Consider the following 118827-nt stretch of genomic DNA (forward strand, 5'->3'; position numbering starts at 1 on the left):
TTGACTGACCTTGCTCTCCCTGAACCCCACTGAGCATATGCAGACAGGGAGGTAGAAAGTGCCCCTTGGTCAGCGACCCATTTTAGGAAGGAAAATCCTGCCCCATTGATTGGTAGCCTAGGTGTCCAGGCAGAGATCCCTGTAGGCGGCCTGTTGCTGGGTCCCCTCTGTCCACTCATAGATGCCGGACAGACAGGGAGGAGATTGAGGGAGAGCTTATATAATACCTTTCTCAGGGCTGTCAGTGCCGAGTCTGGGAGGAATTTCTGTAGAAAGAGTCTGGGAAGAATTTCTGGAAAAAAGGATTGTCTGTGAGGATTTGTCTGGGGAGTGCCCCTGGATCTGTGAAAAGAGGGGTGCTGTAACCCTTTTATTTGCCCTGGATTACAAATACTGCACTTGGTGCTGGCTGTAAAGAGTGTCTGTGGAGTGTACCTGGATCTGTACAAATAGGGGAGTAGTATCCCCTCTCATTTACCCTGGATTACAAATACTGCACCTGGTGCTGTCTGTAAGGAATCAGTGGAGTGCCCTTGGAGCTGTAAAAATAAGGATGCTATAACTTTAATGTTGCCCTGGATTACAATTAGCAGACTTCACATTAGCCGGAAGGCTACCTATCCAATCTGCCAGGAGAGGTGCTCTGATGCTGGATGTGAGTCCCTGGAGGAAGCTTGCTTGGGGATTTGCATAGAGCACCCTGCTTTGGAAGAAGCCCCCTCTGAATAAAGGACTGCCTCCCTAAGTGCCTGTTATCAGGAGTCACTGCAAATGGTAGTCTGCGCATGCTGGGAGAGAAGAAGAGCTGCCTGGGAAGGAGGTCTCATCGCTCCATCATCGCGGATGAAGCCCCAGCTGAGCAAAAGGTCCCGCCAGTGACGAAAACCGTGCTGGCACCCGCACGGGCAGAAGAAAAGACAGCCCCAGAGGAAGAGTGCTTCAGGACCCCTCCTGCTGCTGTGTTTGTCTACTGGACAGAGCCCCTGTGGAATAGGATTTTGCACCTGTTGTCCCTTGTAAAATACCTGCTGGAGGTCTGCAGCTGGGAGCTCTGGTGCGGTGCTGTGCATCCCAGAGTTGCCCTGGACATCGGAGGAGGCTGAATAGCCACTGCCAGGGGTGAGATCATACCAGAACCTCCCTATACTCTGTCCCTCCACAGCTCCTATCTTCCCTCCATTAAGGCCCTGCCTCTCTGCACACCTATCCTATCTGGGTCCCCTGGGTCTATTGCATTATCCTTTACCTTGTGGCTAACCATAATTAGACTGTGAGACTAGGTTCTGTGTAAAAGCTGGGACCGGGAGTTAGTCTCCCACACAACTGGGTATAGAAAGGGGTCATAGTGTTTTAAATTAGGTAACGTGTGTGTGTAGTGATGAAATAGGGGGGAAGTAAAAGATAGGTCACCCCCTCTTTTCCCCAAGTATTGTATTGGTGGTCATTTACTTTCCTGTGAACCTCTGGCTCATGTCCAGGAGGGGACGTGCCTTATGGGTGTCGGCTCATGTCCGATGCCACTGTGGGTGATGTACAAAGTATTTTATGTCTAGCTTTAAAGTAAATGTAATGCCATGTGATATGTATTTGGCTCTGTTTACTGTTTGACTCATGTGTTAGCTAAAGTGGTTGATAGTGGTCCTCCGTGGCCCTTTATCTGTTATAGCACTCTGTAAAGCTGGTCACTGCTTGCTGTGTTATTATTATAAATGCTGACTAATATTTTGCTTGTATGAAATGTTTGAATCTTTACTGATATTGGGGTTAATGTAAATTGTCTCTTATACACTGCTTAGCCCGGTATCCATTTCAAAGTCCATTCATGCTGATGTAATTTATATTACTTGTGCTGTCATCTTATTAGAAAAAGGTGCATGCTTACTGTGAATCTGTTGCTATGTCAATTCGCGTGATGTAATGTACATTACTTGTTTATTTAGCCCTGTGTAAAACCGGCTGGCAACTCTGGTAGTAAAAGTTGCATTCTTGTGCTTGGCCATTTACTCTGCATAAACTGTTAGCCGTTACAGCTGAAGAACTACAAATACCAGCCTAATTTGCATGTGCTTTATTGTGCTTGGGCCATTTACTCTGCCTGAACTGCTAGCCATTACAGCTGAAGAACTACAAATACTAGCCTAACTTGCATGTGCTTTATTGTGCTTGGGCCATTTACTCTGCATGAACTGTTAGCCGTTACAGCTGAAGAACTACAAATACCAGCCTAATTTGCATGTGCTTTATTGTGCTTGGGCCATTTACTCTGCGTGAACTGTTAGCCGTTACAGCTGAAGAACTACAAATACCAGCCTAATTTGCATGTGCTTTATTGTGCTTGGGCCATTTACTCTGCGTGAACTGTTAGCCATTACAGCTGAAGAACTACAAATACCAGCCTAACTTGCATGTGCTTTATTGTGCTTGGGCCATTTACTCTGCGTGAACTGTTAGCCTTTACAGCTGGAGAACTACAAGTACCAGCCTAATTTGCATGTGCTTTATTGTGCTTGGGCCATTTACTCTGCGTGAACTGTTAGCCGTTACAGCTGAAGAACTACAAATACCAGCCTAATTTGCATGTGCTTTATTGTGCTTGGGCCATTTACTCTGCATGAACTGTTAGCCGTTACAGCTGAAGAACTACAAATACCAGCCTAACTTGCATGTGCTTAATGTGCTTGGGCCATTTACTCTGCATGAACTGTTAGCCATTACAGCTGAAGAACTACAAATACCAGCCTAACTTGCATATGCTTTATTGTGCTTGGGCCATTTACTCTGCGTGAACTGTTAGCCGTTACAGCTGGAGAACTACAAGTACCAGCCTAACTTGTATGTGCTTTATAGTGCTTGGCCATTTATTTCTGCGTGAACTGTTAGCCGTTACAGCTGAAGAACTACAAGTACCAGCCTAACTTGCATGTGCTTTATTGTGCTTGGGCCATTTACTCTGCATGAACTGATAGCCGTTACAGCTGAAGAACTACAAATACCAGCCTAACTTGCATGTGCTTAATGTGCTTGGGCCATTTACTCTACATGAACTGTTAGCCGTTACAGCTGAAGAACTACAAATACCAGCCTAACTTGCATATGCTTTATTGTGCTTGGGCCATTTACTCTGCGTGAACTGTTAGCCGTTACAGCTGGAGAACTACAAGTACCAGCCTAACTTGTATGTGCTTTATAGTGCTTGGCCATTTATTTCTGCGTGAACTGTTAGCCGTTACAGCTGAAGAACTACAAGTACCAGCCTAACTTGCATGTGCCTTATTGTGCTTGGCCATTTACTCTGCGTGAACTGTTAGCCTTTACAGCTGGAGAACTACAAGTACCAGCCTAACTTGCATGTGCTTTATTGAGCTCGGGCCATGTACTCTACATGAACTAATAGCCGTTACAGCCAGAGAACTACAAGTACCAGCCTAACTTGCATGTGCTTTATTGAGCTTGGGCCATTTACTCTGCATGAACTGTTAGCCGTTACAGCTGGAGAACTACAAGTACAAGCTTGGCCTGCATGTTTTTTTTCCCATGTTATTCCTCAGCAAAAAGGGAGCGTTAACACAGACTGTATTTTTAAACTATAGGCTGCTGGTGCACTACTGATATAAGCCTAACCTGCATGTGTTTTTCCCACGTTTTTGTCAGCAAAAAGGGAGCGTTAGCACAGACTGTATTTCACAGCTATAGACTGCCGGAGCACCATTGATTCAAGCTAGACCAGCAGCTTTCACATTTAGGTCTCTCATTTGTTTTTTTTAGTAAAGTAAAGTTCTGCAGGAATTGTGGCTCTTGTTGGTGTCACATGCTTGCCAGCTGGGGTCACCGGTAGATGACGGGGAGGTAATAAATAAACACCTTGTCATTGAATAGTGTAATTAATTTCATTCCATCTGTAAATGGTAAATATCTCCTGTCTTTTGTTGTTAAATATTAACAAATAATAAAATTGTGTTGCACCTTCCCTCCTGACTGGTTATTGTGTCTGCAAAAGGGGAATACAGGCTTGCCTCTCTGTCACGGTGTGTTCTATCTGAACACGTGGAAATCGGCCACCGAAGCAATCCGAACACACCTGAACCTGGTGCTAGTGGTGCAGCACTGTACAAACCAGTCAGTGCATCACACATAGTACCGTACTTACAGTATATACAATTCTAATATATGTTTTAACATCTATACAAGGGTACACTACTATAAGTGGTACTCCTAGTATCTGGGATACCACATATCAGCCACTGTGTCTCCTTAAATATGTAAAACTAGAAAAATTGCATAATTTTGTGAGGAAAATAGAAATATATTTTTAATGCTTATGATTTATGATCAACAGTGTGGCTGACTCATGTGTCTACATTAACACAATATTTACAGACATTCCTCTCTGGAAACTAATGGTTTTCCAATTTGCGAGCTGTGTCCGAACCTGGAAGTAAAGTGATAGCACTGGCAATTGACTTTATTCTCTTCGCAGAGATCAATGAAAGGAGCCCGTGTCCATGCAAGAAAATATTGACACATTGCCCAGATAAATAATCACTTTTTGCTGCAAAATGTCGATATGAAAAGAAACTTAATGGCAGAGGTGTAGCATGGAGCCATGGCGCCCATTGCAAATGTATGCCATGACGCACCCCACGTAAGGGGCACCGAGAGGGGGGGAGCAGGTACTAATTACACAGGACTTGTTGAAGGGGCCCGGTGGGGGCCCGAGTCTGATACCCCACCTCTCCCTCTTACCTATCAGCAGCTCAGTAAACGCTGCTTTGCGCTTGGCTGCAGTGGGAGACTCAGTCTCCTTTTCTCTGCCTGCGGGGGTGGGGAAATCACACTGCTTGCGCCCCCCTGGATTTGCACCAGACTGAGGGGCTCACAGCACCCCCCTCCCCAGTGCGCGGCATTGAGAATATTTGTCCCCTGAAGGGGGTGTGACTACGCCTCTTGTGATTGGGCCATGCCCCGTTTCCCGGGCTGGCTCTCTACGCCCCTGCCCCACCTCCTCCAGTACTGAATTGTGCCAGGGGAGCATGACCAGCATCTTTGTGCTCATTGATGAAAAACACAGAAACAGTAGCAGTATTGCACTGCGGCATGGAAGGGACGATGGGGGAACAGAATGGTAGGGGCCCACAAATTAGTTGTGAGTTCGTTGCCACTGAACAGGCATGTACATCTGTGAAAGGGTATGTGGTCAACCCATATAAGATATACAAGCAAACCAGGGGGGCAGCATTTAGGCAACAGTGCATGGCTATGAAATGCCTACTCATTATTATCATAAACAGACTGATTTGAGCTATTAATCCTTATATTACATTATGCATATATCCCAATTTTCATGTCTCTGGAGGCGTGGGTGCCCGAAAAGGGATGGAGCCTCATGTAAAGGGGGCAGTAACTTACTGAAAGGCACTGGCGCACGCAGGGGGGTTCTCTGAGTACCCAGAAACCCTCCCTGACAGACTGGAAAGCAGGCACCATCTTCTTAAGCCCCACCCCTCATGGCAAAATGCAGAGATTTGCGGGTCAATCAGGAGGAGGCGGAGCCAATATGACAGGATTCCATTTGAAATGCATTATTTGGCTCCACCTCCTCCTGATTGACCAGCGAATCGCGGCATTTTGTCGCTAGGAGGAGGGGCCTAATGACATGGTGCCAGCCTGGCAGCTCTGATCCTTTTCAGGTCTACAACCCGCAGCTGCTGCAAGGTAAGTGTGTGTGTAATGCATGTGTGACATACAGTAGGTGTGTGTGTGTGTAAGTTATGTGTCAAATATGTGTGTGTATATATATATGTATAGCATGTATATGAGCAACACAGACGGTGTAATGGTTAGCGTTAGTGCCTCACAGCACTGTGGTCATGGGTTTGATTCCCACTATGGCCCTGACTGTGTGGAGTTTGTATATTCTCCCTGTGCTTGCGTGGGTTTCCTCCGGGTACTCCGGTTTCCTTCCACACTCCAAAAATATACTGGTAGGTTAATTGGCTCCCCACAAAATTGACCATAGTGTGTATGTGTGTGAGCATGTGGTAGGGAATATAGATTGTAAGCTCCACTGGGGCAGGGACAGATATGAATGGTAAGATATACAGAGGGTAAAGCACTGCGGAATAGGTGTGCGCTATAGAAATAACTGGTAATAAATATGTGTATTTTTCATTTCAAAGCCATTGTGGTGGTGAAGAGGCCAAAATATGAAAATTCTGTCAATGTCCCAATATTTATGCACCTGACTGTATATATATATATATATATATGAGTGGAGCCTCATTGCACCCCAGTTCACATCTCTCTCCAAGATGCTGGGCTACCCCCAGACTCCCCCTACACTGTGAATATCTATCCCGTGTCATCTATTCTCCTGCTGCTTACCACCTGTAATGCTATGCAGAGCAGGTGTGTGTGTTTTCCCCCCAACTCCCTCCCCCCCAACAGGGACACTGCAGCCCACAGGTGGGACAGTTCCAGAAAAACAGGACTGTCCTGCTGAATTTGGGACAGTTGGGAGGTATGCATTATGTCTATGTTCCCAATAGCAATAATTGCAAGTGCTGCCTTAAGAACAAATAAGTCTATAGTATTGTTATATCCTTTATTTATATGGCGCCTTACATAGTACATAAACCAACTAAAAAAAAAACATGACTTATAGGACAAAACATTGCAGATAATGGACTACAATGTTTCTAAACATTGGTGTGTTAGCAGTCATAATACCCAGGGCCGGATTTACCGCTAGGCAATCTAGGCGGACGCCTAGGGCCCGGCAGGTCCCAAGGGGCCCGTGGCCGGGCCCCCCGGAATCCGGCCCTGCAGAGAACATGCAGCTGCTCAGCGGGCCAGGCTCACTTCCTGACATTCAATTAACGCTGCTCAGCGGGCGCAGGCACGCTGTGACGTCATGTCACATGATCATGCCTGCCAGGAGCTGAGCAGCAGTGCCGGATTATAGTGAGGGCGACGGGCGGTCGTCCCGGGGCCCCCACACATAGGGGGCACCCACACAGTGTCCCCAGCACTATCCCAAAGATGAACAGTGTGTTTTTTTTTTTCAACAGACTCGGAGCCGCCCGTCGCGGCCCGCGATTAAGCCCCGCCCCTCCCGTTTTTTGGCTCCGCCCCCTACTGCTGGTCTGCTGCCTCTGAAGTAAGTAGTAATTTATATATGTATGTGTGTGTGTATATATGTATGTGTGTGAGTATATATGTATGTGTGTGTGTATATATGTATGTGTGTGTGTATATATGTATGTGTGAGTATATATGTATGTGTGTGAGTATATATGTATGTGTGTGTGTATATATGTATGTGTGAGTATATATGTGTAGATATATGTATGTGTATATAAGTATGTGAGTATATATGTATGTGTGTGTAGATATATGTATGTGTGTGTATATATATGTATGTGTGTGAGTATATATGTATGTGTATGAGTATATATGTATGTGTGTATATATGTATGTGAGTATGTTTGTGTGTATATATGTATGTGAGTATGTATGTGTGTGTATATATATATATGTGTATGTGTGTGTGTGTGTGTATATATATATATATATATATATATATATATATATATATATAATGTGTGTGTGTATATATGTATGTGTGTGAATATATGTATCTATATGTGTATGTATGTATATATATATATGTGTGTGTGTGTATATATAATATATGTATGTATACAAGTGTATATGTATGTATATTAGACACACACATCAGGCAGACAGCCCAATGTATGTATGTGTGTGTGTGCATATTATATATATATTTATATATATATATATATATATATTGAAATTTTTATGGACGTTTTTTAGCCTTTTATTTAATGTGACTCTTTGAAACACTCACACCCCCTGCCATCTCTCAGCAACGCATAATGGGTTAAATGTATGATAGCGGCACTTAACGTGCCGCTATAACGCTTCCTGCTTCGCCTCTTTACCGAGACGAAGCAGGAAGCACATGTAAGAACATCTCATCGGCCGGAGAGGGGGAGCGTTAACTCCCCCCTCCGGCGCTACCCGCTAGAGACCACAGCGCATCAGCCTAGTGCTGATGCCCTGCGTCTCTTTCCCGACCGCCTCCACTGAGCATGCGCAAGTATCGCGAGATCCCCGCGTGTAGCCTGGAGCCGGCAACAGGGACAGCGCTGTCCCTGCTGTGGAGATAGGCTAGCGCCAGGCTGTAGCTAACGATAACAACAGCAACAGCGCGCCGAACGGTCAGGCGATATGACCGTTCGTACATGGCCCAGGCTATCGGCGCTGCTATCTTGTAGATAGCAGCGCCGATAATGACATTGGTGCATAGCGCCTCTGTCATTTACCGCCCAGACCCCCGATCATACATCGGGGAGAAGCAGTATCAGCGCACATAACGTGCGCTGATACCGCTTCTGGGCTTCATACATCTCCCCCATTGTCTGATAACCTGTTTGTTATCCTGCAGTGCAATCATCATGTCTAATGTATACAGTATCTAGTACAATCTCTGGTAGCATGCTCTGTGATTATTCTACACTAATGTACTCACCTCCCTTGTTCTGTCCCACCACTACTCCCCAGTGGTCCCCCTTCTTTCATCACCCTCTTTCGCTATACTTGTTTCCCACTTTACTATTAACTCTTCCACCATTTTTTCCACTCTTTACCTCTCTTTTTTTTGTTCCCCATCCTCATTTGCTCCCTCTTTAACATCTTCACTTCACTCCTGGCAGACTGTCTAGTATCGCCTATGGCTAGCAGGGAGGGGAGATATGTGCTGTTCTGTAAGAGGTAAGGGGAGAGGGGGCTGTGCTGTAAGGGGAGAGCAGCCTGAGCTGAGAGGGGTCAGTGATGTGAGGAAGAAGGGGTCTGTGCTGAGAGGGGTCAGTGATGTAAGGAAAGAGAGGGTCTGTGCTGTGAGGGGTTAGGGTTAGGCTACGAGGGGGAGGATTAGGGTTAGACTGCGAGGGGAAGGATTAGGGTTAGGCTGCGGGAAGGGAGGGTTAGGGGTAGGGGTAGAGATAGGATACTTACTGACAGGTGTCCTAACTTTGTCGGGATGCCGGCATCGGAATTCTGAGAGCCGGCATCCCGTACCCAACCCATACATACATAGCCGACGTTTCAAGGTCACAGTTCAGGGTGCTGTACAGGGGCATGAATCAGAGGTTAAAATGTGGTTTATTTATTAGGTGGGTGTGTACTTCTTAACATGTTGACAATTTTTGCCTTATATAATTGAGTTGCTGTTTTTGGTAGATTTGGGATACTTTCTTTTCAGTGTTGTTAAATGATATGTTACTAGTATTTATTATAATAAAATTTATTGTTCTGCAATGTTTATCTAAAGAGTTGATGAGCCACAGATTGCAATAGTGGTGGGAGGGGGCCCCCAAAATTTGTATCTTGCCTAGGGCCCCATGAGGTCTAAATCCGGCTCTGATAATACCCCAATAAGTACTATAATAAATAATATATTTACTCTGGCAGCGCTGTGTAGGGTAATGATTTCTTCAAGAATCCTTCCACATCAAGGTATGTAGCTTAAAAACAAAAACCTCACAATAGTATAATATAGTTACATTAAATAACAATGGTGGTTAAATCAAATTGACCGAGGTAAAAATTAAGTCACTTGTGCTCAAGCATGGATATCCTTAAAACATGGAGTGTAATAGCAGAGTTTGGGAACCTCTGCACTACAGTAAGTGAATGAGAAAAGGAAAAGTGTTCATAAATAGAATCCTTCAACCCAAGAGGAATTCTCTTCACTACTCAAACAGCCAGAGGGTCCCATAAAGCGGGCATGAGGAAATATAATAAAAAAGGATCTAGTGTAACAATGTATGATACTTGAATTTTAATAAAAAATAAACATTGCACTTACAATAAAAAAGGATAAAAATGACCAACACACAGAAAATTAGTTCACAATGAGAAGGACATGATATATATGATAGGATCATCTACCAGAGTCACATGGAATAGAGGCATATCACAACATATAGAAGAGACGTACTGTAGATGGAATATTTACATTTCTGCATTTCAATATGGAATAGCTTTGATGTAAACCTTTCCTTGTGATGATAGTGATGTTTCTTCCATCCCCCCACTTGATGTGTTTTGATATGAAAATCATTATCAAAAGCTGGCTTTGCAGCGAGGTGGAGAGTTTGATAGGGAGAGGGAGAGAGATCTAATGGGTGGGAGCAGCATGGGCAAAATTATGGTGGCAGAAGTGGGATGAAGTAATCATTCGAGAAGAGAGGTGGCACAAGTTTGTTGAGCAAAGTGTGCAGCCGGGAGTGTGAAGGGAAGTGAGGTCAGAGATGTAAAGGAGAAGATTGGGTGAAGGCTTTGTAAGTGAGTAATTTGAATTGGCTTCTGAAGGCGAAGGGAAGCCAATGTATAGTCTGTAGGAGAAGGCAGGCAGATATAGTATGTTTGAAGAGGAAGATGAGCCAGGCAGCGGCATTAAGAGTGGAGAGTGGAGGGAGACAGGGAGGCCAGATAAGGAGAGGTTGCAGTAGTTTAATCTAGAGATGACCAGTAAAAGGGTCTGAACCTAGGGATATTTCTGAGGTGGAAATGGCAGGACAGACAAAGGTGCTGAATGTGTGGTTTGAAGGAGAGGGTTGAGTCAAGCATAACTCCAAGACAGCGCAGTGCTGTCAATAGATAATTAAATTGAGGATGTGAAACTATTTAGAAAGGTGGGAACACTAGGAACACTATTAGCAGAGTCTTAGACATGTTACATTTAAAAAAGCACTGGGACATCCAGGAGGAAATAGCAGAGAGATAGCTTGAGATACAAGTGAGGAGAGTGGATAAAGGTCAGGGGAGGAAAGGGAGCGTCATCAGCATAGAGATTATATTGGAAGCCAAAACAGCTGTTGAGCTCAGCTAAAGAGAATGTTAAAAGTGAGAATCAATGAGGTCAATGAACAGGACCTAGGGGGGGGGGGGTGATTTTGGAAGTGGGGGAGAAGTGGGAGGAGACAGAGAAGGTGCAGTCAGAGGTAGGCAGACAGCCAGGAAAGAGCAGATTCATGTAGTCCCAGGTAGTAAAGGATTTGCAGGAGGAGATGGTGGTCCACAATGTCAAAAGTAGCAGAGAGATTAAGGAGAATGAGCAGAGAGTAGTGGCCCTTGGATCTGGCAGCAAGGTCATTGCTGACATAGGGGGAGATTTATAAAGCTTGGAGAGGGATAAAATTGGAGATAAATAGCAGCAACCAATCAGCTCCTAACTCTCATTTTTCAAACACAGCCTGTAAAGTGACAGTTAGATGATTGGTTGGTGCTATTTCTCCCCAATTTTATCTCTCTCCAAGCTTTATTAAATATCCCCCTATGTGTGTGCAGTTTCTGTGGAGTGGAGAGGATGGAAGCCAGACTGAAATGGGTCAACGTAGAAGAACAAAGAAAGAGACTCCGCACTGGATTGATACAATCCAGTGCGGAGTCTCTTTCTTTGTTCTTCTACATTAATTCATATTAGGTATATCCTAGATTTCTGACTCAAGCACGGATCTAATTGCACTATATACATAGACAACACTAAACAACTTATAATTAAGTTATACAATATAGGGCCAATAGTGTTCATATCATGACCAGCTTTAATCTCAAAAGTGAGCTAACTATAAAAAGGAAAGTTGATGACTTGGGAAGTATTTTCCCTGAGAACGTTGCTACTATTGAAAAGGAGGGCACATGGGAGGAGGATTTCAGAAAGTTGAAACAAGTATTACAACGTCAAATTAGAACTAATTGGGATCTGACCAGTCTGGAGAATTACTCCAAACAAAAAATTGCCCCCAGAGGATTAAGATCCAAGGTGTTCCCAGCCTTTAATCTTATCTCTGAGAATCTAACTAAGGACTGGGATAATTGTCTTCTTAAATGTTCACAAGATCTGATTAACGTCCTCATTAAACATAACAACTTAGTATTGGAGGAATGTGCTAAAACTATTGATGTATTAGGTAAGAAACTGGAACCTTGGGAAAAAGATGTAACATTTCAGAAGCAATTTGAGAGCAACAAAAAAGAATTGTAATCATATGAAAATAACATCATAGAGCGAAAGAGGAGTAAATTCTCCAGAGATAAAAGGGATTTCACTAGTGGCCGGATATTTAAATGGAATCCACAAATTGATAGGAGAAAGACTGGGGAAAGTGTAGATAGTTATACATCCTCAGAAGCAGAGTCCTCTGGGGGTGAGGATAACTTTGATACCAGACGACTAAACAGTCAGACTACAAGATATAGGAATATATCAGATTTGGACTTTCAGCCTTTTTTAGGGGTTACCCATCAACCCCGGGGTTGTCCATCAAGAGGAAGACAAGGAGGGGGGCAAAGAAGGGTAAGAGAAGGTTTAAAATGGGAAACATCTCCACAAACCCGATACTACACCAGGAACAGAACAGGGTTGTAGCAGGTGATCAGAAGCTCCAAATAATTAACCTGTCAGATCATATACTTACCCATATACAAAGTGATGTCCTCATGAGAGGATTATCCTTTTCTCCATCTACAAGATTCAATAGATTCCAATGGGAAACTAATCTTCGCCTCTTTGGACGCAAGCTTTTGCTGACTAAATTTTATTCGCAAAAAGAAAATATACACCAGCTGCATCTCAAATTGACCTTACGGATGAAGATTCTGCCGTATTGAGAATTCTCCTGCTGCTTACCACCTGTAATGCTATGCAGAGCAGGTGTGTGTGTTTTCCCCCCAACTCCCTCCCCCCCAACAGGGACACTGCAGCCCACAGGTGGGACAGTTCCAGAAAAACAGGACTGTCCTGCTGAATTTGGGACAGTTGGGAGGTATGCATTATGTCTATGTTCCCAATAGCAATAATTGCAAGTGCTGCCTTAAGAACAAATAAGTCTATAGTATTGTTATATCCTTTATTTATATGGCGCCTTACATAGTACATAAACCAACTAAAAAAAAAACATGACTTATAGGACAAAACATTGCAGATAATGGACTACAATGTTTCTAAACATTGGTGTGTTAGCAGTCATAATACCCAGGGCCGGATTTACCGCTAGGCAATCTAGGCGGACGCCTAGGGCCCGGCAGGTCCCAAGGGGCCCGTGGCCGGGCCCCCCGGAATCCGGCCCTGCAGAGAACATGCAGCTGCTCAGCGGGCCAGGCTCACTTCCTGACATTCAATTAACGCTGCTCAGCGGGCGCAGGCACGCTGTGACGTCATGTCACATGATCATGCCTGCCAGGAGCTGAGCAGCAGTGCCGGATTATAGTGAGGGCGACGGGCGGTCGTCCCGGGGCCCCCACACATAGGGGGCACCCACACAGTGTCCCCAGCACTATCCCAAAGATGAACAGTGTGTTTTTTTTTTTCAACAGACTCGGAGCCGCCCGTCGCGGCCCGCGATTAAGCCCCGCCCCTCCCGTTTTTTGGCTCCGCCCCCTACTGCTGGTCTGCTGCCTCTGAAGTAAGTAGTAATTTATATATGTATGTGTGTGTGTATATATGTATGTGTGTGAGTATATATGTATGTGTGTGTGTATATATGTATGTGTGTGTGTATATATGTATGTGTGAGTATATATGTATGTGTGTGAGTATATATGTATGTGTGTGTGTATATATGTATGTGTGAGTATATATGTGTAGATATATGTATGTGTATATAAGTATGTGAGTATATATGTATGTGTGTGTAGATATATGTATGTGTGTGTATATATATGTATGTGTGTGAGTATATATGTATGTGTATGAGTATATATGTATGTGTGTATATATGTATGTGAGTATGTTTGTGTGTATATATGTATGTGAGTATGTATGTGTGTGTATATATATATATGTGTATGTGTGTGTGTGTATATATATATATATATATATATATATATATATATATATATAATGTGTGTGTGTATATATGTATGTGTGTGAATATATGTATCTATATGTGTATGTATGTATATATATATATATGTGTGTGTGTGTATATATAATATATGTATGTATACAAGTGTATATGTATGTATATTAGACACACACATCAGGCAGACAGCCCAATGTATGTATGTGTGTGTGTGCATATTATATATATATTATATATATATATATATATATATATATATTGAAATTTTTATGGACGTTTTTTAGCCTTTTATTTAATGTGACTCTTTGAAACACTCACACCCCCTGCCATCTCTCAGCAACGCATAATGGGTTAAATGTATGATAGCGGCACTTAACGTGCCGCTATAACGCTTCCTGCTTCGCCTCTTTACCGAGACGAAGCAGGAAGCACTACCGATGAGATGTAAGAACATCTCATCGGCCGGAGAGGGGGAGCGTTAACTCCCCCCTCCGGCGCTACCCGCTAGAGACCACAGCGCATCAGCCTAGTGCTGATGCCCTGCGTCTCTTTCCCGACCGCCTCCACTGAGCATGCGCAAGTATCGCGAGATCCCCGCGTGTAGCCTGGAGCCGGCAACAGGGACAGCGCTGTCCCTGCTGTGGAGATAGGCTAGCGCCAGGCTGTAGCTAACGATAACAACAGCAACAGCGCGCCGAACGGTCAGGCGATATGACCGTTCGTACATGGCCCAGGCTATCGGCGCTGCTATCTTGTAGATAGCAGCGCCGATAATGACATTGGTGCATAGCGCCTCTGTCATTTACCGCCCAGACCCCCGATCATACATCGGGGAGAAGCAGTATCAGCGCACATAACGTGCGCTGATACCGCTTCTGGGCTTCATACATCTCCCCCATTGTCTGATAACCTGTTTGTTATCCTGCAGTGCAATCATCATGTCTAATGTATACAGTATCTAGTACAATCTCTGGTAGCATGCTCTGTGATTATTCTACACTAATGTACTCACCTCCCTTGTTCTGTCCCACCACTACTCCCCAGTGGTCCCCCTTCTTTCATCACCCTCTTTCGCTATACTTGTTTCCCACTTTACTATTAACTCTTCCACCATTTTTTCCACTCTTTACCTCTCTTTTTTTTGTTCCCCATCCTCATTTGCTCCCTCTTTAACATCTTCACTTCACTCCTGGCAGACTGTCTAGTATCGCCTATGGCTAGCAGGGAGGGGAGATATGTGCTGTTCTGTAAGAGGTAAGGGGAGAGGGGGCTGTGCTGTAAGGGGAGAGCAGCCTGAGCTGAGAGGGGTCAGTGATGTGAGGAAGAAGGGGTCTGTGCTGAGAGGGGTCAGTGATGTAAGGAAAGAGAGGGTCTGTGCTGTGAGGGGTTAGGGTTAGGCTACGAGGGGGAGGATTAGGGTTAGACTGCGAGGGGAAGGATTAGGGTTAGGCTGCGGGAAGGGAGGGTTAGGGGTAGGGGTAGAGATAGGATACTTACTGACAGGTGTCCTAACTTTGTCGGGATGCCGGCATCGGAATTCTGAGAGCCGGCATCCCGTACCCAACCCATACATACATAGCCGACGTTTCAAGGTCACAGTTCAGGGTGCTGTACAGGGGCATGAATCAGAGGTTAAAATGTGGTTTATTTATTAGGTGGGTGTGTACTTCTTAACATGTTGACAATTTTTGCCTTATATAATTGAGTTGCTGTTTTTGGTAGATTTGGGATACTTTCTTTTCAGTGTTGTTAAATGATATGTTACTAGTATTTATTATAATAAAATTTATTGTTCTGCAATGTTTATCTAAAGAGTTGATGAGCCACAGATTGCAATAGTGGTGGGAGGGGGCCCCCAAAATTTGTATCTTGCCTAGGGCCCCATGAGGTCTAAATCCGGCTCTGATAATACCCCAATAAGTACTATAATAAATAATATATTTACTCTGGCAGCGCTGTGTAGGGTAATGATTTCTTCAAGAATCCTTCCACATCAAGGTATGTAGCTTAAAAACAAAAACCTCACAATAGTATAATATAGTTACATTAAATAACAATGGTGGTTAAATCAAATTGACCGAGGTAAAAATTAAGTCACTTGTGCTCAAGCATGGATATCCTTAAAACATGGAGTGTAATAGCAGAGTTTGGGAACCTCTGCACTACAGTAAGTGAATGAGAAAAGGAAAAGTGTTCATAAATAGAATCCTTCAACCCAAGAGGAATTCTCTTCACTACTCAAACAGCCAGAGGGTCCCATAAAGCGGGCATGAGGAAATATAATAAAAAAGGATCTAGTGTAACAATGTATGATACTTGAATTTTAATAAAAAATAAACATTGCACTTACAATAAAAAAGGATAAAAATGACCAACACACAGAAAATTAGTTCACAATGAGAAGGACATGATATATATGATAGGATCATCTACCAGAGTCACATGGAATAGAGGCATATCACAACATATAGAAGAGACGTACTGTAGATGGAATATTTACATTTCTGCATTTCAATATGGAATAGCTTTGATGTAAACCTTTCCTTGTGATGATAGTGATGTTTCTTCCATCCCCCCACTTGATGTGTTTTGATATGAAAATCATTATCAAAAGCTGGCTTTGCAGCGAGGTGGAGAGTTTGATAGGGAGAGGGAGAGAGATCTAATGGGTGGGAGCAGCATGGGCAAAATTATGGTGGCAGAAGTGGGATGAAGTAATCATTCGAGAAGAGAGGTGGCACAAGTTTGTTGAGCAAAGTGTGCAGCCGGGAGTGTGAAGGGAAGTGAGGTCAGAGATGTAAAGGAGAAGATTGGGTGAAGGCTTTGTAAGTGAGTAATTTGAATTGGCTTCTGAAGGCGAAGGGAAGCCAATGTATAGTCTGTAGGAGAAGGCAGGCAGATATAGTATGTTTGAAGAGGAAGATGAGCCAGGCAGCGGCATTAAGAGTGGAGAGTGGAGGGAGACAGGGAGGCCAGATAAGGAGAGGTTGCAGTAGTTTAATCTAGAGATGACCAGTAAAAGGGTCTGAACCTAGGGATATTTCTGAGGTGGAAATGGCAGGACAGACAAAGGTGCTGAATGTGTGGTTTGAAGGAGAGGGTTGAGTCAAGCATAACTCCAAGACAGCGCAGTGCTGTCAATAGATAATTAAATTGAGGATGTGAAACTATTTAGAAAGGTGGGAACACTAGGAACACTATTAGCAGAGTCTTAGACATGTTACATTTAAAAAAGCACTGGGACATCCAGGAGGAAATAGCAGAGAGATAGCTTGAGATACAAGTGAGGAGAGTGGATAAAGGTCAGGGGAGGAAAGGGAGCGTCATCAGCATAGAGATTATATTGGAAGCCAAAACAGCTGTTGAGCTCAGCTAAAGAGAATGTTAAAAGTGAGAATCAATGAGGTCAATGAACAGGACCTAGGGGGGGGGGTGATTTTGGAAGTGGGGGAGAAGTGGGAGGAGACAGAGAAGGTGCAGTCAGAGGTAGGCAGACAGCCAGGAAAGAGCAGATTCATGTAGTCCCAGGTAGTAAAGGATTTGCAGGAGGAGATGGTGGTCCACAATGTCAAAAGTAGCAGAGAGATTAAGGAGAATGAGCAGAGAGTAGTGGCCCTTGGATCTGGCAGCAAGGTCATTGCTGACATAGGGGGAGATTTATAAAGCTTGGAGAGGGATAAAATTGGAGATAAATAGCAGCAACCAATCAGCTCCTAACTCTCATTTTTCAAACACAGCCTGTAAAGTGACAGTTAGATGATTGGTTGGTGCTATTTCTCCCCAATTTTATCTCTCTCCAAGCTTTATTAAATATCCCCCTATGTGTGTGCAGTTTCTGTGGAGTGGAGAGGATGGAAGCCAGACTGAAATGGGTCAACGTAGAAGAACAAAGAAAGAGACTCCGCACTGGATTGATACAATCCAGTGCGGAGTCTCTTTCTTTGTTCTTCTACATTAATTCATATTAGGTATATCCTAGATTTCTGACTCAAGCACGGATCTAATTGCACTATATACATAGACAACACTAAACAACTTATAATTAAGTTATACAATATAGGGCCAATAGTGTTCATATCATGACCAGCTTTAATCTCAAAAGTGAGCTAACTATAAAAAGGAAAGTTGATGACTTGGGAAGTATTTTCCCTGAGAACGTTGCTACTATTGAAAAGGAGGGCACATGGGAGGAGGATTTCAGAAAGTTGAAACAAGTATTACAACGTCAAATTAGAACTAATTGGGATCTGACCAGTCTGGAGAATTACTCCAAACAAAAAATTGCCCCCAGAGGATTAAGATCCAAGGTGTTCCCAGCCTTTAATCTTATCTCTGAGAATCTAACTAAGGACTGGGATAATTGTCTTCTTAAATGTTCACAAGATCTGATTAACGTCCTCATTAAACATAACAACTTAGTATTGGAGGAATGTGCTAAAACTATTGATGTATTAGGTAAGAAACTGGAACCTTGGGAAAAAGATGTAACATTTCAGAAGCAATTTGAGAGCAACAAAAAAGAATTGTAATCATATGAAAATAACATCATAGAGCGAAAGAGGAGTAAATTCTCCAGAGATAAAAGGGATTTCACTAGTGGCCGGATATATAAATGGAATCCACAAATTGATAGGAGAAAGACTGGGGAAAGTGTAGATAGTTATACATCCTCAGAAGCAGAGTCCTCTGGGGGTGAGGATAACTTTGATACCAGACGACTAAACAGTCAGACTACAAGATATAGGAATATATCAGATTTGGACTTTCAGCCTTTTTTAGGGGTTACCCATCAACCCCGGGGTTGTCCATCAAGAGGAAGACAAGGAGGGGGGCAAAGAAGGGTAAGAGAAGGTTTAAAATGGGAAACATCTCCACAAACCCGATACTACACCAGGAACAGAACAGGGTTGTAGCAGGTGATCAGAAGCTCCAAATAATTAACCTGTCAGATCATATACTTACCCATATACAAAGTGATGTCCTCATGAGAGGATTATCCTTTTCTCCATCTACAAGATTCAATAGATTCCAATGGGAAACTAATCTTCGCCTCTTTGGACGCAAGCTTTTGCTGACTAAATTTTATTCGCAAAAAGAAAATATATATACACCAGCTGCATCTCAAATTGACCTTACGGATGAAGATTCTGCCGTATTGAGAATTCTTGAGGACCTCTCTGATGAATCACAAACTGAAGACAGTATGATGTCTAGTGACAGTAATACTCATAGGAGAGTGATGTGTAAAAAAAGATCTACTTTCTATCCACAGGAGACTATATGCCCAGAGGTCAAGGTATTTATGAATTTGGTTAGCCAGGATCTAGACAAAATTCAACTTAAAAACAAACATAAATACCAATTGGGAAATCTGAACCGGCAGGAGAAAAATGCTATCAAAGAGATCAAGGAATGGGAGGATGTGATCATTAAGCCCTCTGACAAGGCAGGGAATATTGTAATTTGGCCGAAGAACATGTACATAAAAGAAGCCCATAGACAACTGGATGATCTGAACTGCTATCAGCGCACACTGCTTAATCCCATGGAGAATTGTAAAGAATTTTACAATAGAATTTTGGATAGAGCAGTACAAAACAACACTATTACGAAACAGGAATATCAATATCTATATACTAAACACCCTAGAGTACCCACTTTCTACTTGTTTCCCAATTACACAAGGACCTCCACAACCCCCCAGGGAGACCAATTGTATCGGGTATTGGTGGTTTATCTGAAAAAGCTAGTACTTTTGTGGATATTCACCTCAGGAACAATGTACTAGCCCTACCCTCATACGTACGCGATACATCTGACGTACTTATGAAACTTCACGATGTCGCTATGGAGGATACTTACATATTGGCTAGCCTGGATGTAGAAACCCTGTACACCAGCATCAGACATAAATCAGGGATTGAAGCAGTAAGGTACTTTTTGGCCATGGAAGGCATGGACAAATTCCATGAATTTATCCTGCAACTTCTACACTTTATCTTACACAAAAATTTCTTCACCTTCAATGATAAATTCTATTGGCAGGTGAAGGGCACGGCAATGGGATCAGCCTGTGCCCCCACCTATGCCAACCTATATCTAGGGTGGTGGGAGAAGGAGGTGGTATTCCATGAGAGGAATGATCAGTACACTGACAATATAATCAGTTGGATGCAGTATATTGATGATATCCTGGTAATATGGGATGGTAGTGAAGAAAAGCTTCTTGAATTCATCAATATACTGAACAATAACAACTTGAATCTGAAATTAACACATGATATCAACAAAGACAAAATCACCTTTTTGGACCTGGCCATTTACAGAGATCACAATAATATGCTGGCAACAGCACTACATAGAAAACAAACTGCAACCAATAGTCTCCTGCATAGCTTGAGTGCACACTTCCCACCCACAGTGAATAACATCCCAAGAGGAGAATTCCTCAGACTGAGACGAAATTGCTCTGAGGATAAGGTCTATAAGGAAAAAAGTTTGGAATTGGCTACTCGACTTAAAGAAAGAGGCTATAGTAACAGACTTATCAAAAAAGCCCAAACATCGTTACACAATACCAAGAGAGAATCCTTAATATTCCAAACTAGGACGAATAAATCTGATAATCAAGAAATCAGATTTGTCGGTAATTATTGCCAAGAGTGGAAAGAGATACAAGAATCTATCAACAGACATTGGCCGATATTACTTTCTGATATGGATCTTGCAACCAAACTAAAAAGAAAGGTATCCATGAGTTGGAGACGTTCACCCAATCTACGGGATCATCTTGTTAAGAGCCACTTCTCCAAAATCAGAGTTGGTCAGTCCAAGACAAAAGGAACCTATCCATGTGGTTCATGCAAAGCCTGTCAATATATCACTAGAATTGATCATATTTATGATAAAGATGGTATGATGATACCTCTTGATGACTTTACCAACTGTAATACTTCGGGCGTGATATACTGTATCTCATGTACTTGTAACATGAGATACGTTGGCATGACCAAAAGGCCTTTTAAAACAAGGATACTGGAACACATAGGTAATGTGAGAAATGCTAGTTCAGACCTGGCCAGGATGAAACAAATCACATCTGTAGCAAGACACTTCCATACTAGGCACCCTGATAAAGATAAGGCGATGAGATTCTTTGGCCTAGAAAGGATAAGATTGGGAATCAGAGGTGGAGACATTACAAGGGAGCTTTTAAAAAAAGAATGTCAATGGACTTTCAGATTGGGGACTGTAGCACCCAAGGGCTTAAACGAACAAATTGATTATGGATTTTTTTTACCTCCATGACATGTGAACTAACCCACGCAGTTAACATCAGGGTTTCTTTTTCTTTTTTCTTTCATTTTTATATATACTTATACTTTACACTCTTCACTACCAATGTAATCTTATTTTATACCTTGACCGTGCTATCTGAGTATCACCCTCTTGGTTACTAGATAGTAACCTGTAATTTATTCTTTTCCTTCCTTTCGTTTTTTCCTTTTTTCACATTCCTATCCTTTTCTTATTGACACATGCATATATTATTAGATATTGATAAAATACTAACGTATTTGTATTTTACCACCTTGTCACTATTTTACACCACTTATCCTACTACCCCTCTTTTTCCTTTCACTTATCCTCACATTCCTTATTTACTAAATTATTTATTTATTTTATTCTATTGTATTTTATATATTTTTCTTTATACACTGTATTATGCATTATGACACAACTATCTATTTCCCTGTATAGACTGTATGATTTAGGAATCACCAATTCTGTCAGTAGACAGTCACACAACTATATAACCTAATTTTTCCTTTCTTTATTCATATTTTTTGCTTCACCGCCACACAGACATACTGGGTATATATACCTTATTTCTAACTCTCACATACGTTTACACTATTTATTCTTCAGACCTACTCATATTCTTTTACTTCTCTTCTCTTTTTACTTATTTATGTTTTCTTATATACTTTACAATCTCAGAATGCATCATCTTGTTTCTTATTCTCATATGCATTTTAAATTTGTCCACTATGACCTACAAGCAGGTGATATCCATAGAGCCTGCAATTATAATTTTCTTACATCAATTATGTTTATTCCTTTATATTGATTATCATTTTTGGTCAGTAATCTCCCAGAATATGAAAATAGAGGCCTAAACGGTATACCAAAAGTCTGGCAATATCTCTCTTAATATACTGTATTCTCACCTTCGTACCTAATCACTCTCTCATTCGGTCTGTCAATTATGCCCTGCAATGCCTAAACTTCTACAGCTATACCACCCCGGACATGCCCAATCTCGATTGATCTTGGAAGCTATGCAGTGGTGGACCTGATCAGTACCTGGATGGGGGACCATCTGGGTATATCAGGTGCAGTAGGTATTGAAGCACCAGGGTTTTTTTCGGCTAACATGATATACGAAAAGCAGAAGTGATTGTATCTTCCTTCCAATTGATGTCCTATACAACACATACCTGAGTGAAGTCTGTTCACTGTGATTAAACACACGGACTGAAAGGGTGTTGTGGCTATAGGGTCATAACTTGTTTATACTGTTACTACTTATACTATCCATATTACTAATATATCTTTCTATGGGCCAAAAGTATGAGGATTTATAACCTTTTAATTAGCAGGTTTACGACCCATGTATTTACCTACTAGTCTATTTTTAGACATACTCCCTTAGTGGAGCTACTTATACTTCGTTTCTTCTTATTCTTACCAAGATACCTTTAATCACTCTCTCATTCGGTCCGACATTATACCCTGCAATGTATGTATGACATCAGGGTTCCTGTCGGTTAACAAGTAATACGAACAGCAGAAGTGACCTTACCTTTCTTATAATAGCTACCCTATACAACACATACCTGAGTAGGGTCCGTTCACTGCAATATTGCACACGGACGGAATGGGATTCTGTGGTTATAGGATCGCTACTTGTTTTTTCTGCTTATTTACAGCTGCACATTTTTAAGTGTCAACTGTTTACACAATCTATTGATATAATGTTGTTCTTGTGTCTGATCAAATGTTATTGACCACCACAATTAATATTTGTATATTGTATTTAATTCTTAGCACTTTCTCCAACTCACCCATATGTGTTATATTTGTTATATATATAATATCCAGCACCTTCTTTTCAATGTGCCCACTATTAATAGTTAGTTTGATCTGGTTAAGAATTACTTTAGTTTTATGAATTTAAGTCATTGTTTTTATTATTTATGTATTATTTTCATGCTTTTCATTTTTATCACTATTGAATGTACAATCCGTTACTAACATAATGTATTGAGATTATATTCAGTGACATACTGCAGTCCATAGTATACTGTGATAATGTCTGTGATTGATTTAACTCATATATGTCGGATTGCTTAAAGGTAAACAGGAACTGCTACTATGGCAACCTATCCTGTTGCTGGTCTGTCTCACCCCACTGTGTAAAAAATAGGGGTGGAGATAAGTGACGTCACTACAATGTGCGGTGTATAAAGAAGCCGCTAGGTGATGACACTAACACTTGGCTTCCTGTTTGACAAAGCCAGAATGGCGAAACGCGCGTCCAGGCCACGTGAGTATCAGCTGTGCCCAGCTGACCTCATGGCAGGCGTTTGTTTATAGCTCCGCTGCATATCGCAGCGACTCCAGAGAGGTACCCTATCTATTTCTGTTTCCCTGGTCTGCTCCCTGCAGTTACACCTATCATTCAGACCTGATGACAATGCCTAGCTTGTTTTGAGCAATTAACTCCTGGATATCTTGCTACTCAGTGGGTATTGCTAATCAGATAGTGATGGTCATACCATAATGATCTGCGCAATTAACTCTTTATTGTGACTCAGATGGTACTATCATTCAGATGGTTTTGGTCAGACTATTATGATCTGACTGACATATGTGATTAACCCCTTGATTCTTTAAAGGGCCTGTATGCCTGTTACATGATTGTGACATTATCAATCACTAGTTTTATGAATAATCGGCTGCAGACTGTATGAGTATATTGTAACTACAATTACACTGTCAGACTATAATGATCTGACTGATATATGTGATTAATTCCTTGAGACTTTAAAGGACCTATATGCTGGTTACAAGATTGTGATATTATCAACTTTTTCATAGGGGTAATCTGATGCAGACTGCATGATTACATTGTAACTATTTATTATCATTATATCTAATCTATGCTGTCTGATGACCATCTTATTGACTGCACGAATTAGTTGCTTAACATTACTATATGGAGCTTTATATGCCCATCTAGGATTGGCATGAACTATTACTCAGAGAAGTACTATTACAATGTTCATATATATGAGATATTTACTTAGGAAACAGTTAACTAATAGGGCTATTATTACCTATTATATATCTCTCTGGTGTATGAAGGCAGCAATGTACATTTTAGTACAGGTATTATGAACATTTAACTTATGCTTAATAAAGATTCTATGTTTATGCACTACAGTGCAAGATTTGTAATATCAGATGCCTGCCACTATCTTTGCTTGAACACAAGAACCAGTTTATATGATAATTGATTGTTCTTTATGGTATCAAGCATACTCAATATTTTCGCCAGATTCTCTTTCATCACAATTAGATGGTAAAGGGATACAATAGGATATTATACTGCATATCCAGTCCTGCTTTTACTTTGTGTTTTATATACGAAGGTTACACTTGGTTTATTAATACCGTGGTATAAACTATGCTCATGCTCTACAGTTATATATGGTACAAAACACCGTGGAGCTGATTTCTTTCTCTCAAAAATATTTATATACCATGGTCTTTGTTTACTGTTGTTTGTCTGTCTCTGTCCTTTTAAGTGCATCTATAAATAATGGTTACATAATTTTCTGTATATGATTTATTAAGAGTGCCCCCAAAAAGGAGTTTCTTTCTGCTGTCCTAGTCTATAGGACAATCCTTTCAAGTTGAAATGGGTCAAGCAAGGAGTGGGTGGAAAGAAAGGTGGTAAGGCATTTTTAGACAATCCATTCAAGGAGCCTGGAGTCAAGAGGTGGGATGGATGGGGAGGGGTAATTAAAAAGAGTGTCAGGGTCAAGAATTGGGAATGCATTAATGCAGAGTGGACAGTGCCTGATGAGAGGGAAAAGTTGAAGAGATGGCAAGATGGGAACAGGCAATGGGCTAGAGGGAGTGAAGGAGGTGGGAAAGGATAGGGTCATGAAGGAATGTGGTAATGGGCGAGGACTGGATTAGGGCTATGACTTCATCTCCAGATACTGGAGAGAAAGACATCACAGTTGGTAAACTGGATGGGGAAGATGGGGAGTGGCTAGCTGGGAAAGCAGAGGATGGGAAGATGAGGGTCTGGTGAGATGTGATGTCCAGACGGATGGATTAAAGTTTGGATGTGAAGTGATTGGCGAAGTCAAGGGCAGAGAGTGAGGAGTGGAGGTGAGGAGGGGGAAGAGGAGGGTGTTGAAAATGGTGAAAGAACAATAATGGTTGGAGAACTTGGAGGAGATAAGGTCTTAAGAAATAAGACTGTTTAGAGAGGGAAAGGGCTGCACTGAAGATCAGGAGCTTACATTTGATATCGAGGAAGTCTGCACAGGAGCGCAAACTCCTCCACTGTTGCTTGGCGGTTTGAGTATCTAGTGCATTTGGAATGCCAAGGCATGTAGTACTCATGAATAAGCCAAATAGTGTATACATTTAATAACCAATATATTATGCTATACAAGCGGTTTAAAGCATCTGCATCATACTTGTGTGTTGACGAGATTTGGGGCATTGCATCACAGGGCGAGGCCATATGTCAATTTGCACCCCTCTCCCACAAGCAGCATCTATCCTCTGCGAGCTCGCCTAGATGAGTAAAAAACATTGTTGGTAAGTCCTGCATCGTGTAAGATTGCCCTCTAAATGTATCATTTGTTCTTTGCTTTCAGTAAAGGACCCCATGGGATTTAAATGTTCTGAAAGTGTCTTACTAAGTTTGATGGCAACATCCCCAGTCAGTTTCTTCTACATATATTGCTTTATGTTTTTGACTTCCTACTACCCCTTTCAGCCACGTATGTATTTCATCAGGAAGTTATGTTAATGTTCAATGCTTGTGGATACAGAAGAAAGCTATTCTATGGGTAAAGGTGTATCCAATGGGAACCCAAATACGCAACTTTGCCTAATACAATATGTTGAGAGAGAGTCCATAAACCCATTACACCCCAATATAACTGAAAAGGATGAACAGTAGAAAAAAATAAACAAAATCTTCTCCTTTCAGGACTATATGTAGCCACCAATATTTGCATATATTTTCCAAAACATTTTTGTTGTTGGAAATGTGAACTTAAGCCTGCATTAACCAGTACACACAGACAGAGGGCGCTGCTCCACCTGGGATATACAATGGTCCATACCAGAGGTTCTCAACTCCAGTCCCCAGGTAACCACTAGGGTAGCCACCTCATCCCTTTAAAAAGGGACACATATGATTTGAACAAATTCCGTGGCTGGCTGATTTCATGTCTCCATTTCACCTGGTTTTAATCAGTCACGGAACCTGTGTAATTCATGTGTCTCTTATTAAAGGGATGATCCAACAACCCTAGGTACAACAAACAGGTAATGTTTTGTGGATTTCTTTAATCATGCAGAGGTGCGTTAATCTATGTTGCTGGATCAGTAGTTATCCAACCTGCTTCCACAGACAGAAATCCTTAAAACATGACTGGCCCATACCATTATGAAATGTCATTTTGAATGCTTGCTTCGAATAACACTTCCAAAATGAGAACAGATTCTGAAATTAAATCAGAATAAATAGTCAGTAGCTATGTAAGAATATATTGTACTTTCATACAATAACGTACAAGAGCTCACAGAGACAAAGCTTAAGGGACCTGGAATGTTTGCAGCCTCTTTGCCAATGCCCTAATCTAATTAGACAATGTATTATGTTTTGGTTGGAGCAGTTGCAATCTCACCTCCCATGAATGGTGTCATGTCTCATTATGTCCAGGGTTCATGTAATTAACTTATTTGTGTCCAAACACAGATATGACAATGGAAACAGATACATATGAAGATAGCATTCATTTATCCTCTTAAGTCAATACTACTCCGACTCTCCTTCATTTATCTTTCACCTGGGGAAAAGGGGTAGATACATGTGGGTTGCATTCATCGTCACAGCCACCGCTGCTCTCGGCACAGCAGAGCAGATCTGCGTTGGTGCTAGTGTCACCCAACCTCCCGCTCACGGGATACTGCAACGCCTTGGATGGTACATCGGGACAGTGCCCGAAAAATGGGACTGTCCCACTGAAATTTGGATGGTTGGAAGGTATGCTAGTGTGATATTTATCGTTTGGTATTTACGCTGTGGCATTCGACCGTGTATCATATTTAGGTGCCCATTTATTAATTATCATGTTTAGACCAGACAAAAGTAATTTATTATGGCTGCTTATTGCCACCATATTGCGATCTGTAGCCTATAGGTTATAACAGGGATGGCCAAACATTTGGGCAAGTGCAAGAATCTGTGACTGTGGATGGCTGCCGGCAGGGATGGATATCGGAAGCCCGGGTTCGAATGGTTGCCGGGCTTCTGATATCATATCCAGCAGTGCGATGGCAACTATTCACCGCATCGCAACCATTAAATACTATAACCATTGTGATGGTTATACCAGCGGATGAAAAGGTAGCATAGCCTCTGTGAAAGGAGGTGGAGCCTCGCGGCTTCCCCGTCCACAAAATTGTGCTCCCCTCCCACAACCAGCCATCAGATGGGCATTGGAAAGCTGCATCCGATGGCTATCAACCATCAAATTCCCGGTATTCCATTGAAAAAGGACTTCAATCAAATCGTAAAACCATCGGTTTCCATTGTCCATCCCTAGCTACCGGACATTTTCCCATGTGCAACGTGCTTTATCCCGTACATTGGACTTTTACGGGATAAACACGTTACCATATCATCCTACTGTACTTAAAATTTCTTGTATTTTCTTCATATTGTATATTTTTTATTTTAATATATTTTAATCAATAAATACTATTAAAGAACACATAGGGCAAAATTTACAAAACGGCGGGTTCTAAACCCCGGCAGAGAAGCCCGGAGAGGAGATGCAGCTGGCCCATTTGGGGGGGGCTCCTATGTCATTAGGAGCTGGCCCATCACAGTAAACTGCCGCGAGTCTCAGGACTGCAAGGAGGGGGCATGGCTAAAGGACGCGTTTTTGCATCAGGTAAACCCGCCCCCTCTATCCAGAGCCGTGATTCTCGCCAATTATCTCCCCATCCTGCCCACTTCACTAGGAAGTGGGTGGGATGTGGGAGAGCCAGACACTCTTCCGGGGCTGCGGGGGTCTACCCAAATATTCGGGAGCCTCCCACAACTTCCGGGAGAGAAGGTAAGTATGATATGAACTATCCACATTGCAAAGATAAAGGCTCAAATGTAATAGCCTTCAATATTTTAATTATGGTCCTTCTCGATTTAAGCAGCAAGTTACTTTAAGGCAATACCGGGATTTAAGTTTAAATCTGGTCCTACATCGCCAAAATCTTTCCACTGCCCACATAGGGGTCAATTGAATTAACTGCGATGAACCCACGAGTGCGAGTCATCTCGGCAACAGGTGCACTTTATAGCAGCCCAGTGGCAGCCTGAACTCTCACACAACTGTGCGCAGCACCATAGGGCTGCATACAAAATTGAGCAAATTCGACCTGGAAGAGGGCTGTAAGGGGTGCGAGATGTGGTGCTGTTGCCATCGTTTGAACGGCAACACATACCCGATTAGCACACTTCGCGGCTAATTGGATTGCCCCCATAAATTCCTATACACTGAACTGTATAAAAATATAAACTCTCCACCCTGCACTGAATACAAAACTCTCCACCCTGCACTTTATACAAATATAAACTATCCACACTGCACTGTATACAAATATAAACTATCCACACTGCATTGTATACAAATATAAACTATCCACACTGTATTGTATACAAATAGAAACTATCCACACTGCACTGTATACAAATATAAACTATCCACACTGTATTGTATACAAATATAAACTATCCACACTGCATTGTATACAAATATAAACTATCCACACTGTATTGTATACAAATAGAAACTATCCACACTGCAGTGTATACAAATAGAAACTATCCACACTGCATTGTATACAAATAGAAACTATCCACACTGCATTGTATACAAATATAAACTATCCACACTGCATTGTATACAAATATAAACTATCCACACTGTATTGTATACAAATATAAACTATCCACACTGCATTGTATACAAATATAAACTATCCACACTGTATTGTATACAAATATAAACTATCCACACCAGTGGCGTAACTAGGGTATTTGGAGCCCAGGGCAAATTTGAAAATGGAGAAAACCCCCTCCCCAAGTGTGCGCACCGAAGGAGCGCGCGGTGAAAAATGGGCGTGGCCACTAAAAAATGGGGCGTGTCAACATGATACACACCCCTTTCTTGTCACTGGGAACATTTCTTTCCATTTGCACCTTAATGCAGTGCCCCTTATACAGTCCCCCCCCTATGCAGTGCCCCTAGTAGTGGTCCCGCTTATGCAGGCCCCGATTAGTTCCCCTTATACAGGCCCCCAGTAGTGGTCCCGTATATGCAGTGTCCCTTACACGGTGCCCCCTGTAGTGGTCCCCCTTATGCAGCCCCCCATTAGTTCCCCTTAAACAGTGCCCCCAGTAGTGATCCCCCATATACAGTGCCCCCAGTAGTTGTCCCCCTTATGCAGTGCCCCCTGTAGTGGTTCTCCCTTTTCAGTGCCCCCTGTAGTGGACCACCCTGTGCAGTGCCCCCAGTAGTGAGCCCCTTATATAGTGCCCCCAGTAGTAGTCCCTCCTATAGAGTGCCCTTTACATAGTTCCCCCAGTAGGAGTCCCCCTTGATGCAGTGCCCCTTGTAGTAGTCCCCAGTAGTGGTCCCCCACAATGCAGTGCCCACAGTAGTATCCCCCCCCAGTGGTAGTTCCCAGTAGTGGTCCCACATGATGTAGTGCCCACAGTAGTATCCCCCCAGTGGTAGTCCCCAGTAGTGGTCCCCCACGATGCAGTGCCCTCAGTTGTATCCCCCCCAGTAGTATCCCCTCAGTAGTGGTCCCCCCCGAGGCAGTGCCCCAGTAGTATCCCCCCACAGTAGTTGTCTCAAGTAATGGTCCCCCCCCGAAGCAGTGCCCCCAGTAGTAGTCCCCAGTACTGGTCCCCCCACCTGAAGCAGTGCCCACAGTAGTATCCCCCCCAGTAGTAGTCCCCTTCTTTGTAATAGAGAGCGCCCCTCCCCAAATACACACTAAAATTAAACAAAAGCAAAATACTTACCTGTACCCACGCTCCTGTTCCCGCCGCTGTCCACACGTCCATCCTCCCGGGCTGGGCCGGGCCGCTCTGCATTCTGGGAGAGACATCATGACATTTCTCCCTTTACCACTGCAGGAGCCGGACGGAAGCCTGGCTCTTGCAGTGGGCGCGCAGCAGTCAATGAGAGTCTATCTGACTCTCATTGGCTGCTGATTCACACACACATCGCTGCCGCTCGGCAGTGATGTGTGTGCAGCAGCAGCCAATGAGAGTCTGTCTGACTCTCATTGGCTTCTGATTAACACACACATCACCGCCAGTGCTGGCAGCGATGTGTGTGTTATGCACAGTCTGAGCCCGCCTGCCACCCTGGCGCTATTGGACAAGCGCTCAAGGGGAGGGAAGGGGCTCAGCTGTGCAGCACAGGACCGGCGCTGGAAGCCTAGCGCCGGTCCTGTGTAAATGTGTAGCACTGACCGCACTCACTGCGGTTGGCGCTACACTGGCCGGGGACGCTCCCCCCGCGCCCAAGGCACGCACCACGCACCCAAGGCAAGCACCCCGCTCGCCCTGCCCTAGTTACAGCACTGATCCACACTGCATTGTATACAAATATAAACTATCCACACTGCACTGTATGCAAATATAACTATTTACACTGCACTGTATATAAATATAAACTATCCAGACTGCATTGTATACAAATATAAACTATCCACACTGCACTGTATACAAATATAAACTATTCACACTGCATTGTATACAAATATAAACTATCCACACTATTGTATACAAATATAAACTATTTACACTGCACTGTATGCGAATATTAACTATTTACACTGCACTGTATACAAATATAAACTATCCACACTGCATTGTATACAAATATAAACTATCCACACTGCACTGTACAAATATAAACTCTCCACACTGCATTGTATACAAATATAAACTATCCACACTGCATTGTATACAAATAAAAACTATCCACACTGTATTGTATACAAATATAAACTATTTACACTGCACTGTATACAAATATAAACTATCCACACTGTATTGTATACAAATATAAACTATTTACACTGCACTGTATACAAATATAAACTATCCACACTGCATTGTATACAAATATAAGCTCTCCACACTGCATTGTATATAAATATAAACTATCCACACTGTATTGTACACAAATATAAACTTTTTACACTGCACTGTATACAAATATAAACTATTTTCACTGCACTGTATACAAATATAAAATATCCACACTGCATTGTATACAAAAATAGACTATCCACACTGCACTGTATGCAAATATAAACTATCCACACTGCACACAAATATAAACTATTCACACTGCACTGTATACAAATATAAACTATCCACACTGCACACAAATATAAACTATTCACACTGCACTGTATACAAATATAAACTATCCACACTATTGTATACAAATATAAACTATTTACACTGCACTGTATGCGAATATTAACTATTTACACTGCACTGTATACAAATATAAACTATCCACACTGCATTGTATACAAATATAAACTATCCACACTGCACTGTACAAATATAAACTCTCCACACTGCATTGTATACAAATATAAACTATCCACACTGCATTGTATACAAATAAAAACTATCCACACTGTATTGTATACAAATATAAACTATTTACACTGCACTGTATACAAATATAAACTATCCACACTGTATTGTATACAAATATAAACTATTTACACTGCACTGTATACAAATATAAACTATCCACACTGCATTGTATACAAATATAAGCTCTCCACACTGCATTGTATATAAATATAAACTATCCACACTGTATTGTACACAAATATAAACTTTTTACACTGCACTGTATACAAATATAAACTATTTTCACTGCACTGTATACAAATATAAAATATCCACACTGCATTGTATACAAAAATAGACTATCCACACTGCACTGTATGCAAATATAAACTATCCACACTGCACTGTATACAAATATAAACTATCCACACTGCACTGTATACAAATATAAACTATCCACACTGCACACAAATATAAACTATTCACACTTCACTGTATACAAATATAAACTATCCACACTGCATAATATATATAAATATAAACTATCCACACTGCATAATATATACAAATATAAACTATCCACACTGCATACAAATATAAACTATTCACACTGCACTTTATACAAATATAAACTATCCACACTGCATTGTATACAAATGTAAACTATCCACACTGTATTGTATACAAATATAAACTATTGACACTGCACTGTATACAAATATAAACTATCCACACTGCACACAAATATAAACTATTCACACTGCACTGTATACAAATATAAACCATCCACACTGCACTGTATACAAATATAAACTATCCACACTGCATAATATATACAAATAGAAACTATACACACTGCACTGTATACAAATATAAACTATCCACACTGCATACAAATATAAACTAGTCACACTGCACTTTATACAAATATAAACTATCCACACTGCATTGTATACAAATGTAAACTATCCACACTGTATTATATACAAATATAAACTATTGATACTACACTGTATGCAAATATAAACTATTTACACTGCACTGTATACAAATATAAACCATCCACACTGCACTGTATACAAATAGAAACTATTCGCACTGCACTGTATACAAATAGAAACTATCCACACTGCACTGTATACAAATAGAAACTATCCACACTGCACTGTATACAAATAGAAACTATCCACACTGCACTGTATACAAATATAAACTATCCACACTGCACTGTATACATATAGAAACTATCCACACTGCACACAAATATAAACTATTCACACTGCACTGTATACAAAATACAAATAGATACTATCCATACTGCACTGTATACATATAGAAACTATCCACACTGCACAGTATACATATAGAAACTATCGACACTGCACTGTATAAATATAGAAACTATCCACACTGAACACAAATATAAACTATTCACACTGCACTGTATACAAATATAAACTATTTACATTACACTGTATACAAATACAAACTATCTGCACTGCACTGTATGCAAATACAAACTATCCACACTGCACTGTATACAAATATAAGCTCTCCACACTGCATTGTATATAAATATAAACTATCCACACTGTATTGTACACAAATATAAACTTTTTACACTGCACTGTATACAAATATAAACTATTTTCACTGCACTGTATACAAATATAAAATATCCACACTGCATTGTATACAAAAATAGACTATCCACACTGCACTGTATGCAAATATAAACTATCCACACTGCACACAAATATAAACTATTCACACTGCACTGTATACAAATATAAACTATCCACACTGCACTGTATACAAATATAAACTATCCACACTGCACACAAATATAAACTATTCACACTGCACTGTATACAAATATAAACTATCCACACTGCATAATATATATAAATATAAACTATCCACACTGCATAATATATACAAATATAAACTATCCACACTGCATACAAATATAAACTATTCACACTGCACTTTATACAAATATAAACTATCCACACTGCATTGTATACAAATGTAAACTATCCACACTGTATTGTATACAAATATAAACTATTGACACTGCACTGTATACAAATATAAACTATCCACACTGCACACAAATATAAACTATTCACACTGCACTGTATACAAATATAAACCATCCACACTGCACTGTATACAAATATAAACTATCCACACTGCATAATATATACAAATAGAAACTATACACACTGCACTGTATACAAATATAAACTATCCACACTGCATACAAATATAAACTAGTCACACTGCACTTTATACAAATATAAACTATCCACACTGCATTGTATACAAATGTAAACTATCCACACTGTATTATATACAAATATAAACTATTGATACTACACTGTATGCAAATATAAACTATTTACACTGCACTGTATACAAATATAAACCATCCACACTGCACTGTATACAAATAGAAACTATTCGCACTGCACTGTATACAAATAGAAACTATCCACACTGCACTGTATACAAATAGAAACTATCCACACTGCACTGTATACAAATAGAAACTATCCACACTGCACTGTATACAAATATAAACTATCCACACTGCACTGTATACATATAGAAACTATCCACACTGCACACAAATATAAACTATTCACACTGCACTGTATACAAAATACAAATAGATACTATCCATACTGCACTGTATACATATAGAAACTATCCACACTGCACAGTATACATATAGAAACTATCGACACTTCACTGTATAAATATAGAAACTATCCACACTGCACACAAATATAAACTATTCACACTGCACTGTATACAAATATAAACCATCCACACTGCACTGTATACAAATATAAACTATCCACACTGCATAATATATACAAATAGAAACTATACACACTGCACTGTATACAAATATAAACTATCCACACTGCATACAAATATAAACTAGTCACACTGCACTTTATACAAATATAAACTATCCACACTGCATTGTATACAAATGTAAACTATCCACACTGTATTATATACAAATATAAACTATTGATACTACACTGTATGCAAATATAAACTATTTACACTGCACTGTATACAAATATAAACCATCCACACTGCACTGTATACAAATAGAAACTATTCGCACTGCACTGTATACAAATAGAAACTATCCACACTGCACTGTATACAAATAGAAACTATCCACACTGCACTGTATACAAATAGAAACTATCCACACTGCACTGTATACAAATATAAACTATCCACACTGCACTGTATACATATAGAAACTATCCACACTGCACACAAATATAAACTATTCACACTGCACTGTATACAAAATACAAATAGATACTATCCATACTGCACTGTATACATATAGAAACTATCCACACTGCACAGTATACATATAGAAACTATCGACACTGCACTGTATAAATATAGAAACTATCCACACTGAACACAAATATAAACTATTCACACTGCACTGTATACAAATATAAACTATTTACATTACACTGTATACAAATACAAACTATCTGCACTGCACTGTATGCAAATACAAACTATCCACACTGCACTGTATACAAATATAAGCTCTCCACACTGCATTGTATATAAATATAAACTATCCACACTGTATTGTACACAAATATAAACTTTTTACACTGCACTGTATACAAATATAAACTATTTTCACTGCACTGTATACAAATATAAAATATCCACACTGCATTGTATACAAAAATAGACTATCCACACTGCACTGTATGCAAATATAAACTATCCACACTGCACACAAATATAAACTATTCACACTGCACTGTATACAAATATAAACTATCCACACTGCACTGTATACAAATATAAACTATCCACACTGCACACAAATATAAACTATTCACACTGCACTGTATACAAATATAAACTATCCACACTGCATAATATATATAAATATAAACTATCCACACTGCATAATATATACAAATATAAACTATCCACACTGCATACAAATATAAACTATTCACACTGCACTTTATACAAATATAAACTATCCACACTGCATTGTATACAAATGTAAACTATCCACACTGTATTGTATACAAATATAAACTATTGACACTGCACTGTATACAAATATAAACTATCCACACTGCACACAAATATAAACTATTCACACTGCACTGTATACAAATATAAACCATCCACACTGCACTGTATACAAATATAAACTATCCACACTGCATAATATATACAAATAGAAACTATACACACTGCACTGTATACAAATATAAACTATCCACACTGCATACAAATATAAACTAGTCACACTGCACTTTATACAAATATAAACTATCCACACTGCATTGTATACAAATGTAAACTATCCACACTGTATTATATACAAATATAAACTATTGATACTACACTGTATGCAAATATAAACTATTTACACTGCACTGTATACAAATATAAACCATCCACACTGCACTGTATACAAATAGAAACTATTCGCACTGCACTGTATACAAATAGAAACTATCCACACTGCACTGTATACAAATAGAAACTATCCACACTGCACTGTATACAAATAGAAACTATCCACACTGCACTGTATACAAATATAAACTATCCACACTGCACTGTATACATATAGAAACTATCCACACTGCACACAAATATAAACTATTCACACTGCACTGTATACAAAATACAAATAGATACTATCCATACTGCACTGTATACATATAGAAACTATCCACACTGCACAGTATACATATAGAAACTATCGACACTTCACTGTATAAATATAGAAACTATCCACACTGAACACAAATATAAACTATTCACACTGCACTGTATACAAATATAAACTATTTACATTACACTGTATACAAATACAAACTATCTGCACTGCACTGTATGCAAATACAAACTATCCACACTGCACTGTATACAAATACAAACTATCCACACTGCACTGTATACTAATACACCTTTTACACCAACCGAATAACCCAGGTTATTGCCGGGTCAATCCGGGTCGATGCTCTGTGTGAACGGCTTCCAGAAAAATTTCCCGGGTTGATTTACCCGGGAATCTTACTCGGGATGAGGGCAGGGTTGAACACGGGTTGTTCCCGTGTCATGCGGCAGTGTGAACGGGTGCTACCCGGATTATTTTACCCGGCTACATTCTGCTATTAGCTGTTTGGAGCTTCTGGGGTGCTGGCAGATGATGTCATTTGTCAGGGCCCTGCAGAGAGACGCAAACGCAGCCATTACTTGCCTGCCTAACCTCCTGCACACAGCCTGCACCACAGCCTGACCAACTCCCACAAAACGCAGGCTGATACACAGGCTGCCACAGTCAGAACTGCAGCCTGCACCACAGCCTGACCAGCAACTCCAAACGCAGGATGATACACAGCCATAACAGCAGCCTGACCCACAGCCTGTTGCTACAGCAGCATGTGTGCTGCATCGAACTGGACCGATGCCGATATCCGAGAGCTACTGCTCATCAGGGCGGAGGAAGAAATTAAACGCCAGATGACTGGCACAGTGAAAGATGCAGTAGTGTACCACAATATAGCCAAGATGCTGGAGTCCCGAGGGATAAAACGCACGCAGCAGCAAGTGGTCAATAAATTGAAGGCCTTGCGTAAGCAGTTTACTAAAGTGCACGATCATAACCGCAACAAAAGTGGTGCAGGCCGCAAGGAATGGGTGCATTACCAATTGTGCTACAGCGCTTTTGGAAATACAGTGCTTTCAAACACCATAGCACTGTCCTCCTCAATTGCGCCATCCTGCTCCAGCCAGCAGGAGGATAGTCAAGAGGTACCGGCTACACAGGTTACCCTGCCGTCCTCGCAATGCAGACCAACATCACAGCTCCTACTGACCGATGAGCCTGGAGAAGGAAGTGGGATGGATTCATCTGTGAATGCTGACAGGATGGATTCATCTGTGAATGCTGACAGTATCGCTTCCACCATAGATGAGGTAGTTGAGACAAGCTCAGAGACTGCGCCCCCTAAAAATACCCCTCCGCTACGCGCTAATAGTAAGTATTTAAAAAAATAAAAACAACCACATTACACACACACACTACATTCACTTAAATCCAAATGGTAACTGTTGTAGAGTGCTGCTAGCGTGCAGGTAGATAGAAGGCCACAAGCACATGTACACAAACACCAATGCTATCTTTATGTCGGCTCAGTGCATATTATATATTTTTTTTGTTTCTCCCCTTTGCAGTCTACAATGTGCCACCCAGAAAGAAGAAGCTCAACAGGTCGGAGCAAGCGGCTAGAGCGATGACTTCTGTGATCGTGGAGCATCTCCGCGAATTGGATGGCGATATTCAGAGGCAGGAGGATGCTAGATTGGATCGGTTTCTAGAGTCCGAAAGGCAAATGCAGCAGTCATTTCTGAGGCAATTAATGGATATGCAAGAGAGACAGATGTTGTTTTTTGAGCGCACATTTGCTCGTGGCTATCCAAACCAAACACAGCCATTACCACAGGCCCCAGTGTACCCAGAACACAGATTTGGGCAGTGCAATATGGGGCCCAATTATTACAACCCTAGCACTAACCCTAACACAACAGAAACAAACCAAGAGTCACCACAGTATACAGTGTATAGGCAATTGCCGTAAACATGGCCATTTTAAATATTTTATCGTTGTACCAACCGGTACATGTTCTATTTTAGTTTGTTTTTTTTCTATTGTGTAGCTAAAAGTATCATGTTTATTGTGTGATGGCACTTTTCAATTTTTTATTACTTTTATAGTATATTGTTTTGCCCACAAGGATCTATAAGGCACTTTTCTTTTATAGTGGGCATACGATGTTTGACATTTGTTTTATAATGTTTTTATACTTTTTCTACAATCTAAGAATGTGTTAAAACTGTTCTATTAAAAAACAGAATATATGCACATGGTTAAAGTAAAAAAAACAAAAAACTTTCAAACCAAATAAACCAAAAACATGTTTGAAATATGAAATTTTGCCTTTTTATTTTAAATCAATAAGAGAAGGTTTTTAGAAATGATGGCCCAGATGAGCTCGGCGCTGTCCTCATGCTCCCCCACGTAGCTTACTGCATCACTTGCAATGCCCCCCACCTCAGTGTCCTGCACATTCCACTCTGGAAGGAAGTGGTCCTTTTGAATTTCGCAAATGTTATGCAGTATGCAGCAGGCTGCTACTACATGGGGCATGATTTTTAGGTCCACATCATTCCTCTTCATGAGACAGCGCCAACGTCCTTTTAAACGTCCAAAAGCATTTTCCACAGCCATCCGGGCAGGGCTAAGGCTGTGAGTGTAGGTGACCTTTTCCGGGGACAACTGTACATGTTGTGTATAACCCTTCATTAGCCAATGCTTCAAAGGATATGCCGCATCGCCAATGATGTGGACCGGGATCTCCACGCCATCTACGGTCACCGATTTCTGTTAAAAAAAATATATGGTCATTATAATGAGAAGTGGCATAAGGTGTATTCACATGGTGGTCAAGTAGGTTTCAAAAAATTTCATGTATTTTATAGCACAATATATATGTTGGCAAATACTTTGGAATATCATGCATTCCGCACCATTTCACACTTCATATTTTGCTAAAGCACATAAGAATAGTGGACATAAAGAGAAAAAGGACCATATATTCTTACCTCTCTAGGGATAAGCCATCCACCCCGCTTTTCCTCTGCTATGCTGTACAAGTCAGAGTTGGCTAGTACTCTGGCGTCATGTGCCCGTCCAGGCCAGCCTATGAAAACATCTGTAAAACTAAAAAAAAAAAAAAAAAAAGAGTATTCTACCAACAAAAAACATAAAATAAATGTAGATATGAAAGAATAATTTGTACAAATTTACTTACCAATATCGGTGGTCCACAATGGCTTGAAGAATAATGGAATGCCACCCTTTACGATTATAATAATCCACAGGGTTTTCATGGGGGACGATGATGGGTATGTGGGTGCCGTCTATGGCACCAGCACACTGCGGATACCCACGCCTGAGGAAGCCTTGGATGGCTTCATCTAGGCGCTGTCCTTCTGGCAAGGAGATAAAGCGCTGGTACAGGGTATCCACTAATGCCCGCGTCACCTGTTAAATGATCTTGCAGACTGTGCCAATCCCAACACCAAATAGACAGGAGAGTGTGCGGTACTCTCCGGGGGTAGCATACCACCAGAGTGCAATGGCTAATCTCCTGATTGGGGTGATGGGCTTTCGGTAGTTGGTGGTCTGCATCATCAGTGCTGGTGCCAGTAATTCCAAAATATAATAAAAGGTGGCACGCGACATCTGAAAGTGTTCCAGCCACTGCTCCACTTGGAAAGCTTCTACAGTCTGCATGAAAGCTTCTCCATGGTGGCGGTCTCTGGCCCACATTCTTCTATTTCTCATCGTGGTCAATCTCATCATGGTGGTGATGTTGGCTGATATCAGTGCTCTCCTCCTGCGCAAATATTGGCGTCGAAATCTGGCCCTCTCAGCCAAGAATTGCGCTCTCCTCCTCGAACCCTGCACAAGGTGCCACATCATAAAAAGCTGCATCCAATTCTCTGTTGCTGAAACAGAAAGCTGAAAACAGTGAGGACATCGGGAATACCCACATGTGCTCCGTCTGCCATCATTGCTGCAATGCTGTAAGCAGTCCCCGCCCCTCTCTTTTGTTGCCTTTTGTGACCTCACCTTTGTCAGCCCTTAAAAAAGTCAATTTTTAATGACATCTATAGGGAAAAGCAGGGATTACCCGGGTTCAGTGTGAATGGGGCAAACCCGGGAAGAACCCGGGTCGAATTGCAGTGTAAACGGGGTCTGAAGCCGAGTTCGACCCGGGATAGACCAGTGTTCAAATTCCAGGGTCGGACCCGGGATTTTGGTGTAAAAGGGGTATTATATAAACTATTTACACTGAACAGCTTCTGTCAGTTTTGCAGGATATGTCTTATACCCCTTTCAGACATACCGAGAATCTGTCTGCCGAGACATACCGAGAATCTGCCGCGTATGTCTGAAGGGTACGTACCCGGGAACACGTTCCCGGGTAGCCAACCCTTCAATCAACCAGGGAATTTCCCGGGACATTACCCTGCTTATGTCTGAATGGTGCTACCCAGGAATTTACTCCCAGGCTGCACTAAGCAGCTTTTACATTGAGCTGGCAGTGCACAGAGCATCCTACAGGACGCTCAGCACTGCTGCTTTGAGTTAGCAGCACAGAGTGTCCTATAGGATGCTCAGTGCTGCTGCTCACCACCCCCCGCGTCGGTGGCTGTGTACAGAGAGCCCCAGCCAGACGCCGGGGACACCCGCTGGCGTGTCTCTGCCACAGCGTGCCGCCCGCACTCCCACTGGACTACCAGGGCAGATATAAATAATTTAATGATAATAAAATAAAATGGCTGCAGTGATTGGTTGGCTGCCTGCAGCATGATGATGACATTATCATCGGCAGCCAGAGAGGGGATAGGCTAGGAAGGGCAGAAGAGAGGCAGCTAATATTAAAAACTAAAAAACCCGACTTATGTCTGAAAGGGGTCTAACTGGGAATTTCCCGGGTAGAAGCTGCAGTGTGAAAGGGGGGTCTCCACCAAATACCCGGGAATTTGCACAGGAGAAATTCCCGGGTCTGAGGAAGAAATTTCCCGGGTCTTTTGTCTGAAAGGGATATTGGAGGCTGATTTTTGCTTGCAGGCTATGGAGGTGCGAGCAGAGATTAGCCTACCATAATTGTGTTTACAAGCTAATTGAATCATCCCCAAAAATTGCAAACATATGTCATTATCTCAAATTCACCAATACTTTTAAATCTGATACAAATCCATTTTAGGTGAAAACTTATCAATCAAGGGCTCTTCTTACCTGCTGCTATGACATATTTTTTTTTCTCCTCACCAGCTGCCTAAGGGCTATTTCACACCTGCTGGTTTTCACCGGCCGGCAAAAAAACAGGCAGAAGCCGGACCAGGGGCGTCTTAAGAGAGGAGGGGGCCCGTGTGCACTCACCGAGCGGAGCCCCCTCCTCTCTCGGCGGTGGCCATTTCCTTGTGTTCTGAGCAGCGCTGAGACCCAACGCGGGACCACAGACAGGTAAGTTTAAAAAAAAATGGGTGCAGGGTGTGAGGTGCGGGGCCCCCCTGGACCCGGGAGCCCGCGTGCTCCGAACACACTGCACCCATTATAGATGCGCCACTGCCTTTCACATGGAATGGCTTTGAGACATTTTTAATGTTTTTTTCCCCTTCATCTAGTGAGCATGCGCAGGAGAAGAAGCTGCAGTACAAGCCGGCCGGTGTGTGTGTAAGGAAACATTTTTTCCTATACTCCACTGACTTGCAGGGACGACACCGTAGCCGTCCTTCTCAGTGGATATTCCCGGCTGTAACACGGTGACCGTGCCATCTGAAAGGACCCACCCTCTTCCATGTATCACTAAATTTAACACCTTCATTTTTTTGCCGGACGGGAAAAACCGGCAGGTGTAAAATAGGCCTTACACTGGCAGCGAGGAGTTCCAGCAAGATGCGCTTCTGCAGATCCGGAGTGGCTTTGCAGGTCCCTATTGCTGAGTATAGGGTAACCCCACCTCAAGATGGCATTACATAGCGACTACAACAGCAGTTACATTGAGCCACTTCACAGTCCCCATAGCATGTTATGGTAACTGTGGGAAAAGTAGAAATCTGTGCTTTCTCTGCGGTAGCCTTCTCACTAAATAGGAGGAAGTTATCACTGCTTCATAAATAATATATCAGCTACAATTACTGCACCGCTACTGCTGAAGTTATTATTGATATTATATCTGTGAGTTATAATGACTCAAGTAGTGAATGTACATCTTACATATGCCCCTTGTCCAGCACCTGTCTTCTATTATTTTCACTGAAAAAAAATAGTCGATAGGGACTTATGTAGTAAATAAAAAAAAAGTAGTAAATGAAATCAATATGAAAACAATTTCTCCGCTGTCTCCTGACAAGGTTGTGCTGTAGGCATTCACCTAATTTAAATACAAAATCGCAGATTCATCAGTTATTTTTTTTATTGTCCTGATAATTATTTTATCGCCTCATGTTGCATCAATAAGAAATTATGTATAGCCTGCATATTCCAAAATACACGTGCACGTACAGCGGCACCTATCTTTTATACAGTAACTTTACTTCTGGGTTCAGCTAATGTGCGTGCGCAGTCTACTGATGTCACATGTGCTAGTGGACAGTACCAGGTCAGCAGCTACAGGACCCCTCTCATTGAAACTTTTGCGTAATGTAGATCATAGGTTACAATGGATAGCACCATCTAACGATGCCCTTAGCCACTGGGACCAAGCACCGGAATGCAAAGCTTGGCAAATTTCACATTTTAGCAGCTCCCATAGAAACCTATAGGGGCTACTGCTGTGATTAAAAACGGGGGACCTCAGCGCTTGTCTCTGCTATCTTCTGCCACCCCCAGTACATACTTTGTGGGAATGCTTAATATTTGTAGGGTCTGTTTTCGGGGGATAGCCCGCAAATTAATTTTCATAAATATACCTCTCAGTCCTGAGTGGAGCACACAGTGGAAGAAACTGTCTATATATTGTGGATGACTGAAATATCACAACGGCCTCATAACCAGATATTACATACTAGCAATAGCGAATTGAAATATAGGGGTCTATGAACTAATAATCTCGAAACTGCCGCGATTATTATGTATCCATATCAAAGGGGATATTTTAATTTTGAATGAAAATATCCCCATTAAGTACAAATGGGAACTCGCAAGGGGCAGAGGTTGTCCCTGCGAGTTATATCCCCTGATTTCTCAATGTGCCATTAGATAAAATTATGCAGAAGCTGCAGTTTCTACATCATTTTATGTACAAAAAAAAAAACAGCTTGACACATAGGCAGTAGTGTTCACCTTCTCCCATCCCTTCCTGCATATTAAACGTGACAGAAATATTTGACACATTCTGTTCAGTATTATGTGATGTGACTGTCACACCAGTCTGTGACTGACTACAACAGATCCCATGTAAATGGCTGTAACTCCACCCAGTGTAACCAGAGCTGCAGATACAGGTGGGAACACCACTCCTCAAAAACCTGTACAGACATTTCTCTGCAGAGAGGCTCCCGAGCACACTGGAGAATCATGGCTGCTCTGAGATACTTCCATCTAGCCGTCCACATTACCCTGTTTCTCTCAGGTAAGTTTGTACAGGTTACCGAAACCCCAAGGTGATCATGGCGGAGGGAGTGGCCAGACACTGAGTCCTCTGGAAATGCTGATGTGGGAAAAACTACCTGCTGGAGCTGGGACACTTATTAATCTGGTTGCTGCCCCTTTAGAATGAGCTCAGCTGATAGGACTGCACTGCACATGTTGGTTACACTCTTCTGAAGGAATGCTGGCTAATATGTATTGGCCACCACAAACATATATACAGTATGTCCCAACAGCTGGAGGGCAAGAAGGAGTTAAGTCAGGTATACAGCTGCTGTATCACAGGCCTTGAAGTAATCCAGAGTTACACAATAACAGCACACTGTGGATTGAGTTCTGACAAAGGCTGGGAAGTTGATTATTTAATTTGTGACTCAACTCAATGGAACTGATAATTAGGTATTGTACTGTAGATCTGATGCGATGACAAGTCGTTGTCATTGTTTCCAGTGTCACGCCACGTTATAAGACTCTCTATTCCTATGTTATACACAAAACTAGTTGCAAGTTTCTGACGTTAATAAACTTTTAAATATTTACCTTTTTTTTAGTTGTAAATGACTGTTGCTATCTGCTATATCATATAACACTATTAGCATATAGGGTTTAGTGGTCACACAAAGATAGCATATGAAAGCAGTACAATCAGAATACAGCAATGTGTAATGCAAAGCTACATTGATATTTGTGTTGCAGAACAGGTCATTCACTAATGTAAGCTCATTACCATTACAGAAACCAATTTGACAGTAGGCCTTGTTTACAGCTCTCACTTGGGGGCTGTTGCAGGGTAGGACGCAAGTCCATTGTGCGGGTGGATTTGGCATCCCTTCACAGCATGCATGCACACCCAAGAGCACTTCAAAGTCATATGCAACTCACAGTTACATCTCCACTATCAGCTGAAGGGGGCGCAACTGGGTGTTAATGGGGGTGTGCACGTGGGCAGTTTAGTAAGGCACCAGGCGTGCGCAGTGATTTGTCTATTCTCAAACGTATGTCTTGCTCCAAGGATTGGACTGGTGCCATTCGCACTAATAATGATGGCGGCCATGAAACCAAACATAGAAATGTACACAGTCATTACAGATGTGTCCACATACATCTTACTTCCTTGCATATTAAACAGCATTTCAAGTTGCGCTGTGCTGTGACGGGACTTGATAGCATCCAGCGTCTTTTTATTTTTATTATGCAACTTACAATGTGTCTTATTTGCAAACTAATGCAAATATATTCTGTGTGCAACTGCGGCTGTATCTGCATGCAAAATGCTACATTATAGCATACATGCCTACCCTCCCAGTTTTCGTGGGAGGCTCCTGTTTTTTCAGGTAACCCCCGCACCCCCGGAGGGGTAGGCATTTCTCCCGCATTTTACCCACTTCCTAGTATTAGGAGAATTAGGAGAATTTCCATGGCGATCGCGGGTGTCCGTGCAAGGGGCGGGGCTTAATTATGTTATTTGCGTAATTTGGCTCTGCCCCTATTTAAATTTAAGCCAATCCCAGGCATTTTACCACAAGGGGGTGGGGCTTAATGGCGCAAAATTGTCAGGCCCCCGTTGCCACCCACCTGCCTCTCCTCCCAGGGCTTCTCCCGGAAAAGAGACAGCAAAGGTAGGCAACTATGCGTTATAGTATCACAGCCACTGACCATGTAAAGTAGTATTTCGGATGCAACATGTCGACATTTGCGAAATGTTGGCATGGTTAAAATGTCGCCATATGACATGCCTACATTGTCAAAATATCGACACTACAAATGTTAGTGATAGCTGTAAAATTTTTGGCAGTGCCGACATGTTCCAAGTTGACATAGTGCATGTTGATATAAAGAACATGTCGACGTGTTCTGTCACCATGGAGCACCTGCTGACGTGCTGTAGTCTAATTTGACTGTTGACATTGTGAATGATGATAAATCATACTGAACCCCGAATAAAACCGGTGTGCATACAACTCAATCATAAGGGTAAATAACTAATATTGCGTGCAGTATGGAATCAGCCCCCTGATGTGCCCCATAAACACCTTTGTAGCACACATTAAGGATCACCCCATATTTTCTTTTTTTGAAGATGTCTGGCACATTGGGTTGAGGTGTAATCGCCACAACAACCTCCTACCTCTTTAGAGCCACCCTCTTCACTGAAGGAAATGTTTTATTTTTCTTAAACAAAAGTTATATAAGCCTCCTCATACAGGCTGTTTTTATTTTGTAACTTTTTGGTGTACTTAGAGTGCACCTAGAAATTAGCTTTCTCTGCCAAAGCAGAGCATGAAGGCTAATAGTCCCATTGAAAGTATAGACCCAAATACTGTGTGGTCTGGACTGGTGCAAAGGAAAGCTTTTTGCCTAAATTAAAAAAATCTCCCACAATTGACTAAAACATGTTGTTGGTTCAGCTGCATTGGCGATATTGGCCTAGAGTGCTAAGGGTTATCGCATAATGCTTCACCTGGGCCAGTCACTTCAGTCACCCCATTTTTGTAGAAAATAATAATAAAAAAAATTTAAAAAGGTTTTAAAAATGAAAACTTAAAAAAAAAAAACTTGAATTCATTAAAAAAATGCTTAAATCAAGCTCACCATAGCTTAACATCATATAGAGCAATGTGTCATTTTTTTTTAATAGTCCTTTTTTTCACCTCATGGTTATGTTTTATACAGTAGCTTTTCAATGTATGGCTTTAAATACAGCCGCATGCTTATATGAATCTTCAGCCTTTACAAATTCTCTGCAACCTGTTTCCAGGCCGAAGCCTGATGGTAACTAATAGAGGACAGGTTCCACACTAGTTAGAGTTATGTCTAATAATAACACTCTACCCACAGTTATCGGGGATCCATCCCTGGTGCCAGCATTAAAGAGTGACTGACTGGAGAGTGGGTGCTCTGTGCAGTCACTGTCAGGTACAGGAACAGCTAACACTGGAGATAACAGGCTGGAGGCATAGGTGGCCATGGCTGCGTCTTTGCTGCAGATGCATCTTTAAGCTGATTCTGAGCATACTGAGGCGCCCACTTGCTGCGGCACTAATCCATCTCCGTGCACCATCGAAGCCTGCACCAGCCCCATGACAGGTGCATTTTCTCCATCTGAACTTGCCATCCTGTGTGAGCGCTACCGTGTCATTAGACAGGGCCGAAACTAGAAGCTTTGTCACATGGTGCAGGGCGGTAATTTAGCACACACACCCCCACACGCCCCAGTGTCTCTGATGCGCATCATGGGCCCTGATTCATCAATGTTCGGGAATCTGTGCAGGTGCATGACCCGTTCTGCGCATGTCTGCGAGTCCGCTCGTAAACTGGCAGCAGACTCTCAGTGATTGACAGTCTGCTGCTGTTTGGGGGGCGGGGAGGGTGTGGCAACAGCCTCCGTTACTCGAAACGGAGGCGTGTTGCCGTCGTTGGGGGGTAGAGAAGAGGCCAGGATCTCCGTCAGCAGATGGAGATTTCCTGGCCTCTTCCTCTAAACTGCGGCGGCCAGCTGCGTGACCCCCATGGGTCACCTTAGCATGCCGATGTTATGCAGTTTATCAGATGCTGCATTGGACAATGCAGCTTGGATAAGTAATGCCTCCTGCTGCATAACCATATCTACAAGGATCACAATTGCAAAGCTGCCTGTGTGCATAAATCATATATCTATAGCCTGCGTGCAGCTTTGCAATTGCGATCCTTGCTGGATCAGGCCCCATGTCTCTGTTCTCATCATGCTGGGGGCTTGGCCAGAGCTCCATGAGCTGTGGGGCAGCCCCCGTCACAATGCAGATGATGGGCACATGCACGACTGTGGCCTGCAGGTGGTACAGTGGTGCAATGTCCAAAAAGTCGGACTGTCCCGCTGAAATGGGGACAGTTAGAAGGTATGTAATACACTTGTATTAGCAGGCAGGGGCCAGGGAGGCTCTTCACTGGCTACCATGGTGGTCTTCTTGCCGGGGACTTCAAAGTTCCGACTACACCTTGGCAAAGCAGGAACTCCAGAAAGGGGCGTAGCTTTGCGGGAGGGGGCTTAACCGTGGCCTGCGAAGCCATGCACCCTTATGTGTGCCAATCTTGTGACGCCAGTGCTATTATGAGTCAGTCTGACTCATTATAGTACCCGGCTAGCCACTGACTGCGGGCCCCTTCACCCCCTCAAATCTGTCACCCGGTGCACATGCACCTATAGCCCCCCCTAGTTGATGCCCTGCATTAGACGCAGTCACTGTAAGCGGCACGTCTGTGTCTGGCTAGCCACCCCCGTTACCTCCCAGGAATGCCCACTGCATTCCACAGCTTTTGCGTCCAAATTCGTTTTTCGGCCTCCTTGCGTTAACCATCGTGATGCATGCGCAGTGCAAATCGGACTCATGCGCAGTACTTCCAGCATCGGGCAACTGCGTAAGTATCGGCATTGCGTGCAATTAGCGCGCTCCTCCGAATCAGACCCAAGGTGAGGCTTCTGCTTGCAGCCGAAATGAGGGCCTGATTCAGACCCGCTCGCGAGCACTGAGCGCTCGCAAGCGAGTCGATGTTGGCCCAGTGCGCATGCGCACGACAGAGCCGGCTCCATGGGCAAACCATCGCTCCGGGTCTCGTACCAAAGGGGGTGTGCTGTCGATGTTGAGTGGCAGCACGCCCCCTTTGGTGGGCGTGCCGGGGGCGTGGCTGCCCAGACGGAGACGTTCCCATGGGAACGCCTACCGTCTGGGGCCGGCCCCACTGACATCACAAGTGATGTCAGTGGAGAGCTTCCGGCTCTGTTTGAGCCGAAAGCACTCCAGGGCTTGCGGTAATGAGACTCTACCACAAGGGTCTCGTCGCAAGCCCGATGGTCGCAATGGTCTTGACCATCGCGACCATCTTCCTGGCCGCTCGCTATAGCTGTGGGTGGTCACCCACAGCTATACGAGCGGCCAGGAGGCCGCTCTAAAAATTAGGAAGGACGGCCCTGATTCAGAGCGAGTGCTCTGTCAGAGCATCCGGCTCTGAATCAGGGCCTCAGTTCACTACAGGGGGAGCAAGAGGAGCTCTATCTATAGTGATAATCCACCAGCTCAGAGAACTGTGATGGCACTTACAGGTGATGGGGTCTGCTTTTACAACAACCACTAGGACTGGGGGTGGGGGGTCTTCTTTTTACATTACCCAAAATGATTTGGTGAATAAATCTTTTCCTAGTAACTAAAAGCCAGTAAAATGACAGGAGCTGATTGGTTGGTACTTTATCTCTCTTCATATCTCTCTCCAAGCTTTGATAAATATCCCACAAAGCCTGGAAAGTAACAGTTAGGAGCTGATTGGTTGGTACTTTAGCTCTCTCCAAGGCTTGATACCTCTAGATTGGGAGTACGGCTTTGTTTTTACCCAAGTTTGTTTGTTTAAAACAAAGTGTTGGTTTTAGGAATGATATGCACAGAAGTGGTTGGGGCTGAAATGATAAACAAGGAGAACATTTGCCTGGGGGTAAGGGGTGACTGTGTTTGCATGTTTCCTGAAATATGTTTTTCTACTTCTTCTTCTAGTCTCATCGATGGAGATCTATACCCCAGAGCAGGTCCAGGCTCTGAATGGAACAGACACCCGGCTCAAGTGCTCTTTCAGTTCTTCAGCTTCATTGAGCAATGATCTCTCAGTGTCCTGGACATTCCATCCTCTGTCAGGAGGCAATGGAAAAACTGTAAGTAAAGAACAAATATATAAACTGCATATTATTTAAGATGGCTGACCTTTTGGTGACACTTTGTTCACTTAGAGGGGTATTCAATATGAAACGTTAACTTCACTGTCGAAGTTAGCGTTTCATATCGGAGTTTTTACCTGCGTTAAAGTATCGGGCGCGCTCCCGCTTTTCCCCGTATTCAATATAAAATTATCGAAAACGGGAACCTCCGAAGTTGGATTTGCGTAAAGTTACGATTTTTTCCATAAAAAATTTGTAAGACCCCCCTAAAGTTGTAAAAACATGGGGGATCACTATGGGTACCCCCGTTTTAGCCTTTAAATGAAAGTCGGGGATTTAAATAGCCGCAGCAGGTGTTTTTTTCCCGACATTGAAGAAGTGTTGCAGAAGAGCACTTAGGTTATTTTTTTAGTTTTTTTAAGTGGTCCCATCAAATTTGGGGTACATGAAAATGGGTACTAGCATATTTTTAAGTCCCTAAAGTAAGTTTTTAAAAGATCTGCATTTGTGCACCTGCTGCTATAATTCAATTCTTCAAAACACCTGCCGCATACTTGCAGAATAGCCCTGAACCTATTTCCCTATTGTTAAACAATTATTTCCCTTTTTTTTTTTACCCCAATTTTTACATAAATTTTTTGAGGTGTCCCTATTTTTTTTTTTAAACCCAAATTTATTTTTTTAAGGGTGTCCCGATTTTTTGTAGGACATTTTTTTTTTAACATTTCCTTTTAAGGGGACATTCCCAAAACTACAGGCTATTTTTTATAAGCCTACACCCCCAAGCCCCTATTATGCATTTTTTTTTCACTTGCTATAGTGCTTAGAAAAATTATCCCTGTTTTTCAAAAAATTACCCTTGAGCCCATTTAAGGAAAAATACGGGAATTTTCGGGAAATATGCCTGGGACCCCACTAAAGATGTCCTGACATGGGGGATCACTATGGGTAACCCCGTTTTTGCCTGCTTAAGAAAGTCGGGTTTTTAAATAGCTTTGCAAGGTGTTTTTCCCTGCCGCAGCTATTAGAAACCCCGACTTCCTTCAGGAGTTAAAAATGGGGGTACCCATAGTGATCCCCCATGTCTAGACATCTAGGGGGGTCCCTAGAATATTTCCCGAAAATTCCCGTTTTAGTTAACCTGTAAAAAAAATTTGTAAAAAATTACAAAAAAAATGACATAAGGTCCCCCCCCAAAAGCCAAACCAGCCCCAGGCTTGCCAGCCAGTGGTGGTTTCTAAAAATACGGGGAACAAAATGTGTAGGGTTCCACCGTATTTTAGAAACCAACACCAGGCTGCAGGGACTAGTGCTGGTTTTAAATATAGGGGGCAAAAATGACGTGGGGTACCCCCTATATTTAAGACCAGCACCAGACCCAACCGACCGGGGTGCAATGCCACAGCCGGGAGACCCAATCACCGGGGCTACAGGTCCAAAGCATTACACCCCAAGTCGGTCAGCGCAAGCCGGTGATCTCAGGGGAGTTGGGGATCTCCCAAAAAAGGGTCCCCCCTCTCCCGAGCACCACAGGCTTACGCTGAAGCCTGGGGCTCATCCCCATACCCCTGGAGCGGTGGGTCTGGGGGTAATAGGGGGGCCAAATAATGTAACACTATTGTACTTCACAGTGGAACTACAAGTGCCAGCATGCCTGCCATTTTGCACTTATGGAACTACAAGTGCCAGCAGACATGCGGCACCTGTAATTTCACTGTAAAATAAATAGTTAAAAAAGACAAAACACACACACCGTGCCCAGTATAAGTTTATTACATACACCTACCCATTCACACATACTTACCTATACCAGATGAATCTGTCCTCTTCTCCAGTACAAATCCTTCAAATTTGGCCCTGTAAGGAAGATTTCATACTCACCTACATCCAGCGCTGGTCTCCGCAGTAATCCATGGGTGTTTTAAAACAAAAAAACGTTTTACCCGATCCACGCTACAAGCTATCTGTATGTGTGTTGTCACACATACAGATAGCTCCCGAATGGCCGCTGCCGGCACTTCACGGGGCATTGCAGTCCCGTCAGCCAATCAGCGGCAGCGCTCACTGTAGAGCGCCCGCTGATTGGCTCCGGCAACTGACAGTTCCCACATGGGCTGACTCACCCACGTGGGAACTGTCAGTTGCCGGAGCCTATCAGCGGCCGCGCTACAGTCAGCGCGGCCGCTGATTGGCTCTCAGGACTGCAATGCCCCGTGAAGTTCCAGCAGTGGCCATTCGGGAGCTATCTGTATCTGTGACAACACACATACAGATAGCTTGTAGCGTGGATCGGGTAACACGTTTTTTTGTTTTAAAACACCCATGGATTACTGCGGAGACCAGCGCTGGATGTAGGTGAAATCTTTCTTGCAGGGCCAGCTACCATGGATTTCTACTTGACAAGGGGACCGATCTTCTGGTATAGGTAAGTATGTGTGAATGGGTAGGTGTATGTTATAAACTTATACTGGGCACGCTGTGTGTGTTTTGTCTTTTTTTTAACTATTTATTTTACAGTGAAATTACAGGTGCCGCATGTCTGCTGGCACTTGTAGTTCCACAAGTGCAAAATGGCAGGCATGCTGGCACTTGTAGTTAAACTGTAAAGTACAATAGTGTTACATTATTTGGCCCCCCTATTACCCCCATACCCACCGCTCCAGGGGTATGGGGATGAGCCCCAGGCTTCAGCGTAAGCCTGTGGTGCTCGGGAGAGGGGGGACCCTTTTTTGTGGGGTCCCCGACTCCCCCGAGATCACCGGCTTGCGCTGACCGACTTGGGGTGTAATGCTTTGGACCTGGAGCCCCGATGATTGGGTCTCCGGGCTGTGGCATTGCACCCCGGTCGGTTGGGTCTGGTGCTGGTCTTAAATATAGGGGGTACCCCACGTCGTTTTTGCCCCCTATATTTAAAACCAGCACTAGTCCCTGCAGCCTGGTGTTGGTTTCTAAAATACGGTGGAACCCTACACATTTTATTCCCCGTATTTTTAGAAACCACCACTGGCTGGCTAGCCTGGGGCTGGTTTGGCTTTTGCGGGGGGGGGGGACCTTATGTCATTTTTTTTTTCTACATTTTTACAAATTTTTTTTACAGGATAACAAAAACAGGAATTTTCGGGAAATATTCTAGGGACCCCCCTAAAGATGTCTACACATGGGGGATCACTATGGGTACCCCATTTTTAACTCCTGAAGGAAGTCAGGGTTTCTAATAGCCGCGGCAAGTGCATAAATGCGACTTTGAAGAAAGTGGTGCAGAAGAGCATTTAGATTTTTTTGGGGGGAAAAATAACTATGCCCAGCAAATTTGGGGTACTTGAAAATGGGGGTCAGCATATCTTTAAGTTGCTAAAGAGACTTGAAAAATCGTGAAAAACCCACCTGCCGCAAGGAGCTGCAATGAAAAAAACACCTGGGGCATAGTTGGGGACCCCCCCAGAGTCAAGTTCGCTATTTTTTAACTTTGTTCCCCAACATGTTTTTTTTTTGGCCCCCAAATTCAAGTGCTTTTTTTGGGGTGTCCCGATTTTTATTTTTTTTGACACAGATCGTTTCAAGGGGTCATTCTGAAGGGTGCAGGCTATTTTTTTTAAACCTGCACCCCTAAACCCCAATTCTGCACTTTTTTTCGCCACCTATTCAGTGGTGAAAAGTTATCCCCGTTTTTTATCAAAGACTTTTCAAAATTGCGATAAGTCTCTGAAATTGAATATGCGATAATATGCGATAATGATGTCATACCTCCGATATTAACGCAAAAACGGACTTATCGCTCCCATATTGAATACCCCTGTTAGTCTTGTTCTAAAGGTGCCAAGCTCTAGATTGTGTCTCCTATTCAATGACAAAAGAAAGGTTAGAACAGAAGGAAATGAAGCAGGCTATTGCAATAAGCCAGTAGTTCTCAAACTCGGTCCTTGGGACCCAACACAGGTCACGTTTTCCAGGTCACCAGCAGGAGCACAGGTGTATGCATTACTCACTGACACATTTTAAAAGATTCACAGGTGGAGCTAATTATTTCACTTGTGATTCTGTGGGGAGACATGGAAAACATGCACTGTTTGGGGTCCTGGGGACCGAGCTTAAGAACCTGTGCAATAAGGCATGCAGTAGATATGTTGTGTTAACCTTACCATGCAGGTGTGTGCATATCATACAATTCGGATGTGGTATAAAAGATCGACAATGTAAAGGTCGACATTCAATAGGTTGACATGAAAAAGGTCAACAGGTACAAATGGTTGACAGTGCAGAAGATCGACAGGGTTAAAAGGTTGACCGTCTCAGATGGTCAACACACAAATGGTTGTCACAAATATGGTCGACTCATGTTTTGCTTTGTAATATAACCCTATTCCTAACCCTTAACGAATCCCCTAGTGCCTAAGCCTACCCCCCCCCCCCCTGGTGCCTAACCCTAACCCACCACCTATTGCCTAACTCTAGGTTAACCCTAACTATCCCCCTAGTTTCTAACTCTAGTGCCTTATCCTAACTGTTCCCACCGGCAGCCTAACCCTAACCCTAAAAAAGTTGATAGAATCATAAAAAAACAAGTCAACTTTTTTTTATTTCACCCATTTCGATATCGACAATTTGAACCTGTTGACCTTTTAACCCTGTCAATCAATTACATGTCGACCATGTGGTGTCGACATATTGATTGTTGACCTTTACATTGTCGATCTTCTATTCGGATACAATTCAGTTCTATTGCAACACTTACTCTGCTAGGAGAAGGCTGGTGCTACCAGAAGTTAGCATTTCTGGTTAGCATTGCTGCTTCATAGCACTGGGGTCATGGGTTTAATTCTGATTAGGGCCAATCTGTGTGGAGTTTGTATTTTGTCCCTATGTCCAAAAACGTACTGACAAGTTAAATATGCAAAGTTTGAGTTGTTGCAATACAAACATTTATATTTAGCACAGAATCTGTAACCAATTAAAATCAAGGCAACCGTTAAGTCTAAGCATTTGTATAGATTGTAACAAAACCTTTTTTATTTTCTGCAAATGGTCGAATTCAGATATATCCTAGAAGCTGCAATCTGAGGGTTTTGTAGAGTTGAGCATAATTGATGAAGGTTCCTCTAGCGATCTATTAGACAGTGACATATCTATTATGGGTGCACGGTTTGCAGTGCACATGGGCCCCTGTGTCTGGGGGATCCCACACCACACACCTTGCACCCATGTTTAATACTCACCTCTCATTATTGTCTGGCTGCACAAATCACCAGGAAAATGGTGCAGTGACCATTTTCCTGGCAATTTGCACATGCACAAGTAGAAAAGCAAGGGTGCCATGTTCTCGGAGACCTGCCCATGGCACAGTGCCAGGGTCTACTCACCTGCACTGCCTGCTAGAGAGGAGGGTGCCCACATAGAGACGGCACACGGGCCCCCTCCTCTCTTAGTACTACTTGGCTATTGTATGGTCTATTCATTTGAAAAGTAGCCGGTAATGGCAAAATTATTGGAACATTATTTGTTTGCAGAGGAATTATTCTATGACGAGGGTACCGACCACAGACACACTCCAATGCCAAATGTCTAACAATAGTGTTGCACACTTTTTAGCAGATACGCTGTATAGGAGCAGCAGACAGTATAAATAAACAGGAACTCTTTATTTATAAACAGGTTCATACACATGCTGGAAACTTATGCTGCTTTCAAACATCCTGCAGAGAAAAAATGGCATTGTTTTTACCATTCGATGTCAGCGTTCTGATGTTTGCCGCCATCACATGGCACTGTGGGGTATTGCGCAATTGTGAATTAGGGAAATAGCACATGCGCAAACATAGAGATAGATTCGCCATCGAATGCTATTGACGTGATGGTTAACTACAGTCGCATCGGAACATTCGATGGTGGAGTCTGTCCCAACATTCAATGATGGGCTTCTGATGTCCATCCCTAGAAAGAAGGAGCATCTTCTATGCCAGTTTAGATGAACACACCCCTTGGCTACCATCTTTTTTAACAAACGTTATTAGCAGCTGAACACTGATGAGCACTGCATTTACAATGAATTGTAGAGAACAGTGGTTGCAATCTCAAAATGACACATGTCTAACACAGGGCCTGATTCAGAGTTATACATTATTACACAGCCGCTGTGACTTTGTTCATAGCGGCTGTGCAATAATATCCTAATACCACAGGAGGTGTCTTGTGCAAATATTCTCTCATTGCAACCTCCCTCCATAGCTCTCTCATTGCTCCCTCCCTCCATAGCTCTCTCATTGCTCCCTCCCTCCCTCCCTCCCTCCCTCCATAGCTCTCTCATTGCTCCCTCCCTCCATAGCTCTCTCATTGCTCCCTCCCTCCATAGCTCTCTCATTGCTCCCTCCCTCCATACCTCTCTCATTGCACCCTCCCTCCATAGCTCTCTCATTGCACCCTCCCTCCATAGCTCTCTCATTGCTCCCTCCCTCCATAGCTCTCTCATTGCTCAATCCCTCCATAGCTCTCTCATTGCTCAATCCCTCCATAGCTCTCTCATTGCTCCCTCCCTCCATAGATCACTCATTTCTCAATCCCTCCATAGCTCTCTCATTGCTCCCTCCCTCCATAGCTCTCTCATTGCACCCTCCCTCCATAGCTCTCTCATTGCACCCTCCCTCCATAGCTCTCTCATTGCTCCCTCCCTCCATAGCTCTCTCATTGCTCCCTCCCTCCATAGCTCTCTCATTGCTCCCTCCCTCCATAGCTCTCTCATTGCTCCCTCCCTCCATAGCTCTCTCATTGCACCCTTTCTCCATAGCTCGCTCATTGCTCCCTCCCTCCATAGCTCTCTCATTTCACCCTCCCTCCATAGCTCTCTCATTTCACCCTCCCTCCATAGCTCTCTCATTGCTCCCTCCCTCCATAGCTCTCTCATTGCTCCCTCCCTCCATAGCTCTCTCATTGCACCCTTCCTCCATAGCTCGCTCATTGCTCCCTCCCTCCATAGCTCTCTCATTTCACCCTCCCTCCATAGCTCTCTCATTGCTCAATCCCTCCATAGCTCTCTCATTGCTCAATCCCTCCATAGCTCTCTCATTGCTCAATCCCTCCATAGCTCTCTCATTGCTCAATCCCTCCATAGCTCTCTCATTGCTCCCTCCCTCCATAGCTCGTTCATTGCACCCTCCCTCCATAGCTCTCTCATTGCACCCTTCCTCCATAGCTCGCTCATTGCTCCCTCCCTCCATAGCTCGCTCATTGCTCCCTCCCTCCATAGCTCGCTCATTGCTCCCTCCCTCCATAGCTCGCTCATTGCACCCTCCCTCCATAGCTCTCTCATTGCACCCTCCCTCTATAGCTCTCTCATTGCACCCTCCCTCCATAGCTCTCTCATTGCTCCCTCCCTACATAGCTCTCTCATTGCTCCCTCCCTCCATAGCTCGCTCATTGCACCCTCCCTCCATAGCTCGCTCATTGCTCCCTCCCTCCATAGCTCGCTCATTGCTCCCTCCCTCCATAGCTCGCTCATTGCTCCCTCCCTCCATAGCTCGCTCATTGCTCCCTCCCTCCATAGCTCGCTCATTGCTCCCTCCCTCCATAGCTCGCTCATTGCTCCCTCCCTCCATAGCTCGCTCATTGCTCCCTCCCTCCATAGCTCGCTCATTGCTCCCTCCCTCCATAGCTCGCTCATTGCTCCCTCCCTCCATAGCTCGCTCATTGCTCCCTCCCTCCATAGCTCGCTCATTGCTCCCTCCCTCCATAGCTCGCTCATTGCTCCCTCCCTCCATAGCTCGCTCATTGCTCCCTCCCTCCATAGCTCGCTCATTGCTCCCTCCCTCCATAGCTCGCTCATTGCTCCCTCCCTCCATAGCTCGCTCATTGCTCCCTCCCTCCATAGCTCGCTCATTGCTCCCTCCCTCCATAGCTCGCTCATTGCTCCCTCCCTCCATAGCTCTTGCTCCCTCCCTCCATAGCTCACTCATTGCTCCCTCCCTACATAGCTCTCTCATTGCTCCCTCCCTCCATAGCTCTCTCATAGCTCCCTCCCTCCATAGCTCTCTCATTGCACTCTCCCTCCCAGGGGTGTTTCTAGGGGTCCGAGCGCAACTGGCAAAGTATTGGACTGGTGCCCCCCTCCCCCCCATATTTTCTGAATAATTACTCTGTACTTATAACGTCTCTACAGCCAACCCCCATGTTTTATCAGCCAGCACCCCCTTCTGTTTCTTCAGGCAGCCCCTTTTTTGTCTCCTCAGCATCCCCATCCTGTCCCCCTAGTCCCACCATCCCACTTCTGTCTCCCCAGCCATCACCCTACTGTCTCCCCAGCCATTAGCCTGCCTGTAATACTGGGCTCCAGTCCCTGGCCCCCCAGATCCAGGCCCCTGCTCCAGTCCCTGATCCCCCCGCATCCAGTCCCTGGCTCCAGTAGCTGGCCCCCCTGCATCCAGTCCCCGTCATGCGCGCCTTTGATCGCATGACGGGGACTGGATGCAGGGGGGCGCACATGACGATGATCAAGGTGCGCATGACGTTATTACATCATGCGCGCCTTGATCAAAAAAAAAAAAAGCTTTATTTATTCTATGTACCTGCCAGGCAGCCGCCGGCAAACGATGGCAGCTGCCCGGACCTTGACATCTAGGAAGTTCCTAGATGTCAAGGTCCGTGCAGCTGCCATTGCTTGCCAGCGGCTGCCTGGTACATACAATAAATCTTTTTTTTTTTTTGAACAAGGCGCGCATGACGTAATTACGTCATGTGCGCCTCATCTCTGCTGCTGTACTGAGGAGCCGCCGAGCCACAGGCGACCCTGTCTTGATTCTACCCACTGGCCACGGATGGCACCCCCCGATAGCGCCCTCCATTGGCCGGCGCCCCTGGCGAGTGCCATCCTGGCCAATGGGTAGATACACCCCTGCTCCCTCCATAGCTCTCTCAATGCTCCCACCCTCCATAGTTCTCTCATTACACCCTCCGCCCATAGCTCTCTCATTGCTCCCTCCCTCCATAGTTCTCTCATTACACCCTCCGCCCATAGCTCTCACATTGCTCCCTCCCTCCATAGTTCTCTCATTGCACTCTCCCTCCATAGCTCTCTCATTGCTCCCTCCCTCCATAGCTCTCTCATTGCACTCTCCCTCCATAGTTCTCTCTTTGCATCCTCCTACCACTGTTCTCTCATTGCTCCCCTTCCCCATAGCTCTGTCATTGCTCCCCTTCCCTATAGCTCTGTCGTTGCTCCCTCCCCCCGTAGCTCTCTCGTTGCTCCCTGCCCCCATAGCTCTCTCTTTGCATCCTCCTACCACTGTTCTCTCATTGCTCCCCTTCCCCATAGCTCTGTCATTGCTCCCTCCCCCCATAGCTCTCTCTTTGCATCCTCCTACCACTGTTCTCTCATTGCTCCCTTCCTCCATTGTTCTCTCATTGCAAAGCTGTGGTGGGAGGGGGCAATGAGAGAGCTATGGATGGTGTATAGCTCCCCCATAGCTCTCTCATTGCCCCCTCCCACCATAGCTTTGTCATCAGGGCCGTCACAGGGGCTTAACAGCGCCCTGTACCATCCCTGCCCCCCCTTTTAACATGGCGTCCAAAGACACAGATGCTGTGCTTACTGCATCCATCTCTGAATCAGGTCCCCTGTTGCATATCCATACATTAAGAGGACTTATGTAGAGTTAGAAGTAAAGCAAAAAAAGGAGAAAATGTGCACCTTAGCAAAGCCTATTGCACTGCGTATATAAAATGTGCAGATAGATAGGAATTGGGAAGGGTGTGTCCTAGCTAAGTTTAAAAAACAAAACAAAAACTAAACTACCCAGTATTTGTACAGCAAACGTAGTGTGCATTTTTTCTGCATGCCAAACTATAAAGGTATTTGACCATAGCAGCATGGTTTATCCAGGAGCATAGTTGATGCTTTCTTTACCCTTTTTTTGTTTTGCTCCAACTCTGCTCCCTGTGTGTAAAATGTTGAATTGTTTTTTAATACAGATATGGACAAAGGCTCTGTGTGTGTACTGGCAGCTATCATTGCAAGGCTGTACAGGAGAGTGGACAAGGAAAGTTATTGTCTATGCAGAAATGAATGTATTTGATCAAGTTACAGAGCACCTGATATCGCTGTCCAGTTGATGCTCAGTGGAACAGTTGCTAAACACTTTTTCAGTTAGAGGATGCTGGCATGGCAACTGTGCTTTGGAATGAGGTTATTACTGATTTTACTGGTCAGTAGTGGTGGATTTTACATAGACCCCCCCCTGCCCCACCCATAAAATCCACCATCCGCAGGGGCTGTCTAGCAGTGGCAGTGACTTTTCCATTGGAAGAGCTCCCTGCTAAACACAGCCAAACAGGCAATGCCAGGGTGAGGTGTTTTCTCCCCCTCGGACTGCCTGTTTGCCCGTGCATGGGATTGCGTTCCTGCGCACAATTACAGACCTCCCAGACGTACAGGTAAGGAGTCGTCGTTGCTGGTGATTGTTAAGGTTTGGCATGCAGTCAGGTATCAGTAGTTGCATTTATATCTAGCTAAGATGCCAGCAATGTTTGGGTGTGCAGTAAATGCACTGCTTAGGTGTTGGACCATGACACTGTTGTTTATAAACAAGAAAGAGCAGTGGCTCTTCCCAGAAATCTTCCCAGAAGAACCAAGTGTTTTTTGACTGAGCCTTGGGTCCGCTGTATTATGCAGTGACTAATGGATCTGTGGGGAAGGGGCAGAGCCAATATGACGCGAGTCTATGAGAATCATGTCCTTTTGCCCCCCCCCTCCCAAAAGATGCATGAATTGTGCCATCATGCTGCAGGGGTGGGGCCTAATGATGCAAATGATCATTGATGCTCCGCCCCATCAATGACCTCTTGTGGCATCTTACCTCCTAAAGTGTGTGTTTGTATGTATGTATGATATCCAGTGTGTGTGTGTGTGTGTGTGTGATATATATATATTATGCACGCATATAAGTAAATTCCTTCCTACAGATCCTGCATTGTAACAGCTATGTATGTGGGTAGACCAACAATCTTGCGGTATGCAATCGGGAAGCCGACTGCCTAAATACCGGCAGCCGGCTTCCCGACTGTCATATCCCGGCAAGGGTGAAATGCCAGGCGTCTAGATGTAGACGCCCGGCATTTCCCCGACGCCGTGAGACCGGCGCCCAGCATCCCGATCGTAGTGATGCCGGGCGCCGCGAGCGGACAGCCGTGGGGGGGGGGGAGGGTTAGGTTTAGGGCTCCCGGGGGGGACTTAGGGTTAGGCACCCCCCCGGGGGACTTAGGTTTAGGCAGTGGGGAAGGGGGTGGTTAGGGTTAGGCACTTAGAGGGGGGATTAGGGTTAGGCACTTGGGGGGGAGGTTAGGGTTAGGCACCCCTAAGGAGGGTTAGGTTAGTAGATACTCACCTATCCACGATCGGGATTTCCAGCGCTGTCGGGCTTCCGCTGCTCGGAACTCTGCTGATGTCGGGCTGCCACTGCCGGGAATCAGTATTTCATACCGATTCCCAATCTTGCTGGTGTTTGGGATTGTTTATCCTACTCTCAAATGGGATATGGTTGCTTTATGTATGTATAGAGGAAGATTCATTGTAAAATATAATAAAGGATTCTACCTGCAAGGTGAAAATGGAGTGACCACACTGACGATTGGTACTGAAGTTGTGGTAGGGGACTAGTATGTTACTACATGTGCTTTAAATCGGGATACAACTGGGCAGAATTGGTGTTCTGCGATCTCTCCCCTGAGTAGAATTTAGAATATATAATGCATTAACTCACATGGAGGCACCCCAGGATCCACCAACATAGCAGGACAAGGATTAGGATACTCTTCAACTACTGATCCTAGAGCAAGAGATTACTGAGGAAAGTTAAGAGCTAAGCTTGGTTAATGCATTATGGAGGCCTTTCCAGGATGGGACTGAGGACAGGGACTATGTTAAAGCCTATGAACACCTAAAGAGGCTTTAACTGGATGGAGGCAGTAAGGGTCATATAAAAATTTAATATGGCCAAGTTTGGTGAAAAGAGGTTCATTAATGCAAATTGTTTGTTGTGTATCTTGCCCACTAAAATTGAGTATACTACCTCAATATTTGTAATATTTAGGTGTTGGTGGTACTGTGAGCAAATAGGATATCAACCTGTTAATTAGAGAATCCTAATATTACTGCATTTGATCCCAGTGTCAGGATGTGGCCTGGGATCGGCCACTACTCGCCTCCCCACCTGCGCCCTTGGGCTTAGGTATTCAGTCGCCGGGAGTGGAGGTGAGTGGTGGCTGAGTATTCTCCCTGGGGCGGCTAGGGCTTACGTGCATGTGTCCTGGTTCCCGTGGTGGTGGGCATGGGCGCAGCGATGTTGGTCCGTGTCACCTGACTTGTCTCTCCCAATGGTAGTCCTGCTGTCACTCAGCTGATCTTCTGATCCAATGACCAACTACCTAAGGGTAGTTAGTCTGCCTCCAGGAACAGGAAGCTGCTGTTCAACTTCGCTTTTCCAGTGACTGTGTTTACTAGCTGTTGCAGTTTTCCAAGTTCCACGTTCTTAGTGTTATATCCTAGTGTCTGAATTCGCTCCTAGCTTTATACTGTTTATCTCCAGTGACTCTCTCCAGTGTTTCCCAGGAACAGACTGTGATTTCTTCAGTACTTGTCTCTATGCTGAGACTCCAGCAGTAATCAGTATCTAATTCTCCTGTGTATATGTCAGCGCCTGGCTCTGTGCTGAAACTCCAGTTAAACCTCAAGTTTTGCTTCAGTTAATCCTCTTGTGTTTACCCAGCTCTGGCTCATTTACCAGTTTCCTGTGCCTCCTCCTGTACCATTCCCAAACACGAGTTACAGTAGCTTTCCCTGCATTTGGATTCATGAAGCACCTTCCCTTTTCCCCACGATTGTATCTACATTGTATCAAGTTCACTCACCTGTGTCTAAATTCCCTGCACAGTTACTTGTATTCCGTGATTCCGTGACTGGATCTACAGAGTGCCTATGCACTAACTCGCGTCTGAGTTACCTGCACAGTATCTCTATTCCATGTCTGGATCTACAGAGTTTCTGTACACTACCCTGCATCCCTGCATTTGGGTTCAATGTACACCCAGTGTCCCTCTGTGTCTGGATTACTGCGCTTCCATTACACTATCCTGCGTCCAGATCTTCCAAGTTACCCAAAGCATTCAGTATCTGGCCATCCATTATTCCACAAAGATATTCCTTGTACCGGATTGTGACATCCAAAAGTTTCAAAGCTAGGCACCTCATTTATTAGGGAAGCTGAGCCACAGACGTCATTAGTAGAAAGTGTTGTGTGAGGCATATTTATTATATTAAAAGTGTAGTTATAGGCTTGGACCATATGGTTAGATTCCAAAAGTACTTACCTACAGAGTGGTAATACTGCTGAAATATGGACCATAAGCCAAAATGGATATTAGGCACAAAACCACTTTCTTGAGAGAACCTCGAATAGTCTTAAACTGGGTACACACTGTGCCAACGGATCCGCCAACACAGAGGCCAATCAGATAAGCAATACAGACTTAGAGAAAAATACAGACTCAAAGAATATTCAGAGCCAACAAGTCTATTGGATTTTATAAAAACATGTTTTAATCAGAATGAGCCAATAAATAAAGAAAACCTATAAGAAAAAGTTCCACATCAACACAATTTTATAATGTTTAATGCAGTAAAGATTCCAGGAAACACGGCATTAAGTCAATTACAATGAATATAGTTAAAAATTAGATTGTTTATTTTATATATCATATTTTATCTCAATCGTCAGCATTCAATTGGTAGAGATCAATGTAGCAGGTCTTATAGAGCAGCGTTCATTGGAAACATAAAAAGTCAATTGTATCTGTTCTATTTGAGCAACATGTAGCAACATTCAGATATTGGGCCAAATGTAATAGGTAGTCTGTTTTGGTAAATTGCGAGTTTGGTGCTAAACTCACCATTTTTCACAACTCTCGAATGTAATAGGGTGTCTGTTCACTAAAACTCGCATTTTTCAGAGTTACTAAAACTCTCCATTCTCAAACTCTGATCCAGATGTTTTCACATTGAAAACAATCAACTCGCCCAATGTAAAAAAAAGATTACCAAAAGTCCCCAAATAATAGACCTGCTTCAGGCTAGCGAGTACATCCTGAGCAGGTCAGATTAACACAGAAACATGCACATATCCATGAGATATGTACATGTTTCTGTGTGTACTTATGTAAAATGTTTTTAAATAAAAAAAAAAATGACGTGCACCCCCTCCCCAAAAGCATAACCAGCTCCGAGCTTTATAAAGCCTGTTCTGCTTCTAAAAATACAGGGGCCAAAATGCGTAGGGGGCCCCTGTATATTAAGAACCAGCACAGGGCTTTGTTGAGCTGGTTCTGGAAAATCAGAGGACAAAACGAGTAGGAGTCCCCTGAAAATTCAAGAACCAGCACCAAACTCATTCTAGCGGGGGGGATAATGCCACAGCCAGGGAAAACCTTTCACCGGTTTCCCCGGCCAAAGCATTATCCCTGACCGCTAGTCAGTCCAGGCCAGGAATCCCTGGGGAGTTGAGGACCCCCCCAATAAAGGGGCCCCCCTCTCCAGGGCACCCCAGGCCTAGACTGATAGCCCGGGGCTATCCCCGGCACCCTATGCCCATGGGTGCCTGGTTGATAGTGTTAGTGTAAAGTTTTAAAATAAAGTTTCCATATTGTCTTTATTTGTAGAACCACAAGTACCAGCAAGCCTTCCCTGCATGCTGGTATTTGGAGAACCTCAAATACCAGCATGCGGGGCATTACGGGTCCGCTGGCACTTGTAGTTCCACAACTAAAGAAATACGTAAATGAACAAACATACACCGTGAAAGTAAAATTTTAATAAAACATACATGCACACTCACACATACTCACCTAGTATCCGAAGTAATCCATAGGGGTGTACCTGAAAAAAAAATCCATACTCACCTCTCCTATGCGTAGATCACATCCAGTGGCAATCCAGGGGTTAAAATAAAAAAACGCAAAAAAAACGAACCATACGGACTGATCAAAGGTATGTGTGTACACATACCTTTGCTCCGCGTAAATGACCGGGGCACACGTGTGCCCAGTCAGTGAAGGGGCCGCCAGCCAATCAGGGAGCATCTCCGTCGGAGCAGCTCCCTTATTAGCTGAATGCGGCCAGCCTGTGACTCCCATAGACTTCTATGGTGAGAAATCCCCATTGAAGTCTATGGTGGAAACCGCTACATCGTAGCCGCAAGATTAATTGAGGTTAATCTTGTGGTTACATCAATGATACAATGTCCCGGTGAAAGGTTTTCCCTGGCTGTGGCATTATCCCCCCGCTAGAAAGAGTTCGGTGCTGGTTCTGGACTTTTCAGGGGACCCCTACTCGTTTTGTCCCCTGATTTTCCAGAACCAGGACCAGCTCAACAAAGCCCTGTGCTGGTTCTTAATATACAGGGGCCCCCTACGCATTTTGGCCCCTGTATTTTTAGAACCAGAACAGGCTTTATAAAGCTCGGGGCTGGTTATGCTTTTGGGGAGGGGGGTGCACGTCATTTTTTTTTATAACACACACAGAAGCCATCACGGATCTCACTGATCTGTGATGGCTTCTCTAAAACTCGCACCTTTTAATGCTACTCGCATTAAAAGGTGTCAGTCCTAAACTCGCAAATGCAGTAGCCTCGAGCTGAAAAGTTCGCAGGCTATTGAATTTGCGAGTTTCAGTACAAACCTCGCACTTTTTAAAAGTGCGAGAAAGTGCGAGTTTGTACTGTTACTAAAACAGACACCCTATTACATTTGGCCCATAATGTTTCAGTTTATGTTGGAAAGTCTCAAGTCAATATAAGCAGAAAGAAATGTGCTGCTGTTCAATAACAGAATTAAAAAGTTGTTCATTCAAAAGTGCAGAGATCTGTGTACTAATAGTAATAGTGTTTTTGACACTGTGCTGGGGAGCTGATAGTCATAACAAGCTTACCGGTATAATCAGCAGTTTTGTTCGGAACCAGATGGTAATGCCGTCCCGGAAAATGATTTATCTCCTGTAGTGGACAAGCCGCGGGGACGTGATCTGTGAGCCCAGGGCCGGTGCTACCATTAGGAAACCTTAGGCAGCCGCCTAAGGGCACCGGCCACTGGAGGGCGCGGATGAGTCCACAAAAACAAAAATGAATTGCATAATTCATGGCTGAGTGGCATATAATGAATTTGTGGCAGTGTTATGAGGTACATTATGATTTTGGCGCTCTGCTGTGTGTAATACTCTATATAGTATATTATGAATTTGGGACACTGCTGTGTGGCATGTTATTGAACGGGGGAGACTGATGCGTGGCATATTATGAATTGGGGGGAGCAGGGGCGGTTGGTGAAATGTTGCCTAGGACGCCCGGAAACCTTGCAATGGCCCTGTGTTTGAGCCGCATGTACTGGATTGTGGTAAGCTTCTCTGTGAGAGCAGACTAGACAGGGCCAAGTATGATTAATGTCCCGGGAGTATGGCTGTTTCAAATGTTAAGTAAGCCATGGGATACTGATCCCTGAGCCGCATGTGGTTCAGATGGTAGTGCCAGCCAACTATAGCGGTCTCAGTATTGAGCTTATGTGTGTGGTCTCTGCGTAGGGCTGAAGCGCTTGTCCGGATAGGAACTATTACAATGAGTAGATGATCACTGATGCCTTATAGTAAAAAAAAGTTCTCTCATGCTGATGGAGATATGTAGGTGACCTGGGAAGTAGCTCAACGCGTTTCAGTGCACCTTGCACCTTCATCAGGAGCTATACAGACCGGCCGCTCGATGTGTGTTCCCTGACGTCACAACTGGGTGGGCCTTTGCATTTCCCTGCTGAGTTGAGCTGTCAGTCACCGGTGGTCCCTGCAGCAAGTGTACGGTTGGTCAACTGACCTCCCGTACACACAGCCAGATGCACCGATATATCTGCAAATATATCAGCCATCTGCTGTGTTACAGTGCAGATGCAATATGTCTGTGAACGACGTCACTCACATACATATCTAGGGTTACACACCTAACGGCGCGCTCGCTATATGTTGGCTGTTTGATTGAAATGCCGATATATCGTCCAGTGTATACCCAACTTTGCACCTTTCAACCGACCATCATGCTGGGAGGGGTAACTTACTACCATGCAGAGTACGCTTTTGTTTGATAGGAGTTGAGCATCAGTAGGACTTACACAAGTTGAGAAGCCAATTAACTCTTGTGGAGTCAATCTGCCATTAATCAAGTTCTGAAGCAGAGAGTAGGAAAGTGATGAATTTTTACCTCATTCCAATAAAAATAACCCTGGTGTATGTACGTGCTCTAGAGTATATGGATTGTAAGCTTCACTGTGGCAAGGGCTGATGTGAATGTTTAATTGCTCTGCAAAGCGCTCTGTAATATGTAGTATATAGGTGCTATATAAGTAACAGGTAATAATGTCTTCCAGGTCTTTGCAATCAATTACTAGTCTAGCGAAAGTACCATGAACTGCCAGATCTTGTTCTGCATTTGCTTATTCAAGTTTAAATGTGTTTAAATACAGTGTATATAGGGCCTGATACAGAATTGTATGCTAATGCAATCGCAACTGCGAATTCTCATGGATTGCAATTGCAAATATATGCTAATGACTCACCTGGCGTCCAGTGCTTAGTGACGCCCACTGACATCATCTCACATTCGCCGCTCATGTACAAAACCGGAATCGTCAGAAATATTGAATGCAGATCAGGCGGCCATCAGCCTTCTGAGTAAGTTTAACATGCCACAGACATAATGGGTCTCCAGACACGTAGAGGGCTCGCCAGCTCTGAGCATGAACGCAGTGGCTAATTTATGGATGCCCAGAAAACAGTCCTTTAACGGTCATACACATCTGCATTTCTCTAGTGACCACCATTACCTACCCCAAATGCTGATTAATTGTCACTCACTTTGCGAGTGAATCCTCTGTGTGAACGTAATCGCAATTCAATTGCTATGTGTGCGCAGTGCGGTTTACATGCATGGGCAATTGCTATTAATCTCTCAATCTGCGTAAATATCAGCATTGTGTCTATCGCTGAATCAGACCCATAGTTCTGGACTCCATGGGTGCCAGCCCATAAGATGTAAGGTGCGTCATCTTGTGCGTTCGTTACATTACGAGATGTTCTAACATAATAAGCTCAAATATTATTGTGACAATCCCTCTATGACACTTGTAAATCCATTTATATCTGCACAGATTTTATATTGCTACTAAGTGATTTGTGCTATCTAGCTGTAAGCAGCCTAGGAGGGTTCTGCATTTCCATCTGTAACCTACTCCACCCATTATATCTGTAACACCTATGTCTGAATATTTGCCAAATATCCCTATCTGTCCACACCTTTAGAACTCCATGACACTGAGCTTACCCTAGACTTCAGCCAAGATAACTCCCATTATTATCGGCAATTAACAAAGTTACTGTTTCCTACGATTCATATTTGAAAGCAGGAACCTTTATATCCAAATCCTGTAAATATTTTTTGCAGGTTTACTTAAAGCTTATTCTGGTATGGAACATGGTTTTTTTATTTTTTTTATTCCAGTCCTCATAGAAATCCTGAAAACATGTTGGCGGTACTATCTGTGGAAATGGGTGGGATAATTGTACCCCTTTTCCACCAAAATTCCGGGTCTGACCCGGAGTTGGAACTGGGTTCCTATCTGGATCAGACCCGGAATTTATCCGGCGCCGACGGGATATTCCCGAGTTGGCGCCGCTCACACCGGAGTCGGATCTGCATAGACCCGGCTTTTCCGGCGTGAAAGTGGACGCTTGGAGATGACGTCATCTCCAAGCGCTACTGAAGCCGGACCAATCGGCACACTGCAAGCCGGCCGGATCATCGTGACCCGGAGTGCACCGTACACACAGCAGGGTTTCACGGGCTACGCCCGTGTTAAACCCTGCTGTTTATCTGGGTTGGATTGCCGGGTCTCTCGACCCGGCAATCCAACCCTCACCCCTTTTACACCAGGTAGCTGCCCGGGTTAACCCTGTAATAACCCGGGTTTTAGCTCCGGTGTAAAAGGGGTATTACTGACAAAGCAAAACTCACTTGTGCATGATTAAAGAGATACTGAAAACATGACCTGCTGGGAGCCCTTGAGGATTGGAGATTAAAACCTCCAGTATATAGCATACTTGATTTCTTTCCCTAAACTTCTGGGATACTCCCAAATCCTGGGAGAGCAGGTCACCTTTCTGCATTCTGCCCACTTCCTAATAAAATGGGCCGGACTTGGGCTGTGATGATTTGATTTTCAGCCAATCATGTTATCATTTCCCACCCCTCTGTGTGCTGCCACAATTCTTAGTATTGCTCTGTAATTAGCCCCCACCCACAGTGGTCACCTGCATCTCCCCTCTAGGAACTCTCCCAGGGAGGATAGGATAAAAGTAGGTACCCCTTTCAGGCATAAGATGCAGGAAAACATGGGTTCTTCCTGGGTCTATCAACCCTGGAAATTCCCAGGACTTAGTCTGAGACCTCCATTCACACTACACCAAAACCCGGGAAAGTCCATGGTTGGATACATACACACTGAACACGGGTCTGCCCTGGAATTTGGTGTGGATTTAAAGGGGATATATTTTTCTTTTTTTGTACAAAGCATGTTTAGAGTAAAGACCACAAAGTTTGTTTGTTTCCAATTGAAAACCAATACATTTTTACTTTACAATATAAGAAAATTATGAATATAGCCTATAGAAAGTTTCAGTCTATGCAAAGACAAAATTGTTACATTAAAAAGTTAAACATAAAATAATACACACTTAAATTTGTTTGCACCCCAGTCAAGTTGTCCCGGTGACTACAGCTGATGTCATCTGCAGGTGCACAGAACAGTGAATGAGAAAGTTTTCTTAAACCCGGGTCTAAAAACCTGGGTTGGATGCATTCACTCTAGAGGCTACCCAGGTTGCATCCGGGAAAAACCCTGGTATAGAGCAGGGTCATGTACCCAGGACTTCGACCTGGGTTGTTTTTGTTCACACATAGCAAAAACCCTGGTTCATGCACGTTCACGGACAAAAATCTGGGTTTTTGTGGTATGTCTGAAAGGGGTATAATACCCAAGTTACACCAAAAACCCCTTGTCTGAACTGGGTTTTCGGACATGGTTCCAACCCAGGTCAGACCCCGTTTAAACTGCACCTTCGATCCGAGTTATTCCTGAGTCCGCCCTGCTAAAACTTGTGAGGTCATAGAAAGTGGGAGGTGACTGCTCTACAGCCACCAATCAGCTCAATTTAGGCATGACCCAGGTCGCACCATTTATACTGCACCATTACCCAGGTCCATCCCGTGTCCAACCCTGGTAGCTACCCAGTTTGGATTCCCAGGTCACTTGACCCAGGTTATTTTTAGGGACCTTTTTTCACTGAGCTGCTACCTGGGAAGACCCAGCAAGAACCTGGGTTATTGCAGCAGTGGAAAAGAGGTATAAGTAAGGTTTAGAATCTATTTTCCAGTAAGCCTGGTTCTTTCCTGTAATTTGAAGTATGTGCCCAGTATGGAATGGGATTGCGACAGCGGCTGGCTGAAGGGTGGAAATCCTGACAGCGCCACATAAGTAACCTAACCCACCCTTAGGGGTGCCTAACACTAACCTCCCCCCAGAGGTGCCTAAACCGAACCCTACTGGGGGGGGGTGCCTAACCCTAACCTTCCCCTGGGGGTGCTTTACCGTAACCCTACCCTAATCCTAACCCTCCCCGGGGGGTACCTATCCCTAAATCCCCCCCAGGGTGTCCTAAACCTAACCCCCCCCTGTGGCTAAGAGGATGGGCGCCCCGGACTTACCTCATTCTGGCCCGTGTCATCCTGAATTCCGGCGTTGCGATTATGATAGGCGTCGGTATTTCGACGCCTATCATGAATCCCTAGCCGGCATTCTGCCACTGGGATTGTGACCGGTGGCCTTACGGCCGCCGGTCACATACTGTAACTGCATACCGCCCAGTATTTATCAACTCATTATACACTATATGGACAAAAGTATTAGAACTCCTGACCATTACACCAACAGGGACTGTAATGACATTGTATTATAAACATATAGCTGCAAAAAGGTGACCATATTAAAGTATAACAGATTCCACTCTTCTTGGAAGGCTTTCCACAAGATTTTGGAGTGTATCTGTGGGAATTTGTGTCCATTCATTCTGTGGAGCATTTATGAGGTCAGGCACTGATGTTGGACGAGAAGGCCTGGCTCACAAGCTCTGTTGCAGTTCATTCCAAAGGTGCTCAATAGGGTTGAGGTCAGGGATCTGTGCGGTCCAGTCAAGTTCTTTCTCACCAAACTCATCAAACCATGTCTTTCTAGTCCTTGCTTTGTGCACTGGGGCACAGTTATGTTGGCCTAGAAAAGGGGCTTCCCCAAACCGTTGCCACAAAGTTGGAAGCATTGCATTGTCCAAAATGTCTTGGTATTCTGAAGCATTAAGATTGCTCTTTACTGGAGATAAGGGACCTAATCCAAACCCTGAAAAACAGCTCCATACCGTTATCCCTCCTCCACCAAATGTCACAGTTGGCACAATGCAGTCAGGCAGGTAACGTTCTCCTGGCATCCACCAAACCCAGACTCGCCCATCTGACTGCCAAACAGAGAATTCATCACTCAACAGAACACATTTCCACTGCTCCACAGTCCAGTGTCTGTGTGCTTTACACCACTCCATCCGACACTTGGCATTGGACTTGGTGATGTGAGATTTGCATGCAGCTGCTTGGCCATGGAAACCCATTCCGTTAAGCTCCCGTGCTTACATTAATGTCAGTGGAAGTTTGGAACTTTTCAGCTGTGGAATCAACAGCGCATTGGCTACTTTTATGCGCCTTAGCAGTCGTTGACCCCGCTCTGTGATTTTATGTGGTCTTCTGCTTCGAGCCTGAGCTGCTGTTGTTCCTAAATGCTTCCTCTTTCTAATTATATCACTTACAGTTGATCATGGAATATCCAGCAGGGATGAAATTTCACAAACCATCTTATTGCAAAGGTCAGGTGGTATCAGAAATGGCGAAACCACAGGTGTTCCTGGGTGGTGACTGGGAGGTATCCTGAAGTGGACGCAAAGAAAGGCCATCTCATGGGCGTGTTATGGGAGAGTGGCAGTGAAAGCAGCTGCGCTCTCAGATGCAGCGCCACAACCACAGAGACCATGTTTAGCCGGAGCTCAAACTGAGGTCGTAAAAAAAGAAGAAAAAAAAATCTGTTAAATAAGTGTTATGGATTTAAAAACTCTAAGCACCTGAAGCACGCAGAACAGAAGTTTAATTTTTTATTTTAAATGTATTTCTACGAGATTAACTTTTTTTTATAAAAGTTGCATTTGTCCAGATGGACCAATTGGTTTGTGTTAATATTGCAGGTTTGTCTGGTAGAAGGCTTAATAATTTAGTACAGTAAATAATTAATTGCGTTTTTCCTATCCACTAGGTGTTCACTTACCATAAAGAGCCCCTTAGTCCGAAAGACGGCCAGTTCGGCGGTCGTATAATCTGGGACGGGAATGTTTATCGCGGTGATGTATCTATAATTATCATGAACATCCAACCAAGAGATAATGGAACCTACCTATGTCAGGTTCTAAATAAACCTGATGTCCACGGTGAGGTGGGAGAGATTAGAGTCGAAGTAGTAGACAAAGGTAAGTAGTTATTAAAACCTAACTACAGTATAAGACTTTTTTTTTTTCTGGTAAATATAGATGTTTTAAAAAATATACCCCCTCCCTTTTCAAATGAAAAGAACATGCAGTATAGAAAAAAAGGGACACACTCCAGAACACACTAAGCCAGTGGTTCCCAAACTTTATTTGAGTCACGGCGCCCCAGAGTATCAGGATTGTTTTCATGGCACCCCTAAGTTTACGTTTGTTATTGAGAAATTAATAAATAAATAAAAAAAATGTAGTGAAGTAGTAAAGAGAAGTAAATTGTGGTTACCTGTCAGCCTTAGGCTCAGTTATGTGGTGGTGGACAGGTTTGTGCTTCTGTTTGGCCACATATTTACATTACATTGACCATAAATAACTTGATTTGTTGCTGGACCGCCATCCTGAGGCACCCTGCAAGTATCCCGAGGCACCCCAGGGTGCCACGGTGCGCAGTTTGGGAACCACTGCGCTAAGCAGTGCTTTGTCCCTCCCACACCAGCACTCTGCTCATTGTGGTATGGAGCAGGAAGACAACAGTAGCTGTGATTAGCATGTATACAGCCTGATTAGCATATTAACCGCCAAAGTTGAGCTTCCCCATTGTGTTTTATTTACTTTGCTACAGACAATTCAAAGTCTGTACTTGACAATATGTTTCTTTTTAAAACTGATAATAACAATGTTCTACTCACTTCCCACAAGGATTTATGCAATTCTCTCCAACCATGCTAACTTGATTTGTTGTGCCTATAACCCGACATCGCGCTCTATCTTTTCACAGTAAAGGTCTCGGAGATGTTGGTGCTGGCACTGGCGATTGGGGGCGGCAGTCTTTTTATAATTCTGCTAATCTTTATTGTGTTTTTGTTCCGATATTGTCGCAAGCAGAGGACTCACAGTACTGCAGTGTCAGTGATGGAATGGTGAGTGGCCAATTTGGAGAATTATTTAGGTGGCCTAAATGGGAGAGCAGGCAGCACTGGATAGAGTATCAGCAGCAGGGACAAGAACATCGGTAGGCTGGAGGGTCCGAGAAAATGACACTGGTTGATGATATGTAAAAAGGAGAACTGAGATAGAAATGAAAGGGGTTTGGGGGAAGAAAGGCTAAATAGATAGGAAAGATATCAATATACAGACAAAGTGTGAGGATGATTCTTCTGCTCTTCTTCTTAGTACGGAAAAGTTAAATGAGAAACCACAGGATCTGAACGCATGACAGGAGATGCCATTCATAAGGTCAGTGTCTACATCCTGCTGCAAGGTCCAGTATTCCTGACATAATTGTAACAGTTTTGACTGTATACTTGTGCAGCTTACTGGAATATTTCCTATTTTAATATTTGTGTGCTCAGAATATACATGATTTTATGTTTAATAAGGCAGATCAATAGAGTTCTCAGTACTCACTCAACATTTCTAACAAAAAAAAAAACAATGCTATTTGTAAATTCATTCAAGTCACACATGACAAAAGACACAACCAGAATGAACCAGCCATTCCCATTTCTTGTGCCTCAATAATATAAAGACATGACACTAGAGTGGCAGTTAAATGCCGTTAATTTATTAGTGACACTCAGGGCTGCCATGAGAAATTGTGGGGCCCTGTACAAATGCAACAGGCTAGGCTTACCTGACATACTTCAATTAAGTGGTATTGAATACAATCTTGTCTGTGTTCATCAGTGCCACTTCTGATCAGTAGTCATGTGAGGAGGGCAGAGCCACAGATGTTAGGGAGATGGGCAGAGGCAGCACTGAGAGAGGGGCAGAGCCACAGATGACAGGGAGATGTGCAGAGGCAGCACTGAGAGAGGGGCAGAGGCACAGATGATAGGGAGATGTGCAGAGGCATGCACTGAGGGGCAGAGACAGCACTGAGAGAGGGGCAGAGCCACAGATGATAGGGAGATGTGCAGAGGCATGCACTGAGAGAGGGGCAGAGGCAGCACTGAGAGAGGGGCAGAGCCACAGATGATAGGGAGATGTGCAGAGGCATGCACTGAGAGAGGGGCAGAGGCACAGATGATAGGGAGATGTGCAGAGGCAGCACTGAGAGAGGGGCAAAGGCACAGATGATAGGGAGATGTGCAGAGGCACAGATGATAGGGAGATGTGCAGAGGCAGCACTGAGAGAGGGGCAGAGGCACAGATGATAGGGAGATGTGCAGAGGCAGCACTGAGAGAGGGGCAAAGGCACAGATGATAGGGAGATGTGCAGAGGCACAGATGATAGGGAGATGTGCAGAGGCAGCACTGAGAGAGGGGCAGAGGCACAGATGATAGGGAGATGTGCAGAGGCATGCACTGAGAGAGGGGCAGAGGCACAGATGATAGGGAGATGTGCAGAGGCACAGATGATAGGGAGATGTGCAGAGGCAGCACTGAGAGATGGGCAGAGGCACAGATGATAGGGAGATGTGCAGAGGCATGCACTGAGAGAGGGGCAGAGGCACAGGTGATAGGGAGATGTGCAGAGGCACAGATGATAGGGAGATGTGCAGAGGCAGCACTGAGAGAGGGGCTGAGCCACAGATGATAGGGAGACGTGCAGAGGCAGCACTGAGAGAGGGGCAGAGGCACAGATGATAGGGAGATGTGCAGAGGCAGCACTGAGAGAGGGGCAGAGGCACAGATGATAGGGAGATGTGCAGAGGCATGCACTGAGAGAGGGGCAGAGGCAGCACTGAGAGAGGGGCAGAGCCACAGATGATAGGGAGATGTGCAGAGGCATGCACTGAGAGAGGGGCAGAGGCACAGATTATAGGGAGATGTGCAGAGGCAGCACTGAGAGAGGGGCAAAGGCACAGATGATAGGGAGATGTGCAGAGGCACAGATGATAGGGAGATGTGCAGAGGCAGCACTGAGAGAGGGGCAGAGGCACAGATGATAGGGAGATGTGCAGAGGCAGCACTGAGAGAGGGGCAGAGGCACAGATGATAGGGAGATGTGCAGAGGCAGCACTGAGAGAGGGGCAGAGGCACAGATGATAGGGAGATGTGCAGAGGCAGCACTGAGAGAGGGGCAGAGGCACAGATGATAGGGAGATGTGCAGAGGCACAGATGATAGGGAGATGTGCAGAGGCAGCACTGAGAGAGGGGCAGAGGCACAGATGATAGGGAGATGTGCAGAGGCAGCACTGAGAGAGGGGCAGAGGCACAGATGGGGAATGGGAACATAAGGTGAGGGAAGCAGAGGCAAATATAATGGAGGGAGGAAAGAGGCACCGATAATCCACGGGCTAGAGACAAAGATAATAGAAGGGGGAAGAGGCACAGATGAGGAGGGGTGGAGGAAAAGATAATGGACGGGGGGGGTGGGGCGCAGAGAACAGATAATCAAAAGGGGCAGAGGTACAGATAATGGATGGGGGGGAGGCAGAGGCACAGATGGGAAACTTCTCTGTGCCTTTCTTACTTGTAAATGAACCAGCCAACAAATAAAGGGGAAGAGGAGAACAAAGGAATAGATTTGGGGGCAGGGATAGAAGCCCCTGAATGAGAGGCTGGCCAGGCGCACCCCCATATTTCAGCAGTTGCTCAGAGGAAGAGATTTAGCTGGTGATGGGGACAAAAAGAGGAGGGAGTAGGGACTTAAGCCCCGGCGGGTACGGTGCAAGCTAACCCCGGCTCGTGCTCCCGTCTCCATATCAATTCTCATGGGAGAGAAGGGCCCTCCAGAAATAATAATCTTTGCTGTTTACAGCTGTGGTAATTGTGAGTAAGAGGCAGTTATCAGTGCTGCGTTGCTTTTGTGAACGTAACGGCACATGCGCAGCACTGATTACAGCTGCGGTAAGGTAGAGTAGGCAGGGAAAGTATCTGTTTTCTGAAAAGCTGTCATCGCAAAAATGACAGCTTTTCGGAATAGTGATGGAGAGGAGGAATGATGAATTCCTACGGTAATTTGGTTGAACTCCATGCGAGTTCTAAACCTAATTACCTCCGTCGATTTTTTTAGTTATGATGAATAGGTCCCCCATAGACTGGCACATCCCCATACTCGGCTAGATTGAGCGTCCCCAAGTCCACTCTCAAGAGTACCTCACAACCCTACAAATATAACTACTGCCACTGTAAGTAAATGCTTTCCCGCCAAATACCAGAAAGTGCACTAAGAATAATATACCACACACAGAAACCAACTATGAACCGTACAAGGGAGGGAGGATGGGGGAACTCCAGTAGAGCAGTGGTGACACTTAAGGTGGGTACACACTATACAGATATATCTGCAAATGATGGTCATTCATATACACTGAACAGCCATCATCTGTGTCTGGCTGCGGGTCCCGCCGGCCAGGGGGCATGTCAGTGGGGGGCGTGTCCCAGCGGGCAGGGGCATGTCCCGCCCCCCTCTCCGCGCGGCTGCCGCTGTGTGTGTACGGTCGGTCTGCATACCACCCGAACACACTTACTGATGGACAGATATGTCTGCAGACATATCTGTTCATCGGCTGTGCAGCACAGCCAATGCTATATGTCGGTGAACAACGATGTTCACCGTCATATCGCGGGTACACACTGGCCGACTGGCAGCAGATATATTGGCCGATCAATTGATAGGCCAATATATCTGTCAGTGTGTACCCAGCATAAGGGGTCTTTGTACTAAGCTGTGTTAGGAGATAAAGTGAACTGTGATAAGGTACCAGCCAATCAGCTCCTGCCATGTCACAGGCTGTGTTTGAAAAGTGGCAGTTAGGAGCGGCTGCCATTTTCCCAGTGATTTCCTCACTGTGCATGCGCAAAACACCGGAAAATGGCCACCGCATTTCGTGCAGGGCTGAGACACCCTATGCGGGACCTCAGAGAGTTAGGTATTAGATAATGTGTGTGCAGGGTGTGCAGTGCGGGCCCCCCCAGGACCCAGGGGCCTGTGTGCACCGCACACCCTGCACCCATTATAGGTAAGCCCCTGCATAGCAGGTAGCCTTGAAGCAGCAGATTGTGGCACAGCTACTGGTTAGTGCAGCACTTATTAAATGTAAGGTCCTGCTCACAAATAAATTCTTATGTTTAACAAAAACGTTAAAGCCAGTCTGCAAGATGGTTAGATATATATTTTTATTATTGTTTTGCTAAATGTCACCATTACTCTCTCCAATGCAGGACGTTTCAGAATTTCAGTGACTCTGCCCCGTTGCCTGTGAAAACTACAAGGATTGGCACACGGGCTGTGAAGACAGCCCCATGATTAGCAATGATTAGGTTGTGTGCATGGCATCCAGAGAGTGATGGCATCTCTCTCATGCCCTTCGTATCTCTGCATTAATGATCCTGCTGCACCATGGGCACCGTATTTACAGTATTTCAAAAATGAACTTTAAGCAGCATGGATTTGGCTCATGTGTAGCTTGTCAGCAAGGGAAATTGCCATCGCCTGCCAGAGGCTTCCTACAGCCTGACAGACTCCCTCCCAGGAGGGGGGTGACCTGATCAGTTAGAACACTGCTATAACTTTTTTTTATATGATTGTAAATCTGCTGCTTTTGTACCGTATAGCTTCATCACATAAAGGCTAGACACTTTTTCTATAGTCGTTCCCTTGTTAGTATTGAAAATGAATTCTACTCTGCACATGAACTTCTCAGAACCCTTTGTAGTTATTACAACTTTTCCTCTGCCCGTCCAGTCAGTAAAGCACTGTGTACATAAGTCACTGTTTAGTAGATTGTCAGACATTATAAGTATTGAGCAATGAAGGTAGGGCACCTGTCTATGGACAGATATCACGATTTTTAGCAATGGTGCATGCGTTGGAGTCTGCACATGCAACTATGAGCAACTCTGGGGAGATTCAGAGTCCCAAGGATCTCACACGGGTGGCAGTGAGGTGTTGGCATGTGGTATAAGTGTGTAGTGGGAATGTAGGCGGAATTGTGGGCTCTTCAGCGTTTTGCATAGATTTCAGAGTTGTCCATCTGAACTCTGACAGATCTCTGGCACAAATGCTTGCATTATAGTGATAACCGCTACTTTCACAAATGGATGGCAGTGGTCACATCGAGCCAATACTGAATAAAGGTGGATATTCATATTTATATCCAAGCATGGAAAGCGGCCGCAACTGTGTCAGCAATGACTTGTCACTGTGACTAATGAAGATGATTTTGATTATCAGGTCTGTAGCAGGGCAATAATCCTCCCTCTGCAGGCCTCGCCCCCTGACATCATGATGTCACATTAAGAGGGTGGATCCCAGGGACTAGGAAGAAGAGGAGTACCTGCAGTGTACTATAGGGATGGCCATCGGTGGTTTTCCATCTATGGTACAATAACCATCTATGATGAATCATCAATGGTTTGTACCACTCAATGGCCACTGCTGCCAGGTGTCTGGCAAACCGCGGACCAATCAAGAAAAGAGGAGCGTGGCTTAGCCAGGGGGTGGGGATAAGCTCCATTGGGAGCAGAAAAAATGTATTGGATTCCACTTTGCCATCGATGGCAGAAAAACATTGGCTCTCTGCCATCGATGGAAAAACCACCAACCATCGATGTTTGTAAACTATTGATGGTCGTTGGCCATCTCTAGCGTACTAAGGATGTGCCGGATGGCTCTAGAGGCTGCAGTGTGCATGCTTGGAGCACCCTAAGGACGTTCCTTGTGGCTCTGGCTCTACAGGGTGCAGTTTGCTGTTCCAAGCACCCAGCAAGCCAAATGCTGGTGCCATGTTGTAATGAAAGTGCTGCACAGCCCTAGTTATGGCTCTGTTGATCAGTTGTTAATGCATGCACCTAGCCAGGGGCGAAACAGAAATGTCTGAGGCCCACTGCAATATTGTGACTATCATAGCCAAATGCAGCAAAATGTCTGTTACATTCCCAGTCGGAATTCAATATATCATAGTGCTAATTGCTACTTTTGTACTTTCTAAGACACTTTTTTTTTTCTCTTGGGCAGGGCCCCCGATGCTGCTATAATTACACCCATGTACATAGCATTCACATTACTTTAGAAAGTATATTACTAATGAAAATGTTTTATTTTATTGGTAGACCATGTGGCTTACATAGCTATGTACAGGAGTATGCTTTACACATGTTGGGCAGAGCCTCCTAGCACTGATTAGAAAAATGCAGTATGCTTTTTATGACAGAACTTCTAGCGCGTGTGTGTGTGATATGTAGATAGATAGATATATATATGTAGATATATATATATATATTAGTGTGTACCAGAGACAGGTGTTCAGAGGTAGGTAGAGACGGGTGTCTGCTCAGTTACACTCCCCATGCTCACAATGGTTGTCAGATCATCCCCACCTAGAACGCCTATGTGCCTGCACCCCCTCCCCTCAGTGCCCGGGATGATAAGGTATGGAATGATGGAATGTTGTGCACCTTAGTCAGTAATAAAATAGATCTCTCCACATTGGAACAAATTGTAAAATAGGAAATACAGGTTTCTTATACATGTGTATTATGTGCAATTTTATAACAAACTCATCATAGTCTGGGTACAGCTTCATTTTAATTAGCTAAATGATATTATAAATTGTGGGTAAACAACTCACTGGAGTCTGGCTCAAGCAACATTTCCAATAAACAATGTCCCAATATAAAATTAACATACTTGTAGTAAACACACAGATATATATACACACACACACACACACACACACACACACACACACATACATACACACATATACACACACAGTATGTATATATAAATAAATCTTATGATGCATACATGTATTGTGTTCATTCTAGCACCCTGCACCTGTCACAATCTGTGCAGTTCCTCTTTCCTGCCTGGGGTGTTGCTCTCTGCTCTGGTGCTTTTAGCACACACTGGTTAATATTTCAAAAGTTTGTTGCATCAGCTGAGTGTGCTGGAAGCACCAGAGCAGAGAACACCACCACAGGCAGGAAAGAGGAACTGCACAGGTGGTTGTGACAGGAGCAGGGTGCTAGTATGAACACTACATGCACATGGGTAGGAGCCCTGAACCAGTATAGTGCTTCATGCCTTCTTAACCCATCTCTATTATGGCTGGTGCCTCTGCTACACGCAATAAGGCACCTGCAGCACGTTCAATGCACAGGATGGCAACAGCCCCCATAATCTGTAATAGGCAGCTGATTTGTATTAACCATAGTGCTTACAGAATTTTGTGGTTCTCAGCTTCCTCTGTGGACATTGATGTGAGTTTGCTATGTGCTTTGTTGCTAATAAATGTCACAGTGTCGACACAGCTACAAGGTTAGGTGCCTGTATTACACCTCCTTCTAGAATATTTAATTTTACACAGTGGCTGATTTAATGGGATAGGCCACCCCTAGGCACCACAATATTGGTCATCCACCCACCCCACACACACACACACTTCATATATGGGCTGGTCCCAATGCCTCTGGACCACCAAAGGTAAAGAAAACAGCCTCATTCCCCCAACTGCCACCACCTCCCACACTACATTTATACTGTATATTTAACATATTATTACAAATAAACCAAGTTGCCTAAAGCTGCACACACACACAACGATTTTGTTACCAACGAGTTTATGAACGATTATCTGTCAGATTTTTTAAAGTGTAATGAAGATTTTTTGAACTACAAACGATTTTTGTAACTTCCCTTTAAAGAAAATCGTTCAGTTGGTCAGTCAGAATAAACTACAAACGGTAAAATGCATGAAACAATAATAGTTCATCGTTATATCTCAGAAACTGAACGATTTTTTTCAACGATTGAACGATAATGCCGTTGTTATAGTTAAATCGTTCAAGAAATCGTTATGTTATGCACCTTTAGTGGTAAGTATCTGCTCTAAGGTGCAGTAAACTTGACTTTGATTACCACTGAATTATTTTTTTTTAATTATTATTTTTATTGATTTGTCTTTGCTACTTAATGATTTACATAGACTTTATATATTTTTAAAAATTTATTTAGGATGATTTAAAAAATGAGTCAAACATTGCTTATAAATTTATTATTTAGATATAGGCATGGTTTAATATACTGATTTAGAATTGTTTTCTCACCTACATATGTAATGGACTGAGATTTTGAGATACTGCCAGTTATATTGCGGTCTGTTCCCACAGTATTTGGTGGGTCACTAGATGTATCCAAGTCCATTATGAGACCATTACATACAGAATGAAATGAAGTTGTCAAACTAAGTGAAGAAACACATTAAGCTGTTTCAAATAGTTTTTATTCTATTACCAAAGTTCACATACTACAGCAAGCTAATGACATCTGAAGTTCTTTGAAGTGGAAGACTGAGTTTCACAATCTACAATTCCAACAGCACAACAAACTAGGGATGTGCAGGCTTGGATAGGTTCGAGTTTGCACGTTGAGATCGGATTTTTCCCTCCAAAAAAACGGAACTCAGAAAGAGGCAAAACGTCATCTTGCATGGACGAACATAATCATTCCTGGACAAAAGTCAAAGTGCAAACTCGAACCTATCCGAGCCTGCACATCCCTACAACAAACACAATGTGAGATGCCACCCAATGCGTTTTGTCATACTGACTTCATGAGACATGTTGCCTCACACCTCAGAAACACATTTATAGGGCCACATCATTACTTACAGGATTACACACCTGCGTCATTCCAATATATATCATCCAATCAGAAATGGCCTCCTCTTAAGGTGCATAAACACTAAATGATATTTTAAACAATATTGCCGATAACGATACATCGTTACTACAATTTTGTTTTATCGTCCAGTGTGTACGCACTGTCGTTAACGATGCGCGCTCCCGCGGGTCGGTATTAAGGTCTTCTGTTGTCTGATGAAATTGTACTGCAAATACAATCTCGTTAACGACTTGGTGCATATCATCCAGTGTGTACGCTACGAACACCTGCCCAGTATTAAATTAGCCAGAAAACCAACAATTTGGAAATTTCAAACGATGAACGATATATCGTTTGATCATTTGTAAAATCACTCATTTTATACACACTACATAGTTTGTCCAGGACTCTGGGAAGTTCAAGGGAAATAGTCAGCCACGGTGCTTATCGTCTAGTGTGTACGCACCCTAAGATGAGATCTAAACAATTTATTAGTGGGTGATATCGTAAATATACATACACTTCACATGGAATATTTCAACACATTTCACCAATCTTATAAAATATGTTTATACATCCCTTCCCCCACAAAAAAAAAATATCATAGCTATGAACAGACTTATGAAACCAACTAGATTCCAAATATTACAATACTAATATAAAAGCAATCTACATGTATTTGCTGCCAGTAACTGATCAATGTGTAAATATATATATATATTTTTTTTTTAACAATCTCCTATTTCTAGAAGCTCGGCATGGCGAACGCTAGCTTCCACTGCTCACAGACGGGGTAACTCACCTGAACATGAGTTACTGGCCTGCTGCCTTAATAGCTGCTCAATTCAATGTTGGATATATGTATACTGTATATTTTATAAATGTTTGTTCATTTTAAATAAGTGATTTTTTTTTTATTGATCCACACTCAGCACATCTGAGTTTATCTGTATATTTCTATTTCGAGAGTAGCAGAATAACCTAGTTTTATATGCAGCAACTGTTAATCAATTTTATTTTTTTGGTAATTTGCCTAAATGGGTTACCGATGATATTCAAGATTATAGAAATCATTTTCTAGCACCTGATGTCTTCATCTGGTTTATGAAATGATAGATTTTCATCTTTGACCAAATTGAAAATGTACAAATGTTACTATAATGTGTTTTTAAATAAAAATAAATAATAAAGTCTTCCTAGAGAGCTTGTGTTGTTTTTTGTTTTGTTTATTCTTTTACTTTTTTTATTGACCAAATCAATATATTTCCATTAAATTAACAATATTATTTTCTTAAAATGTTTTTAGCAATTTCATTTCTTGCCATCTAGTCTAGTTGTAACCCGAATGCAATATTTTATGTTTTGACTCGTCTAGTACTTTCCAAAACTTTGTCGATAGAGTACCCTCCACCGGAGTTAGTCTCTCTCTTCAGGTTGTGAGTCTTTGCACGGTTAACAGAGGTTTATTCAGAGAGACCCCTACCCGACTCCCTAAAAACCACTTGCAGGCTGTGTGGTATGGCTTATCGACATTCAGTATATCTACACCAGAATGTTAACAGGTTCTGAATGTGGACAGTCAGAATGTTGACACTGTCATTTGGTCGACAACCAATGTGTTGACGTGCATTTAGGCAGACAGGGTTAAAACAACACCACATTCAGAATGCTGGCAGTTTAAATGTCGACAATATGAATGTGTCAACATTTTAACCCTGTTGACCTAAGTGCATTATTATTATTACATTTTATTTATAGGGCGCCACAAGTGGTCCGCAGCGCCGTACATATATTAAAGGGTACACAGAACATTACATTACATTACAATACAGTAACCAACTTATAAACAGAGCACAAGTAACAATTAGCAACACAATTCTCCATACACAATACAGCTGGGAAGGTGAGGGCTGTCATAGAAGTGCTAGAGAAGAAGGCTGTGAGACAGTGGGGAGGAGGACCCTGCTCCTAGGAGCTTACAATCTAGGGGAAAGGGGAGACAGACAGATGACGTGAGGCATGAGTATGTAGAGGGGGACCTGAGTGCAGGAAGTAAGCAAGGTAGAGATGGCTGAGGCGGGAGGGACAGAGACCTGGTAACATGGTTATGTGGTGGAAGAGTATGCTTTGGTGAACAGGTGGGTTTTCAGTGCACGTTTGAAGCTCTGCAGGGTCGGGGAGAGCCTGATCGAGCGAGGGAGCTCATTCCAGTGAAGGGGGGCTGCACGAGCAAAATCTTGGATACGTGCAGATGAAGTAACCAGGGTGGAGGAGAGGTAACAGTCATTGGCAGACCGAAGTGAGCGGGAGGGAGTATGTAAGGAAATGAGGTTTGAGATGTAGGGAGCAGTAGAGTTAGAGAGGGCCTTGTATGTGAAGGTGAGGAGTTTGAAGAGGATTCTGTAGGGGAATGGGAGCCAGTGCAGGTTTTGGCAGAGGGGAGCAGCAGAAGTGGAACGGCAGGAGAGGAATATAAGTCTAGCTGCCGCATTGAGAACAGACTGGAGTGGAGCAAGATGGCAACGTGGAAGGCCAGTAAGGAGAAGGTTGCAGTAGTCAAGCTGAGAAATGATTAGTGAATGAATAATCAGTTTGGTAGCATTCTGGGAGAGGAAAGGCCTAATACGAGCGATGTTGCATAGCTGGAGCCGACAGGATTGAGCCAGAGATTGAATGTGGGGTGTGAAGGAGAGGGTGGAGTCAAGGGTGACACCCAAGCAGCGAAGTTGGGGGACAGGGGAGATTATTGTGTTGTAAACAGTGATAGCGAGATTGGTTGGAGTGGAGACTCTATTAGGGGGAAAGATGATGAGTTCGGTTTTGTCCATGTTGAGCTTCAGAGAGCGCTCGGACATCCAGGAAGAGATGGCGGAGAGGCAACTGGTTACCTGAGAGGACAGAAGAAGGGGAGAGTTCAGGAGAGGAGAGGTATAGTTGTGTGTCATCGGCATAGAGGTGGTATTGGAGGCCAAAGGAGCTGATGAGTTCTCCTAGTTTAGAAGTGTACAGGGAGAAGAGCAGTGGGCCCAAGACAGAATCCTGTGGGACACCAACGGGAAGGGTGGAAGGGGGGGGAGGTGAAGCCAGAGGAAGACACAGAGAAGGAGCGGTTGGTGAGGTAAGAAGTGAACCAGGCATGGACGGTGTTAGAGATCCCAAAGGTCTGAAGGGTGCGAAGGAGGAGAGTATGGTCCACGGTGTCAAAGGCTGCAGAGAGGTCCAGGAGGATGAGCAGAGAGGAGTGGCCCCTGGATTTGGCTGCAAGCAGGTCATTGGTGACTTTGGCCAGGGCAGTTTCAGTGGAGTGACGTTGGCGAAAGCCAGATTGGAGAGGATCAAGGATGGAGTTGTCAGAGAGATAGCTGGTGATGCGGCTATAGACAAGCCTCTCAAGTAGTTTGGAGGCAAAAGGGAGAAGAGAAATAGGGCGGTAATTGGCAGGTGAGGACGGGTCGAGGTTGGGTTTTTTAAGAATAGGTGTGACAAGAGCATGTTTGAACGATGAGGGAAATATGCCGGTGGAGAGAGATAAGTTGAAAAGGTGAGCAAGGTGGGAGCAGGCAGTGGAGGAGAGGGAGCGTAGAAGGCGAGAAGGGAGTGGGTCAAGGGGGCAGGTGGAAGGGGGAGAGGACAAGATGAGGGAGTGGACCTCATCATCCGTGGTGGGGCTGAAGGAGCACAAGATGGGTTGGCCGGGAGGCGCGGATGGTGGGGGAGGTGGTTTTGCAGCAGGGAGATTGGGGGATATACTGTGACGAATTGCCTCAATTTTTGAAGAGAAGAAAGAGGCAAAGTCAAATGCAGTGAAGGAGGATGGAAGGGGTGGAGGTGGGGGGCGGAGGAGGGTGTTCAAAGTACCAAAGAGGCAGCGGGGATTGGAGGACTGAGAGGAGATGAGCGACTGGAAGAAGGATTGCTTGGCGAGGGAGAGGACCAAGCTGTAGGAAGAGAGGACAAACTTGAAGTGAAGGAAGTCCACCAAAGAGCGAGATTTCCTCCAGAGGCGCTCGGCTGTGCGCGAGCATTTTTGGAGAAACCGGGTCAGTTTGGAGAGCCAGGGCTGGGGTTTGGACTGACGGATGGGGACAGAGGAGGAGGGGGAAACAGAGTCAAGTGCAGAAATGAGGGTGATGTTGTAGAAGGAAGCTGCCTGGTTAGGGCAGGCCATGGTTGATAGAGGAGAAAGGAGAGTATCAAGTGAGGAAGACAGGACAGCAGGGTCGAGAGACTCAAGATTGCGTCTGGTGATGGTGGCTTTGGGTGAGGGGAGGAGCGGAGGACTTGAGAGAGTGAAGGAGAGTAGATGGTGGTCAGAGAGGGGGAAGGGAGAGTTAGAGAAGTCAGAGAGAGCACACAGATGGGTGAAGACTAGGTCAAGGGAGTGGCCGAGGCAGTGGGTAGCAGCAGAGGTCCATTGAGAAAGTCCAAAGGAGGAGGAGAGGGCAAGAAGATTGGTGGATGCAGGATTTGTGATTTCAATAGGGATGTTAAAGTCACCAAGGATTATAGAGGGGATGTCAGCAGAGAGGAAGTGGGGAATCCAGGCAGCAAAGTTGCCAAGGAATTGGGTGGAGGAGCCTGGGGGACGGTAGATGACTGCAACACGGAGATGAATGGGGTAGAAGAGATGGATAGAGTGGACCTCAAAATGTGGAGAAAGAAAGGGAGGGCTCAGGTGGGATAATGCGAAAGGTACAGTTGGGGGATAAGAGGATGCCAACTCCACCACCTTGGCGGTTGTCAGGTCTGACAGAGTGAGTGAAGGAGAGGCCCCCATAGGAGAGCGCAGCACGGGAGGCAGTGTCAGAGGAGGAGAGCCAGGTTTCAGTGATAGCGAGAAGATTTAAAGAGTGGGAAATAAAGAGGTCGTGGATAGCGGGCAGTTTATTGTAGACAGATCTGGTATTCCAGAGGGCACAGGAAAATGGGAGGGAGGGGACGGGGGATATGTGGATAAGATTGTCTGGGTTGTGTGTGAGGGGGTGAGGGCTAGATCTAAGGGGAAGGTGTAAGCCGGTGGAGATGGTTGGTATGGGGCAGGGGCGAGTAGGCATGGTGGCTGACACAGGGTTGAGGGAGAGCAAAAGATGACAGGTGAGCAAATAGGAGGTACTGTAGGCAGGGAAGCACAGCAGGGGATGCAGGTATTAGAGGGGAGGTAGACAATTAGGCAGTGTATTATGGCAGTGAGGTAGTGGCAGAGAGTAGGTAAGTAGTGTAGGAGAAATAAAAGTCAAATGGAGAATAGTAAACAATACACTGGTAAGAAGTACATTTAGACAGGGCAATCATGTGTATATAAAGCAAATTACATTGTGCATTCAGATGTGTTTCAGAAACAGAAATTACAAAGCTCGAAGCTGCAGCTAAGGAGAAAAGTTTTGCAGTGTACAAACCAGGGAGATCAGTGTAAAGAGTGCAGGTTATGTAGACTGCAGGAGGTAGTTTGATGTTTATGATGACTCACTGAATAGCTTGAGTGTAGTCCATCCGTGTTATTGCTGGCTTCTAGTTTGGTTTCCTTTGGTTTAACGCTGGTATAACGCTAATTTTGATTTTAAATGCTCAGTACACTTCAGCATCTAAACACCTAGCAGCCTACACTGAACTGAATATATAAATCTACAAACATGTGCATCCTGATTTACCCCCACCCCCTAGCAAACAGCCCTCCACCATCAGCAGAAGGTGCTAATTAAATCTGTGCATAGTGAGGTCAGTATATCACTCTAATTCCATGTAATTTTAAAAAAAAAACATACTACAATTTTAAAACAACTTTCAGCAACTAATATTACCTATGCAATGTGATTGCTGTTATGCTATAAAACATAGATCAGTTGCATCTGAAGGAAGTAGTCAGTGGTCAATTTACCTGTGGGATGAAAGATGGCAGAGTCACTTCTCAGCTAACAAGAACGCTGGTATAACGCCAATTTTGATTTTAAATGCTCAGTACACTTAAGATCTAAAAACACTTCAGTATCTAAACACCTAGCAGCCTAAACGGCCTAGCAGCCTACAGCCTAAGTGCATGTCGGCATTCCAACTGTTGACCTTCTGAATGTGGACCAGTTGACCGGTTACCCTTGCAGGAAAACACACAGATAAAAAGGTGTAAGCCACTTTGTCATGTTTATTGGGATAAAGACCAGGAAACCTATGGCCTAACATCTCATAAGTAGTGGATGGTGTTGGTAAATGGTTTGCTCTTTGATCATACAATTAGCAGTATTGCACTTTACATTGTACAATAATCAGGACAGTCTAATTACATTCTGAAGGGTTAATACTGACAAAAAGGAACCCTAGTGTGTGTTTGTGTGTGGACATGTGTTCCAGGGAATTTAGACTATAAGCTAAAAGGGGGCAGCTACTGATGCAATGATTACACAGACAGATAAGCAACTGAGCAGCCCAAGATAGCTGACTCACCATCTGCTAAATGTAAAGTGCCTTAAGTCCTATCGCAGAGGTTCCCAAACGCAGTCCTCAAGGCTCCCCAATAGTTCAGGTTTTATTGGTATCCATGGTTGAGCACTTCAGTCAATCAAATTGACTGAGGTACTAATTAAGCCACCTGTGCTCAAACATAGATCTCTCTAAAACCTGAACTGTTGGGGAGTCTTGAGGACCACATTTGGGAATCTCTGTCCAACCGGGGAGAAAGTTAACACAAATGAACGTATATACATCCTAGGCCACAAATGTGCTCCAATCTTGTATAATGCAGTGCAAGAATAACAATAACATAACCTGTGGAAGGCTAAGTTAAATTGTACAGTCTCAAGGAATTTATTTGCAAACAGGGTAACTTGCAAGATGTATGAAACAAACATGAGAAGATTGGTAGTCCCTGTATTAGGTTAATATGAGGAAAGTTCCTGTAGTGGAGGATCGGTAACTGTAGAACTGTAGATTGACTAGAAAAATAAAGTATATATTTTGGGCACTGTGTCAGATCAAACCAAAAGGCCCGCTTAATTTTATCCAGCATCTGTTTCCAATTAAAACAGAAGAGAAACAAGAATGGAGCACAATAATTAAATTCTTGTAGAATAGAAAAAAATGCACATGTATCTAAAATGATCACACAATTTTATTAAAGGACTAAATAAACTGATTAAAAATATGTAATGTAGATCAAATCCATAATATAATTAAAACAGTCCAAGGGGTCTATTCATTATGTTAATTATCGGGGTCTGGGTGAACACCAATAATTAACATACTAACTCTCAGCAAGTGCCGGAGCAATTCTTCAATGTTCCGGCACGTAGACAGCCGATCCGAAAATCAGCTGTCTCCCCAAATGTTTTCACTGCTTCTTTTGGAAAGGAGCAGTGAAACTTAGCACTGAAGAGTCTGACTTGGCAGTGCTAGGTCGCCTTTGTGAACTAGAGGTCACGTAGGTGCACAAAGCCCCGGCGGAAGGAGCCCTCTTCGTAACCCGGAACTTCTTCCCATAGTGTAGGCACGGGTGTGCGGGAACAAACTCCATCTGAAGATGGTGACTGCTCCCGAGCTTGATGAATTTAGGTCCCCATACTAGTCACACCTCCTTGAAGAAGGCACCTGTGCCGAAACGCATTGGAGACCCTCACTTCAAACCTGACACCGATCCAGGCTGACCTCCACTAAAGATCCCCATCCCCACCAGGGACCACCAGTGCACAAAGCGCTCAGCCTACCCGCCTGCTGGTCCACACCGCTCACACCTCCAGTGACCGGCTCCACCCCAGACCAGCCTCTCTCCCCCCCTGCTCCCAGGCATGCTCAGCAACTCACTCCTGGCCAGGGGTGTCTCCACCGTCAATCCCCATTTCCACGAGGGACAGTCAGTGATAAGAGCATCCCGCACATCCGGCCGCAAGTCCGCCCCGCCAACATCGCCAGTGACCAGCTCCATCCCGGTCACACTTTCAACATCCCCCCTCCTCCCTGGCTTTTTTTGAATCAGTATCCCGGGCAGACCACCCCCCAGGGGTGGTCCCAGCACACACGCTGCAACCAAGCCTCCCAGCGGCTCACCCATCCACACCTCTGGCTCCGCACCACCAGCGGCACGACCAAGAGCCAACTTCAGCTGCATACTCTGGTCGCTGACCTCTGCAGACCAATCAGAACAGCCGTGCACCTGCAGCACACCAGCAACACGCTGATCCAGCTCACCAACAAACCTGCAGCTTCCAACCTATCTGCAACGGCCGCAACGTCGACCTACAGAACCATAACAAAAAACCTACCGGTAGGTAAGTGCTGCCAAGACTCACACCAACACGTGGGACGCCGCACAGGTGTTCCAACCCACTCTGCAAATCCCCCCACCCCCCGAGACTTCCTAGACTGTCGACCATAGGTCCAGCAGGGGTGACGTGCAAGGTCAGTGAACCGCACAGGAAGGAGCCCCCTAAAAGGGTCCACCTACCTCCCCAGTCTCATCACCACTCATCACTGAACCCCACCCACCTGCCTGGGATCTTAACAGAGCAGCATTGTGACTACTCAATAAAAGATTTTGCCCCAAATTACTGTGTCTCGCTGGCCTCATTTTGATCCTATTTCATTCCCCTTTTCACATTACTCCAAACTACACTCCATACCCTATCACACCCTCCTCACTCACAAAACACCACCACCATCAGAAGAAACATTCTAATTAACACCACTCACAACTCATCACCACTACTAGCAGGAAGAGCGCACCTTACCCCCCCTACCCCCATAAGTTTTCAGTGCGGGAAAGGTACTCCCACACAAAGGTGCAGCACACCGAAACCACAACACACCACCCCCTGGTCAACGAGAGCGCAGTTCTACCGCCCATCTTCATAGGTCCCCATACTAGTGTATGGGGACAGATCGGGGCTGAAAGGTAAGCGGGAGATATCAGTGATATCTCCTGCATTACCTTTATAATGATTAGCCCTGATCCTTAATTTCTACAAAAGTAAAAATGTTAATTTCTATAAAAGCAGGTGAAAATTAAGTGATAATGAATAGAACCCTAATACTTTTATAAGTCACAGTGAAGCAAAGTCTGCAAATTATACTGAGAACCCCTTAGGAACAATTATCCTGTGAGGGAAATCCAAAGTACAGATATATTTTGGGACAGTTCTCTCTCATGATATATGTCCCAAAATGTAATAGTTGGCTCACAGACAGTGAGATCCTTCAATACCGTGACAACTGGGAAACCGAAACGTTAAATAAGCAAAACAGTGTCACGCTTACCGCTGCTTCAGTGCCTATACAGTGCTGATCAAAGGAAAATAGATAGTTTCCCTAATGAACAGATCCACTGTCTAGAGATGGGAGAACGTTCTTTCTTAAAGATCCCATAGATGACAATATTTGCTGAATGTTTAAGTCCAAGTTCCTTATGCATTACTCTGCTGTGTATGATGATTTGGGGATTCAGAACATAGGAAGAATATCCTGTTTCACAGCTAAATGTACTAGCTAAATGTACTAGTAGCTAATTACTGTAAAGATAAAAACAACAAAAGGCCCCGATACATCAGCAATTGATTGCAGCAATCGTGCAATTTGCAACAGATTGTGGCAATTCTGCAATCGATTGAAAAAGGGAAAGATTTTTATACACAATCGATTGCAAATTGCACGATTGCTGCAATAAATTGCTGATGTATGGGTGCCTAAACACTTACCTGCATCCAGGGGTCCGGTGATCGGTCAACTCTCTCCTACGGTCAGTTAATCGCCGGGCTCCTGCACTGTGAGCCCAGTCAACTGTGCTGCACAGTGTAGACCAGGGGTGGGGAACCTTTTTGCTGTCGAGGGCCATTTTGATATATATAACATTATTCGCCCCCTCTGTGTAAAGCTAGGCCACAATTGCCGGTGATTACAGCAATGCCCAGATCATCCTGAGCTGTAAGGGTAGCGTTGTGACCATCTGAAGCGTCCTAAGGACACTCCTGGCGGCGCTGCTGCATAGATTCTGGCTGCAGGGTGCCATTCTAGGCACCCTGCTAGCCAAATGAGGCTAGCAGAAAAGTGCTCTGAGGGCCAGACCAAATGATTCCACGGGGGCCTTATACGGCCCCCGGGCCTGAAGTCCCCATCCCTGGTGTAGACCATCATCTCAGTTGACAGCACACATCAGCCCGACCATGGTTACAGACCAGATGACCGTAGGAAAGAGCTCACCAATCACTGGGCAGGCAAGTGTAAGCAGAGTGGCAAGGGATGGTGGTGAATATATCACTACAGCCACATTTGAAAACGTGGATGGTAGTAATTAGGGACCTGAATGTGTACAATGAATGGGGGAAGGGCTTAAGATTAGAATTACTGCAGCCGAATGGTAAGAGGAGAAAGTCGTTGGTGTGGAAGTAACTCGGTTAACGTTAAACTAATTAAAGTTTAGTTGGGTAATTTGTCCACAGAAAAAAATTGTATATTTATACAACTGGATATATAGGATTAATGTTTGGGAAGTATTAATTAATGATACTATCAGTAAAGCTATATAATTTTACCAGTGATAATTAGCAGAGGGATAATGCTCAACTGTTGTTGGGTGTTGACATTTGTTCTACTACTCTTTATGTAACACTGTACCATTGTTATGTGATGTTATACCATTTAAGTTAAGTGCCTTAGGACCTTCGAATTACATTGTATTGTCAATTATCCCTTTATTTGTCCTTTAAATTGTACCCATTGTGAATTGGGGGCTTCCTGAGTCTAGAATAAGATGACTCGTGAAGAGGCACTGCATACACATAAGAAATATCTACAATGAGTGAGAGGCTATACCTGAATCAACATAACTACAACATTCTTATAGAGTGAAGACTAAAGAGAATAAATTTACCAAAGTGAGAGTTTTTAGAAGTGAAGATGTTGCCCATAGCAACCGATCAGATTCTAGCTATTATCTTCTAGAAGGTGCTAAATAAATAAGTAGAATCTGATTGGTTGCTATGGGCAACATCTCCACTTCTAAAACCCTGCACTTTAGTAAATATATCTCAAGCGGTGTTACAATGAGACAGGGTTCCTCGGTGAGAAACAATTACCTAGGTTGAGTTACCTGGTAGCTACCAGGGTCGAACCTGGAACGGACCCGGGTAACAAAGCGGTGTGAACAGTAAGGTGGGTTATCCGACCCAGGACACGTTAAAAGCTGCTGATTGGAGCTAGAAAAGATGTAATCTCCAAGCACCCCTCAGAGGTCACAGCATGGCTACATGAACTGATGCAGAGGTTTGTGAGACTAAAAACATAAATTTCTAATGACAAAAAAAAGTTTTACAGGGCAGATACGGGTTCAGTGTGAACGGGGCCTACCCAGAAATATCCCGGGTCCAAGGTTTTCAAAACCCGTATTGGAGCCGGCATTGTGAAAAATGGGTGCAACACTGCTGAAGAAGAGCCTGGACCCCAGCTACTTATTGAGATGTGACCTAAAGGGGATACTACCAGGTATAGATGATGTTGCTTGAGTAATTGAGCCTCTATGAAGTCCTTATAGCAGACTGGGACTGCAGTAATCTGCAAAATTAGAGGGAACATAGGCCCTCATTCAGAGCCGTTCGCTATTTGCGTTCGTTCGTTCAAAAACAAGGGGCGGCTATGCAAATGATCCGTTCGCACATTGCAGTCTGTTCACACCTCTAAGTCTGAACGAGCGAGCAAAACATACGCTCGTTTATTTGATAAAAACGCCCCCTGGCCGCTCGCACCATACGTCATGTCCGCTATTTATTAGATTAATCGAGTACATCGAACAGGATATGAACTGCTCGCTATTCTTGTGGTTGGTTTTTTCAACGGCTATTTTGCGAGCAGTTCTGAGTTTAAAAAAACCAAGTGACGTGGTCATTGATGCTGCTGTATTAATTATGCACACCCATAAAACGCCCGTTTTGACCTTTAAGCACGCCTGCGATCGGATCTCCACTCCCCGTTTTCAAGCACCTTCCCCTGTTACCACCCACATATGCCTCATTCTGTCACTCAAAATAGCAGGCACTCGCTATATTGCGTACAAATGATTTTTGGCCGCACTGACTGGTTCGCGCATGCGTACTAAAAACCGTGCGCATGCGCAGATGTGCGAACATCGCTCGGAACAAGCATACTGCCGCTAGCGAGTGGCTCTGAATGAGGGCCATAGTCCACTTGTTTAATACTGTAGGATAGAGCAGTGATAACCCCTGCAAAAAAAAAAAAAAGAGAAGGATTATCGCTACTTGATAACCCCCCTAGAGCTTTAAGTGAAATCAGTTTTGTATTATCTAATTTATTCATTTATTTATCTTAGGATAAGGGTCAGATTGGAAATTGAAAGTGGCCTCATGTAGGCAGGAACAAATCAAACGGAGACAAGGTTAGTAAACCACTAGCCCTAGCCACAATACCAAGAACATATACATGACCGCCATACTGTACAGAAAGAATCCACGTGACCACCATACTGTATAGAGACCCACAGGGGAACCAGAAGACCTGGAGTGTCGGGTCTGCAGCCATGGTGGAATATCTCCCTGCCACATGATTCATGGGGGGGAGGGGGGAGCAGGACATGCCAGGCTGTTATGAAGGAGAAGGGGAAGGGACATTGTATACCCCCCCTCCCGGGTTGATCCATATGACTGATACATTAGGTTGGCTGGTGCTTGGGAAGGAGCCAACCCCCAGAAGGCATATCTCTAGCAGTTCCAGTGTTGCACCTGTCACAACCCATGCAGCTCCTCTTTCCTGTCTTGGGTGTCTCTCTCTGCTCTGGTGCTTTTAGCACACTCTGGTCTGTATCTCAGCAATTTGTTGCATCAGCTGAGTGTGCTAGTAGCACCAGAGCAGAGAGCGACACCCCAGGCAGGAAAGAGGAACTGCACGGGTTGTGACAGGTGCAGGGTGCTAGAATGAACACTAGCCAGCTATTAGTGAGCGACAACCAGCCCGGACAGCCCACACCACAGTGCAAAAAATATATATCATAGTTGCCAATTTTGGCAACAAAAGGTCCGAAGAGAGGAAAGAGGCAAATGGGCGGGATGGGGGCAGAGCTCCACGAATCGTATCATAGCAGCCCCATCTACTACGACATTTTTCGAGGATTCCCGGTTTTGTGATTCTGCGCCAGAGAGTTGCTCATTTTCCTAGGAACCAGGAAACTCTCCAAGTTCCAGGAGATCGGGCAAGTATGAGATATATTATAGATTACTCATTCATATCTATATCAGTCTCTGTCCTTATCCAGTTTACAACTGAGTTCCCTGACACACACACACGCCAATTTACTCAGAAGCAGAACCAGTTTGATTTGGACTATGGCAGAAAAAGTGATGCAACCGAAGAGAACATACAAACTCCACCCATGAGACACCCTAGTCAGATACAAATTGTGCTGGTTTTTTTTAGCACATGGTCAGCTGATCATATTGTTGTTCCCCACTGCTCTGTAGTCCATGGCCTGTGCTCTTTGCACCACTTAGCTTACAAAACTGATGAGCAATCTATGCACTGCAACCGGTGATATCCTGCTCTACAGTGTTCTCATCAGACCAGTATTAATAAAAGTGTCTGCATGTGCCACAGGTTGAAATTTGCAGTTAAGTAATCAGCAGTTACTCAATGATTAATACATGGATAATCACAATCACACCCACATATTCGCTAACTATGTTTTTCCCCGGAATCATATTTTATGGTGACAGCATCTTAGACATCGATGTTCATGAGACGTACGTGTGTGTGCATGTATGTAATTTTATTTATGGGGTAAACGGGCACACTCTGCATGCAGTAGCCAATCAGTATCACATCACTCCAGGACCTTGGTAAGAGTATCTATAGCTAATTTTCTGTAGCAAAATAAGCAAAATTATAAAAATAAATCCTAGCCTATCCGGCTCTAACTAAACAGGGGTCTCCCTCTCTGGACCTAATGTCCAACTTCAACAACACAGCATTTAAATGCAGCACTTACATAAAGCCATAGCAGTGTCCATCAACAGGTCTGTCAGCCTGCTCCCCAGATAGTGGGAGACTGGCTTTTAAAGCACATGTCCTCCATGCTCAATATAGTGGCACGCGGAATGGCTGGTGCAGTGTAACATGAAGCATCTGCACAAATCTATGTATCACTCTTGGCATTCTGCCTACACCAATCATTTATCTTATTGTGCAAAGCAAAGTCTCTGTCTCTGTGTAGTCGCACTCAGGAAAATTGAAAGGTTCAAGTGGGAACAACTCCTTAAATCTTTGTGTCTTCACGATAAAACAGTCTATTACTTGATGGAGAAGATGCTATGTATATAAAAATTTAAAAAAAGTTTGCAGATTTTATAGTCAAAGTGTTAATCTTTAGATCTTAGGTATTTAGACTTTTTCGCAACCCAAGTCTTTGGGAGTAAACTAGATCCCTCAGTTGCACATGTGCACAGTTGTAGCAACATTGGCACAAACCATCATATGGTGTAGGAATAATAGTTACATGCCATCGTTAGGCATGTATCGATTGTGTTCAAACTGGAACAATTTGATGTCACCTATCCGATGGCCATCACGATTTTATTGCTACTCCTTATGTTTAGGAGCCAATGGGCTATTAGCCCCACCCACATACAGGGCCGGACTATGGCTTGTGGGGGCCCCATAAATAAAATTGCAGCAGTGACTACTATACTCCTTCCCTTGTCTCTGGGGTCTCCACTGATCGGCAAGGTCGAAGCATACTACTTCATGTCCACAACACTGCCGGGAACAGACTCCCGGCAGCATAGCGGACATGATCTAGTGCAGTGCCAGAGGCAAACGCAGGAGCTGGAGGGACAGAGAGAGAGAGAAGGAGGGTCAACAAGGGAGACGAGAGAGAGAGAGAGAGAGAGAGACAGAGACAGAGACAGAGACAGAGACAGAGACAGAGACAGAGACAGAGACAGAGACAGAGACAGAGAGAGAGAGAGAGAGAGAGAGAGAGAGAGAGAGAGAGAGAGAGAGAGAGAGAGAGAGAGAGAGAGAGAAGAAAGGACAGAGCACTCACACACTACCTGTTGCAGCATCAGGGCAGACTTCTTCTGATGGGGGCGGGCCTGCACGACATTATGCTCTGCCCCCCAACCCATTCACCTATGAAACGTAGAATTATATTAGCGAGAGGATGGGGCTTCTAACGTCAGAGACAGTCCATCAGTGACTGAGTGTAATATCATTGCGTTCTGCTGCCGGGAGCCAGCCAGAGAGGGTCCAGAGTAGCACAGAATGTTGGGGGCCCCTGGGCGCACACACCCACCCTATAATCTTGCCCTGCCCACATACACACACCTTCAGTACTATTGATTCACAAAAAGCACTACTAATTAACACATTATATTTGACTGGATACTAAACAACAAAAACAGGTAAAAACAAAACAGGCTAGATTTCTTTAAAACATGCAGGAATGTTCTGGAAGTTTGTGTGGAAATCCTGTTTACAACACCCGAAACAGGAGAGACGCACCGATAATTTCCACAGTTCCCATACTTTACTATGGGGAAGTGGAAAATATGAAATTTATCAAGTTCCGAGAAGGCAGCTGTGCTGTGTCCTCATACCTTTAGCGGCTGCCACTCCAGGTTCTGAACCCCAGGGTCAGGGCCGGATTAAGGTCTGTGGGAGCCCATGGGCAACAAACTTGTGGGGGGCCCTATAAACCAACGTTTCTTGTCGCCCTAGGAACATTTTTTTTTTCTTTCTATTCACCTTAATGTCCCCAGTAGTAATGCCCCTCTTGCAATGCCCACTGTAGTAGTGCCCCTTATCCAATGTCCCCAGTAGCAGTGCCCCCCTACACAGTGCCCCTTATATAGTGCCCCCAGTAGTGGTCCCCCAGTAGTGGTTCCCCCCCTATGCAGTGCCCCTTATATAGTGCCCCCAGTAGTATTCTCCCTATGCATTGCCCCCAGTCACAGTCCCCCCAGTAGTAGCCCCCCCCCTAGTCAGTGTCCCCCCCCCCACACAAAGAAAAAAAAAGAACTAACCTGAATCTCCACTCCTGACATGACTGCAGCTGTCCACTCCGAGTCCCGGCCCACTCTTCTCCTGCACCATGGGAGAGACGTCATGACTTCTCTTCATCACCCGCTGCGGGGGGAGCCGGAAGGCAGAGCTCATGAGTGAGCTCCAGCTGGCTCCCTCCGTTGACGCACAGCCAATGAGAGTCTGTCTGACTCTCATCGGCTGCTATTATAAAACACACAGCTGCCGCTGCAGGCGGTGTTTCTTACTCTGTAGTGGGGACTGCGGTCTGCACTACAGTAGCGGAGGGTGCAGACAGCGGGCCCCGGTAGTGGGGGCCCCTCGGACGACCGCCCCTGTCGCCCCCCCTTAATCCGGCCCTGCCCAGGGTGATCATTATATGGAGCTCAGGGACCGCAGGAGGGGAGAATTTATAATGGGTGCACCCAATATCATATACTTACCTCTCCGTCAGCCCGGAGCTGGCTGCAGCACTGCAGAAATCACCGGGAAAATGGCCACCGCACCCATTTCCCCGGTAATTCGCGCACACTGCCAGCATCGCCAGAGAGGAGCCTGCACACGGGCCTCCTCCTCACTTAAAGCGCCTCTGGACAGCAGAATGCTCCAGGGACATCTGAAGTTGGAACGCATACTGACTGGAAAGCAGGACAGGCAGTTGATGGTGTTACTGCCCACAGAACACGCTACAAGCGACCGGCCCGGCTATTGTACTTCCTGCAGTCGCTGGTGTAATAGGGAAGTGTCTTCTGCACTCCCGCTGTGTTACAGTATAGGGGACTGCAGCAGCAGTATAGAAAAGTAAGGAGACCGCTCAGATAATGGGGGATGGGCAAAAAGAGCATATTTTTAAACTCGCGGCGAGTTTATAACATAATTATCACTCATGAGGATAGGGGAATTGCCCAAATCCATAGCAGATATATGGGGAACCTATAGTCAATGGTGTGGTATACAGTTGCTAATTTAGGGTCCCCAGCTAGTAAAATTTTCAACATAAAAGTGCTACATAAAAGAATTTTAGTTTTCAACAATCCAAACATGTCAAATTGTAACTGTAAAGCATATATAATATATGTGTGAGATCAGGGTAATGAGAGTAGAGGACTAAAGGCCCCGAACACAGTACACGATATTGCTAATGATTTGGCCGATTCTGACGCATCAGAACAACAAAAATCGTTCATATCGTGCATTGTGTATGCACTGTACCGTGTAGTGCGCACTCCCGTGTGGTAATCAGCCGCATCGCCTGATAATTTGTACATGCAGTAAAATCAGGTGATGCGGCTGACGATCCAATTCAGCGCTATGCAGCGGGGGCCAGCATCGCCCAGTGTGTACGGACCGCCCGATATGTCAGCCCATCGGCACTGGGGTCGTGTGCCGCATCGCTGGGTACAAACGTCGTTAAGGGTGTACCCAGCTTAAGATGCAGATGACTGCTTAGTTGTGGAAAAGTTTTATTTTTATTACAATTTTAAGATTTTTCCATTGGATTGCAGTAAAAATATTTCTGTTGGGTCACAAATTAAGATCTCCCTTTGATTACAAATATGTTTTTTTTTTCATTTTAATAAAAGTTCATATTAAAATTGTGTGCGTTTAGTAGTTTTTATTATTTTAGTATAATGTCTACAGGGCCCTTTACCATTATACAGGGACCAATGGCATGGGGAGTCGAGAGGAAGGAGGGGCGGGTTCTAATTATCTGAGCCCGGGCTTGTTGGAGGGGCCTGTGTCCACCGCCGCCACTCCCCCTTCTTATCTGTCAACAGCCTCTTTCCCCAGCCGAGTACACGCTGCTGTGTGCAGGGCTGCAGTGGGACCAGGGAGGCTGCTGCCACTGAGCAGGAGCAGCAGTCTCTTCTGCCTGTGCGGGTCAGGGGAGGGGGCGATCTGTTTCTGTATTGCCCCTTGCACCACATGAGTGCAGCCCATAGTGTGTAATGCTGTGACTGCTACAATGCTCACAATATTTGGGGGTCACTATCTGTATACAGTACACAGGCAGCCGCAGTAAATGTGGTGCAGCATTTGGATAGATGTTACAAGCCACGCTACCTGTCTAAAGACGTGAAATTGACAAAAAGTTATTTTTTTTCAGGTTATTATATTTAAAATGACATAAGGCCGGATTCAGATATGGATGCATACCACACAGTCGCTGCATCTTTGTACACAGCAAATCCAAAATGATGGCACACGTATGTAAACCATAGGGTTTACGTACATCTCTGAATTAGCCCCATACTAAGTAGTGATTAGAGTATGTGGGTATGGGATCCCGGCAGTCGGAATGCCAGCAGTCAGAATACAGACAGTGGCATCTCGACGGTCAGAATCCTGACACATGCAGATAAGTAGCCTAACCCACCTTTCCCATAGTATAACTCTAACCGTCCCCTCCCGCAGCTCTAACCCGGTGCCAGGATACTGATCACTAGCATCCTGAGTGCTGGTATGCCAACTACATCCCAACCTTCATGTGTAGTTCGCATTATATTATAGATAGGGATGGACAACGGAAACTGACAGTTCGCAAACATAGAAGTTCCCAAATGTTTCTTCCATTTGATATGAGAATTGAGATGGTTTCCATCATCGCAGGCTGGTTTCTGATGGCTGCTCCAATGGCCCATTACACCCATTCAGCTGAGGACACCCAGAAGCAGTATCCACAGCACAGCAAAATTCTGGCAACTACTGGGCATGCGCATGGTTTAACCATGAATGGTTAAAGTTCCAGAGTTTTCCAAACTCCACCATTACAATCCAGGTTCTAGGGATATCCATGCTTGAGCACAGTTGACGTAATTAGTAACTCAGTCATTTTGACTTTACCATCTGGACCCAAGCATGGATATCCTTAAAACCTGGGGCGGGATGCAGAAAGGGGAGAAATGCATTTCTCATATGCACCAACTTGGTTGCGGTGGGTAACGCCATCTTCCTGATGGTGTTAGCCATAGAAGCCTATGGGCTTCTATCAGGAGAGTGCTAATAGAGGGATCCAATCGGATCCCTCCCAGCACCCCTCGCAGCGCGTGCGTCATTATGCGCAGAAGGGCGCTGGAGGGGCTTCTGAATCATAGACCCGAAATTCCCTCCATCGCAAAGGGCCGCTCTTACCAACACAGCGGTCCTTTGCGGTGATCGTCATGCAGGGCCGTAGCTAGGGTAGTGCGGCACAGGGCACCAAAAAGTCTAGTTACGGCTCTGTCGTCATGTATACCGGCATTACCAACGCTGGCATGCATGCGAAGACCGGCGGAATGCATCGGATCCCGTCTGCGATGCGTCATGCATCCCGCTCCTGGACTGTAATGGCAGTCTTTGGGAAACTCTTGGTTAAACCATTGACTAGTTAGAGATATATATATATATATATATATATATATATATAGCAAAGCAAGTTTGTAATTGCGTCATCGCCGCAACTATTCAAAGGCCATCTTGGTGCTGATCATCCTTAACTCAAACAAACCATCTCTATCTGATTAGTTTATTTCATAACTAGGAAAATTAAAGATACCAAACACACTATGTACTATTCCTGCTTCTAAGCTGATGCTACTGCGATGATTGGGCTGTAATGCTGAGGTTATACAGTATAAAGCAGTACCTGTATACTGTGGAATAACATAGGAGTGGGAGGATTGGGCGTGGAGCACTGTGTGGTGTAACAGCAGCTCGGTAAATAATCTGTTAATAGGTTACCTGTTGTATTGTATGCAAGGATTAGTAAATACAAAGCCTTATCATCTCTTTAACCAGGTGTCTGAGAGGAGAAGACCCCCCGGCTAGCGTCAGTGGTAGCTCATGGTAACAACGTAGCCAGTGCTGTGTGATGTCCCGGGGAGATCTGCTGTAATTATTATTAGTGAGTGGGGGCAGGACCGCAGGGCAGTGGTAGCCGGACGGGGAGTGACTCACCTGTACACGGGCCTGGTGTCACCTGCATCACATCCGCTTACTCACCTGTCTCACCTGTTGGACAGGTCCGCTGAGAGAGGGGGACAGAAAGACCGGGGCATGGAGCTGCGCTGGGGGAGAGGGCTGTGGATCCGGCTCTCGGTGCTGCTGATAGTGGGTGAGTGGCTCAGATACAACGTACACTTCTCTTACTCCCTTAATACTGATATATTTAAAGTCACAGGTGCCTCACTAAATACCAGGAAGCTCATCAGACTCTTATGTTCTAGCTGGTAATTCCCTGTTTTGTCTAATCCCATCTTCAAGTACTCCCAACAGGTCACGTTTTCAGGATTGCTGTCCGTGGAAATAGGTGGGATAATTAATTAGTGACCCAGTAAAATAGATCAACTCACCTGCGCATGATTAAAGAATCCAGAAAACATGACCTGTACTTGTGGATCTTTGTTCGATCTCCCGGGTGTGCTGGTCGATCGATATCGCTCATCCAACACAGCACCTACTCACCAAGGATTATAACAACCCGCGATCTATGATCACACGTCACTGCAGTAACCTGGTCGATATCGACCAGGTTGGCCTGCATGCACGGGCGATGGTCGATATTAATATCGACCATACGTGCCCGTGCATCGTAGGTCGTTGGGCACCGAAAAATGGACAATATGAATGATATGATCGATATAGTTAATATCGTTCATTTTAATCGTCAAAACAAATTACTGCGCTCTAATACTTATGCTGGGACATTAGTAAACACAAATTATTATCAACAAAATATTTATTAATAAACAAGTACTAAATCATACATTGATTAAATAATGAGTATAAAAATAATGATATAGAAAATAATAAATACTGTCATAAAAAAACCTAGCCAATTGTACAATAGGAATGCATATTCCCTTTGAAAGTGATTGAATGTTAATAACTAACAGTAAAACAGAGAGTTGATCAGGCTGTCTATAGATTGTAAATTGAAAAAAGTAGAAATATATGTCCCGTACAAAACAGCTGTAACTGAGCTAATGTAGCTAATGACTGTGGATAATTCCGGATAGTAGTTAAATTGTATCCATATAGCTACTAATGTTTGTAAATGACTCAAGAACATATACACACACCAGCTCTCCTTTGAATTGTTATCCCTGATACTGGAGAATAGCCCGTCACCATAGAATTTAACCAGGTTTATCAATTGAGCAGGCTAGATAGCTGGACATGCAACCAGGCATCCCTTCAGCCTATCTGATGTATAAAGTCCCATATATGTATATGCCAGTGCACAGGTTTTTTGTTAGTGCACAGTTGCTGGCAGCCTGTGTAATATGATGTACCTGTAATAGCGGCCTGGACACTGTGAGGGGTCGGCTTGATGACACAATTCGCTGTGTGAGACAGGCGGCTCCCGTACCTTGATGCGTACAGCAGCGTGGATGGAAAATCAGCGGTCAGCGCTCACTGGTATCAGCGCTGATGTTGCAATCGGCTCCTGTCTCCACACTGACCTAGCCGCATAAGGACTGCGGCGGATGAAGGCTTTGCAATAGTCACTTGCCAAATTGCCGGGTAATGGTCGGAGGTGGACGGCTGGATGCTGAAGGCAGATTGAATCTCAGGTATTCCAAGCAGAAGGAGCAGCAACGCGTTTCGGCTATCTCTATAGCCTTTTTCAAGCTAATTGCAACATTAGTAGCTATATGGATACAATTTAACTACTATGACAGTAGATGTATGTATTTATTATTTTCTATATCATTATTTTTATATTTTATACTCATATTATTTAATCAATGTATGATTTAGTACTTGTTTATTAATAAATATTTTGTTGATAATACTTTGTGTTTACTAATGTCCCAGCATAAGTATTAGAGCGCAGTAATCTATTGTTTTGTCTTTACAAGTGAGGTTGACAATCTCCTCTTTTCTTTACTGCTGCATTAATACTTGACCCTCCTGCCTGTCTAGCGCCGGACATCACCCCGTTCATTTTAATCGTACCGTGTGTAAGCCAATGTCCTCATCTCCCCTCCCCAGGGAACCCTAAAGCTGGCCACACACTAGACCAACTTACATCCAACCAGCCAACTAGTTGATTGGTTGGAATAAAAATCTGGTAATGTATGGGAGTAACTGATGATCAGCAATTTGCTCCTAAATGCCAGAATACAGATGAAAATGGTCGGTCAGACAAATTTTTTTTAAATGTTTGATCTAAACAATTTGTTCATACAACAGTTTTTTGTCCATTTTCCGGTGTTTGGGAGCAAATTGCTGATTGTCATTTGCTTTCATACCTTACCAGATTTTCATTCCAACCAATCAACTAGTTGGATGGTTTGATGTAAGTTGGTCTAGTGTGTGGCCAGCTTAACAGTGCATGTTTTCCTGGTCTCCTCAAGGAATTACAGCAGAGTAATTAGTACCACCTCTGAATCTTTTAAAATGTGACCAGCAGTAAATAATTCACCTTGGCTCCAGCAAGGAGATATGGAAAATATGTACTGTTATGGTGCCCTGAGGACTGGATGGGTAAACACTGTTCTAAAGCTAGGTACACATTAGCTCAGAGGTTCCCAATCACGGTCCTCAAGGCTCCCCAACAGTTCAGGTTTTAGAGATATCCATGGTTGAGCACAGGTGACTTAATTAGTACCACGGTCAATTTGATTTAACCACCTGTGCTCAACCATGGATATCTCTAAAACCTGAATTATTGGGGAACCTTGAGGACTGCGTTTGGAAACCTCTGCACTAGCAGATAAATTCTGCAGATCCAGTAAACTTTCTTACCCAATAGAGCAATTGGATCGGAGTGCGCCTTTACACACTGAGCAATTTGTAGCTCTGCATGTGATGTGTTCATCGGGAGATCAGAGAATGAGATTGTCAGGCAGGACGTCAAATCCCGACCTCCTGATCCGGCCGATGCAGGAGTGTTTGAATCCGTTTATTGGGTAGTTCTTCTGCATACACACTATACAATTATCGGGCTGATCATACAATTGTCTGCTGATCAGCCCAATAATTGTATACTGTGTACCCCGCTTAATGTATGTTTCTAGAGACCTACCTGATATACCCCTGTGCTTTGATGGTACACAGTGTCCAGGCATTCTTCTGTCCCACAACAAGCAAAGCAGACTTTACACACAGATGTTACCCTACTCTGGTGTGTTGCATGTATGTTACTCTTCCCTTGCGTGTTGCATAAATGTTGCCCTTCCGTGATATGTTGCACAAATTTTACCCTCCCCTGGCGCATTGTGTAAATGTTACCCTCCCCTGGTACATTGTTAAATGTTACCCTCCCCTGGTACGTTGTTAAATGGTTCCCTCCCCTGGTACGTTGTATAAATGCTACCCTCCCCTGGTACATTGTGTAAATGTTACCCTCCCCTGGTACGTTGCGTAAATGTTACCCTCCCCTGGTGCGTTGCATAAATGTTACCCTCCCCTGGTGCGTTGCATAAATGTTACCCTCCCCTGGTGCGTTGCATAAATGTTATCCTTCCCTGGGGCGTTGTGTAAATGTTACCCTTCCCTGGCGCGTTGTGTAAATGTTACCCTTCCCTGGCGCATTGTGTAAATGTTACTCTTACCTGGCGCATTGTGTAAATGTTACTCTTACCTGGCGCATTGTGTAAATGTTACTCTTACCTGGCGCATTGTGTAAATGTTACCCTTATCAGGTGTGTTGTGTAAATGTTACCCTTACCTTGCGCATTGTGTAAATGTTACCCTTACCTTGCACGTTGTGTAAATGTTACCCTTACCTTGCATGTTGTGTAAATGTTACCCTTACCTTGCGCTTTGTGTAAATGTTATCCTTACCTTGCATGTTGTGTAAATGTTATCCTTACCTTGCATGTTGTGTAAATGTTACCCTTACCTTGCGCATTGTGTAAATGTTACCCTTACCTTGCATGTTGTGTAAATGTTACCCTTACCTTGCATGTTGTGTAAATGTTACCCTTACCTTGCATGTTGTGTAAATGTTACCCTTACCTTGCATGTTGTGTAAATGTTACCCTTACCTTGCGCGTTGTGTAAATGTTATCCTTACCTTGCGCGTTGTGTAAATGTTATCCTTACCTTACATGTTGTGTAAATGTTATCCTTACCTTGCATGTTGTGTAAATGTTATCCTTACCTTGCATGTTGTGTAAATGTTACCTTTCCCTGGCTTTGTCTGTACTGTGGTGCAAAAAATCTAAAACTGGGGACACTACACAAGCGATAAGATAACATTTTGTTACCTTATTATAACCTAAATACTATAAATATATGTTTGAAACCCCAGTGCAGTCTTATATTTATAAAGTCGCTCTAATACATGATTGGACACTGATCATCGCAATCATCAATCTTAGGGGATCAATACTCCATTTCAGGGCTTCTTTTTTTTCTCTTTCCTTGAAATGAACGAGAAAGTCCGATATATTAACTGCATCAATAATTTGGTACCGTTGTCGGTGTTATTATTAACTTATGGATAGCGTTATTACCTGTGCCATACTTTATTCCTACTGAGAGCATTAATTTTATAACAGTACCCAGTCAGAGGGCACAGAATCGCGCCAGGGACACCGGCTTTCTAACCTCCAAGTGCTTTTAGCATATAGAGTTCAGATGTAAATGGTTTAAGAAACCATAAAGCTACAACTCAGGGCAGTTATATTATATGCACATTATATAAAATGTTATGTGTGTGTGTCAATATCTAATGAACGGTTCACAAGGACATTCCGGGAATATTGTGCCTGATTGACGCTATGGGCGAGATGTACACTATGCCGATGTTTTAGCAGTTGAGCGATAGTCGGCAAACTGCGCACGTGTCATATCGCATGATGCATGCGTCAGCTACATTACCGTAGTCCCTTGCAGCGACTACTTACTTGCAGTGTGATTGACAGTCAGGGAGGTAACGGGGAGTGGGCGGCAAAGAACGCAGATGTGTCGCAACCATTTCGGGGACGTGTCATACCCTGCGTCTGTGATCCTGTATGCAAGAAATATTGCTCCGGCGCCTCAATTCCCACGGCCGTTCTGCAAGACCATAGACTCACTCAGGCCCTTGATGATCCAATGATCTGCGGCCGATGCTGCCTTTGTACGCAGATGCTACAACATTTTACGCAAATTCTTGGATGTGCAAAGCCGCAGGTGGGGGTCTCCCAGTGGCTGCATCATTGGAATATATGTGAAACGCAGCTGCATACACATACGCAGCACAGTAGCGGCATTAGTGTACAACTGTGAATCAGGCCCATTGGCTGAACAACACTAGCCACCTGGTCAACACAACCATTTGCTGCCCAGAAACAGAACAGGTGCAATTCATCCAAGCTGTGCTATAGCTCCCACCGATCACCAAACAGCCCCCTAATTCCAGGCTGCTCACAATGACACTACTACTTCTGCATTACGTTCTGTGAATGAAGAAGCCGAGATTACTGTGTGCAAGTGCGGCACGTCGTTATCTCAAAGTATCAATGCTTTTCCACCAATGATCACCAGTGCTGGTACCAGTCCTGCACTGAGGCATATTATGGATACGGGCCCTTTCAGTGTTCAACCCTACACTATTGTATTTTATTTCATGTTTGGTCATCTCTATATACAAGGATCCCCTTACCGCCCTCTCTGTGCCGTCTTATTGCAGGATGCACAAGCGTCAGTGAAAATGGGGCCATTGGCTGTCGGATGCGCTGCCCTGATGGGAATGTTGGCAAATTATTTAGAAAATTGTTTAAATTCTGACGCCAAAGTTTCAAATTCTATTTTTTATATTGGCTGATTGCGCTAATGTGCCATACTTGCCAACTCTCCCTCATTGTCAGGGAGACTCCCTGACATAGCAGCAATCTCCCTGTCTCCCTGAAGAGTCTACCAATCTCCCTCATTTCACCTTACCCCCATTATGACACTGTTATATCAAAGAAAAGCAGAGATATATACATTCAAATGGGATCATTAGTATAATTTCCCTGTATTGGTTATAAGGCACAATAATCCCTATGGTTACATGTATTTTCTGAGAAGTATCAGTGTGTTTTCATCAACAAGTAGATGTTACTAGCTGCTTTGGGGCTCATTTACATGTGGATGTAAATCAATTTTATGACACGCCCCAGAGATGTAGCTGTACACGCCCACTTTACCGCCGCGTTCATAGGTGCTGCTTTCACAATCTCCCTGAAATACTTTTTCAAAAGTAGGCAAGTATGTAATGTGCTGCTGGGGATATGGCTGAAGTAATGCTTCAGAAAAGATGAAGAAAAAAAATTAAAAACTTTTTGAAAACTTTCTGCATTAGGTTGAAAACTTGAGGAATTTAGCATTCAGCGTACAATGTATTCTACCCCTTATCAATTTGTTCCACTCGTACTTCTTCCCTATTGAATAGAATTATTAACACCATCCCAACTGTATATTATTTCATATTTTTATTTTACTACAGTGTAATGGCCTTTCCTTTGTCTGTCTTTCCCTAGGCATTCCGGGCGTGCTTCCCATAGTAGTGCGCACAGACTCCGCAGTATATGGTGTAGTAGGAGAGTCTGTCAGGTTATGGTGTAGCTTCTCCTCAAATTACCGCATATCAGAATCTACATCTGTCACCTGGACCTACCGGCCTGAAAAAGGAGGTTCAACCATCACTGTGAGTAAAACAAATGATTGTCAGAAATAATCTATTTAATAGAACTGTATGAACTATAAATATACCTAAATTACAAATTGTTCCTATGTGAATAAAACTTCTCATACCAAGTGCAAGTATCAGGAATATCAATGTTCTCATGCTTCCGCTGAACCTGAGGTGTTTGCCCTGACCTCTCTTATGCAGCTAATACCCCTTTCAGACATACTGAGATTCCCGGGGATTTGTCCTGCCTCGGTCAAATTCCCGGGATCTCGTGTATGTCTGAAAGGCACCTACCCAAGAACACGTTCTCGGGTAGCCGACCCTCCAATTCATCAGGGAATTTCCCGGTAATTAAGTCCCAGGAAATTACTCTGCTCATGTCTGAATGGTGCTATCTGGGAATTTACTCCCGGGCTGCACCAAGCAGCTTTCACATTGAGTGGGCAGCGCAGAGCGTCCTATAGGATGTTCAGCGCTGCCACTCATCATCCCCGGAGCCGGTGGCCGTGGCGTTGTAGACCGGGTCATCGACCTTGGCTGGATCCTTAGGCACAGCCGGGCATCGGGGACACCTGCCGGCCCTGAAGAACGCCGGCGGGTCTCTGCCACCCGCACTCCCACTGGACCACCAGGTCAAATAGGTAATAAAATAAATAATTTGATAATAATAAATAAAATGGCTGCATTGTGATTGGCCAGCTGCCTGCTGCATGATGACATCATCAGCGGCAGCCGGAGATAGGCCAGGAGGGGCAGAGGACAGAGGAAAGGCAGGTAATCTTAAAAACTGAAAAACCCAGTTTATGTCTGAAAGGGGTCTAACTAGGAATTTCCCGGGTAGAAGCTGTAGTGTGAAAGGGGGGTCTCGACCAAGTACCCAGGATTTTGCACAGGAGAAATTCCCGGGTCTGAGGAGGAAATTTCCTGGGTCGCATGTCTGAAAAGGATATAAGAGGCCTTTTCTCAGTGTGTTTAGACTGGGCAGCCCAATCTCTGTCTATAGACTTAAAAACGGGGCCTGGTGTGCTCAGGGGACATGAGATTCCCTGGGGCAGATGTACTAAGCCTGGAAGAGAGATAAAGTACAAACCAATCATCTCCTAACTGCCATTTTTCAAACACAGCCTGTAAAGTAACAGTTAGGAGCTGATTGGCTGGTACTTTGTCTCCATTTATCACTCTACAAGGTTTAATACATATCCCCCAGGGTATGTTCACAGCTTTCTCTATTCCTTGAGTACAAACCATCCCCTTTTCATGAGTATCAAAAGTGCATGTTATTGGCACTGTGGATTTTGGGTTTCTAATTGTTTACACCTAGGGTCACCCCCATTGTATGAAATTATATAATGAACGAAGCTTGTACTATGGATAACTATGGTCTGCCAGAATAAATCTGCGGCTTGTAGAGAGTGGATTTCATCTTGGCCTTTAACCAGAATGTTCATATCTCAAGTATAAACTCAGGGAGGGACAGGAATACTAATGCAATCATTTTATGTTCAGGGATCTTTGTTTTAACAAATGGTTGTATTCATATTTATCCTGCACATTGTTGAGCATTTGAGTTTAAATTTACATTAAATCCATCATAGTTCCATGTTGAAATTGTAACAGCAAAATGTGAAAAATCCCAAGGGGCTGGTAGTGGTGTGGGGGTGGGTGCTGAATGCCCTTTATAGCCATTGTGTGTACTTAATGTCTTTATAGCTTATGTAAAAGTCTAAGAAATGACGCTGCCTGATTAAGAGGTGCAAGTGGCTGTGCAGTGCTATTAGTGCTATACATCTCTCATGTTTTGCATAACTGGCAACTGTAATTCCCCCTATGGTTGTCTGGAGGAAAATCACTTTGTGGTTCTATAGGCACAATAATTAATTCTAGACTTAATAATATATCCCATTCTGATTATTTAAAATTTGAGTTTCTAATTTTCTGAATCCCCACAGAGCTGTACTTGTTCTTCTTTTATGGTGTGCCCAATCTACTGACTGTACTACAGGGCTATCAAAATGCCTTTATATCCAAAGCCGCCTGTAATAGTCAAATTTGCAACCTAATATTGGTAGATTGGAGGCTGGTGTATCAAGCAGTGAAAAGAGTAGAGAAGTTGCCCATAGAAACCAATTACTTTTGAAGTAGCATTTATCAAGTGCATTCTATTATTATAATTTATTTATATGGCGCCACAAGTGTTCCACAGTGCCTTACATAGTACATAAACAAATCAGTGACCAGCAACTTACAATACAATACAAAGCAGGACACGGACATGTATAATAAACATTGTTGTATTACCGAACTTTACACCCACATAAGCAGCCAAGTGTTAGTTGCTCTAGTGGGGAGTAAGAGATAAATGAAACTACAGTAGGGAGAAGCACAAGAGGGTAGAGGGCCCTGCTCAAAAAAGCTTACAAAGGAAGATGTAGCAACAAGTTAGGATGAGAGCTGGAAGGCTTTAATGTAGTAGTGGGTCTTAAGAGCTTGTTTTAATGATTGTAGAGAGGTGCAGAGTCTGATGGGGAGAGGGAGAGAGTTCCAAAGGTGGGGAGCAGTGTGGGCAAAATATTGGAGGCGGGAGTGGGAGGCAGTAATCTATTGGCATGAAAGGCAGCGTGTATTAAGTGAACGAAGAGGGCGGACAGAAGAATGAAGGGAGATGAGATCAGAGATGTAAATGGGAGGGGAGTGTGTGAGGGCTTTGTAAGTGAGTGTGACTGTGAGAACCTTGAATTGGGTTCTGAAAGGGAAGGGGAGCTAGTGGAGGGCTTGTAGGAGAGGGGAGGCAGATGTAGAGCGTTTGGAGAGGAAGATGAGATGAGCAGCAGCATTGAGCACAGACTGGAGAGGAGAGAGAAGGGATTTGGGGAGGCCAGATAGGAGGAGGTTACAGTAGTCTAATCTGGAGATGACCAGTGAGGGTTTTGGTGGCATCCTGGGTGAGAAAGGGTCTGATCTTGGAAATATTCTTGAGATGGAAATGACAAGACTGTGAGAGGTTCTGAATATGTGGTTTGAAGGAGAGGGAAGAGTCCAGGATGACTCCAAGACAACGCACTTTGGGACTATGTGAGATTTGCCATCTATTGATAAAGAAATAGTGGGAAATTAGGTTATGTGGGAGGGTGGGAAGACGATCAGCTCAGTCTTAGACATATTAAGTTTGATAAATCGCTGGTACATCCAGGAAGAGATAGCAGAGAGGCAGTTGGAGATATGAGTCAGTAGAGAGGGGGAGAGGTCAAGTGAGAAAAGGTAGATCTGAGTATCCTCAGCATAGAGAATGATAATGGAGGTCAAAAGAGTGGATGAGTTTACCTAGAGAGGATGTATAGAGAGAGAATAGGAGAGGTCTAAGAACAGAACCTTGGGGAACACCTACTGTAAGAGGCTGAGGGGGGGAGTAGGAGTCGTGAGAGGAAACAGAGAAGGAACGATCGGAGAGGTAGGAGGACAACCAGAAGAGAGCAGTGTCATATAGACCAAGGGAGTGAAGGCTATGCAGCAGTAGAGGTGGTCCACAGTGTCAAAAGCAGCAGAGATGTCAAGGAGAATGAGCAGGGAGTAGTGGCCCTTGGATTTGGCAGCATGGAGGTCGTTGCTGACTTTCATGAGGGCAGTTTCAGTGGAGTGGACAGAACGGAAGCCAGACTGAAAAGGGTCAAGGAGGGAGTGGGAGGAAGAAATGTGGTGCGGCGGTTGTAAACAATACGCTCAAGGAGTTTGGAGGCAGAAGGGAGGAGAGAGATGGGTCGGTAGTTGGAGAGAATGTTAGGATCAAGGGTAGGTTTTTTAAGAATGGGGAAGACAAGGGCATGCTTGAATGCAGAAGGGACAGTGCCTGAAGAGAGGGTGAGATTAAGGAGGTGGGCAAGATGGGAGCAGGCAGAAGGAGAGAGGTAGCGGAGGAGGCGGGAGGGGATGGGGTCGAGGGGAGAGGTGGAAGGGGGGGGGGACTGGATGAGGGCCTTTACTTCCTCTCCAGTTACAGGGGAGAAGGATGTCAGAGTTGGTAAAATGGATGGGGAGGGGTGATCTGGGAAAGGAGGAGGTGGAGAGCTGGGGGACTGGTTGGATCTGATGTTCTGACGTATGGAATCGATTTTAGATGTAAAATAGGTAGCAAAGTCAATGGCAGTGAGCAAGGAGGGGAGACGTGGAGGGGGTGGGCAGAGGAGGGAGTTGAAGGTGGAAAAGAGAGGCTGGGGATTTGAGGACTGGGAGGAGATGAGATTCTTGAAATATGACTGTTTAGAGAGGGAAAGGGCAGCACTGTAGGATGACACAGGAATTTGAAATGGAGAAAATCTGCTGGAGAGCGTGATCTTCTCCACTGTCTATAAATTGATAGGAAAAAGCTGATTGATTGCTATAGGCCGTGTCTCCACTGGTACACTTCCACTCTTTCTATCTATCTTTGTAAAAGTAGGTTTAAATAAAGTGTTGGAAGGGGGATATAAAAATTACAGTAGTTATTCTGTTCTTTGCTTGTTTTACTACGTACTCAGATTCCTCTAAAATGTTCGTTCTATTCCCCACCATTCCCAGCTCATGCACTTCCAGGCAGAGGCATACCCCTTTCCAGATGAACCCTTCAAGGATCGTGTAAAGTGGGATGGGGATGTCAGACGTGGTGACGCCTCCATTTTGCTGGAGAACCTGAGACTGACAGATAATGGCACACTGTCCTGTCAAGTGAAAAACCTTCCAGTGGATGTCCATGGAAATGTGCCTCAGACGAAACTAACCGTCACTTTGCAAAGTAAGAATGCGTCTCCTTATTCTGAGGGAGAGTGTTGAAATCTATACTAGTAACTATACAGGTCCTGAGAGGGAAGGTTTTATTTTTAAACTAGTGTGGTTCTTCTCTTTCATTCTGACATAGAACAGATGTTTTAAGATTGGTTATAATCTGCTACGAGAGCTGCATAGTTAGCTTCCCAAGAACATATCTGCAGGCTAATGATTGTTTGTTGCAGATACATTTAAACAGTGGTTTAGTGTAAATTATCTTCCTAAGGATATTAACCCATCGGCCTTAAGTACATATGTTTTCCCATCAGAGAAACTGCGTAGGAAGTATTCATTTACATTGTGTAACTTCAATATTTTTTCCAGGCCTCTCCTTTAAATTCAACACGGTCCTCTTGCTGTCAGCTCTGGTGTTCATCCCCTCTGCTTTGGTCATCTTAATAGTACTGATTAGGATGAGGAAGGCGATCAAGAGGGACAGACTCAGGCACCAGAAACTGAAAAAGTCTCCAATTGAAGACTCCCACGAGTGAGTGTGGCTCAGATCTCCTGTGTCTGTCTGTATATTGTTCTTAATTTGTCAGTGTTGTACAGATTGAGTCTCCCTCCAAATATTCCAAAATACAGAATATTCTGAAATACAGAAGTGTTTGAGCGTGACTGATACATAAATTTAGTTTAATGCACAAAATTATTAGAAATATTGTATAAAATGACCTTCAGGCTGTGTGTATAAGGTGTATATGAAACATAAATGCATTCTGTGTTTAGACTTGGTCCCATCTCTAAGATATTTCATCACGGTATACTAATATTCCAAAATACGGAAAATCCGATATACAAAATACTCCTGGTCCCAAGCATTTTGGATATGGGAGACTCAATCTGTATTACTAATTTTGGCAGTCTTTACTGTATAGTAAAAGTTTATGGGGTAAATTTACTAAGATGGGAGTTCTATTTAAGAAGTGATGTTGCCCATAGCAACCTATCAGATTCCAGGTATTATCTTCTAGAAGGTGCTAGATAAAAGAGAAGTAGAATCTGATTGGTTGCTATGGGCCATATAGTAAATTAACCCCTATGTGTCTAATACATTCGCACCTAAACTGTTCTTATACAATACATACTGTGGCAAACAAAGGCAATGGTGCTGGTCTTACTTTTATTTTTTTTTAATGTCTTCTATGGCAGCACCGTAACTAGGGATGTGCGAGCTGTGCGGCCGCACAGAACACAGAGATCTGTGGGCGGCCCCTGCATCTGGCTAGCAGGGTGCATTTCCAGGCACCCTGCAGCCAGAATCTCCTCAGCAGTGCCGCCTGGAGTGTCCTTAGTACCCTTCAGCGTGCACACTGCTGCCCTTACAGCCCCTGGAGCATCCTGAGGATGCTCCGGGCATTGCTGTAATTCCAGGTGTTTGTGGCCCCACCCCCTCCGTATGGCATCACACGGAGGGGACGTGGTCTGCACAGGGCCCCGGGATCACTGGTTACGGCTCTGTTCTATGGTTCTTGTGAAGGGAAAGCAAACCATTTTAGAACTTTGTTGTGTTTATTGATGCAAAGCGTTATTTTTCTGTGAAGTTTATTCATCCAAGACTGTACAAGAGTACCCATGCATGTAACAACTTGTTATACACCTTTTTTATTCAATCACTGAATAATCATACTGGATAGAATTTGCTGCATGTCAGGTCAGCCGATCTAACCAGTCTGCACCAAATTATTTATGTACAAACTAGTAAGTTATATCTGGTGCCAATTTATGACCATTTTCGAATCCTCTGGTTCTTAAGGGACTAGGCTGTTGACTACTGCCAAACCTGTAAAATAAAAAACAACAATAGTGTATTATCTTAGTGTATCTATCACCAGTGCATCAGAGTGCACTCTAGGGGTGGATGTATGAAGCAGAGAAAAAGTGGATAAGTGTGCCAGTGGAGAGGTTGCCTATGGCAACCAATCAGCTTTTGAAGTTGCATTTATCAAGTACATTATGTAAAATGATAGGTAGAAGCTGATTGGTTGCCATGGGTACCTTCTCCACTGGCACACTTCTCCACTTTTTTCACTGCTTTATACATCTACCCTTCCGTTTGGAATGGATAAGGGTATTTAACACTTATGGTATTACTCTTACTCAATAGGGCATATACACTGGCGTTATGAAATTGTCTTTCCAAAATATTTCTCCAGCTCTCCAAAATTAATAAATAAAGGGCACTTCAGTAATAACATGTAAAACCAGTATCTTATTATATTTTACTTATAGCGCCTCACCCTTTTTAGTAGAACCACTGGTTCTCAGGTCTTAACAAGCCATGTGTTCGGAGGGGAAGGGATCTCTCCAGAACTGCTGGCTGGGTTGGACATGGGTAATCATGTAAAGTAGCCTCGTCTGTAGTTTGTTTTTCTTTTTACTGCTCACTATGTTTCTGTTCAGTCCATGACTTTTCTCATATCTTCTCTACAAATGTACAGACAATAGGATTTTTTATTTGTATTTTATTTATTATATATATAGTTTGGCTATTACTGGAGAAAGACGTGCCATGCCCTAATGCAGTGGGTTTCAAACTTGGTACTCAAGACCACGCACAGGTCATGGTTTCCAGGTCACCCAGCAAGAGCACAGGTGTATGCATTACTCACTTTTTAAAAGATCCACAGGTGGAGCTAATTATTTCACTTGTGATTCTGTGAGGAGACCTGGAAAACATGCACTGTTTGGGGTCCTGAGGACCGAGTTTGAGAACCTGTGCCCTAATCTAAGGTTTGGTTCTCACATTCAACTTGAACTGCTTGTATTTTACCTGTGATTGCTTTCTGATTCAGTTTTGAACTATATGAGTGACCCCATAATGTGACTGGACTTTGAATGACCTTTGTGCTGATCTTCAGCCTGGTCCTGGCAAATGTTGGATCACTGTCCCTTTATCTTTGGTGCTCCTAGATGTCCTCTGTTATTGTATCTTTACAGTGTTTACTTTAAACTAGCTAAAATGTATTGTTTATTTTGCATGCAATGTTTTTTTTTCATGAATACCTTTTATGTCATGCATGGTCTTTTGTTATGATATATAATGTGGTGCCTTTGTTCTTGCAGTTGTATTTATGATGAGAAGATTACCACTCCTCTCCACCGCGATTCGTCTGTGACGCAGCCCCATGGTTGTTTAATGCGTCTTTGCCTGAATTGTGCAGATGTAAGTTAACCAAATATGGCAGTGCTTCCCAAACACAGTGCCCTAGAGTATCAGCATTTTGTTTATGGCACCCCGAGGCCAAAAGTTTTTAATGAGAAATTCAGCCAAAATTATTAAATTAAGTAAATTGTGCTAACCTGTCCCCCTATGGGTCAGTTGTGTGGTGGTGGGTAGGGTTGCGCTTGTTTTTTGTCCACATATTTTATGATTGGCAGCAACCAGCACTGGTTTTGCCCATCACCTTGACCATAAATAATTTGCTTTTATAATGGACCACTGGCGGCACCCCACTGAAATATGGCGCACACTGCCACTGCTTCAAAATTTTAGCGTCTTAGATTATGTGTGTTATTTGTACAAATGGTTAAGTGGTAAAATAGATGCGCAATGAAGGGGTGTTCCTCGTAGTGGGTGTGCAGCTCGTACTGAGAGGTTGCCCGCTCAGTCTCTATGGACATTAAGGAAACAATAAAGGTACTGCGCTCAACCCTTGCAAGTTTGTTCAATGTTAAATATAATGATGAAGAAAGAGAGGCTCCACGCCAAAGATCATTTAATCAATTTTACTAAAGAATATAATTATGAAATAAATGATAGTGTACACACAATAAAATCAATATAATTGATAAAGCTACTATAGCTGAAACTGATAACTGTAAATGTATATCAGTACGACAGTGCAAATCGCACTGTTGATGTTATAGATCAGTGGTGATCGCACTTGGGGCCTGATTTAGACCCGCTCGCGAGCGCTGAGCGCTCGCAAGTGTGTCGATGGTGCCCTAGTGCGCATGCGCACGACGGAGGGAGCTCCGTCGTGCGCATGCGCGAGACCCGCATAGCGACGGCCAAGCCGTCGTTATGGGTCTCGCACCAAAGGGGGCGTGCTGTCAATGGTGGGCGTGCCGGGGGCGTTGCTGCCCAGACGGAGGCGTTCCCATGGGAACGCCTACCGTCTGGAGCTGGCCCCACTGACATCACTAGTGCGAGCGGCCAGCAGGCCGCTCCAATTTTAGGTAGGACGGCCCTGATTCAGAGCGAGTGCTCTGGTGAGAGCGTCCGGCTCTGAATCAGGCCCTTGGTCTCTAATTGGGTGATATATATATATTCTAGCTTAGTATGGTTGTCCTCACAGGTTGTAATGGTGGTAGTCCAAGTCAATGTAAATGGGGGATGTGGGTAAGTAACAGCGTCCTGTCACTCACCCCTGTGTGCCAGTCCATTGGTGCTAGCAAAGAGGTGCCTCATTGCCCGGGTGCCTTCAGGCCGGGAGTTGGGGGCAACGGGATGTCAAGGCAGGGGTTCCTGGCTAGGGTGAACCGGCTGGTAGCTTGGGTTAGTGTAGCGCTATGTGGTAATGTTGCCCTAAACCCGGCCACACAGCAATCCCCCTTTGCCTAGGGAGTGGGTGATACCGGTTTTGATCTTCCGATCTCTGCCAGAAACCCCCTCCAAAAAGGAACTCGCCTGCTGCTTGCTAGGAATATCAGTATGGGTACTGTAGGTGCTCCAACGCGTTTCGGCTGCCGCCGGTCTTCCTCTGGGAGATTGTAATAGTTAATGGTGTGACAAAGAGGGGGTTAAGGCTCCGTTCTGAGTCACGCCCCTTTCCTGATTGGTTCTTTTGGCTCGCAGTTTAATTGGTCCGCTGCTTGTATTGATCTCTCATTAGCTGTTTTGCTTGTCAGTCTCACTGCATGGGAATTGTTCTTGAACTTACAATAGCTGGATGTTGTGTTAATGAATGACTCGTATCTAGTATTACTGAACCAATTAGATTGAAAGGATGTTTATCATGTGAGTGTGTTCAATGGTATATACATATAAATGTATCACATTATAGCATATGTAATGGCACAGGTTGTTGTGTATAGGCTTGTGCCATGTAGTGGCAGGGCATAGATAGGGATTGTCAGATTTAATAGAGCTATGATACATAATTATAGTCGATTTGAAATCTAACAGTGGTATAGTGACTGTATAGATAAGTGCGTGTACATGATACTGTATACATGTTAAAGAATAAAAAATAATAATGAAGATTACGTAGTAATCAGGATATAGGGATGTTTATTGGCTTTGTTTGTATGCTAACTTCTTTATGGTCATATAGTCAACCTAAGCATCTAAATGTCCCAAAGTGTCCGTACTCACTTACTAGGCTGACGCCCTGGTAAGACGTAGTTATTAGGTG

At 44.0% G+C, this 118827-nt stretch overlaps 2 protein-coding genes and 1 long non-coding RNA gene across 5 annotated transcripts in view; 2 read left to right on the top strand and 1 right to left on the bottom strand.

Annotated features, from left to right (window-relative positions):
• Positions 1-6920: 6920 nt before the first annotated feature.
• Positions 6921-83265, top strand: LOC148477905 (myelin protein zero-like protein 2). 3 transcript variants are annotated; one of them, XM_088455996.1, is made up of 7 exons: positions 6921-7156; positions 13405-13493; positions 49676-49830; positions 72301-72511; positions 73302-73443; positions 73697-73759; positions 77637-83265. In XM_088455996.1, the coding sequence occupies exons 3-6, from the start codon at positions 49684-49686 to the stop codon at positions 73737-73739; spliced, it is 543 nt and encodes a 180-aa protein (XP_088312122.1). In that variant the 5' UTR covers positions 6921-7156; positions 13405-13493; positions 49676-49683; the 3' UTR covers positions 73740-73759; positions 77637-83265. The 3 variants fall into 3 exon arrangements, with proteins under 3 accessions (XP_088312122.1, XP_088312123.1, XP_088312121.1); XM_088455997.1 differs by lacking the exon at positions 6921-7156 and having other exon boundaries at positions 13259-13493; XM_088455995.1 differs by lacking the exons at positions 6921-7156; positions 13405-13493 and adding an exon at positions 44049-44139.
• Positions 83266-101924: 18659 nt separating this feature from the next.
• The window catches only part of LOC148477906 (myelin protein zero-like protein 3), a 19475-nt gene continuing 2572 nt past the window's right edge, over positions 101925-118827 (top strand). The window contains exons 1-5 of the mRNA XM_088455989.1: positions 101925-102172; positions 108519-108685; positions 113222-113435; positions 113792-113954; positions 116534-116633. Of these exons, the coding sequence (XP_088312115.1) occupies positions 102115-102172; positions 108519-108685; positions 113222-113435; positions 113792-113954; positions 116534-116633 (702 nt within the window). The 5' untranslated portion in view covers positions 101925-102114. The remainder of the gene's footprint in view (positions 102173-108518; positions 108686-113221; positions 113436-113791; positions 113955-116533; positions 116634-118827) is intronic.
• Positions 115048-118827, bottom strand: part of LOC148477907 (uncharacterized) — a 34182-nt gene continuing 30402 nt past the window's right edge. The window contains exon 3 of the long non-coding RNA XR_015872462.1: positions 115048-115250. This is a non-coding gene — a long non-coding RNA (uncharacterized LOC148477907). The remainder of the gene's footprint in view (positions 115251-118827) is intronic.

This window comes from Taudactylus pleione, unplaced genomic scaffold (assembly GCF_031769625.1).
Source record: "Taudactylus pleione unplaced genomic scaffold, aTauple2 ptg000683l, whole genome shotgun sequence".
Taxonomy (NCBI): Eukaryota; Metazoa; Chordata; class Amphibia; order Anura; family Myobatrachidae; genus Taudactylus; species Taudactylus pleione.

What these genes read in the sequence shown, in the direction of transcription:
- LOC148477905 (XM_088455995.1), top strand. Translation starts at nt 44,085, where the DNA reads ATGGCTGCTCTGAGATACTTCCATCTAGCCGTCCACATTACCCTGTTT. An exon ending in CAGGAGGCAATGGAAAAACT is followed by an intron (nt 49,831 to 72,300) that starts GTAAGTAAAGAA and finishes CCTATCCACTAG; the next exon opens with GTGTTCACTTACCATAAAGA. An exon ending in AGTCGAAGTAGTAGACAAAG is followed by an intron (nt 72,512 to 73,301) that starts GTAAGTAGTTAT and finishes ATCTTTTCACAG; the next exon opens with TAAAGGTCTCGGAGATGTTG.